The sequence below is a fragment of the Pristis pectinata genome, chromosome 15 (assembly GCF_009764475.1).
Source record: "Pristis pectinata isolate sPriPec2 chromosome 15, sPriPec2.1.pri, whole genome shotgun sequence".
Lineage (NCBI taxonomy): Eukaryota > Metazoa > Chordata > Chondrichthyes > Rhinopristiformes > Pristidae > Pristis > Pristis pectinata.
In genome coordinates, this window is record NC_067419.1 from 23210558 (window position 1) to 23330134 (window position 119577).

The 119577-nt window shown below is 39.8% G+C and overlaps 4 protein-coding genes across 9 annotated transcripts; 2 read left to right on the forward strand and 2 right to left on the reverse strand.

The window, feature by feature from the left end:
• Nucleotides 1-1926: 1926 nt before the first annotated feature.
• Nucleotides 1927-14690, reverse strand: LOC127578625 (V-type proton ATPase subunit E 1-like). Its single transcript, XM_052030808.1, has 9 exons — nt 14471-14690; nt 11944-12009; nt 7413-7522; nt 7126-7192; nt 5436-5525; nt 4959-5027; nt 4113-4207; nt 2896-2983; nt 1927-2465 (listed from the first exon to the last, which is right to left on the reverse strand). The coding sequence occupies exons 1-9, from the start codon at nt 14501-14503 to the stop codon at nt 2403-2405; spliced, it is 681 nt and encodes a 226-aa protein (XP_051886768.1). The 5' UTR covers nt 14504-14690; the 3' UTR covers nt 1927-2402.
• Nucleotides 14691-14839: 149 nt separating this feature from the next.
• Nucleotides 14840-57462, forward strand: bcl2l13 (BCL2 like 13). 3 transcript variants are annotated; one of them, XM_052030805.1, is made up of 7 exons: nt 14840-14906; nt 16102-16227; nt 16885-16989; nt 18166-18322; nt 20039-20108; nt 25884-26018; nt 55723-57462. In XM_052030805.1, exons 2-7 carry the CDS (start codon nt 16128-16130, stop codon nt 56563-56565), a joined length of 1410 nt encoding a protein of 469 aa, XP_051886765.1. In that variant the 5' UTR covers nt 14840-14906; nt 16102-16127; the 3' UTR covers nt 56566-57462. The 3 variants fall into 3 exon arrangements, with proteins under 3 accessions (XP_051886765.1, XP_051886767.1, XP_051886766.1); XM_052030807.1 differs by lacking the exon at nt 14840-14906 and adding an exon at nt 15065-15152; XM_052030806.1 differs by lacking the exon at nt 14840-14906 and adding an exon at nt 15076-15360.
• Nucleotides 57463-58364: 902 nt separating this feature from the next.
• LOC127578452 (BH3-interacting domain death agonist-like) lies at nt 58365-92125 on the reverse strand. 4 transcript variants are annotated; one of them, XM_052030487.1, is made up of 5 exons: nt 92049-92125; nt 72987-73220; nt 69923-70056; nt 65037-65258; nt 58365-63081 (listed from the first exon to the last, which is right to left on the reverse strand). In XM_052030487.1, the coding sequence occupies exons 2-5, from the start codon at nt 73198-73200 to the stop codon at nt 63067-63069; spliced, it is 585 nt and encodes a 194-aa protein (XP_051886447.1). In that variant the 5' UTR covers nt 73201-73220; nt 92049-92125; the 3' UTR covers nt 58365-63066. The 4 variants fall into 4 exon arrangements, with proteins under 4 accessions (XP_051886447.1, XP_051886445.1, XP_051886444.1 ...); XM_052030485.1 differs by lacking the exon at nt 92049-92125 and adding an exon at nt 91905-92031; XM_052030484.1 differs by lacking the exon at nt 92049-92125 and adding an exon at nt 73828-74264.
• LOC127578451 (apoptosis facilitator Bcl-2-like protein 14) lies at nt 91908-119353 on the forward strand. Its single transcript, XM_052030483.1, has 7 exons — nt 91908-92040; nt 110025-110497; nt 111703-112163; nt 114823-114930; nt 115021-115091; nt 115189-115470; nt 117751-119353. The coding sequence occupies exons 3-7, from the start codon at nt 111710-111712 to the stop codon at nt 117781-117783; spliced, it is 948 nt and encodes a 315-aa protein (XP_051886443.1). The 5' UTR covers nt 91908-92040; nt 110025-110497; nt 111703-111709; the 3' UTR covers nt 117784-119353.
• Nucleotides 119354-119577: the final 224 nt, after the last annotated feature.

Here is a 119577-nt window from a genome sequence, read left to right on the forward strand (position 1 = left end):
GTTTGATTTAAAAAAAAGTAAAGATTTACTTAAGGACAAGCATCTGAGGGAGAAGGGAATAGGAGATTATACTGATGGATGGAGGCTTGAGGGATGTAGGTCTTCCTTGGCAGTCCCTTGGGATTGAGGATAACCTACCTCCACTCCAGTTTTGTAGGTGCTGGAGTTTGCTAATGAGTCCAGCAGGGGAACTACAGACACTTCCACAAACAAGACAAAAGCTGCCTGATGAGGCTGGTGGGCAGGTAAGCAGGTAAATTTGAGACTGTTCACTCCTGCTTATTTACTGCCTTAAGATTCTCAGTATTGTCCCAAATGTTCCTTTCCACTGAGTGGTCATGAGACAGATTTTCAGGGGTTAAGGGAGATGCTGCATTTCTTTGAGGAGGCTTTCAGTACATCCTTGTAGCTTTCCCTCTAGTCTCCTGATAATCTCCTCCCATGAGAGCTCAATATTATGTCAGTTTGATGTTGGGTACGTGAATGATGTGGCCTGCCCATTGCTGCTGACTAATTCTAACTAGGGTCTTAATACTAGAATGTTGGCCTGGGAAAAGATAGTGCTGTTTGTTTAGAACATATAATTAGCCAGCAGTATAGACACAACCTATTATAGTTTGTGCTTATAATGTGGATTTAAGTTGCCATTTTCAGTTTAATATGTATAACTGAATACTGATAAGTTCAGGATATCCTTTTGAGGATGACTAAAGTAACTCTTGTCTAATATCAATTGTCTTGTTAAAAAAAAAATTTACAACCTTTGCCTCAGAAATTCCAGAATTCAGACTGAGTGGTGATTAAGTATACACAATATGGTATGCAACTTGGAAAGAACCTGCAAGTATTTTTGTTATTCATTGTGTGATCTGGCCATCACTGGTAAGGATTAATTATTGCACATGTCCAACTGCCCTTGAGGTAATGGTGAGCAACCTTGAACAGTTGTATACAAGCAAGGAGTGGGCCACTCTCAACAACTTTTGACACGATTGATTGTAACCTCAACTCCATGTTCCCATGTACTAAGGTTGAAATGAACCAAGGAGGGGTAACAAGCTAGAAGCAGGGAGGATGCTTTTACCACATGAAGAGCCCAGAAGCAAAGGTCACAGTCTCCTATACTTCCAGGGGTAGGGTGTTCTAGAAAATGAGCCTGGGGGGGGGTGGGAGGCGGGAAGCAATGAATAGAAATGAGCAGGCAATGGTGTTCATTTGCATCCAATGCTCTTGCTAGGAGAAACTGGGTTTAGGAAATCAAGGTGAGTGATAGTATGGGTTGCAGATGGTGTACACAAACACAGCTGGTCCTTAACCTGCTCCTCAATACATCTTGATCATTGTCTACCTCCATTCCATTTTCTCTATGGCAGCCTTCACAAACCTACACATTGTAGTGTATTCACCACCCAAGTAAGGAAGTTTCTTATCTCAGACCTTACTGAGACTGACCAATGATTGTAGAGGACACAGCTAAGGGGAACATCAAACCCTAAGAAATGAGCAAATTTCAATAAGAACCACCACCATCACCTAAACAAGAGAATACTTCCCTCAGACAGCAAACCAATGATCACAGGGACCAGGCTAGTGAATCTTAATTTCACTTCCTCTATTGCAATACTCCAGGTGTCATCTAAAAAGGTTCTGTATTCAAAAATATCTTTTGCCTTAAATGTCTTCACTTCCATATTAGCTTTGTCTTGCAATGACATCTAGACTGTTTTGAACATTTCCCAATCTTTTGGGATTTAAACAAATTCTCCATGTTGTCACATTTTCCTCCCCACCCCACCCGCCATGTACATGATGCAGATTGCAGCTGTGTGCCCATGAAGAGTGAAATGCTTGGTAATAGATGGGGTGGCAATCAAGTAGTTTATGGCCACTCTCTCCATCAGAATAAAGATACCTCAGAGCACAATATTCAGAAGCCAGTAAGATCTTTACTTCAGAACCACATATACAGACAGTACCTGAAACAAACCGCCATTACAATTTAATTAAATAGCATGAGACGATCTCAGTAACACTGGGTACAAGATATCTTCTACAAACTTTACTGCTCTATATTTGAGATGGCAAAATAAAAGCCAAAAATTTAACTGATGCTTTGATCACACTTTGGGGGAAAAATAGATTTATGTACACACACACACAAACTGAAGCAACTCCAATAATACAGGGTATTCCCAGTCATTCCCCATCCTTTCTGGCAATTTCCCTTAGCCAGGTGCAGCAAACATTAAATTGGAGAGAAACTACCAAATGAAGTAGTTTCAGACATCAATAAACAAAAGCAAGAACAATGCATTATTTCCCTTAAGTACAGATTTGTAACTTGTACAGCTTTTTCCAATGCGGTATGTGCCTTGATACAGCAGAAAGTTGATGCACACCATTTAGTCCAAGAACCTCCGGTTTTGATTAGGACCAAACAAAGCTACGCGGATTTCTGGCATCATCTGAAAGACAGATGAAATATTGGAAGGTGAAGCTGATTTCTGTATTACTATTGCAACCTAATCAAATAATGTACAAAGCTCAAGGCAGCTCAGCAACAACCCACTTGAAACCACTGCTTTCCCCACTCCCTTACATTTAATCACATGACTCCTAGCATCCAAAAGATAGGAATATAACTGCCTGGATTTCAGTGACAACCACAGGGCATGGACAAACAAAAAGTGCAGAAAGGAAGCACAAAACTGAAGAGGGAACTGCACAAATACTAAATAAAGATCAGTCCTAGCAAAAACATTTGACCCACCCAAGAAAGGAGGAATAAAAGAAAGAGGCACATCTGCTTAATGCAGTGATTAAAAAATCTACTTGAAATAAGCAAGTGATTTGCTGATATTTTCCCCCAGAGAGCTTAATAGACCATCTCCTTACTTGCTGTGCAATGAGTTCCAATCTACTCTCCAAGGTATTGGACACCTTGATTTTCCCAGAAGAATTGTATATTTCAATACCTCCAGCACTGTTTGGAGAAAAAAAGTTTAATAAATAACCTTTGCTCCAAGTTTATTGCCATATAATACCAGTTGCATACACAAAACAATGCAGCTGTAACTTTAGTCCAAAGGCTATTCACATTGAACTGATCAGAAAAAGGGCTTTGGTGTGAAACTACCAGTGAAGAGTGGAGAAACAATAATAAAATTCTTTTCAAAGTATTACTTGTCTAAGAAAAATAAATTAGCAGGTTCTAATTTATGCCAAGCTAAACTACTGACTCTCCCACTTGTAATCTGCTGCTTCACTGACCACCAGTACTGCCACAGTTCTTTGTCCCCCAGGTCTCCCATTGGGGAAGTTGTAATTAATGCCCATTAACTTAAAGCACGACTATTCCACGAAATATTTCCTGAGCAGCTGAGCATTACCAGCATGCTTTATCCCTGCCGATCAAGAGCTATTCATCCACTTTGCTGTTTTAAACTTTGACAAAGTGAAATTAAAATCTTAAACTTGTTTGTGCAAAGAATATAAGAATGAATTTTTTCGCTTGCACCACTGGAAAGACTTTCAGAAACTGCACCAAAACCTAAAAAATATTCTGCAGATCTAAAGGATCTTTTGATTTTCAAAATATCCTTTGATTTTGATGGACAAGCCACCAACTTGGTCTACTTCTTAAGTAACAGATTCCAAACCAAATGACTAGCCTTCCTAAAAGGATTAATAGTACTGAATTACAAAGATCTGATCAGTACTTCAGTAAATTCTAATTGCGATTAGATAAACCGTTACTTGTTGTGAAGTACTACTGCAGAGTACTTTACAGTTGGAAGCCCAAAGGTAAACTTTGTGCTGGAGTACAAGTACTACTTGCATCCTGCCAGTACAGGATTTGGACTCAAAACTCAATCCTTGGTTGATGGTTTGAAAATAAAAGGATAAACTTTGGAAAACCAAATAATGTAAAACTATAATTTTAATATTCAATTGTCAGATGATTAAAACTACATGTGGATAGGTATGGAATCAAGATTAGGTCACATCCTATTTTAGTATATATTTCCATTATTAAAAGCACTACATATCAATAAACAGGTGGAAAGAAACCAAACCCAAGTCTCTTCAAAAGGAATGATGCTGATGCTTACATGTCTTCTGGGAGAAAGTTTTCCTGGTCAATGTGAATTTCAATATCCTTATTTATGCTGTTCTTGTAAATGGGAACATTCTTGCAGACAGAGTTCTGTTTGAAATTAAATAAATACACATTTTTACCATGATGCTCCAAGGTCAGGTCAGGAAATAAGGGGTTTATGACAGTATAACAGCTTCTTCACTTGGACAATGCAAGTGCAATTAGTTTTTTATTACAATGAAAATATAGGAATATGAAAAAGCTACAGTGCAAATATACCTATTCTATCCCTGCTACACCCCATTATTTTGAAAGTCAAGTAAACAAACAGCATGCTCTTAGTTGCCAATCAGCATTGGCAGTTTACCAGTTGAACCTAATGCAACTTTTACAAAGGTATACACAACTCCATTTTACAGTAAGTGACTGTATAAAATTCCATTGCTTACAGAACAATCACCAATTCATCATGAGTAACACCATTATATCTGAGATATTCAGTTGGATCTCCCATTACTAAAGTATAAAATCTGAATTTTTTTTAAAACACAAATTTTTTTTTAAAAATGTGGTGGGCTTGTTGGGGGAGGAGTGGATTCTGGAAAGAAAATTGAATATTACTCATGAACTGCAGAAACCAAATGTGAAGCACCCATCTGAATATATTAAATGGAGGCACGGCAAAATGGACAGGTTGGGCAGAGTCTCTAGTTTAACTGCATTCTTAAAACTCACCTTATGCACACACTTCACAATCATACAGGATCCCAGATGGGGTGTTCAAAGCATTTTAATTTCAATTATGGATTAATAACATCTCATTGTGGAATAGTCTTGAACAGAGCATTTGTTACATTACCTTAACCAATGTGATATCTTGTTTGCGGCAACGAATAATCACCACAGGTTCCAAGAGTTGATAAAAACCCTGAAATGGAAAATTGCATTTCCTATCAATTTCTAGGGCCACATTTTTCACATTGCAATTGAACATAGGAAGCTCAAACACAGAATGACTTAGCAAAGTATAATGTAAAATGTACATTTCACTATCTTTCTTGCTGTTCTAAAGAATTTCCTAGCAGTTACAAAACATAACAAGTTTGGTGCATTTCCAAGTTTAAGTTTTACAAAGTCCATAAAGGCATCTCAATATTTGAGCAAACTTGACTCCTAGAATCCATTCACTTATCCAATCCTTTTCTCTCCCTTCCCTAGCTGCAAGAGAAACCAGTAATGTTAACATGACATTGAATATCATGGAAGGTACTGTACCTTATGTAGCCAAGTACAAGAACACTAACCTATTGTTTCTGATCTGTTATCCTATTCTTACCTGCAGTACAAGTCCATCCAGAAGAGTCTGGTATCTGGAAGGATCTTTCGCTACTCTACTCAGTCTCTGTCTGGCCTCATTCAACAGATCCTGGAAACCAAAACAAAAGCATCCATTGAGGTAATACATAGCAACATGGAAAAACTAGCAACAATAGAAAATTCAAATAGTTACAAATACCAGCTGGTGACATTTCACAAGGCCAGAGTGGGATCTAGGACATATCCAAAAACACTTGCAAATTCCAAAATAGGAACTCAATATTTTTGTTTTTAACTAGGAAGGGTAAAGGTTTTCCCTTATTAAAAATTACTTCAATACAATCTTCCAGATAGTGTGGTAGAGAAAGTGATTTTAGTTCCTTTTCTTTAAAATATTAACTGCAAACAGGGATGCAAATTTAAATGCAAGCCTCAACATGCCCAGAACAAAAATCTCAAATATTGATGGGTACCATATTGTGAAGGCTGTAAATGAAGTTTTTTTAAGAAATGTATTTTCAATAACCATAACTTAGCATTTTACAAGAATGCGGTTGCTGTTGTACAAGACATTGGGGAGGCCACACCTGGAGTATTGTGTACAGATTTGGCTACCCCGTTACAAGAAAGATGTCATTAAGTTGGAAAGAGTAGAGAGGATTTATGAGAAAGTTGTCAGGACTCAAGCACTTAAGTTATAGGGAGAGGTTGAGCAGGCTAGGACTTTATTCATTGGAATGTAGGAAAGTGAGGGGTGACCTTAAGTGTACAAAATCATGAAGGGTATAGATAGGATGAATGTACAGATTTTTTTCCCCTCAGGGAAAGGGAATCAAGAACTAGAGGGCATGTGTTTAAGGAGAGAGGGGAAAGATTTAATAGGGACCTCTGGGGCAAGTTCATGCTGAGGGCGGTGCAATTATAGAATGAGCTGCCAGAGAAAGTGGTCAGGGTAGATACAATTACAACATTTAAAAGACACTTGGACAGATACATGGATAGGAGAGGTTTAGGAATTATGGGCCAAATGCAGGAAAATGGGACTAGCTTAGATGGACATCTTGGTCAGCATTGGATGAGTTGGGCCACAGGGCCTGTCTCCATGCTGTATTACTATACGAAAGATTGAGAAATCCATTTGCCTCATGATTTCACCCTTTTCACAATTTTTAAATTCTTTTTGGAACACATTAGCTCATAAGAGCTACTATTAAGCCCAATTAGTTTATGGGCCAGCTATTTGGCAAAAGCACTTAACCCAAGCCGAAGAATGAGTCAAATTCATAGGATTTTAATTTGTTTGCAAAGGGAACCCCAGATAATTCCTTCCATCCCATCCAATTGAGAATGAGTATCAACTGCTAAAGAATGGCTTGAAATACAAGACAAATACAAGGCAGCATAGGTTTAAGGTGAGAGGGAGAAGTTTAAAGGAGATGTCTGAGGCAAGTGTTTTATTTTTAAAAGAAACACACACACGGGTAGGTGCCTGGAATGCACTCTGCCAGGGGAGATGTTTAAGAGGCATTAGACAGACACGTGAACAAGCAGGGAATAGAGGGATACAGACCACACACAGGCAGATGGCATTAGTTAAATGGTCAGTGATGGACCAAAGGATCTGTTCCTGTGCTGTTATAAATATACTCTCCCTGATGTTAGTCCCCAGGCAATGATACATCAGTTTTTGTATATATTATCAATCTTACCGAAATCAGATCATCTCTGGCTTTAAGGACCTTCAACCTAGCCTGGTTCAACAAATTGGACATCTGACTGAAGTAAGATAAAAAGTCAAAGTCACTTCAATATCCAAATTAAAAATCTCAAGTTGTATATTGTTAAATATTTACAAACAGTAACCATAGCAAATCAATATAAAAATGGCTACCTTTTATGCTCTAAATGGTTTCTATACATTATACACCTAATGTGAATCAAGAAACATTTAAACAATGGAAAAAACATTTGCCATTTAATACTTCATAGTATTTACATTTTCTTCTGCTGTTCAATTTGCTTTTCCTTCTTTTCATAATACTCCATGATCTTCAATCTTTGAGTCTGTACAAGCCGACCCTTTTCAATGTTAAACTCTTCTTCTGCCTGCACACAGATTCAAAACATTTTCAATATCAAAAGTATCAGACTAATGATCAGTTTTATAAACATGTGCCAGGCCATAGCAAGCTCTGCGCACACTACACAAAATGTTAAAAGTGTAAATAATTGTAAACAGAGGGCAACCCTAAAGGAGGGTTACTTCAATATCCATACTCCTTGTATCTAGTGTCCTAGAATCTACCAGATCAGCCCGTCACAGCACTGGAGCCCAAGCAATTTTCATTTTTCTACCTTCCTCTTTCCAAAAGCAACCCATCTAAGAAAACTAACCACAGGTGTTGACATTCCAAATCACATTCAAAAAGGGCAAAGTGACTTCTAACTTTACAAAGTTTAGGCACTATAACATTCACTTATTTTCCTCCTCCTGCACATTTTTCACAATATACCAAAAGTTTGTCAATTTCACTAAGTATTCATTTAGGATAAAGGTAACTGGCAACACCAATATTTATTCCTCATCCTGCTAACCAGAAATAAAGGTGAACTGCTGCCTTGAACTGAAATGGTTTATGTTCCCAAATTTTAGGTCAGAGGGCCATCAAGAATGCAGTAAAACAGAGTCCACTATTCCCTGCTCCTCCTGAAACAATGATACAGCAGGTATCCCCTGGGATAGAGACCTGAAAAGTATGCACCAGGGGACAGAAAAATAAATACTTGAAGGGCATTTGTGATATTTAATGGGGACAACCAGGGAACATTTGATATAGCTATTTTTGATCTAGCAATATGCAACAAGATGCATTTTAATAAATGTCGGAGTAAACATACCCTGGAGCATAGTGACCACAGGGTATTCAACATTCAGCTTGAGTGATAAAGCAGAGTCTGAAATAATTTAAGTAAGGGGGACTGAGGATAGAGTTCACTGAAGTGGACTGGACAAAGATTAATAGGTATGACAACAGAAAAGCAGTGACAGACATTTGTGATTAACGACTCCCAGAAAAGTAATCCTAACAAGGAAGAAAGATTTTAAATAGGGAATACAGAGAAGTGAACTAACCATGAAAGTTAGGAGGGGTTGAGGAGTTAAATTGTAAAAGTGGCAAGTGTTAGTGGTAAGCCCAAAGACTAGGATGAATTCAGAGTCCAAAATGGACATAAATAATCAAGGTAAAAATAAAACGGCCAGAAATATAAAAATTGAAAGAGCTTCTTTAAGCACATACAAAACATGTAGTTAGAGGAGGAGGAGGCTGGAGAACAAGAATATACAGGAGGTTTCGAAACTGATTCTTTGCATCAGTCTTTATGATACACATTACTACAAACATCCCATTAATAGTAAAAAAATTTGATGAATTACATATCACCAAAGAATTAGTATTAGGCAAACTAATGGTGTTAAAGGGATCCCATGAACATAAAAGCAGCAACTACACACAGTGGTTGCATCAACTGTATTCTTCCAAAAATCCTTTGTTTCTGTATACTGACAGACTGGAAAATTGGCAATGTGATACCCTCAGCCAAAAAGGGCAGGAGGCAACTATGGTAACTATAAGCTAGTTAGCCCAACACCTTTTATCATTGGAAAAATATTATGATCAATTATTGAGATGGCAACAGAACATTTAGAAAGTCAAAATCTGATCAGAGTCAGTGTGACTTCATGGGCAAGGGGGTAAAATGCGATTAATTTATTACTACTGAGAAACCTCAGCCAAAGGGGATAGAAAGGAACCAGTAGATGCAATATATTTGAATATTCAAAAAGGTGTTAGCATAGATTGTGGACTAACCAACCAGCAAGAAACAGCAAGTAGGGATAGGGTGGTCATTTTCAGGTTGATAACCTGCAGTTTAGATGGGAGCACAGGGAATCTGTACAGAGACCTCTGCCATATACAAGTGTACAAGGTGCGAGACCACATCTTAGAGTACTATGTACAGTTTTGGTCCCGTACTTAAAGACATTTTGGAAACATTTTAGAAACAGTTTGGAAACTCTTCATTCAAATGATACTCTGTAAGGAGGAGTTGACTTGATGGTTGAACAGGCTCATTGATACTTAAAGAATGAGAGGAGATCTCTTTGAAACACTGGGCAGATGTTTCCCCTCATGGCATGCTCAGAGGACATAATCTCAGCCTTAGGCACTCGTTTAAGACTGAGATGAGGAAGAATTACTTCTCTCCAATTGCTGTCTTTTGAATTCCTTGCATAGAAAGCTGTGGAGATCAAATTCTTGAATGTAGTCAAAGCTGAGAGGCTTTTTGAAAACCTGAAAGGGACCCAAGGATTAGGGAGATAGGGCATGAAAGTTGGATCAACCATGACAACATTGAATGGTGAAGAAAGCTCAAGGGGTTGCATGGTCTACTCCTGTTCCAATTTTGTAGGGATTTTCTTACGAAAATTGTGGTACAGGAGGCAAAAGACATAGTAGTATATTAGTGAACCAACTGGGCTTGCAAGCTGACAGCTTCATTTTTACTGTTAGAATTTTTTTTAAAAAAAAGTTCTCACATACCCTTGGTAGTGTTTGAATTCTATTCACTAGTCTAAAATGCAATTTACAATTTTCCATGTGTATTATCAGATTGTAAATTTTAAAGCTGTACGTGAACAAATGCCAAAAAGTGCTTTGTGGCTTTGTTGTACAACACCAATATGGGTGTGTTTCTTAGCAAACTGGAACAAGAAGATTACATTTCTTGGTCATTATTTGGATCATACAAGTTTTGTTGTGCAAGAGTTTCTTGGTATCAGTTCCTACTCTTTGTTGCAACAATCCAGCTACAAGAAACTAAATGAGGAAGGGCTAAGAACAGAGGTGGGATAATTGGGCAAGAGAGCATCATCTGCCACTTATTTATAGAAATGAATTGAGAATGCTTGGAATTGAACTGCAAATATAAAAGTGTGCTGATCGTACTGAACATCACACAAGAACTTTGAAGGGAGCGTGAACCCGTTTCCTCAGCTGAAGTGCAATTAAAGATATTTCTTTTGAAATAAAATTTGACACCATTAGCAGGGCACAGGAAAGAATACAGAAGTTACAAGCTTTTTTTTGACAGCATTCCCAACCTCAAAGTGGGAAAGAAACATATACCCCAAATTCAGCTTTACTCTACAGAAGCAAATTTATATTTATAACAAAGTATGGATTTATATCAATAACATAGTATGAAGGAAAACTATTCTGTTTGCAAAAGACAACCAATAAATACCAGGACCTGATAATCAGCATCCCAAAGTTGTGAAAGAGTTGCCAATAGAGGCAGCAGGCAGGCTGGTTACCATCTTTCAAAATTCCGTAGATTCTATAAAGTTCCCATAGGTTGAAAGGTAGCAAATTTAACTCCACTGTTGAAGAAATGAGAAAAAAAACAACAGGGAACTATAGACTAGTTGCCCTGATATCAGTAGTGAAAATACTACAATCTGTTATCAAGAAAGGAATAATAGATCACTAGAAAATAATAAAAATCCAATGAGTCAATGTAGATTTATGAAAGGGAAATCCTTTGACAAGTCTGTTAGAGTTTATGATTATAACCAGAATAATTACAGAAGGAACTAATGGATGTGGTGCACTTAGGCTTTCAGATAAAATGTTGACGGCATCTTTATCAAAAAAAATTGGGGATAACATATTGGTATGGACTGAGGACCGATCAACAGAAATAGGTGAAAATAAACAGGTCATTTTCAACTGGAGTGGGGGCCGGGGGAGCAGGGCCCTGTGACTAGTGGATACCACAGGGATTGGTACTGGAACAATAGCTGTTCACAAGTTCCAGCAATGATTTGGATGAGACAACCAGATGTACTTTCAAATCACCAAGTTTGCTGTTGATACAGTGCAGAATACAACAAGGTAAGCAAATAGGCACAGACCTGATAAATGGAATATCACGTGGTAAAAACAATTGGGAAGGCAAGGTGCAAGAAGATTTGAGTGCAAGAGGAAAGTCATTCTAATGAAGTTATACAAAATATGGCAAGACCATATCTAGAGTAGGTAATCTTGTCTCCCTGCCCAAGAAAGAACATATTTGTAGTAGAGGAAGTGTAACAAAAATTTACCGGATCATTCCGGAGATCATCCCACAAAGACAATAAGCAAACTGGGCAATACCCTGGACTTTTAAAAGAATGAGGGCATCTCTTTGAAACAAAGTTCTTAGGGGAGTTGACAGATTAGAAAGGTGGTGATCCTTCACCCTGGGTGTCTAAAACCAGGGAGAAAAGGAGTCAGCTCAAGGGAAGTGAATCTTTTGAATTCTCTATCCAACCAGTTGTGGAGGATACTCAATGTAGAGAGGTTTTGGGATATTAAGGCAATCAAGGGATTATGGGGTTAGCGTAGGAAAGTGATGTTAAGGCAGGACAGCCACAAGGGGCTAAACGACCTGCACTAGGTCTGAAATGAAAGAAAACACCTCACCTTGGCGTCAATTTCTTCAGCCTTTTCATTGGCCTCCTGCTCAATGAAGGCCATCATGTGTTTTATCTATAAAACAAGAGGAAAAGCACATTTCATCTCTGCAATCATAGTATTATGCATTGTTATGCTACATATTGTTACGCACCAGTCAGTCATCCCTCGCTTTACACACACCTCATCCCCCTACAAAGTAATGTGCATCTTTCTCATCAAGTTCTAATGTGCTGGAATATAATGATGCAGAACTGAGGCCATAACAGATTATAAACCCAGACAAATGTACTAAAAATAGTTTGATATCGAAAAAAGAACATTTTTCTATATGAAACAAATCTAATTACTGACTAGAAAAGTGTACATTTACAATCTAATTTTTAAATATTAAAAGCATGTCGTATTCCCTGTGCTGCCTAATATTGAGAAAACTAGTTCTCTTTGGTTTTTAATTAATGAATTCTAGCATGATCTACCACACGTACTTAGGGAATACCACAGAGTAAAGAGAACAAAAGTCCTCCTCCTCCTTAACAGGAAAGGAAAAAGTAAAACTAAAAATGTTTTGGACATACGGACTGTCATTGAGGAAGGAATGGAACAGGCTTGGTTCTGATAGCCCTAACCTCAGGCTATTTGAGCTGTTGAGAGCACCTATTTATCCCACTCTTCTTTACAGCTCTTGCCCTGCAGCAACCCCAGCCTGCCAAAAAAACCAAAAGCAAACTTGAAGTGTAAGAAAATAAAAGTGACCATTGTTTAGTACAAATATCCTTAATGTAACTGATTAACAGGGGTGTGAAATTAATCGGATACCTTTACCCAGAAGCTAAAACAAATGATGGGCTGTGCCCTTTCTGTATCATTCCTTGACCCCATGTATTCCAACCAACACTCTGTACTTTTAAAACTGTAATCTAACCTATGGATCATCTCTTGAACATAGTCAATTTCAAACTTGCAAAACAATCTTTCTATAGTCTCCATTGTGGCACCAATCCTGATTTGGTAATATTAGTAGCAATTAATTTGTATTGCTGAATCATGAACCTTGTACAAAGATGGATTTCATATTGCACACAAGGAACTGGAGAATTATCTTAGAAATGTCACACACTACCAGGAACCTAGCACAAATAGCTCCCTCCCACACTAGAACAGACAAGAATCTAACTCCTTCCAACTAGGTGCTCTCGCTTAAACTAGTTTTCAGCAGCAATTCAGTATTTCTTTTGCTTACTGACAACTAGAACCTAGTTAAAATAAAAATATAGAAAGGAATACCAAAAAGGTGGTGTTTTTAAATGTATATACAGCTTTTTTTAAATTGCAAAAGCTTGAAAATTAACTAAACTGCATAAAAATGAATAACAATGGCATTCAACAAGGTTAAACATTATCTCAACTTAGAAAAGAAAACAGCCATTGTAACTGTTTAATATAAATACATGAAAGTTTTGCTCAATACTATATGGAAGTCAGCGATTTATTCTTGCCAGCTTAAAAACAAGCAAGAGTGAATTTAAAATGCAGTATCTTTAAACTATAAAAACACAGAAGGCTCATTGATGATTGCGGTTATACACTGGCATTCAAAGTCTTTAAATTTTTGCTTAACTTTGGTTAATGTTACATGTAGTAATACCAGTCTTTCCATCCTATTTCCATTTACTCTATAAATGTAATTAATTTCCATTGTTATCAGGTTTAGGTTTTCTCCAAACAACTGAAATTCACATAGAAACTGCAATGCAAACAAAAACAAATTGATTCAATAGAAGTTCCATCATGCCAAACAAGGGGACTGCAAAAAGAACAGCACCTTCCATGGATCTGAAAACGTACATGCAATACATCAATTAGCTAAACTTTTAAAAAAAATATTCAGGTCAGGCTGTATCTGTGGAAATACAAGAGCTAACATTTCAGATCATGCTTACTCATAAATACAGCGCAGCCCATCACAAAATTAGGCAGAAAGAATAATGTTCCTCAAACAAAATAGGAAAGCAGATCGTAAGAGGAATACCTCTACGTAGGAAAATGCTTTAACATTAGGTCATTATCAAGTATTAATTTGTCGTCCTTGCCCCAAATGATGGTGGCCCAGTAGCTTAAAGATCCAGATCACTTTTTATTTGTTAAATGGGTCAAGACTAATGATAGAAATTCCTGAAAATGTTCATTAACACTGCATAACAGAATTTTTCTTCTAGGCTTCATAAATCACATCTTATGTCACACACGTCACTAACATCAATTTATCCACCTCCAGACCCTCCTCCATACCTTCAGCATCACTACAGATCATCTTGGATGAAGATAGGGACAACAATTTAGAAGATCAGTACACCTTTCGTTCGATGCCACTTGAAGAGATACTTAACCTTGCCATTTCTTTTCTCAGATTCCAATAACAGCCAATCGGCAAAGTTAAAAACACACCCTGGCGAAGATGATTCAGTCCACCCCTTTCCTTCCACAACCCCCCACAACACCCGCCCGCCGAGCTCTGTCGGTAGAGCTCCCCTACCTGCTTCTGCACATCGGCGTCGCTCAGTGCCATCCTCGCTTCTGGTCTCCGACACCGTCGAAGGAGAAATTCACAGGGGGAGGCAAGAAGGTAGAATGGAGATGACTGAGTTCAGTTCGCGGCTCCGACTGCTTTTCTTCCCCCCACCCCTTCACTACGCAAGGATTAACCACGACCGCTCAGCTGACTCAGGCAGCCAGCTCCTCCGCTTATAGCCGGTCACCTGACACCACCCCCCCTCCCTCCCCCGAGAGGGCGGGAACGCGCGTCGGGCACGCATCTCCCGCCGGACGTCTGCCCGCGCATGCGCCTCACGAGTCGAGCCGCCGTCCCGATTCACAAACTGTCGGGATCGGTGAACCTGCGTCATCCGAAGAAGCTCGCGCGTGGTGACGTCCGTCGCCCGCTCCGCACTGGGCGTTTGGGAATTAGATAGGTAGAAATAAAAAAAAATAAACGCATGATTTTTTTTATCTTAAATCAGAAATTACACTTTTATTTTCATGAATTAAGTTTTATACTTAAGTACTTTGGAAAATGCGGCTGTTTTTTTCTCTTTGACCCTTGACTCCCACTGCCCGCGTTAATCAGCTGGCGAGCGTGGAGACTGATTTCAGATTTTCCCCTCGGTGGTGGAGCTTTTTGCAGTTGATGTTGTCGGCGGCGGGGTGGGGGTGCCGGGGTAATTTTACTGTTAAGGCTGCGTGGTTTGACGTGTTGCCCCCTTGTGTTGCGGAATGGGGTGGAGCCAGGCCATCTCTTTGCCCCCTAAAGATGGCGCGCATCTAAATAAGGAACTGCGCCCAGTGGTTGCAGCTGCACCTGGTTGTCCCGTTCCAGTGCACAGCAAGTCTGTCCTGGGAATGTGTTTTGCCTAATTGTAAAAGAAGGTAAAAAGCACGTCGGAGGTCAATTAAAGTAGAAAGTGAACCTTCGTTCAAATATGTTATTATTATTGATGGGGCACCATTTATGCAATGAGTTTAAATGGTATCCTGCTGTTCTGTATAGTTTCCAATTTCTCTTGTGTAATTGGAACTGTTTTAATGTCACGTTAGTTTAAAGACAGGATATTTAACTTTAAAGCTGCATTTGTGATGTAATAATGCATTTTCGAAGTTCAATATCGGATAAAAAGCGAATTTATGTAAAACTATATCAGTATTGGAAAGACTTTGCAATCGCTTCAAGCTAATAGTGCATGAACAGACAGCTATCCAATACCGCGTTGTTTGTGACCTTTTTTTCTACTGATGTCAGACATTGGAACTGCACACAGACACTTGGTAGGGTCGTTGAACAAAGGACACACTGACTTTGTTGTCGTCTGCTGTTTACTTTCTAAAGGAATATGTTGGCGCTTGTCTTAAATTTCCACGCTAAAAAGTTGGCGTTCAATCTTATTAGAAATTTTAATGATGGGTAGGACTTTTGAGTAGTATTCCAAAACTTAACATGTTAAGAAATTCCTGAAAACTTTTTAAATAGCGGTTTCCTTCATTGAAAAAATAAGGATATAAGTAATATGCATTAGATAAACATTGCTAGCAATCAGTTTGTAGAATATTAGTTGAGTATATTTTTCTGACAGTCTTCTACTTTCTTATCCTGGTTTATGTATCGTAATGTAGTTGACCACGAAAAGGATTAAGTGAAAATGGCTACATCTCTTCCAGAAGGTTTTCATTATGAGACCCGATATGTTGTCCTTAGTTATTTGGGACTGGCTTCGCAAGAAAATATTCAATTATCGACAGGTAATCTTAGTGATGTGATTAAGAATACATTTCATAGAACATAATTAAGTAGCTTAAACAGTTGTGTGGATTAATTGAAAGGTGCTTAAAATGTTCGTTTATTGATGTGCCTGACTAATGTGTTGTTTTATAATCAACTAATATACTTGGCAAATTTTATTTTTGCTTTGGAGATTAAATATTAAAGGATCCAAGTTGTATTGCTGGCTTTTTGCTTTGGGGCAAAGTTGACTAAGTTTAGATTTGGGAAAGAATCCTTGACTTCATCTTATTCACTGTTGATGATCGTTAAGTAGTTTTGGAAACTAAACACCTTGCTTGTCTGCAGTCATGCATTACTTGTCTATTAACTTTCCACATGGTTTGTAATGAATTCTGGCAATGTGTCATACCTTATCAGTATAAAGTGTATTGCTTAGAAAGGCAGAGCTGGGCTGAAAGGCATTAGTGTTTTTAACTGGTTTAATTGCTGAATAAAGAAATAACTATGTGAAGGGTGGAAGAATTCAGTCACTTTTGTTAGGCTTTAATGCAACTCTGGTTTAATTTATTATGTTACTGGAGGGATTAGCTTTAATAGGCCAAACAGGTTTTTCTGACCTTACATTAATGTTATATAATTACACAACAGATGATGTGCTACTAACTGATTTTCAGGGACGCAATCAATGGAAAGGATTCCTTTGGAACCTGCTGCAGCTGAGAAAATTAAGATAGAAATAGAAGAAGAACTTAAACTACTGCATGATGAAATCAATAAAGGTTGGTTTAAACATTGTTGCTCTTGGATAGTTTCACCTCTCAAATACCTTGTGCATTTTAATGCAATTTATATTATCCTTATTGAGTGTGCAAAGCTAGATTATATTTTTGCTTTGCAACCAAAGCAAGGATGCTAGACCACATTGTGGCACCCTATTGTACTCTGTTATCTGGTGACATATTGTGGATATAAGAACAAACCCAAGTATGGAGACCTCTGTGTATCAGTTTGAGCAGAAGATTTTAGTAGGAAAATCTACTTTACAAAAAAAATGGAACATGTTCCACCCATTTGAATTGTGTAATACCTGACAGGTTTGGAGAAGCATTTTTGTGCTAATCATCATATTTATTTTGAATAGAATCCACCACTTTATTGTCTAACTTTCTGGAATCAAACTTATTCAATATTTATTTTTGAAATTATTTTCTTTTCTTATACGAGGTAAATTCCTTAAGTTTTACATGATATTGTCTGCCAGAATCTGGTAATGCTAAGTTTGTTTTTTCTTTGAAGAAAGAGGGGGGAGGAAAGTGAGAGAGACACTTTTGCGATTGGTCTTTGCCATACTAGTAGCTTGGTATAAACCAACTATGAAGTTATGTTTTCACTGTACTATTGCTAATGTTCAATTTTAAATGATCCAAGTATTGCAACATTTTACTCATGATCCACGGTGTGTTTTTGAATTGTTTCCTTCTGTTTTGTTAGTAGACAAATTGTAACCTGTTTTCTTCACTGAAGAGTGCACAACTTGTTCTTTTTGGACTACTTCGTAAAAAGTACTGAGTGCAATGGATGTCCATATTTTTAATTGACAGTTTAGAACCAAGTGATTCTATCAGTAGTAGAAACTATCTCCTTGGATCTTATTTTTTTGAGATGTTACTTCTGTTTTGAATTTTGTGTAACCAAGGATCATATCTAACTTGTAACACAGACTGAATCAAAGCATTTTGTGCTGTCATATATCAAAAGTCAATTAAATAATGTTGCAGTTTGTTTGCCTGTCCCTGATCATTGGGTGTAAAATTTGAACAAATATGTATATAGTAGTTTTGTAGTAAGTTCAGTATCATATTTTTGACATTATTTCCACTGGGATAAGTTCTGTTTGACTTTCAATTCTATTATTCTAAGCTTTTGACTTTATTTTTCTCCCTTGTCTCTTTTAGCCTTTGCCAGTACAGGATTTGAGTGCCACACTTCTCCAGTATTTAGTCCAGCAAATCCAGAAAGCTCGATAGAAGATTGCCTGGCTCATCTTGGAGAGAGAGTATTTCGGGAGCTTACTGTACAGGTGCAGGGAGCGCTGCAAAATATTCTTGCTAAGTGAGTTACATTATTTAGAGCATTTGTGAAATTTTCTACTTGCATCTCTACCTCTACTGCAAACAGAGCTGCACTTTTGATTGATGGCATGGTAAATCAAAGACTTGTAAATAGGAATTGTGTTGGTTTGTCCTTCGCAGCCTTGCACTGTCTGGAGCTGTTGCAAAAAAAAATCATGTATTTTTATATTGAGTGACCAGCATATTGACAGAAGTGTTTAAAAATGGGTTGTAATTTCTTTCTAACTCAATGCTATTATCCTGCACCATCCCCAAATCTGTTGACTCCTTTATTATCCAGAAATCTGATCTTTGCTTTGAATTAACTCAATGACTTATCTTCTAGGGATGGAGGTCAAAACTGTTCAAAATACTTCGGGTGCAGTCTTGCTGAAGCCCCATATAATTTCCATTTTACACTTGTTCTCAATCGCTCTCTCAATGAAAACCAACTTGCCATTTGTCTTCCTAAATACTTACCCCATATGCATGTTAGTTCTCAGTGACGTGTGCAGGGACACCAATCTCTTTGAACATCGACAATACGCAATCCATCACCCAGTTTTTAAAACAAAAACTTTTTTCTGTTTTGTGCACCAAAGTGGATTATTTTATCTTATATTGTACCTGCCATGTTTTTGTCCGCTTACTCAGCTTGTCTATAAACCCTTGAAGCCTCTTAACATACTCATCTCTACTTGCCATCCCACCTAGGTTTGTATAATCCAAATGCTTGGAAATATTTGGTCCTCTCAAACACATTGTGTAAATAGATTGTAAATAGCTAGGGATCAGTGCTTGGGGCACCACAAAAACTGAACTTGTCACAATCTGACAACCTGGGAAAAAGATCTGTTTATTCTCACCATTAATTGAATGTCTTCGTTTGAGTCTGATCATATATCAACTCCATTTAAAATAACCCTAGATAATATGTATCCTGATTTTTGTTTCCAACAGTACAGGGTACCCACTGGTCAGTGTAAATAAGTTGGGCCGAATGGCCTGTTTTTGTGCTGTACAATTCTATGAGAACAATAAAAATCCATTAAACTACACACGTGTTTAGCAGATTTTCCAGATTATTGGATGTTATTATTAATACCCCAACTCATTTTAATTCACTTTGTTTTAAGATGTTACACAGTGGAATGATACATTTTCCAGTGAACCTGGTAAGTTTCAAGGGAGTTTGGGGAACGGAACCAAACAAGTTTCAAAGCAAGGGAACCAAACCAGGCAAATTTCAAGTGAGCACAGCAATTGGGGCCCCAATGAGCCAGGTGATGAACCATTGTCATTTCAGAATTGTTGGTTAGTGGATTATCAGAGTTTTATTATTACTGCACTAGTTCTAGTTAAATTGATTATTTAACCATATTGTGTTGTTTGACAAGTAGTTTAACTTGAGCAGGTTACTGATCTGTATGGGCTTGGGCTACATTTCATAAACTTGTGAAAGTTATTTAGTAGACACCTCCACCTTGGGCCATATTTGGGTGGCAACTCCTGTAACTATGAGTAATGGAATATTTTTAAATCGTCTTATTGTACTGTTGCCAATATCATGCAAAATTACATAGAGCAATTTGGGAGCATCAGCTATGTGCCCTTCTGGATTTTTCTAACGTGTAAAGAAATACCTTTACAAGTTTTAACATGTAAAGAAATATCTGAAACAATTTTTGGGGTAATTTTTTTCTGTCTCATTTTGCAGACCCCTGGAGTATGAGCTGTACAAAGAACAGTTAAATCAACTCGCCAGCCACACCAGTGGGTGGAATAAGGTAAAAGTAGCACATTATTTTGGAACACTCCAGTCAAAGTAATATTGGAGCTGGTTTTTTGAATATTGGTGTCAAGACTGTGCAAAGCAACATGGCCAAAAGCAAACAGAGCCATTTTAAAGAATGTGCAAATAGAGGAGATGGAGATATCTGCTTTAGGCAACCGCTCCATGTAGCTGTACGGAGTATGTAAATTGTGTATGTGGCAAGAGCTACACTGGACAATTTTGTATTTGTATACAATTCTTTATCAGAGTAATAGCCTACTCAGTCACCAACTTTCTGGTGGTTCACGGATTTGATTTTTTTTCTTGCGCTGGTGACTGAGTAGGCTGCTGCTGTGTAATTCACTTAGCAATGAGTTGGAATATGAACCCATTGTCCCCACTGTCAAGAGTCCTTTTTGTTTAAAATGGTAACTAAATTGTTCAGAAGCTACTGAGGGGTTTTTAGCATGGTGCAAAAGCTATTATTTGAGTAAGATGGATAAGGACAAAATATTAGAATGCTTAACTTGCAGAACTATATTTCATACTGATACACTTTGTAACCATGGGATTCACTGAACTGGTGCTTTTGCTTTTCTCTGGTGCATTTTAGTGTTTTAAGTGCATGACTACTGCAAGTAATGGAATTGTACCATTTGACTTAGAGGTCACAGTTGCCCTAATTTCTTTGATCCATTCTAGATAATGTGGACTAGTTGCATAAGTTTGGTTGAAGCCAAACAGAAGGTTTGCAGGAAATTAATGCTGGAGGCTCAAATATTTTTACTTTGTATGGAGGGGTAAATAATAAGATATGGTGTGGTTTTGGTCTTTCGAATTGCCAAAAGAATCCTACCGTTCATTGTTTTGTGCATCGAAAGTCAAAAGCTTGGATACAATCAGTAAGGAGAAGGAATGCCCGCTTCTAGTTACTTAATGAGAAATTGGTTGACTTGGACTGAACACTTACAATAAGTTTGAGTTCATAAAGCCAAATAAGCCTATTGATTGCTGCTTGCAGATTCACAGATTGTATTAGTTTATTTCTCAATTACTTTGATGTTGAAAGCCAAAGATTCTCATGTTTTGCTGATCTTCAAAGTCAATCATGTAGAACTCCAGACCCCTCACAATCTGCCTGGCTCGTCACTGCCTTATGAAGTGGTATGGCAAGCCACTTGGTTGTATCAAAACCACTATAAAAAGTTATTGAGATTGACCACTTCTGGCACACTAGCAGACTGTTTCGGCACAGTAATACATTTTTAAAAAAATTTTATTTACAGCATGGTAACAGGCCCTTCCGGCCCAACGAGTCCACACCGCCCATTTTAAACCCAAATTAACCTACCCATACGTCTTTGGAATGTGGGAGGAAACCGGAGCACCCGGAGGAAACCCACACAGACATGGGAAAACGTACAAACTCCTTACAGATAGCGACGGGAATCGAACCCTGATCGCTGGCACTGTAATAGCGTCGCACTAACCACTACGCTACCGTGCCGTCCATCATAGAGAAGAAATGGCTTTGGAAATGTTCAACATTGACTCACCACTAAGTCTCATGACATGAGCAAATAGTTTTCCTACTATCACCATGCACCTTCGGCTGAGGAACCAGTGTCCTCCCATGTTAAGCTGTACTTGAAAGAAGCATTGAGAATATCAGAAGTACAGAATGTTCTCATAATTATACAGCAGGGAATCTGAGCTGTTGGCCCACTGAGTACATGCCAACCATCAAGCACCCACTTGCACTAATCTGACACTTATCCCATCTTCTTTTCCCTACATTCCCATCAACTGAATTTACTGTTTGCTCACACTCTAGAAGCAATTTGCAGCAGCCAATTAACCCACCAACCTGCATGTCTTTGGGATGTGGGAGGAAACCAGAGCATCCAGAGGTAACCAATGAGGTCACAGAGACTGCTAGGTGGAGTTTCATTCGGAGGTCAGATTTGAACCCAGGTTGACTGGAGCTGTGAGGCAGCAGCTCTTCTAGCTACACCACTACTACCCCTACTCTGGGTGGAGAATTTGAGTGTCCAAGATTGTCTCCTTAGAAATGCAAGTGCTTGACCTTGGTAAGTTCTGAAAGATCTATCTGCTAGACCGGGCATATGGTGGGTGGTGAAATAACCAGCTTAAAGAAAAAATCCACTTGAACTCGTGATAACCAAACTACCTGTTGAAGATGCACCAGCCATGGCTTATTGGAGCAATCATACACTGTCCCTATAGAGTCTTAAGTTATGCCTTCACACACAATGTTCTTCATTGCGTGGTGTAGTTGTGTTAAATGGGGTATTAGAAGCAGTAGAATTGCATTCCACCTCAGTCTGTAATGATGTGGCCTGGAATTGCTCTTTCTTCACTACTACCAGCAAGTCAGAAAAACCAGCCCTGGTTAAATGAAGGGAAAGAGTACTAGGAACAGTACCTTTTGAACGTCAAAACACAATTTAGTTTGAAACTGTAAATCCAAAAGGTGAGACACAAAAAATGTAAACTGTCATGAAACCAAAAGAAATCTTCCTTCTCTTTTCTCTCTTCCTTTGGCTGGGAATTTGGTCCACAAACCTAGTGAATGCACAGATACTTTTCCAAAGAGAACATTGACCTGAAACTTTAATTCCATTTTTCCTCTCTGGAATTACTCCATTCTTCCAGTATTTTCTGTTCTTATTCCAAACATAATGGTCAAGCAAAGATAATATACTTACACCCTTGTATTGCCCTCAGCTTTTGGGTAGTGCAAAGCATGATTCTGAGATTGGCTATTGAAATAGCTTTGGTGAGTCACTGAAGTGCATCTTGTAGATGGTACCCTGCAGGCACTGTGCACCCAGATGAGAATAATTTGAAATGTAGATGGGGAGCCAACAAGTAGGCTGCTTTGTCTTCTCTCCATTGAGCTACTTGAATGTTGCTGAAGTTGCACTCACCAAAGTGGTGAGTCTGAAGACGCACAAAATTCTGCAGATGCAGGAATCTGGAACAATACACAAAGTGCTGCAGGAACTCAGCAGGTCAGGCCGCATACGTGGAGGGAAAGAAATAGTCGATATTCGGGCCGAGACCCTTCATCAGGACTGGAAAGGAAGAGTGCAGAAGCCAGAATAAGAAGATGGGGGGGGGGGGGGGGGGGGTGGAGAGGAGAAGCAGCACACACAGGAAGGGGATAGGTGAGTTCAGGATAGGCGAGTCCTGGTGAGAGGGGGAGAAGATGTAATAAGCTGAGAAGTGATGGGTAGAAGAGGCAAAGGGCTGAAGGAGGAGGAATCTGGTAGGAGAGGGCAATGGACTGTGGAATAAAGGATTGGGGGGTGGGGGGGAGAGGAGATGGGCAGGTTATCAAGGTTGGGGAAGGGAGCCATAGGAATAAGGGAAGACAAAGCAGTGTGGGGGGGGGGGGGTGAAAAAGAAGGGGTGGAGTTACTGGAAGTTAGAGAAATCGATGTTGAGGCCATCAGGTTGGAGGCAGAATATGAGATGATGTTCCTCCAGCCTGTGCCTGACCTCAATGTGGCAGTAGAAGAGGCCATGGATAGACATGTCAGTATGGGAATGGGATGTGGAATTGAAGTGGGTGGCCACCGCAAGGCCTTAACTATTGCGGCAGACAGAGCAATGGTGCTCGAGTCCACTGCTATACTTATTTTGTGTCTTGGGTTTCAAGAGTTGGCAAGGAATTAATAATTCCAAGCTTCTATATTGCCCTTATAGTTGTGAAATACAAGTGGCTGATCTATTTAGATTCTGGATGTTAATGGTAGACTATTTGATAGTGGTAATGCTACAAAATGTAGAGGGAAGGTGTTCAGATGTTCCTGTTAGAGACTGCATTGCCAGGCACTTGTATATCCAAATCTATTTGCCCCTTGTCAGTCTAAGCCAAAACACTTTCCTAATCCTCCAGTGTGTTTCAGTACAGTGAATTAAAACTGAAAATAGGTCACCCTCAGCAAACACTAATCATCCAGCCCCCAACTTCTAACCTTGAAGGAATTTCATTGATAAAGCAGCTGAAAATGGTTGGAACTAGAACTCTGGGTGTAAGAATCTTTGAAGAATTGTAGAAGCATTCTGGGCCTGAGATTTCATTTTCAACAAACACAAATGAACAGTATTTGGTGCTTGATGTAATTATAGCTAGTGCAGTTATTTTTCCCTCCTTTCACTAGAGTTAATTTTATTCTGATTCCAGGATGTTTTTATTATGAAGTGCACTTGCTCCCTTCCACATTTGCATCTAAATTCTAATGAGGTCTGGAGAGGAAGGACTTGATGTGCCTTAATTGATTTACTAATTGCCTTTTGATAGCACATTGGCAAGTAATTGCTGCTTGATATCACTGCACGCAATACCTTTCATCACTGTTTTTAAACCTCAGATTGGCACCTCCTTTTTTACGTGCATCTGATTTTGCTCCTGGCACTGTCTTCTCTTTTGAACCAGGGGTAGATTCCTGGCTTGCTGATAATGGTAGAGCAAGGGCTGTGCCAAGTTATTGACAAAATAATGGTAAGACAACTTCAGTGTTTTTGTAACCATGAAAAGTTGCTAGCCTCTTAGAGGAGACATTAAGAATTAATCTCTTAACATGCACAAGTTAATCAGGAAATAGCTTAATTAGGAGCAGAAACATTAATGAACTAGCTTTGTTATCAATGCAAATCCAGTAATATTTTCCTAGCAAGCAATTTGAAATTCTGTTCAATTTCACAACTTGTTCTGGTTGTTTTTTGAAAACTTTGAACCCTTGTGGACATTATCTTAAAAATGGGAAATGCTCTGTTTTATCAGCTTAATAATTGAAGTTTTTATTTAGATTCTCTTCTTAATGCAACAGTATCTTTTAAAGATCTTATGATAAAACAGTCAATGGTAGACTTTATTGAATGCAAACAGCATTTAAACATTTATTTTTGTATCTGTTACCCATGTTTGCGTTACTAAACTGAAAGTAGTCTTTTGAAGCTGGTAAATTGCATAATTTAGGAATGTGCACTGTTTTGCCAAATCCATTTATGGATCTGTAAACAATGGTGAATATGTCTAGGGTCACTTTGTTTAATTATAATGCTATGCATAACAGACTTTCCTGAAAAGAGTAATGAAATCTGAAAGGAACAGGTTTTTGTTCTTAAACAGGGAAATATAGGGCAAATTATAATGCAGAAGCCCCTTGATGGTGTGTTCTTAACAATCTCATCATAAAACTTCTGAACTGCTGTTACAGTTCCTATGACAGTGTGCTCAAGCTCCCAAGATCTCCAAGGGAAAAACAAGTAGTTTGCTGAACATATCTCTCTAAGGAGAGAAGCCAAGTTTGTTTGCAGGTTTGTTTCAGCATCTACATCAAAGTTGTGGAAGATGCTGAGTAAAACTTTCTTATTCATTTCTTTAAGGAGTTAAATGTAGATAGTTGCCTAGACATCTAGTGCATTGTGAGCACCTCCTTGAGCAAGGATATAACTATTGAGTACCCTTTTTGAAAGTTTTATTAATTTAAGCAGGGACCGCTCTTTTTATTGCACTTCATTCATGCAGTAGCTAGCATGTGTAAAGGCTGAAGATCCATTTAAAGATGAAGGAAATGGAAGAATGGCTTTATTTTCTCTGAATTTAATTGGCTACCTACAAAATTGTATGCTACTGCTGTTGAGCTAGTAATCCTAGAGATACTTTTAGAACTGTTGAAGGGTATGTTTGGCAATTTTGTAATTTACTATACATTTTAAATGACAAAGTATACTTTATACTAATTTTATTTTGTAGGTTCTGATATCCCTAGTGCTATTAAGGCAATTACTAACCAGTAACAGCAAGCCATCTCTAAAGACAGTGGTGGAACTTGGAGTAAAGTACATTGAGGAGACAGATGCTGATTATATCATCCAACAAGGAGGTTGGGTAAGTTTGTCATCCAATTGAAACTTCAAAATTTTTTTGGAATAATAAGAATCTGTGCACAACCAGAAGTTCCTCTTGACAGCACCATTTTCATGCTGAGCACCTTTATTTATTCCACTGTTGTATCTCTCAAGGATCTATCCTTGACTGCCTTTTGTATTTCTTGCACATGTTCCATCCCTCAGCAATACCAACAGAAAGTGTCCTGTTTCTCACCAACGCCCTTTGATTCTGTAATCTCCAATTAGTCAGTCATTCTCCAAGTACTGCAAAGATTGCAAAAAATATCTTAAGTTACCTCCATAAACTCTAGTCCATAACTATTGACTGTTCCTCTCCCTGCAACAGTTTGGCTGCTTACAAGCTTGATGTCGTATTTGATTGTGAAATGAATTTTTAACTGCACATCCACGCCATTGTCAAAACTGTCCATTCCCACTTCCTATAATTACATCTGAATTTGCTCCAGTTCTATTTACCTACTGCTGAAATCCTAATCCTTATCCTGCTGACTTGTGAGCATGAGGTCAAAAGTGTTTCCTACCTTTAAATTCTGCATCAAAACCTACTATCCCTTTTGATGACCTATACCTATCCTGGCTCCTGATTTAGCAACGCTAAAGAAAAATCTCATCTTTGTTTAAAATTCTTCCATGGTCTCAGTCCGTCTCTGCTGCTTGAAGAGTCTTTCAAGGTACCTGCAGTCCTCCAGATCTGTCTTTTTGGTCATTCCCAGCATTAATCATTGCACCATATAGCTTCGATTGTTAAGGCTCTGAATTTCCTCCGATCTTGCTATTCCTCTACCTCTTCATAGCAAACTGCTCCTTTTTATTAGCTCCCCTTTGACCAGCCTTTTGGTCATCTGCCTTCATCTAATCTGTTCATGAAGTTCAATCAAATTTTGTTACTGTTCCTGTGAAGTGTCTAGGAAGGTGAGGGTGGAGGATGATTCACAATGCACCAGTGCTAAAAGATTAGCCTTTAATCAATCAAGGTGAATTCCTCCTCCCATCCCTGGCATATTTGAATTTTGGATGGAGGTTTACATGAATATGAAATTGAAGTTTTTACTTTGAAGAAATTCAGTTTTTTTTTTGTAACAGGCTTTTGTAGTTACTAGAGAAATGAGGCTTTATTTTGTTAGGTTGGTATGGATTCATTCAGGCACAAATAACAAAAGTGAAATATGGCAATAGAATAATTCCATTTGTTATGCAAAACCTGCAAGGGATATCAAGATAAGTAGTTTTTACAGTCAAAGGTGATATTGGCCTTTTAATGGGGATAACTTCTGTTATTTCAATTTACAGACTTGTTGAATAATACTTTTGTTAGTCTTTGGAGTAGAGGAAGAGGGTGTTGCAAGGAAATCAGTAATGATTCAAGGACTAATTCACTAAACTTTAGGTAAGAAAGCACTACATGTGACAACACTAAAGACTGAACAGCTGTGAAGACCTTGGTTTCTAGCATAGGGCTTTGAAGAAGTAGAAGAAATTATAAATTCTTCAGTTATCTTCCAAAGTGTGACTTTTAAACTGAAAATTGCAAAAATAATTTCAAATGGGGAATAAAAGTAACATTAACCAGGAAATCATTGACCTATTAAAGTAAAATATGACATGATGACGTTACTGGAATCTAAGGATAAAACAAAGAGTTGCAGTAGAGCTGCTGCATTACAGCTCTAGTGATCCAGTTCAATCCTAACCTCCAGTGCTGTCTGCATGGAGTTCTTCCTGTGACTAGGTGGATTCCTCTGGATGCTCAGATTTTCTCCCACATCCCAAAGACATGCGAGTTGCAAAAAAACAAGCTGCTGGAGGAATTCAGAGGCTCCGGCAACATCTGTAGAGGGAAATGGACAGTCAATGTTTTGGGTTGAGACTCTTCATCTGGACATGCGAGTTTGTTATTTGGTGACTGTAAATTGCCCCTAATGTGTGGGTGGTTGGCGGATAATGGAAATTGATGGGAATATGGGATTAATACAGGATTAGTGTAAATGGGTTAGTACACCATGCCGACAGCACTGAAGGTTAGGATTGAACCAGGTAACTGGAGCTATAATGCAGCAGCTCTACTAGATTGGTGTGGACCAAAGGACCATTCTCTGCTTTGTATAACTAATAAAGCTTCTCAGAGAAATTTTATGTAATTAGTGGCATTTTTGATTTCTAAATGGTAGATCATATCTAATGAATCTGATTGAATATTTTTTGTGGAAGTGTCGAAAGTAGCAGACAGAATGTCAATGAATTTGTCATATTGACTTAAAAATGTTCTACATGAGTGATATAAGATTGAAGCAAAACATTGATCTAGTCAGGTAAGGACTAGAGTAGTTCTAATATAACACAGGTAAGAAGCCTTGATGTATGATGACTTATTGATGACCTATGTAATTCAGTGGCCTGTCATCTATCCAAAGGTAGTGATGTGATATTTAAAAAAAAAATAAAGAATGAGCTAATGTGAGTTCAATTTTGAAGTCCAAGCAAGAGGTCCACAGATTGCCAACGTGATATTGTTTAGGAAAAGTCAAAACTTAATGAAATGTTGCTCTTTACATTTTGACTGCTAGAATAGAAAGGAACGAAGGTATTGCTACAGGTGATTTGAATGTGACCTGTAAATTCTTTCATGCAAGAGCAGGTAAAAGCAGCATTGCACAGCAAGCCTAGTTTTGTGCAAGGTCATCAACAGCCAAATTACTTTATGCCTAAAGTCCACCACATCAGAATAGACTTTGCATTTGTAAGCATGCATTTTTTTCCATTCATTTTACAGTTGCAGAATGAACAAGAGTCAGATGGCTATTGACGGTGGTAACTTGGAGGAAGGTAGAGAAAAGATGGTGACAAGGGAGGATTTGATTTGTACTTAAATTATTGAGCATGAGGGGGTGGAATGCAGTTGGGTGTTGGGGAAAAAAGACTGTTTTGGGGCATGGTGCCAGGAGTCTTTGGATACATTTGGGTTTCCTAATGCATCAGTGATGGGGCTGGGAGGGACTGAACATGAAGGCAAACCAACCTGTAAGATTACAGAAACCTTGGACTTGAACAGCTGCAATAAAACAGCTGTCCTCTTTAATGCTGAACCAGTCTTCCAGTTCTCCATTAATGTTTGATTTGGTGCAGGTGGTCTGTCATTTCTGGGTATCAAATACACAAGCGTTTTGTGTGGTGGTTGGAGAGTGGGAGTCATTCTAAACAGATTGTAAGGTAAAATTCAACTTCGTAGCAACACTTTGCTCAAATAGAAGAATTACTTGGTCGAGTTTTGGTTTTGCAAAAGGAGTAACTGCAAAGTTTAGGATTCTTTAGATGTGATCCAGAAAGCAAAGATGTATTTTATTTTGTGATTTGTATTACCACAGCTCTCTGCAAAGTGATTTTAAACAATAGAGATATTGGCATGTCTAGGTAATTGAATGTTTAAAAGGCCTTTTGCACACAACAAATGCAATAAAGGATAAACTGTAAGCAGATTTTGAAAATCCATGGGCCAGGAGCTGTTAAAATTAAATAGAACATGGACAGTTAGTCTTTTAAGGTTGGATGACCCACAAATCTAGGAAATCTAGAAGTATCCTGACTTTAGCATCTAGTGTGTGGACTTGTTCTGATTGAAGCAAGTGAATCTGATCATTTGTTCTGTACTTTAAAGTGTAGCAGCTTTTAGATTTTATGAAACCCCACCTTTAATTGATCTATTTTGAGGAATTGAATATGAGGGGTATTGGAATTTTGCCAGATTGCACTCAGTCAGTCCATCAGGCTCCATGTTCATTCCCCCCCATTGGCACCTCCACCAGGCAAGGCCATTTGTTTATAAAAGCCTCATTGCTGCAGCTATCTGCCAAGGTAGAAGAGTGCACAAGCAGTGATTCTGCCTCTCTCGGGAAGACTTGGTGGTCCTGATGATTGTTGCCAAAGGCCTTTTAAATGGCTTTGAAATATCTCTGAACAAGTGATTTTAAAATCAAATTTCAGTTTGGTTTTTAAAAGCATAATATTTAATTAAATTTAAGTAATAGAAGTAAAACTACAACATTTCTATCAAGGTCAGTGACCATCCAACTAAATGATTAAAAGGCCTATCACACACGTTATATAAAAGTTAAATTGAGAACACATGTCTCATTGTCTATTGGTCTTAAATATGCTTTTAAGCAGCATTCATGGTTGGTGTAAAGTTGAGGACTGGATATGAAGGAATCTTCGACTTGGGACGTCTGTGCTCTGTCCTGGACTCTGTGAATCCAGTAATGATGCGGGAGGTCAAATGTGCTTTGATCTTCTGTTCATCCTTGACTTTCACGCTCAGTACAGAAAGAGTTGTCCAGCAAAGAAGATCTTGCTGATGAAGTTGCTTTTCATGACGTTAGTTCTGTCACAAGTGGTATTAATGCTGCTTCTCTTGTTTACAATATGGATCAATATCCAAAAAATTAGGATAGCCAGACTACCTACTGGAGTATCTAACTCTGTTGATTCTCAGAAGGTATCCTGAATTTGTTACTCTCTGCTGAAAATATAATAGAAAGGGATTTGTGGGTGAAAATGGTTGTTTTCGTTCAATGCTCAGCATGCCCTAGATTTATTTGTTCACCTTTGAATATAATTGCTGTCCATCTGCCAAATAAAACTCTATTGACAGCTGTCTCTTTTCACGTGTGAAATCTACAAAATTTATGAAAGTGGGGGGACATTTGCTGGAAATCTGAAATAAAAACAATACTGGAAAGAGAAACAGTTAATGTATTAAGTCAGAGCCCTTTGTCAGAACTATCAAAGTTTAAAATGGTCATACCAAAGGTACAGCTGCAAGTATCCCTGTAATCTAAACTTAAACTTGGTAATAAATTATTCATGCAATCCTAAAAAGAATATTGTGCTGTCCAAAATTGTTAACATTGGAGAAATTTCATGTTTCTTGGAATGCCAACACCAGTTGTGACATTAGTATCTCATTTCGAGGCAAGATTTTCATAATCACTAGTGAATTTTTTTCCTGGCTTTTTAAAATCCTAATTATGTTCAACCTGGAGTGTGCTCAGTCAAAGTTGAGATCACTGTCATTTTTTGTCTTTGGGTCCAGCCTGCTGTTGTATGCCACATCTCAGTTTGCTTGTAGCTGCACTAGTGAGGTCATTTACTCACTGTACTCCAAAAGTGAAGAGTTCATCTATCTCTCCTTCGGCTTGTACGAGCAACTAGACTAGATTTAATTTCCTACTAGTGTCATAAGTGAAGTTTTAAGGTGCACAGGATATGTAATGGGCAGATTTTTGACATGCTTGGATTATCCTTTTTAGCAGAGGCTTGCCTGCTCCAGCACACAAGGTCCAGTGTTTTGTCCTTCACTCACTCAGTTCTCCCAAGCTGGTTCCCGTCCTGTCTGTTGTGCCAACGACATATTCCTGATGACCTTTGCCCACAGTAGAGAACTGTAAGAGGTGGTTGAGTAGGCTTGACATTGTAGCTGTCATGGCTGATTGTACAGAGCACTTGTGCAGTGAGTACAAGAATGTGGATGTGGGAAGAATGCTGGAATTGGGGGCAAAGTGCCGAACTGAGTCAGTGCATATGTGTGTGGGACGTGGTTATTGGAGCAAAAGCAATGCTTGGGTTATACTTGAGCAGAACCACAGATGGAGAAGAGAAGTACATGGAGAATACCAGGGACAGAAAGAGATACAGGATCCAGGCGGCTTGTAGGAGTGAGCATGATGTAAACATTTTTTTCAGCAGAATTCAAGTTTATTGCCAATGGCATGCATACCCAGGGTATAAATGCCATGAAAATTAGCTTTTGCAGCAGCACAGTACATTACAAACATGTGAACTTAAACTAACCTTGCACAACAAATAAATATAACGACATTAGTACAAGTTGAAAGAGAGGAATAAATGTAGTCCAAGGTAGTATTAAGCTTCAGGTCAGTTCAAGAACCCAGTGGTAGCAGGAAAGAAACTGTTGTTGAACCCGGAGATGTGGGTCTCCAGGTACCTCCTGCCAGATGGCAGCAACAAGAAGAGGGGATAGCCTGGACGGTGGGGGTCTTTAATGATGAATGTCACATTCCTGAGATATCACCTCTTATAGATGTCCTCAATGATGGAGAGAGCTGCAGCAATGATGGAACTGGCTGAGTCCACTACTCTCTGTCGCCTCTGGCATTCCTGTGCATTTGGAGGATTGTAGATGTATTGAAGTCTTATTAGATCATGATTTTCTTTGACGCTGTTCAGCACTGTGGTTAGCGTTACTCCTGACAGACCTTCCTGGTGACCTCCCTAGCAATCTCCTGGAGGGTGTCCATAGTTCTTTCACACAAGACCTCCCTCCTGTGGGTGATGTGATCCACTAACCTCTCTGGGTCCCTCATGAAAGCTGGAAAGCCCTCTGGAAACACTGGTGCAACTATGTCTAAGTAATCTGGCTGTCTAATAGTGAGAAGGGTTGGTTGTGTTTGTGTGTGGACACAGTAGTCAGCTACAAGAAATTAAAACTATGTAGCGGCTGCTACCGCGATGTGAAAACGACACTAGTCGATGGGTTTCCGAGCAAGAACTGGTTTATTTTCCCGCCTTGCGCGGGCCTTTTAAGAGAGACTGTTCCCGCCCACCGAAAACAGAAATGACGTATACGCTACGTCATCAAACCTTTCCCACGCGCAGGTTCTCCCTGTCGCTCAGGGAAGACTAAGGCCCAACGCCATCTTGGGCCTTGCCACTCTGACGACACGCGACCCGACTGCCGGGCCAGTTTGCTTGCTCAGATGGTGAGTCACTACAACTAGTGCTTTTCAACAACACCCAAACTGAAGAGTGCAGCATTAAATGATTAGTTCCTGATAGTACTGTTTTTTTCAAAAATATGTAGTGGAGTGCTGATTGATCTTTTTGGAGCATTTTTAAGTCTGTTCATGAGACAAACTAGGAGATTGGGGGTGGTGTGTGGCAAAGTGCTGTGGAATTTCTCACTCACTTTGTTTACTAAAGGCAAACATCCATTTTATGGCGAGTGTTGGCTTTGAGGAGGGAGCAAGATCATTAATGGTTCAGATTTTGGGAGAAGTGTGGAGAGGAAGATGAAGTAAAATTAAAGATCTCTTATGAATGCAGAGGAAAAATAGGATGTATTTAAAATATTTCTAGTTGTGTGTATAAACTTCGTTTAATGTTAGTGTTAATTTTGGTGTAATTTTAAATTTCATCATTGTAGCATATGAGCTGAAACTTTACAAAACCATCTACCCCAGAGAGTTAGCCAGACATTTGCAGCCATTACTGACCTAAAGATCTTTCCAGAAACCACTGGAAGTCCTATGTGCTGGAACCAAAAAGACCAGTGTTGACTGTACATAAAATAGAGAAATTTTTTAAATTGCATTGATAAACAGGAACAACATTATGTGCTGTTTGATTATTTTAACCATAGTTCTGCAGTTGAAAATTAAACCTGTCTTACTGTAAATTATACCTAACAATGTGGAAGAGGTTTAAGTTGAAAGGATAAAGATCAGTCACTTGCTCTTAATTCATTTCTTGGTTGTGTGAGAGTAGTTTAAGAATGTATTTGCATTGTCTATTCCTGAATGCCCTGACAAGTATACAACCACCATTGGAAGAAATGATGTGGTAGTGGTGCAGGAAAAATGACTGATTTGTGTCCACTGGAATGAAATGTGACTTGGTGAATTTGTGAATTATGGTGACCCACATTGTTGATGTTCTTGGTGGTGGAGATTTTGGAGCTAGGAAATCTTGCCAAAATAGCCTTGATAACTTGATAGTGGAGCCTGTTGGTGTCTGCTTGGCCAGCTGTTGAACCCAGTGGCAGTGATATAGATCATAAAGTCCTTTGTCCCTGCTAGTGTTGTGCTTTACATGTTGAGTTCACTTGGGTTTGTTGACTGTTAGAATGCATGAGAAGTAGCAACCTTGTGGGGAGGCTTTGAAAAGGCCAGAAACAAACCATTCATCATGGCAGATCTGTTTGTCCCCACTTTTATAGCATCAAAGATGATTTACAGCTGATAAAATTCTTCTAGCTAGAATTGATCACCGAGATGTTTCAGGTTGGTGTCAGTGGAGGGAAAAAATACCTGGTCTGTCTTTTGCTGGTATGATCGTTGCCTGGCATTGTATAATAGTGTGAACTTAGTCCTCTGCATCCTCCATTTCTGAATGCTGCCAAGATTCTGTGGTGAGCAGGCCTGGCACCTCACTGTTAGAATAATTGTGAAAGGAATTGAACATTGAATCTCCTGGAAAAGATGTGCGTGTTCTTGGGAAGAAAACAGCAGACACAATGATAGCTCATCGTAAATGGTTCTCCTTACTCCCTTCTCACCAAATATTAAGGCTAGGATCTAGCAGAAGTACTGATGAGGAACCAACTGTTACAGTCCCTATTTGATTACTTTCCAAAGATGTGTTTTTTTATTTTGTGAATGTTCAACTTTGAGTGTGAGAACTATTTCTACATATTTGGCAGAACCATCATTCCACTTTGAGTAGGAAACCAGTTGCAAACTGGTTAAGGAAAGCTGAGCTTTGTAGAATGCAAGCTGCAACAAATTCAACTGCTTGCAAAAGACAAATCAGTTTTTTTTCTCTTCACTGACACCAACTTTAATATTGTGATCAATTCTGATGAGAAGCAGAATTTTACCAGCTATCAATCATTGCTACAGAAGTGGGCACAGCTGCTGGTGCTTTTTAGTAAGACCCAACAAAACATGCACCTCTCATTTTCTGAAGTAAGAGACTGCCACTTGGCTATGTTGAGTTGTTCATTGGTAGTAACTCTGGCCTCCTGCACACCCTGTACGTCAGACCTTCCCTCTTTTATGCTAGATTGAAGGATGTTGACCTACATGGCTCTATTTGTCGATTAATCATATGACAGCCCTTCCTGTTTTTAATAATCAAGAAACCTGCAAATAAAATCGGCATCCAAAAAGTAGACTAAACTATAATGTGACCTCTTGTTCTAACAAAAAGTATCATACTCAAAATGCTACCACTTTAGTCTCTGACCAATATCTAAACATTCACTTCAAATTTAAATGCATTTCAAATAGGACTTTATTAATTGAAGCCATGTTCTGCTTTTAATGTGTATAGAACATAGAACAGTACAGCACAGAACAGGCCCTTTGGCCCACAACGTTGTGCCGACATAGCTAATCCCTCCTATCTACAGAATGCCCATATCGCTTTATTTTCCTCTCTTTCATGTGCCCATCCTAGCCCCTCTTAAAAGCCCCCGATGAATTTGCCTCCACCACCCTATCAGGCAACGCATTCTAGGCATCCACCACTCTGAGTAAAAAAAAAACCATACCCCTCACGTCTGTGCTGAACCTACCCCCTCTCACCTTAAATGCATGCCTTCTGGTATTGGATCACTCAATAATGAGAAAAAAGATATTGCTTGTCCACCCTATCTATGCCCCTCATAATTTTCTACACTTCCAACAGATCACCCCCTCAGCCTCTGCCGCTCCAGAGAAAAGAGCCCAAGTTTGTCCAGTGTCTCTGATAGCACATACCCTCTAATCCAGGCAGCATCCTAGTAAACCTCCTCTGCACCCTCTCTAAAGCCTCAACATCCTTCCTATTAGTGAGGTGACCAGAGTTGCACGCAATACTCTAAATGTGGCCTAACCAGAGTTCTATAGAGATGCATCATAACTTCTTGACTCCAATACTCAATACCTTGATTAATGAAAGCAAGCATTCCATAAGCCACCTTAACCACTCTATCTGACTGTGTAGCCACTTTCAATGAGCCATGGACTTGCACCCCAAGGTCTCTCTGCTCTTCAACACTGTTAAGAATCTTGCCCTTTAGAGTGTACTGCCTCTTGACATTAGTCCTACCAAGGTGCAACTTTGTATCTGGGTTAAACTCCACCTGCCATTTCTCTGCCCACATCTGCAACTGCTCTATATCGCGCTGTCTGTCACCAGTCTTTACACTATTTACAGCTCCTCCAATCTTGGTATTGTCTGCAAACTTACTAACCCACCCATCAACATGCTCATCCAGGTCATTTGTGTACATTGCAAACAGCAGAGTTCCCAGTACAGATCCCTGTGGAGCACCACTACTCACAGGCCTCCAGCCCAAATAAGTCCCTTCAACTGCCAGCCTTTGTCTTCTACGGGCAAGCCAGCTCTGGATCCACACAGCCAATTCTCCACTGACCCCATGCAGCCGAACTTTCTTGATTAATCTATTATGTGGGACCTTGTCAAATGCCTTACTGAAATCCATATAGACGACATCCACAGCTCTACCTTCATCAGTCTCTCTTGTCACTTTGTCAAAAAAACTCAACCAGGTTAGTAAGACACTTACCCTGCATAAAGCCATGCTGGCTTTCCCTAATCAAGCCATTGGATTCCAGATGCTCGTATATCCTAGCTCTAAGAATTTTCTCCAACAATTTCCCTACAACTGATGTGAGACTCACCGGTCTATAGTTCCCTGGATTTTCCCCTGTTGTTCCTCTATTTAAGAAAGGAACATCAGCCACTTGCCGGTCCTCTGGGACCTCACCCCTGGTCACAGAGGACACAAAGATACTGGTCAAGGCACCAGCAATTTCCCCTCTCGCCTCCCTCAGTAACCTGGGGTATATCCCATCGGGCTCCGGGGACTTATCCACCTTAATGTTGTATAGGAGACCTAACGTTTACCCTCTCTTTGACCTCTAAATGCCCTAACAGGTTTACACCCTCAGTTCCAATTTCTGTGTCCTGCATGTCCCTTTCCTGGGTAAATATTGAAGAGAAATACTCATTCAGAACCTCGCCCACATCCTCTGCATCCAAACGTAGATTCCCTTCTTTATCCTTAAGTGGTCCTACCCTTTTCCTCATTATCCTCTTATTCCTGATGTAGGTATAGAATGCCTTTGGATTCTCCTTAATCCTACTTCTCATGGCCCCTCCTGGCTTTCCAAATTCCTTTCTTGAGTTCATTTCTAGCTTCTTTATAGTCCTCATGTGCTCTTATCTGATCCTAACTTCCGAAGCTCTACATACTTGTCCTTTTTCTTCTCGACTAAGTTCATCGCTTTGGACATCCAAGGTTCCCTTATTTTGCCATTCATGTTCTTCTAATCGGGATGTACCCATCCTGTACCCTATGTATTTGATCCTTAAACACATCCCACATGTTTGACATGGACTTGCCAGCAAAAAGGTGTTCCCAGTTTACTCTACCTAGTTCCTGCCTTATGCCTTCATAATTAGCCCTGCTCTAATTTAAAACCCTCCTGCTAGCCCCATACTTATCTATAGCTGTCCTGAAAATTAATGAGCTGTGGTCTCTGTTCCCCAATTGCTCACCCACTGATAGGTGAGCCACCTAGCCAGGCTCATTACCCAACACTGCGTCCAGAATAGCCTCTCCCCTTGTTGGATTGTCAACATATTGATTTAAGAACCCCTCCTGGATACACCCAACACATTCTGCCCCATCTAACTCCCTTGTACTAAAAAGGTCCCAATTTATATTAGGGAAGTTGAAATCTCCCATGATCACAACCCCATAATTTTTACGCACTTCCCTAATCTGTTTTCATATCCTTTCCTCAAAGTCCCGGTGGCTATTGGGAGGTCTCTCGTACACCCCCAAGAGGGTGATTGCACCCTTCCTATTCCTGAGTTCTACCCATATAAACTCTCTGTTCAAGCCCGCCATTATGTCTCCCTGGAGTGCAGCTGATGTATTATCTCTAATTAGTATTGCAGCTCCTCCCCCTCTCTTACCCCCCTCTCTATTCTTACTAAAACTTCGAAAACCTGGTACATCGATCACCTGTTCCTGTCCCTCCCTCAGCTAAGTCTCTGTAATAGCCACAACATCATAATTCCATGTATACATCCATGCTCTAAGTTCATCACTCTTGCCCATGATACTCCTAGCATTAAAGTACAAACACTTCAAACCATTCGTCCCATCATATCTGTTATTAGGAATCTGCCTAATACTACATTCCCTGACATCAGCCCTCCTGTCCGTTCCCTCACTTGCTGACCTGTTATTCTGGTTCCCATCCCCCTGCAAAGCTAGTTTAAACCTTCCCCAGTAGCATTAGCAAACCTCCCTGCCAGGATATTGGTTCCCCTTCAGTTCAGGTGCAACCCGTCCCTCTTTTACAGGTCATCCTTTCCCCAGAAAAGGTTCCAATGATCCAAGAGCTTGAAACCCTGCCCCCTGCACCATCTCCCCAACCACTCATTTGTCTGTGCTATCATCCTGTTCTTTCCTTCACTAGCTCGTGGCACAGGAGTAATCAAGAGATTACTACCTTGGAGGTCCTGCTCTTTACCTTCCTTCCTAAATCCCTATACTCATTGCGCAGGACCTCTACCCCTCTCCTGCCTATGTCATTGGTACCAATATGCACCACAACCTCTGGCTGCTCACCCTCCCCCTTAAGAATATTCTGCAACTGTGCTCCGAGACATCCAGGACCCGAGCACCTGGGAGGCAACACGCCACCCTGACATCTCTTTTGCGGCCGCAGAATCTCCTGACTGTCACGAACCAGCAACAAAAGAAACACACTGAGCATGATTCAGTGTTTAAAAACTATTTTATTAATCACTACTTATGATAATACGTAAAATAAAAGTAAAAATGTTAGTATGTTAGAATTCAAAAATGTTAAACCTCGAACGTTAACCCCAAAAACTAAACTCTTCGTGTGTGTGTGTGGCAAAGTCCCAAACTCCAAGTTCCGGAATGGTTCTTAAAGTTCAGTTCCGCAAGCCATAAGGTGAAACATGAGCAAGGGCTTCTTCAACAACCACCGTTGTCTGAAGATAAGACGTAGATGTAGAGAAACATAGGGAGAGTAAATACGAAATTCAAATGTTCCATGATGGAACCCAAACGACACTCCAGCGTTTACTCGGTAGTGACTTCCTCACCCCGAAAAGCATCCGAATCGTGGTCGTCCACACACAAATACCTGTTTCCTTCTACAGGTCAGCAACAAAGTGAACTCCACCGGATTACTTCCAACTTCCATACATGGATTTCAGTAGCAAACACAGTTATTGTTTCTCATCCATCGATAGAGAAAACAAGCAGGCTGGTGTCTCTCTCCCTTCTCTCTCTCTCTCTCTCCCCTAACTTCTTCAACAACGTCATTATGTCCTTTATCTTCTATTGACGTAAGCACGCCTCACACACACATACACACACACTCTCTATCTTAAAGGGACTTTCACTGAGTCCATAACACCTCCCACCTAAAAAAAAAATTTTCCCAAGAAAAATTTAACCGTGCATACAGTTAGTAATGTTAATAGTTATCATTTTACACAACTACAGACTATCAGATTAATACAGATACATGTTTCCCATTTAACATCGGGAAAGACAATCAGCAATCACATTATCTTTGCCTTTAATGTGAGTTATCATGAGATGAAACTCTTGCAAAATTAAACTCCAGTTAAACAGCCTTCTGTTCTTGTTTTTGACTCGGCTCAGAAACACCGATGGGTTATGATCTGTATATACAGTCAATGGTTTCTGAGCGGTGCAAACATATACACTGAAATGTTGCAAGGCTAAAACAAGCGACAGTAATTCTTTCTCTATGGTGGAATAATTCTTTTGATGCTCATTAAATTTCTTTGAAAAGTAAGCTACAGGATGGTCAATATCATCAAGGTCACCCTTCTGCAACAACACAGCTCCTGCAGCTTCATCATTGGCATCTACTGCTAATGAAAATGACTTTTCAAAGTCAGGTGTTTTGAGCACAGGATGGTAGCATAAAATGGCTTTCAGCTTCTCAAATGCTTCTTGACAAGAGTTTGTCCAAACAAACTTTACTCCCTTCTTCAGAAGATTAGTTAGGGGAAGAGCAATATCAGCAAAACTTTTACAAAATTTTCGATAATATCCAACCATTCCCAAAAATCTTCTAACAGTCCTCGTACCTGTGGGAATAGGGAACTCAGATATTGCTTGAACTTTTGCCTGAACAGGAGCTTGCTTGCCTTGACCTACGACATAACCAAGATACGTCACAGTGGCATGGCCAAATTCACTTTTAGCCAAGTTAACTGTAAGGTTAGCCTTGGAAAGTCTTTCAAACAACCTTTCTAACACAGAGATGTGATCTTCCCAAGTATCATTCCCAGTCACTAAGTCGTCAATGTAGGCATCTGTATGTTTTAACCCATGAATCACTGAATTAATCATTCTTTGAAATGTTGCTGGAACATTTTTCATTCCAAATGGTAAAACATTGTATTCATACAATCCAGAAGGGGTTACAAAGGCTGAAATCTCCCTTCCTCTATCTGTTAATGGAACACGCCAGTACCCTTTTAATAGGTCAATCTTTGACGCATGATGGTTAGCAAATACTGATTTCCAGTCTTAGACTTTGGTAATGGGCCAACACAGTCCACAATCACCTTCGAAAAGGGTTCACCAAAAGCAGGAATTGGCTTCAAAGGAGCCACAGAGGGTTTTTGATTTGGTTTACCTACCATCTGACATGTGTGACAGGTTCGACAAAACATCACCACATCTTTTCTCAAACCAGGCCAATAGAATTGTTTCAAGATCTTCCCTACAGTTTTATTCACACCAAAATGACCACCCAAAGGCATACTATGGGCCAGGTTTAAAATTTCATCCCTATAAACTTTTGGAACAACAACCTGATAAATAACTTCCCATTCCTCATTAACAGGAACATGAGGAGGTCTCCATTTCCTCATTAACACTCCATTTTTGACATAATATCCAATTGGCACTTTTTCAATCTCCTCACACGAGAGTGCTTTTTCTTTCAATTCTGTCAACTCAGGATCCTTTGTCTGTTCCACCATAAAATCCTTCCTCGACAAAGACAAATCTTTAAATTCAGGCTCACTATAAGGATGTTGATCCTCCAGTGAAGACAGAAAAGTCTCAGATAAGGCATCATTATTTTCTTCCTGTTTAGGACTGTCACAAGGAACCACATCAGACTGCACCGGACTGTCTGTCTTGGCTAATTCTTTAGCTCTAGCTCGAGTCACCGCACATGATGGGTAAACATCTGGATCATTCTCAGACTCATCGATCCTTGGTTTGGTCGTTAACCGTACCACAGGAACAATTTCTCCATCTGCAAGGTCATTTCCCAATAACAAAGAAACTCCTTCCACTGGCAACCTAGGTCTTATCCCTATCTCGACTGGTCCTTCTACAACTTTGACTTTAAAATCACCTTGTGTAAAGGGACAGACATGGTGTCATCTGTAACGCCTCGCACTAGATTTACCTCACCAATGTCACTTTCTTCACCAAAATTTAAAACACTGTCCAGCAAGAGAGATTGACAAGCCCCAGTATCTCTCAGAATTTTCACTGGCACCTGGGGTGACTCATCATTCAGTGAAACAAAACCCTCTGATACATAAGAACGGAATTCTTTTCTCACCTCCTCCAACTTTTCCGCTTTTACCTCTTGCAAGGACTGATCTTTAACAGCATCTCCTAAACCTTTTTGATTTTTAATTGCCTGAAAGCAAGCATTGGGCACAGCTTCCTTCCTTTTCTTCAAAAGGGCACAGTTAGATATCACATGGCCAGGTTTCCTACAGTAATAACAAGTACGCTCAACAGGTTTCTCCAGCCCTGGCTTCTTTTCATCTTTTCCTTTTTGATTACCTTCCAATTTAATCTCCGGTTTACCTGGATTGTCCTTGTAACTCTTTTGAAAGGTTTTAGGTTGTCCCCATTTGGATTTATGGGTTAAAGCATAATCATCTGCCAACCTAGCAGTTTCTTGTAAAGTTTCCACTGCCTTTTCATTTAAATATGTTGTTAATTCAGCTGGAACACGTCTTTTAAAGTCTTCCACTAGTATCAACTCTTTCAATTTATCAAAATCCCCATCTACATTTTTAGCCATGTACCATCGTTCAAAACATATTCTCTTTCCATTGGCAAATTCCATATAAGTCTGATCTGCAGATTTCCTCAAGTCTCTAAATTTTTGTCTATAAGCTTCAGGTACCAATTCATAGGCCTTCAATATAGCTTGTTTTACCTTGGTTTAATCAGCTGCATCCTCAGCAGACAAAGCAGAATAAGCTTTTTGAGCTTTACCTTTAATCACACTCTGTACCATAAGAGCCCATCCTTTCCTTGGCCAGTTTGAACTCTCGGCAACCTTTTCAAAATGTTGGAAATACTGATCAACCTGATCTTCTTCAAAAGGAGGGACTAATCGAACCTCCCTGCTGGCTGAAAAACCATCATCAGAATCAGATTCCAAACTCCTACGCTTCATTTGTAACTCATGCTGCCTCTGTTTTTCCTTCTCCTCTGCCTCAAAAATCTTTGGATTGAATCCCGAACAAATCTCGTCAATCTGGGGAACGATCCCAGACGACACTCGTTAATCTTTGGATTGGATCCCGGAACTATCCCGGACGAGCCCCCAATTTTGTCACGAACCAGCAACAAAAGAAACACACTGAGCATGATTCAGTGTTAAAAACTATTTTATTAATCACTACTTATGATAATACGTAAAATAAAAGTAAAAATGTTAGTATGTTAGAATTCAAAAATGTTAAACCTCAAACGTTAACCCCAAAAACTAAACTCTTCGCGTGTGTGTGTGTGGCAAAGTCCCAAACTCCAAGTTCCGGAATGGTTCTTAAAGTTCAGTTCCGCAAGCCATAAGGTGAAACATGAGCAAGGGCTTCTTCAACAACCACCGTTGTCTGAAGATAAGACGTAGATGTAGAGAAACATAAGGAGAGTAAATACGAAATCCAAATGTTCCATGATGGAACCCAAACGACACTCCAGCGTTTGCTCGGTAGTGACTTCCTCACCCCGAAAAGCATCCGAATCGTGGTCGTCCACACACAAATACCTGTTTCCTTCTACAGGTCAGCAACAAAGTGAACTCCACCGGATTACTTCCAACTTCCATACATGGATTTCAGTAGCAAACACAGTTATTGTTTCTCATCCATCGATAGAGAAAACAAGCAGGCTGGTGTCTCTCTCCCTTCTCTCTCTCTCTCTCCTTCTAACTTCTTCAACAACGTCATTACGTCCTTTATCTTCTATTGACGTAAGCACGCCTCACACACACATACACACACACACTCTATCTTAAAGGGACTTTCACTGAGTCCGTAACATGACTGTCCCCCTAACTATCGAGTCCCCTATCACTATTGCTCTGCCTGACTTCACCGTTCCTTTCTGAGTCTCAGAGCTGACCACAGTGCTACTGGCCTGGCTGCTGCCTTGCCCAGATAGGTCATCTCCCTCAGCAGTATCCAAAGGGGTATACTTGTTGCTGAGAGGAATGGCCACAGGGGACCCTGCACTGACTTTTCCCCCTACCTCTCTCGGTGCTCACCCATCCGCTACCTGAATCCTGCACTCTGGGTGTAACCATCTGCTCAAGAGTCCTATCTATGATTCACTCAGCCTCCCAGATGATCCTTAGTTTCTTCAGCTCCTTAATCTGGTCTTTAAGGAGCTGAAGTTGGCTGCACTTCCTGCAGGTGTAGTCATCAGGGAGACCAAGTTCCATGTATTCCCACATCCTACAGGAGGAGCATTCCATTGCCATGTCTGCCATCCTGCCTACACTGTACTAAGGGAATCTAAGACCAAAGCAGCAATAATAAAAGGACAAACTTGCCCTCCTTGCCTGTTCTTTTGCCTCGGCCTCTTCTCATTGAGTCAAAGCTGCAAGTTGTCATAGTATAAACAGATATTATTCAATCTATAAGGTCAAAAAAACACACAAGTTTTGCTGGAAATGAGCTACAGTGTTTGTAAGTGATACACAATTCCACCTTTCCTCCTGGTAAATTATTGAAAATGTAAAGCAGTCCAGGTTCTGTCAAGGTTATAATTTAGCTACTGTTCATAGACCTCAATTTCAATTTATAAATTGTATTTTGTACTTGAATCTGAATTAGATTTTTTAAAAAGTCCCAACAGGCATCTTTTTAAAGTAGTTTTTTTTTCATCTTCTGTTTGGCTTGTGTACTATGGATGGCTTCAATATTGTCGTAGTGTTCCTTAACCAGTTAATTAAAATCTGTAAATCCAGCTTTATACAAGGTATGCCTAATACCACTCTGTAGTCCCTGTTTAAATTTTATTATTTAATGAGTTCTGTCCTGTTACTACTGCTTCTAGGCAGATCCTTGCCAGATCGAGCAGTACCCAGACCTACCTGGCAGTGGGAGAGATGAACAAATGAACCTCGTGTTTCTGTTTGTAACAGTATTCAAGCTCTTTTTAATCCTCCAAGGGTCACAAATTCTGGGTGAAAACAGATCTTCTGATTACATTTTTGAAGAAATGTAAGTTAGCTGCCTTGATACACTGGATGCTTTCATTTGTTTAGCTTATTTTTCAACTTTTATTTAAGGTCAGGTGATCCACTTTTCCAATCTACTGCCAGGCAATGAAGATGAAAATCTATCCTGATTTTTATGTACAGCTAAGTTTGTTGAATCCAAGTATGAATGATGAAGGTTGGATTGATGTACTTCCTGTTACTACCTTGATGTTCTGGAAAAGAATATTTTTAAACAAAAAAACTTTTTTGTTTTTAGTAACTTTTATTGCTAACTGTTAATGATTTGAATTGAGCTGTTGTAGTAATATGCAGGGAATATGTTATTAATGAGGTGACTCTTCAGATTGCTGTATCTGTCTAGAATCCAGTCAAATTGATGAATCTTCTGATTTAATGCCATTCATGTTGGTATTTTGATCAGTTGCAGAGGAGTTTTTATCTTTGTTTCTTGTGCAATAATATTGAAAGGTTTGTTATTCATTAAAGAAAATGTTTAATCTTTAACAAGCCTTTAACTGTGAATTTTACCACTAGAGATCCCATGGAGAATATAAACATTTCTGTACTGAAAGGAGTGGGGCATGACTGCAATGTTGAATTTTAATGCTGAAATGTTTATGCCGTGGGCAGATAATCACATAATAACCTAATCTGAACCATTACTAGAATAGTTCATTCTAAGCAATGTTACAGAACTAGAATCTGTTCCATCACACAGAAGTGAGAAGGGAGAATCAGAAGTTAGATTTGGCCCTTGACAGCCCCCTAATGCCAGCTGCATATTTGGGCACTGGAAACAACACTGGCTATTACTCTTGAGGGAAAAGCTATACTTACAGCATCAAAATGTAAAAACCATTTTGAATACAGTTTTTAAATTTTAAAATATGATCAGAGAATCACTTAACTGCAAATCTCAAACTTGCATTAATGAATGTATTGAATCTAGGGACAGAGGTCAATCATGAGATTTCCTAACATTTTACTTTCAATTTCCATGTCACATTCAACATAGTACTGATTTTAGTATGGATTTTGGGACTGAAAAAGAGAGTTAAGAAGGCAAATTCTTTCGATTGTTTGTTTTATTTACAGTTTTTAATTATTTGTTTTAGCCTCATTTTTATGCTTTTCATTTTGCCTTTTTTCAAATATTTCTGAAAATCAGACATTTTAAGATAACTTGGACCATACTGCTAGAGCCTGCCAGGCAGGTGACCAATTGCAGGTGGCAAGATGTGGCTCGGTGTTGATTATTTAAGTGTTAATGTTGAAATGCTTTTGGGCATTGCTGAAAGGTGTGGAAGCAGGTGTTCATTGCCTTTAGGCAGGTGATTGTGCAGAAACTAACAATCTCAAATACATGTGATATTCATGGCATCCAACTAGTTAAGTGATATGCTAGGTATGTGAATTCAGAATAATTTGTAATTTCTCCAGATAGTCTGAGGTTGTCAGCTAGTGGAAAGCTTGAATATATTTTTAAGTACAAAATTTAGCAATTAAAGTTGCAGTACTTTAAAAATACATGAGTACACAGTTACCAGGAAATGAAGAGTAAATGGAATCTTTTGCTAACTGAACATTCAGAAAAGGGAATAAAGAACAAACATCCACTCCGGCTTGTTCAGTAGTTTGATTGTAGCCAAATCTGCTACTTGCCTTGGTTCTGTAACCCTTTACATCTTTACTAATTAAAAACAATGTCAGAGTTGAAACTTTAAGTTGGCATTATCTCAGTGGCTTTTGGGGTTATGTGACCAGGGGATTACTTAAATTTCCACTACTTTGTGTGATAGTGTTTTATGACATAGGCCTTAAAACTAACCTTGTTTATTCTCCTCACTCTCCCACTCTTTCCCCCCCCTGCCCCCCACCTTTTTGTTCTGAACTCTCCCATCGGTGGAAGTAATGGGTGTAGCTGACAGTTTCCTAGACAACTGCCAATGTTCAGCTGCTCCTTCACAAAAAGTGCTGGACCTAATGGACATGCTGTTAGTCTGGGGCATGCTGAGTAACAGATGCCAGCATATTTGTCACTCTAATCCACATGGAGCACAGTGGCATAGCACTGTCTTGCTGAGATTTTTCTTTTTTGTCCATAAGTGTATTGGGGAATTCACCTTCCTAATAGCAGTGGCATCTAGTGTAGGATTGAAATCCACATTCAGTTGAATGGCAATTCCCAGATGGATTTAGGAGGAAAGGTACAAGTTATGTTATTTTGTTTTTATCAGTATATTGATGCCTGTTTTTAAAATGTTACATAATTATTATAACAATGAATGTAAATGATTTTAGTTTTCAAATGTCTGAATTTAAGAACATTTAACGACTTAAAGTGTAATACAGGCTTTGATTGGAGATTGAGCACTGCCTCCTGGGTGCACAGGGTCAGCTGGATTGACCTTCTGCATTGACCCAGGTAAGTGTGGGAGTTGGGGGGATAAGGATGCTGGTGGTAAATCAGATTGGCAGGCTTGGTCCACCCCAAATTTTCTCCCGATACCATTAACAGTGAAGATTGTAGAATATCAACTGTACTGTTTTTTTTTAAGTATTTTAAATGAGAGAATCTCAATTTAATACAGTGGTTGTGCAATTGTTTGTATTTTATCTAAAATTCATTCAGCAAGTGGCATTTCTATTAATCTATTAATTATGGTGCCATCAGGGATAGCCAATGAAACTCCTGGTGCATGTTTTTGTTGTATTATTTTGTCCCTGTGTCATAGTTCATAGATGACCATTATCAACATCAGAACGACAATGAAGTTGCAGATTTGAGGATCTTCACAGTAGTCCATATGTTGGTGGAGGAAGCTGTCCAAAATTGGCCACCTTTTGAGGAATGTGTCCAACATGCTGAAATGCTGTACTACAGTTTTTCTTAATAGTATTGTTTTTTTTAAACTTGATTCTACAAAAGCTGAAATTGTTTTTAAATAACTTTTATGCTGAAACAGATGGAAGCCTCTTTTGAATGTGGATAGGCATTCCCAACATTTGTGTATGAGCTACACCGAGTAATTGATTATTTGCAGACATCCAGAGAATGTCATACGACCAAAACTAATATTTAAAGAATTAAGAAATTTGTTGTATATTCCTCTAAGGCACATAAACTCAATAGGAAATGTGGTCCAACCATGGCCAACAAAAGTTGGATCAAAGGAAAACGCTTGTTAAGTTGCAAAAAAGTTGCCTGAGGACTGGAAAAAATTTCATAATACAACAAAGGAGGACCAACGCTTTGAGGAAAAGGAAAGTAGAATGAGAGTAATCTAATGAGAAACATAAAAACAGATCATGTGAAAGCTCCCATAGATGTGTAACAAGGAAAAGATCAGCATAAACTAATCATAGAACAGTACAGCACAATACAGGCCCTTCGGCCCACAATGTTGTACTGATGTTTAAACCTCACCAAAAAACTATCTAGCCCCTTCCCCCCCCATATATCCTTCCACTTTAACTTCCTCTGTATGCTTATCTAGCAATCTCTTGAATTTGGCCAATGTACCTGCCTCCACCACCGCCCCAGGCAGTGCATTCCATGCCCCAACCACTCTCTGGGTAAAAAAACACCTTCCTCTGATATCTCCCTTGAACTTCCCACCCATTACTTTAAAGCCATGCCCTCTTGTATTGAGCATTGGTGCCCTGGGAAAGAGGTGCTGTGTGGTATTTATGGACTGAGACAACAGAAATTATATTGGGGAAGAAGGAAATGACAAAGAAAATCAAATGTTTTAAACCCCACAGACACACGTAGGAAATGAAAGAAATTAGCATTAATAAGGAAAAAATTGTTGAAAAATTGAGGGAATGAAGGGTGATCCATTCCCAGGATCTGATGACCAGCAGCCCAAAGTTTTGAAAGGTAGTTGTGGAAATCATGGATGCATGTTTTCATCACCCTGCATTCCGTAGGTTTCACAATTATTACCACAGGTTGGAAGGTAGCAAATGTAACCGCATATTTAAGAAAGGAAGAGAAAGCATGGAACCAGAGGCCGGAAAGCCTGATATCAGTGATAGCTAAAGTGCTAGAATCTATTATTAAGCTGGTGCTAATAAGACACTTAAAATAGTCATAGGATTGGGTTGAGTCGACATGGATTTATGAAAAGGTTATTGTGTGCTTTTGAGGTTGTAACTACTAGAGTGGATGGGGTGGGAGGGACAGTGGATGTGCTGTACTCAGACTTCTGGAAGGCCTTTGCCAAGGTGGCATATGAAAATATTAAACAAAAGCACATGGGATTGGAGCTAATGCGCTGTGGATTGAGGATTGATTAAGACACAAAATGGGCCACTTTCAAGTTGGAACGCTGTAACTCGTAGAATGCCATGGAGATCGGTGTTGTGACTCCATCTTTTCAAACTCTTATTAATGATTTGGATGAGGACAACTAGTGTATTATCCAATTTTGTTGTTAATGTGATACTTGGTGTCTAGTGTTGATCGAGGAGCCCCAGAGGGGCTTCAGGCAGATATAGGGTAGGTGATGGAATATCAAATGGAAAAATGTGGGGTCATCCACTTTGGTAGAAAGAGAAAAGCAGAATATTTGAATTGGTGGGAGATTGAAAGATGCTGTGGATCAGAGGCACTTGGATGTCCTTGTGCGCTAATTGTTTCAAGTTAACATGCAGGTAAAGTAGGAAATTAGGAAGGCTATGTTAACCTTTTATTGCAATAAATTTGGAGTGAAGACCTTTTACTGCAATTATTGTACCCTGGTAGGACTGCATCTGGAATAAGGTGTACACGTCTGGTCTCCTTGCCCAAGGAAGGGGAAACCAATGATGGAGGAAGTGCAATGAATATTTATCAGATTGATTCTTGGAATGAAGGATTTGTCCTGTGGGGAGAGGTGAAGCAGACTGGGCCTGTTGCAAGAGTTCAGAAGAATGAAAAGCAATCTATGAAGCAAAATGCTTGTGGATCAAAAGATTTTTGGATATTAAGGATTGAGTGATATGGGGCTGATGTAGAAATGTGATACTGATGCTTGAAATCTGAAGTAAAAACAGAAAATGCAAAATAAAACTGGGTCAGCGGTATTTGTGGGGATAAAAACAGTTGCTGTTTTGGCTTGATGACCTGTCATCAAAACTGGAAAAAGGAGTAAGTTTTTAAAGTTAGAGAACCATATAGCAGCTTGGTGGCACAGCTAGTAGTGCCACTGCCTGCCTCATTGCGCAAAGACCAGGTTCCATCCTGACCTCGGGCTGTCAGCTTGGAGTGTACATGTTCTCTCTGTGAACGCCTTGAGTTTCCTTCTGGTGCTCTGGTTTCCTCCTACGTCTCAAAGGCAAGAGTGGGTTGGTAGGTTATTTAACCACCGTAAATTACCCTAGTGTGTAGGCGAGTTGTAGAGTCTAGGGGGAGCTGATGAGAATGAAAAATAGGATTAATGCAAGTGGGTGGTTGTTGGTATGTGTGGACTGTGTATTGAAGGATTTGTTTCTGTTCTCACTCTCTCTCTCTCTCTCTCTCTCTCTCTCTCTCTCTCTCTCTCTCTCTCTTTCTTTCTGTGTGTGTGTGTGTGTGTGGGAGTCCCTGTGTTTGGTGTAGAGACCAGGTGAAATTGAATGACTCTAGTCGGAGTGCTGGCTGAAAAGTTTTAAAAGATAATGAATAACACGTCTGGGGGAGATATAAATACGTGATGCATGAAATCCAGGAGAAACATCCTCTCTTTTGCCCCATTTCCCACCCCACCCCCCATTCAGTCAGTCTTGCCGTCAGTTTTCAAAATTTCAGTTAGATACTTTTATTATAGTGTGTGTCGTGCTTTCTCTCCAGTCATCCTTTTCTGAATATTATAGCACGTTAAAGGAAAAGTCAATTTTTCTTTGCCTGAAAAGAATAGGCTGCTGGCATCTATACAGTAATATTTCTATTTTAAGATCTGGGAGCTGATAAACCAGTGGTTTGAAGTATATTAATATACTTCCAGTAGTTTATTGTTAAAAACCTTGCATAATTATATCGACAGTAGGAGGAACCTATTAATAAAATTGCAGCACATAACTGTAATCAAAGAAAATGTTTTAAGGTAGCCTTTTACTGTTGAAATATTTTACAAGTAAGTATTGGCCTACCCAGATACTATTTGTAATTATCCTGTGTGCAAACGCCATTGGATTTCCCACAATGAAAATAAATACGAGGAATGATCATGTTAAAGTAATTGCAGTTTAGTTACCCATGAATCTGTCCTGTCACAGATGATAATGGAAATGTTTTGCCTGAGGTTGAATATTTCTGCACTATTGTACAAGCTTTTATCTAAATTCAGTTATTCAATTAGTCCTTGGAAAATCAAATTTTCCACCTAGCATTATAATAACAATTTTTAGTTTGCACAATTGGTACCCAGTAAATTATTATATCTCTGTAATATGTTTGAGCTAAGTTGATTTAATTGAGCTTTCCTAGGAGGATTTTTGTACTTAAAAGGAAGTACAAGGTCATGAGAATTACTTTGCAAGATTAACTTTCTAGCTTCCATTTTACAGATGTTGCATGTATTTTACTGATGATATTTTCACTCCCCAAGCAACGAGGCTGTCCTGATAAAAAGACATAAAGGGAAGAATGCAAAATTGTGTAGGGACTAAAACTTGAACAATTGTACATTTAGAATATTTTAAAAGTAGGGCAGGTCTGACCTGTGTTGCTTAAATGTAGATGTAAATCAATAGTGTGTAACAGGCCACTTGACTCATCGACTTTCTGTAGCTTTGTACCAAATTTCAGAGTGGCTCTTTCCTTCTGCTTTAAATACAATTCCACATCTCCCAGTGAGAAATTGAATAAATAACTTGTCTCCAGCATTCACTGGCCAAAGCATCCTGTATCCACTATTTCAAAGTGATTGCTTCCTTTGTGACTCTCTGGTGTGCTCTTCTGCCCTAACCAACCACTCACTGTCATATGACACTTTCCCGTGTACCCACAGAATTTACATCAATGCTGCTTTTACCTCTTCCCACCACCCAGGGACCAGAAGTCTTTCCACATGAAGTAACTACTCATTCTTCCAATTGGTGTTCACAACATTGACTCTTCTACATTGGAGAATCTAAATGCAGATTAGGTGACGGTTTTGCAGAGCACCTGCATTCAGTCTACAGGGGTGACCCTGAGCTTCCAGTTGCCTGTCACTTTAAATCTTCCTACCACTCTGACCTGTCAGTGGCCACCTGTACTGTTACAGTGAGGCCCAACAAGCTGAGGTACAACACCTCATTTGTCTGGGCACATTACAGCCTTTCAGACTCTATCAAATAGGTAACGTGCTCTTTCTTTGATTATCAGAACTGTCCATTTCCGCAAGTAATCAATTTGTGATTTTATTTTTGTACAGTTTTTCCCTCCATTAGTAGAGCTTGGCCTACTTGGCACATCCCACAGCCCTGCTATTGCCAACACTTAGACAAAGACGCAGAATGTGCTTGTATACATTAACATTTGAACTCGGTGTATCAGAGATTTTTGTTCTGCTCATCCCTCCTCCATCTTCTGTGCTACTGAAAACTAGTTTGTTTTCTCTCTTTGCTGGTTCGGATGAACGGTCTTCAACCTGAAACATTAACTCTGTTTCGGTTTCCACAGATGCTGCTTGACTTGCTGAGTGTTTCCATTCTGTTTTCAGTATAAATCATCAGATTCTTGGCATTTATTAGCTTTTCAATTCTACAGCTTCTTTGGTGCTTTTTTTTAAAATTAGTACTTATTCCTTAGTCCCTTCAGGTTCTCAATCTTGCTGGACCCATTATTCCCTAAAATGTACAGCAGGTTTTGTCTTCTCTGAAAATGGACACACAGTAAATGTTTAATTCATCTGTCATTTTGCTATTTCTTAAATTCTCCTACCTCTAGGTGCAAGGAGTCCCCATTTGCTCTTGCTTGTCTTTTCCTTCAACATAATATTAAATGCTTTTGTGGCCCATTTTTGTTTCTTGCCTGTCTACTTTCATTCTATTTTGTCTTTATCAATTTCTTCACCTGTCTTTTCTGAGTTCTACAATGCATCCAATCCTCAGGATGATGGCTGTTTCTGGCAACTTTATAAGTCTCTTTCTTGGATTTAATTTCTCTTGTCAGCTACGGAAAAATCACTTTTCCTTTTATTCTGCCTTGAAGGAATATATTTCATTTGCAACGTGTGAATTGTTCGTTTAAATGTTAACAATTGCCTGTCCACCATCCATAACGTTCAATGTATTCTTCCAATCAACCACAGCCAAATCTCTCCTTGTACCTTGGTAGTTTCCTTCATTTAAATTTAAGACCCTAGTTTCACATCGAGTTACATCACTCAATGTAAAATTCTCTTATTTGGTCACTCTTCTCCAAAGGCCCCTTGACAAAGAGGTAACCAATCAATTTTTCTCATTGCACAAACCAAGATCCAGAACAGATTTTCCCTAGTTGCTTCCTCAGCATATTGATCAGGAAAAGTATCTGATGTACATTCCATGAATTTGTCTTCCAGAAAATTTCATTGAGCCAGTCAATTTATACGTAGGTTAAAGACTCTCATGATTCCTGTATTACTGCTGTTAAATGCACCTCAAATTCCTTTATTTATGCCATGCCTATTTATTGCAACTGCTCTTTGGTGGCCTATATGTGTTCAAATCTTTGCTATTTTTAAGCTTAACTCTAATTCTACAGCATGATCTGTTAATCCAAGATTATTTCTCACCAGTACACTGATCTTTACCATTATTAATAGTATTACACCACCCCCTTTTCCTAAATATTGAATATCCTGGAATATTTAATATCTAGCTTTGGTCATTGTGCATCCATACTTCAGTAACAGCAACTAAAAGAATGAATAAACAAAACACAAAATTTGTTAGTGTTTATTGTCCCACTTGTTGTGTTGTCTGATTTTTAAACTTGCCTAAATTATAATTTGATTGAAACTAGAAAAATCCTGGTTAACTTAGCTAAAATGTCATCCACAAATGGGTGTAACTTGTACCATACAATATTTTCATATTCATGCCAATCATATTTGCACTTTAAAAGACTAACAATTTTAACTGTCATAATCTCCAATTTATGAATCCCTATTCAAGTAAATATCAGACCTAATCTTGCACCAGATCTGATGCAGGATTGCAGAAGTAGATTCTGCTGTATGATGCTGAGCAATCCCACACTTTTGGGGTGATCTGCAGGACTAGTGAGCAGATGCACTGTCAACCAGCACTTGGTTTCTACTATTATAATGGGACCTAATTCAATGAAACATTTAAAACCACTGAAAACTTGATTGTACTTTTTAAGTGTTGAACTTGTGCTTGCTTTGTTCCCAAGTAGGGTTCATTTCTCTTCTCGCATTGTTTAAAGGTCTGGCTGTATGTATCCAATAATTGCCAAGGCCCACAAACCTGGAAGATCCAAGGGGGAATCATTCATTCTTAAAATGATCTTAATCTCTGCTTGGTTGAAACAGTAAAACTACCATTGCTATAAATAAGCCAGATAACCATCAGTGAGATTTTCACTTCATCAGTGAACAGAACTTTAGGGGAAATTTGGGCTCCAGTTTTACTGACATACAAGTTGTGATTGTTTTATACTTTCAGTGAGTTTAAATAGTTTGGGAAAAGAAATGACACTAAGATTTGAATTTGCTCTGACTGAATAAGGCATACCAAAATGCTTTTAAGACTCCCTTCAACCATGACTTTTTTAAATTGATTAAAATTTTATGTTAAAACACAATTTCTAAATTTGCTGGTGATTAACAGATTTAGATGTTGGAGGGTGGAGCATGGTGGTTGATGCGGGGACTGCAGCAGTTTGTTTTCCATTCATTTGTGGGTCCAGGTATTGTTAGCAAGATCAGTATTTATTGTCCTTCAAGGGCAATTAGGGATGGTGGTAGCGAGCTGCTAACTTGACCTGGTGCAATCATTCTGCTGAAAGTGCTTCCACTGTGCTTTTGGGCAAGAAAGTTTTAAATCTGATGATGATGAAGAAATAGTGATTGTTTCCAAAATAGGGAGGTGCAGCCTAGAGAGGAAACTTTTGTAGATGATGCACACTATAGCCATGATGTACCATTGGTGGAGGGAATTAATGTTTAAGGTGGATAGGGTACCAGCCAAGCAAGCTACTTTGCACTGAAAAGTTGTCGTTGCCCCTTTGGGTAAGTAGAGAGCATTCCACTGCATTCCTGTTTTGTACTTCGGCAGTTGTAGAAAGCCTTGGTTTGTCGAAAAGTGAGTCATTTGCCAAAGGTACCCGACTTCTGTTCTGCTTTTTTAGCCATGGTATTCTTGTGGTTGCTTCAGTTGAGTTTATTGACAGTATTGACCCCATGATGTTGGGGAACCCAGCAATAGTAATTCCATTGAATGTCAGGGTAGTTGATTAAATTCCTATACAAGTTGTACTGTTGGCCATGGTTACAGGAGAATATTAATAAAATTGTAGAATATTGCAAATAATTGGCTAATGAAGGTCAACATGGGTCAGCAAGGCTACAGAAAAAGCAAACCCTGGGTTTATATGTAAATTGAGATTTAAAAGGGAAATTGCTAAGCCTGTATCCACCTTTGTTGCCATTTTATATAAATATACAAAGATGTGGAGAGTATGCAGAAACTATTTACAAGGTTACCATTCACAGAAGAGAATATGCAAAAAAGATGAATGTTTTATTAATGACAGTGATCCATCTGAGGTCTTTAAGATCAGTTCTCAGAGTGGGCACAGAGAATATTTCCACATGCTGCAGAAGACTTAATACAAGATGATCACCAGGAAATCTGATATGGTATTTGGCCACTATTGTCACTAAAGTGGTCAGAATGTGGAGTGATTGAGCTGAGTGGTATAAATATGTCTAAGTGGAGGCTGGACAAGCATATGTGTAAGAAAGGAACGGGGTTATGCTAATAGATGTAGATGAGGAAAGACTTGGGTGCCTGTTTCTATGCTTTTTATTCTTAAGTTGTACTGTACGCTCGGATTGGCATTCACCCCCGAGCCCTAAAACAAAACTACTGTCCTTCAATAAAACGGACGATATTGTCAGTTTAACAATTTTAATAATCCAGCTTGTGCTTCAGGTTTTTGTCAACTTGAATTCAAACAGTCATTATTTATATGGGCCTGCAACCTTCATAGAGAATTGCATTTCTCCAAATGCAGTATCAACTGATTGTAGATTTTTGCATAGATAATGAGACCTTCCAATCTGTTCTTTGACAGAATTGCATAATTTGTACAAAAAGTTTAATGTCCTGTTTTGTCATTCTTAGGGCACTATTTTCAGTCTTGATTTGGACGAGGAAGAACGGGGAGAAACAGTGGATGATAGCAATGATATTTATATCTTAACTAGTGACAACTCTGGTCAAGTAAGTCCTCCTGAACCGCTCACTGTTACCAGTTCCTGGCAGGCAGCTAGCTTGCCAGCATCATTGTCTACTAGTCAAAGCTGGCATACTGAAGGCCTGCCAGTTTCTCTTGGAACAGAGTCTTGGCAACAGCTATCCATGGATCCAGAAGACATGAAGAGTTTAGACAGTAATGGTGGTGGTGAAGAGAGAAGTGAAAACAATTCTTCTAATTCTGATATTGTCCACGTAGAAAAGGAAGAAATTACTGAAGCTGTTGAGAGGCAGGAAATGGAGGTAAAGACTAGAGAGTCTACAGCAACAACTGAGTCAGGACCTCAACCTACACAACAGACAATGTCACTGGAGGGTCGACCTTCTATTGGAATGGAGAAAACTGATCCTTTATCAATTCTGGACCCAACAGCAGTCCCTGATGTAGAGGAAAAAACTCCAAAAGCTGCAGAAAAAATTGTACCGCAGTCTGGTGAAATGCAACAGTTGACATCTCTGCAAGAAGTAAGAAAGCAATTGGATGAGATTAAAAAAGGGGTCCGGGAAGATGCCCTAAAACCCAAACTGGAAGAGGAAGTTTTTGAAAAGGGGGGAAGAGTTGAAATGACTCCACTAACTGAGCCAGAAGTTACTAGAGAGATCATTCCTGCAAAAACAACCACATCTGTTTTGCTTTATGGTGGAGCTGCTGCTTTTGCAATGCTGGCACTTGCAGTGGGAGTAGCTCTAGCCTTGAGAAGAAGATTTTAATGTGAGCAGTTCATTACTGATCAGAGTAATTAAGAAGGCTTTCTATTTTACATTTGATTTGTGACTGTAATTGAGTATTTATTCAGTTGTATTGCAAAAAATATGATCAATGAGGTAAACGATGATTAATAAGGGTACAAATACAGGGCAGTGTTAAAACAATCAGAAAATGTTAATGGCTCATGGTGTAAAGAAAATTGTGGAGTATAAAATGTTCTTGTATGCAATAGAATCTTTGATAATAAAAATGCTAGTATATTTCCAAATACCTAAATGTTAAGTCACTGTATAGGAGAAGGAAAAGAATGTTCAATCTTCCTTTCTGGGAACTAAGATGAGTGTATTGGTTAACAGAGCCCTTTTATATAATTGGAACTGATTCTTATTTACTGCCATCTTCATTCTTAATTGAGCAAAATTAATTTCTAAATTTTTTAAAAATGTTAGCATTGGGTATTGTTTCTATCATGAGTCCATTCAATTCTACCATGACCATTTGTTTCACTCCTGCTTGTAGATTTTATTTCTCCATGTCCCACTTGCATTTCAGTTTATTTCTTGGAACATTTTTCATTAACAAATACAGTAAGGACTTCACTGATGTAACACATTTTGCATTAGGTTAAAAGTAAGATATAATGTAGTTGTTAATTTCTACTGCTACTACAGTTGATGCCAAAACACCTAACAGTCCATCATTTTGGTTTTGTTGAGTTGAAAGCACTATATCTAAACTTTTTTCAAACGTGAGTACAGATGGCTCGCTTGTTTCCAAGTGAGATGATAAAAAGAAAATGATTTCAGCAGCAACTGCAGGTGTTTTTTTAAGTGCTGGCTTTGCAATTTGTACTGAAACCATAAACAATAAAACATGGATTAATTTGCGGTGTAAAATTATTTATGATACAGTATTGTCATCTAAGTTAAAGTCCCATCTCTTGCATTAAAAGAGCAAAACTGCTTAGTTTTTTCCAGCCTCCCCATATAAAGTAGCAACTTATACAAAAACTGCATCATAAATGTTTTTTTCATTTCATTATTGGAGGATGCACCTACTTTAGAAATGCAGTTAACTTTTAATTGCAGCAGTGTTGCTATGGTCTGGATTAAGTTCTGAAACAACAAATAGCAGGGATAAGCTATTCAGTCTCTCTTGCTCACTCTGCCATTGTCATGGCACTGAGGTAAAAGATCAGCTGCTTTCCTGTACCAATATATTCCTCCATACCCTCTTTTTTTTAATGTCAGTCGATGTTTGTCTTAAATATATTCGGTGATTAAGCCCTACTGCCCTTGAGTAGAAAATTCCAAAGATTCACCTACCTTCACTGAAGAAATTCCTTCTCATCCCTATCCAGAGTGACTTTTTTGATATTGTGGCCCCTCATTCTGGACATCCCACTCAGGGAAAGTATCCTCCCTACAACTACCCTAGCCTGGTAAGAATTTTGTTTTGTTGAGATTGCCTCCCATTTGTAACTCTACTGAGTATAAGTATGCTCAGTCTAATTTTTCGGTTATGATAGCAATTGTGTGATGCATTCATATATCCTTTACTTTTGCAATTTTAATTACTGTTGTCTCAATTACAAGATATGAGAGAGTACATTTGAGGAGGAGGAGGGGGAGGGGGGGTGAGGAGGATGAAATTTTCCAATGCAATTATTAATACTATGGACCAGGCCTTCATGAGTTTCTTACCCTTTCTCTCAAACAAAATACCCAGTAATTATTATGTTTTTAAAATACATTTTATTACTGTGATAACCACATTGCATTTATTTGGTAATTTTATCTGGTCTAAAATATTTATCATTATCTGCATCCATTTGAAATCGGTTTCAAAGCTCTTTATTTACTCAACTCTTGGAACCATCGATTTTATTTTATTAATTATTGAATACTTGTATTCTGCTTTCAGTGAAAACCTGGACCAACATCTGATGAGTGATCCACTGTCACATTATCAGCAAACTGTCATTTACAGTGTGTTGTGGTTTGATTTCTGTTTTGGCCAACACAAAGGATTTTTCTCCCCTGAATTCTGTTCTTCCCACCAACGATTCCAAATGAAATTGCATGCCCATCATGGTCTTCAACTATTTGTTTGTTCAACTTTCCTGAGTGTTGAAATTAATTTAAATTTAAACAGAATCTTGTTAACAGTTGTATCAATTATAAAAACATTTCATTCCAATTTTTAATGTAGATTAAAAATTTTCTGTCTATATTGCATAGCCTGGAAAGAAATCTGCTGCGAGAAAGATAGTTGGAATACAACACATTTTTGATTTACAACTTTTCCTATTCTAATGAAAGATCGACTGTTTCTCTTTCCACAGATGCTGACCTGAGTATTGCAGCAATGTCGGTCAGGATTCCATTCTTTCAGTTTCTGAAGTTCTATTGTATTTATGATTATAACTCCTAACCTAGCATTTTTGAGATGTTTTCCTCTTTTTTTTTGACTATGGTTTCCTCTCCCTTTTGACAGCACTCTCAACCACATCCATTCTGTTTCCTGCAGTTGTTCTCACTCCTCCTCCTTGCACCCTCTCTGTCCTACACTGGCTTAGTCCACAAGGATACCCCTGAACTTTCAATTGCCAGTTACTTTAATTATGCATCCCATTCCTACTCTCGTCTGTACCTTCTAGTCTCTTGCAGTGTTTGAAAACAAACTTTAAGAACAGCATTTTTAACAGCAGTTGATGGGTATAGTGCAGGAAAAATAGAAATCATAAAACTTCTACAGGGAAAAATCAGCTGATCATCTTAGTTGCTATTAAACGAATCAAAATTGGAAAGGGTTCTGTATAGAACTATTATTTCTCTCTCATTTCCCACCATTCATCAAGCCTTGTAACTTTGGTTACATTGCAGTTACTCCATAAGATTAATGCTGCACATTAAACCTGAAGATGTTCTTGACCCAATATGAACAGCACAGTGAGGAAATTATCAACCTAAAATGTAACCCTCTCTCTCTCTCTCTCTCTCTCCAGCTATTCCTGACCCAGGTATTTCCAGTACCTTGTTCTTAGATTCCAGCACGTCCATGTTTATTTTGTTTTTGTTCTGCTTGTAACTTTACTTGAATTAAGGATAGCAGCAGGCCTTTCAACCCCTTCTCTGCAATTCAACAAAGTCATGGTGGGTTTATTTGACCTTGGTTCCAGTTTCCTGGACTAACCCCATATCCCTTGCTTCCATGCTAATTATGGGAATCATCAGTTGATGCCAGTACATTTTGTCGCTTCATCCCTGGGACTGGCAATAGTAAGGAGAATTTTCCCCTTGGTAAAACATGAAATAGAAATGCAATTAGACTACATCTCTGCTTATAGTCCAAAAAAATCTCACTTAAATACTCAGATGTTGAGTACATCTGAGTCTACATCCTGCTGAATAAGAGAATTCTGAAAATCTTTACACTTTTGTGTGAAGTTTCACATCTCAAATCTAAATGGTCAGGATCTTAAATTCTGTTCCCTAGTTATTAAATTTTTGGCATCCACCCCAGCAATCACTCAAACTTAGTTCTACTAGTTTTTCGTTATTTAAATGGGCCAACATCTTTATTTCAGGAATCAATCCAGTTACTTCACACAAGAGGTAAGTGTATCAATTCTTGAAAATGGAGGCCAAAACTGCAGAGTACTGTGTAGTCACCAGAACAGTACAAAGTCAGCAAGCTTAATTAATGTTAGTTACAGCTCCAAAAAAAATTGGAATTTATCACACTTACTTTAATAAAAAATAGTTGGCATAATCAAAATTGCTCATGTCCTGTTACTGCATTCTTAGTTGAGGATATTAGGCTAACAGCCCTAATCTTATCTTGAACAGTTATTTTCTACCCTTCAAATCTGCTGCAGCTAATCCATGAACGAAATTTGTTACGAGTACACCCAACATCTATGCAACCACCTGTTTTGTTACAGTGGGATATGGGGGCTTTAGTGAATTTGATTTTCCCTTAAATGTCTCCAGGTCCATCTTTTTCCTGCAATTAAGTACTATTAGTTCCTCTACTTGTCTCTTACAGTAATGAAAATTTCATAGTATTTGCTTTGCCTCATCTATTTCTCTTGCCTCATTTATTTCCCATAATTTTCCCTGCATTTGTTCTATTGGACATATATTTTTCTACTCTTTCTGCAAAGCAGAGCTCTTTATTTCTTGGTAAATTTCTCATTTTTAATCAATTTTTTTTTCTTCCCAAAAACTCAAACCTTTTGCAATTGGCAACATTCTAAGTCTCAAACTAATCAATCTCTTGATTAAATGTTTCTTAATAAGATGTATATTCATTGAGAATTTTGAAATGTCTTAATGTTTGCTATCAGATACAGAAGCAAACATTTATAGTCGGAATATTTTTCCCAAATAATACTCAACTAATTCATCCTTGTCTAAGTGGCTTTAATGAACTTCATATCCAATTTTTGACTCTACGCAGTTAAAAAGGAAGAGTTCTTTGAAATTATTAGAAAATTATTCTGCCCAATCAAGTTCTATCATTTTCACTAGAGGGTCCTGTGACACACGATTACTCTTGACCATGTCTCATTATCTAATGTCTAATACTGGCTGTTTTGTTATGTTGCTCCAGAAAACTCGATTATGAACTTATCCTCTGAATTTCTTTGGCCATCGATTTTCCCATCCTGGATGAAGAGTTTGCCCCATCATTTTTTTTAAATTAATTTATTCTATCATTTGGCCATTCTGAACTGAAGAAATTTCTTCAACCAGCTGGTTGGAATTCCCACCTAGCTGGATCGTGGAGGCTCTGTCAGTATGTATATTTTTGGACATGATACATAGTTAGAACATGAAAGTGGTGCTCAGTTAATAGATTAGTCATGATCTTGTTGAATAGTTGAGCAGACAAGGGCCCAAATACTCTTTGCTTGTTTCTAATACTACCAGTTTTTCCATTGCCATCCCTTATTGATTCTAGATGGCTGCCTTTGTTATCCCCAGCAACTTCATTTAAAACATCAGTAGCTATTTTTAGTATTTTTCTAAAAATCCTTCTGTACATCTTCCATATTGCTAAGTAAAATTTAATTGTTAAATATACTTAAGCATCCTTTGTTCTTAAATGCACTTATTTCTCCATGTTGCAGCATAATACACCTGTGCATTCCATCTTTGATTCTATTGTTTTCTAATACAGCTAGTTTTCTCCAATCCTGCATTTTTACCTAGGTTCCATATCATTCACCACTTAAAATTTACCCTTGCTCCCAAAAGCCACAGCATGGAGTTAATTTCTATCCTACATCAAACAATATCCAGTAAGATCAGATTTCTTTATTAGTCACATGTACATTGCAAAGATGCATTTCACTGTGTTTCATAGTGTTCTGGGGGCAGACTGCAAGTGTCACCATACTTCCAGTGCCAGCATAGCATGCCTACAACTTAACCTGTAAGTCTTTGGAATGTGGGAGGAAACAGGAGCACACGGTCACAGGGAGAACATATATAAAACCCCTTACAGATTGCAGCCACAATTGAACCTGGGTCACTGGCACCGTAATAGCATTATGCTGACCACTACACTACTGTGTTTCACCATTGAAAGTCATCTATGATTTTTTTTGTGTGGGATTCAGAAACTTTACCTACATTAAAACTGCTAATCCTTAAGATACCTCATTGGTTCTTATAGCAAGACAAGCACCCAAAGGGTGCTATATGTAAGAGTTTTTTTAAATTGAAAACTGCTCTCTACATGTATTTGTTCAAATTTTTATTTGGCTGAGTAGTGATTTTAAAATCAACACTGCCAGACAATAACAGCAATATCAAAGCCACTGAAAACTCCCTTGTGTTGATTTACCCCAACACCACCCAAATGCAAACTATTAAATTCAGAAGTTATATCGTAAACTAATTAAACATTTCATTGTTCAGTTACTTCAGTAAAAATCCATTATTCTGACATGCTTGGCAGAGTTGTGCTGGATGAGTAGACTTTCCATATCATATTTTAGTCTTAATATTCCAACACTGTGCAACATTTTAAAATCAAATTTTCCAGTGAGCCGAAAAAAATTAAAAGGAATCAGCATGGGCAAGACAGGCACTGAACGACTGGGATTTCTAAATAATTAGATGGTGGATTATTGGAGTTTTACTGCATTTTGACATTCATAATACAAGAAATATGAAGACACTCTAAAGTTACTGGGCTTTGGAATCACTATTGTAAATGGATTTAAAAATTATGCATTTTATACAGATTTAGAAGTTTAATAATGGAACTGCTTTCTTTAAAAAGCCTAGAACTTATTTTTTCAGTTACCAATAGTTTTAAAATAAGTAAAAAAATTTTCAGATAGGTTGCAGATAATTACCTTAAATTTCAGTTATTTAATTTTGTGGCATAATTCAAAAGAAACCTCAACAATTATTGAAATGTAAACAAGTTTTAACATTGAGAAAATATCAAGTAGAACAACAAGTGCTATCTTGTTACTTGTAGTTTCAATGCAAATGTTCCTGTGAAGAAAAAGGAAAAATTGGGTTTACTAATTTTATAACAGTATGAACAGCCATGAAAATTTAATAGTTAACAATCATCACAATCCAAACATTCAGGCATTGCAGTGAAAGAAACTGATCAGCCATCTTTTTGTATCCATTCTTTCCAATAGAAATGGTATAAAACAGGAACAAGTCTCTAATACCCATGTTGGAATGGGAGATCATTCTTATCAGAATGGTCGAAATGAAAAATTAGTCCAAAAAGGCTAATTTAGTCAAGTTTGGGCTCAGCTGGGTTCTAGTTTTTCCATAGATCATTTGTTGAAATAAACAGATGAAACTATTGATGAAGTTTAAGAGAATAAGGATCATTATAAACTGCAAAAACAAATGATACAATTCCTTGCAAATAATTTAAAGCTTATAAGTCGTTTCAGCTCAGTCAGCCTTTTGAGAGAAGTGTACAAGCCAGAGTATAGCATAGTCCAGGCTGCTATTTCAATAGTGAGGGAACAATACACTCATTTTCCAGATCAAAAATTAAACTGAATATGTCTACTTTCTCATGTCTACAAGTAAAACAATGAAGACCTGGGGAATTGTGCTATCCTGGTTAACATTCTACTGTTCAACCACTACCACAAAATATATTTGGTGATCATTTAGCTTGTCTGTACCCCTACTTTGTCCAAATTAGTTGCTGGATCTCTCTTGTTATACATCAAAAAAACATGTAATTGGCTCTAAATTGCCTGGACGTTATGTAAAGAAGTCTTTTTCAGTCAATGGAAAAATTAGGACAGTAAATGTGGAAGCATGAATCAACAAGCAAACAGCATACACCCTTCTGTCCACCACCTAAATCATGGTTGATGTCTCCGCAGGCATTCAGTAGCTTAATTATTTGTATACTGGACTGGTAGCACTACTGCTTCTGAGGAGGGGTTTGAATCCCATTAAAACAGTTGGGTAGTTAAATTGTTTTTTTTAAAAAAAAAGACATTGGTATCATGGAAGTACTACGTTGTTGTAAAAACTCATTTGATTTATTTGTGTCCTTCAGAGAAGAAAGCCTGGCATCCTAAACCAGTTAGGCCTTTTTAAAAAAAACTCCAATGTGACTGATTCTAAATTGTCCTCTAGGTTGCTAGTCCACTTCTCATGGATAGAGAGGAATCCAGGATGGACAATAAATTGTGGCCAAGGCAGCATCATTTACATCCCATGAGCAAAATGTAAAAAAAAAGTCCTCAGGGTAACATTACTACCTCTTCCTTTCAGGCATGCTGCAGATTTGAGGCCTTGGCTGATCTTTACTCTGCAGCATTGTAGCTGTCTAGCTTAGAAAATGGGATAGGAGCCTAAAAGCCTAACTAAGTACCAGTTACGTACCCATGTCATTTGTATTCCTGGATGAAAATACTAGTGCTTTGGTGAACACAGATCATAGAGCTTCGCTTGTTTTGCTGCTGTCTAGTGGTCCTTTCTTCAAAATGCCAAGATGGCAGAACTAATTAATAGTAATGGTGCTTAAGTAGATGTGGAAAATAGGAGATATTTGACACAAAATCACCCATTAACCTAGGTATTCTGTGGGAAAAAATACAGTACTCACTTGGCTCAAAAGAATTTACTTTTATATTACTATGGTCTTACACTGCCCTTTAGTCAAAACTGCTTGTCCTGGTGGCTTTGGTTACATTTGATTTCTTTGCCAAAAAGATTGTTATTCTACTGAACCACACTTACTTTCATCTTCTATATCTGCACTGTATTCAGCAACTTGTGTTGGTTTGCCAATGATCCAAGCAGCCCAAATCAATTTTCCCCAGTGTTCTAGGCTTTCATTCCTCTAATATATTGCCACCAACACAAAATATTAAGCTTTTTCTACCATCTATTATCTCCACACTGAACAGTCCAATTATTGCTAATTTCTTAATGTTATTTGTTCAAAAGGAAAAACTTACCCATCCTCCTAAATACTGAATGTAAGTCTGAAGCCTTGTGGTTATGTACTGTACAGTGGTTCTAAAGAGGCGTGGGAGCAATCGAGGCTGCTCCAATACTGTCTTTTCTAACAGCAAAAGTGTCAGTAACAGAACACCTTTCTCCCGTGGCATATCTTGAACAACAGTAGTCCTTTGATTGGTCAAGCCATTAATTATGGCAGACAAAGTTGCAGTTCCATCCTGATTTAATTAAAAAATACACAATTCAAATGTAATTAGTGGTTATTACATTTTTAACCTGGGTTAATAAAGCTAAGAAAGGAAATAGGAGGGCAAAGAGACAATAAATATCCTCGCATGATGGATTTAATCAGGAAAAAAGTAACATATGGCAGGTACAGGCAAATGGGATCAAGGGAGTCTCTTGAGGAATCTAGCGTAGGAGATAACAAAGTTAGGAGCACAAAAAAGGGACCATGAAATATTCCTGGCAAGTAGGATTAAGAAGAATATCAAGACATTCTATAAGTACATCAGGAGCAAGAAGGTTGCCAGCAAAAAAGTGCCCTTGGGGACCAAAGGGGGTAACCTAAGTGTGGAGCCAGGGGTCATGGGCAAGGTCCAAAATGAATATTTATCTGTACTCACCAAGGAGAAGGATATGGAAGATAGAGTGTTCAGGGTGGGATACGTTGATAGGAGCTAATCAGTATTAAGGGGGAGATGTTAGATGTCATGGGTTGATAAAATCCCCAGGGCTAGATGAGATCTATCCCAGGATGCTATAGGAACTAAGAGATAGGGCCTGGCAGAGATTTTTGCATCTTCGTCAGCCACAGGTGACTGCAGGATAGGTAATGCTGTTCCTTTACTTAAGATGATATGAGCCAGGTAACCATAAGCCAACGAGCATTTCATCAGTGGGAGGGAAATTACTGATGAAACTTCTAATGAATTAGATTAAGATACATTTGGAAAGGCAGGGCTGCTCCAGGATAGTCAGAATGGCTTTGTGGGAGGGAAATCGTGCCTGACTGATTGAGTTTTTTTTGAGGAGGTAACTAAGAAAACAGTGAAGACAGGGTGATGGCTACAGGCTGGAAATGAAAGGGAAACTGCACCAATAGTAGAATTCATCGAAAATGTTACACTTGCTTAAACTTAAAGTTGCTTCTACGATAATTTCAAATTATTGTTTCACTCCAGAATTGAAAATGTCAACTTAAACAGCAGTTTGTGGGTTTTCCATCTGATATGTTAATGAAACTGTACAATCATGTTTTTCTGCAAAAAGCAAAAGCGTGATCTATATCCCAACCTCTTGGGCAAACAGGTGGGATTCTAACCCACATTTTCCAATAATGCTCATTACTCAAGTCTTCAGTTTCAAACAGGAGGGGAGTAGGGATCAGGCAGATTAAAAGAGAAGAGAAAAAAATGAATATTTTAAAAGAAATTTAAATTTGTTTCCAACACCAATTAAAACTCTCAGAATGAGATTCCCCAGTCATTGTTTTAAAGTTTCTATTCATTTGCTTTGAGATATGGACTCATGATATTTATTCACCATGCTTAACTGGCCTCCAGATGGTGGTGGCGAGTCATTTGCTGTAATCCTTCTAATGTCCACAATATTGGTAGGAAGAGAGCTGCAGGATTTGTTGGTTGATTTTTAGCTGCCTCCTTCAATTCAGGGGCATTTCAGGACAGACAATAAATGCTGGTCTTACCACAATGTCCACATTCTTTGAAGGGATTTTTAAAATTTAGATCCAATTATAATGATGAATTCCCAAGTCAGATCAGCGTGCAACTAGGAGAGGAACATGTAGATGGTGATTCCACCCACTGCCCTGTCGTCCTATCTGGTGGAGGTGGTAGGTTTGAGAACAGAGGCAGCAGGTTGCCTGCAGTGCATTTTTGAGATGATTTTGACATGACTTTGACATGCTGTGTATACGTGGGAGTTAACTGTGTGAAACCACAAACGTCTTCCAGTGAAATTTCATAAATGACTTGAGAATTAATTCCTGAAAATTTCATCCTAATTAAGTCAGAACATAAAACTTTCATACAAGATTTGGATGGTATTCTGTAAATACACATATCCTTAAAGAGAAAGGATGCAGCAGATGTTTCATACTACATCTTTCATTAATATGAATAGTCTGGGCACTTGAAGTTGCAAATAATAGCCAAATTTATAAATTTTACATGCAAAGATTACTTGGGTCACGGCATTAATAAATGGATTCATAACAAATCCTAACACATCATCCTTTGGACAAAATGTGGACCCACCAGATAAACAAGTATTGAATTTGTGGACCCACCACAGGTGCAGGACAAGCTTAGTGATGGATGTTGGGGAGTTCTGTCTGAATAGAATCCTCGTTCAGTTGAATGGAGCCTCCCAATTTGGACATTAAAAAAAAGCAAGTTCAATTTTTTTTTAAAACTTTGAAATAGTTTATTTTAAAGTTTTAAATTAGGTGTTTGGGTGCATTTTTAATCATTTTTGAAATGTAACATTACTTATTAAAAATAATTCTTAAATTTAAAAAGTATTGCAAAGCCATGACAACTTTCACAAGAAGCAACACTTCGCTAACAGCCTTGCCTCCTGTCTTGGGTCAGGTTTATTGAATAACTTCCATCTATACAAAAAGATGCTACGTAGACTACCATGCCCTCTTCTCACTGCTGCTGTGAGGCAGGAGGTTCTAAGCCCGAAGTCCCAACTACCAGGGTCAAGAACATCTACTTTCCTACAACCATCAGGTTCTTGAATTGACCTGCACAATCTTAATTCTACCCCAGCAACGGACACTATGGACCACACCAGGGACTTGTTTCTAATTGTATTTTTGCACTAATGTCTTGTTTTGCAGTCTTGTATAATTTATGTTCCAGGTATTGTCTGACTCTATATGCCTGTGATGCTGCTGCAAGTTTTTCATTGTACCTGTACCTCACCATACTTGTGCACATGACAGTAAACTTGACTTGATGCTAAAATAAAAAAAACACCATGTCCAGTGACATGCAAAAGTTTGGGCACCCCGGGTCAAAATTTCTGATACTGTGAATAGTTAAGTGAGTAGAAGATGAACTGATCTCCAAAAGTCATAAAGTTAAAGATGAAACATTCTTTTCAACATTTTAAGCAAGATTAGTGTATTATTTTTGTTTTGTACAATTTTAGAGTGAAAAAAGGAGCACCATGCAAAAGTTTGGGCACCCCAACAGATTTGAGCTCTCAGATAACTTTTACCAAGGTCCCAGACCTTCATTAGCTTGTTAGGGCTATGGCTTGTTCACCATTAGGAAAGGCCAGGTGATGCAAATTTCAAAGCTTTATAAATACCCTGACTCCTCAAACCTTGTCCCAACAATCAGCAGCCATGGGCTCCTCTAAGCAGCTGCCTAGCACTCTGAAAATTAAAATAAATGATGCCCACAAAGCGGGAGAAGGCTATAAGAAAATAGCAAAGCATTCTCAGGTAGCCATTTCCTCAGTTCATAATGTAATTAAGAAATAGCAGTTAACAGGAACAGTGAAGGTCAATTTGAGATCTGGAAGACCAAGAAAACTTTCTGAGAGAACGGCTCGTAGGATTGCTAGAAAGGCAAATCAAAACCCCCGTTTGACTACAAAACACCTTCAGGAAGATTTAGCAGACTCTGGAGTGGAGGTGCACTGTTCTACTGTGCAGCAACACCTGCACAAACATGACCCTCATGGAAGAGTCATCAGAAGAAAACCTTTCCTGCATCCTCACCACAAAATTCAGCATCAGAAGTTTGCAAAGGAACATCTAAACAAGCCTGATGCATTTTGGAAACAAGTCCTGTGGACTGATGAAGTTAAAATAGAACTTTTTGGCCGTAATGAGCAGAAGTATGTTTGGAGAAAAAAGGGTGCAGAATTTCATGAAAAGAACACCTCTCCAACTGTTAAGCACAGGGATGGATCGATCATGCTTTGGGCTTGTGTTGCAGCAGGTGGCACGGGGAACATTTCACTGGTAGAGGAAAGAATGAATTCAATTAAATACCAGCAAATTCTGGAAGCAAACATCACACCGTCTGTAAAAAAGCTGAAGATGAAAAGGGGATGGCTTCTACAATAGGATAACAATCCTAAACACACCTCAAAATCCACAATGGACTACCTGAAGAGGCACAAGCTGAAGGTTTTGCCACGGCCCTCACAGTCCCCTGACCTAAACATCATCAAAAATCTGTGGATGGACCTCAAAATAGCAGTGCATGCAAGACAGCCCAAGAATCTCACAGAACTAGAAGCCTTTTGCAAGGAAGAATGGGTGAAAATCCCCCAAACAAGAATCAAAAGACTCTTAGCTGGCTACAGAAAGCATTTACAAACTGTGATACTTGCCAAAGGGGGTGTTACTAAATACTGACCATGCAGGGTGCCCAAACTTTTGCTTCGGGCCCTTCTCCTTTTTTGTTATTTTGAAACTGTAAAAGATGGAAATAAAAAAGTAATCTTGCTTAAAATATTAAAGAAATGTGTCATCTTTAACTTTATGCCTTTTGGAAATCAGGTCATCTTTTACTTGCTTAGCTATTCACAGTAACAGAAATTTTGACCAAGGGTGCCCAAACTTTTGCATGCTGGGTATCCTCAAGTTCATAACATTCAAAACAGCTGAAGTGGAGGGCTATACTGGGAAAATGGTTTTAATTACAAGAAGTATTTAAGATGGAGAGAAAGGGCCCGTTAAGCAATTGACAACTGTAGAAATAGCCAAAGGTAACTAGTACTAACCCACCAGATATATAAAATGTATTCACCATTTGTTCATAAAAATAATCATAAAAGTAAATGCATCAATGTATTCTAAGTAAAAGTGATCAAATAGGTGATGGATGCTTACCTCTTGGGGCCGAATTCTTTCATTTGCACGGATAAATCCTTCAACCACATCACGATTAATGCCTCGATCCAACCCATCTCCCATCTGAGCTAAGCGTACACCTATGTCTCTGTATAATTCTTCAACAAATGGAGCTCCAGGAAATAAAGTGGCAGGTATTTTACTTTTAAACTCAATTACCAACATCCAAACATTAAATATATTGCTCTTTTAGTCACAGTAGTTGTTGCACATTAGATATTTCACATGTTTTTTGTTTGTTTTACAGCATTTGTTTTCAATGGAACCAGCATCAGTGTACAAGATGTCACTGTTGAGATAAGATTAATCCAGGACAATGCTGGATCCAACTCATTTCTATATCCAAGTGTTATGGTTTTTGTCACCACTGTGTGAAAAATTTCATAAAATTTATCTTATACAAAAAAACTGCAAATGTAAGAATCTGAAATAAAACAAAGTGTTACAAATATTTGCCAAATTGAGCAGCATCTGTGGGGGAAAAAAAAGTTAAATGTTATTAGTTGATGATTCAACATAAACTGGAAAAACTGGTTATCTGGAAGATGTACCCAGAAGCACTGCATTAAAAATAGAAAATGCTGGAAATACCTACTGAGTTGAGAGAGGAACAAAGTTGAAGTTCCAGGCTGATGACCTTTCACTGGGGTTATGATGAAGAGTTAATATTTCTACCTCAGTTCCAGCGTCGCTTTTGTTCTCTTTCTCCCGTTTTCATTCACCTCATTTCCTTCTGCTTATACCTCCTCCAGACAGATCAGCTGTGATTAATAAGCCTTCACATCCTATCTCAACCAACACTACCATCATCATGTCTGTCTTGGTCTCTAACCCATCATGAGGATAACATGAGCAGATTTCTTTTGCCTTTCCTTGAATACGTGATAAAACACCATCCTCCTTTTTTGCTCCGTCCATAATTCCCTTGTTTCCTGACACTCAGAACAGGTCACTACATGCAAGGAATGCTCTCCATAGTGTTATCCTGACTTTTCTCAATTTATATTCTGGGGTTTTAGTTTCAGTATTCTATTGGCTGATCAGTTTGAGCTCAATAACGTGTCAGCCATTTTCCTTCCTATATTCAATTCTTTACATTTCTCAGATTATGCATATTTTGTTTAACAATTTGTAATACGAGCTTCCTTCTTTGATACCACTGTCCCTTCTAGGTACGATCTGTTTGGTGACCAAATTGCACTGAGCTTTTGAGTCCAAAAGGTTGCATGTAATGATGCAAATTTGAAAGTACCAACTGTGGCACAATTTACTCAATATTTCTCAAACCCTAATATTAACTCTAATCATTATTTTCTATCCCAGCAATTTCTCATTATTGCCCAGCCTTACCCTGCAGCCCTAAAAAGTTGCAAATCATCCATATGTCTATCACATATCTTTAAGGAGACCAAGTATGTAATGCCAAAGGATTTAACCACAATCCATTTGGGTATCACTTCCTCAAAGTAGTTAAGATGGTTGATCAAGCAAGCCATTCTAAAGCTGTGTCACTTGCAGTTGACTAGGTTATGGTACAAATCAACCAGGTTTGCCCCAATGCATGGTTTCATTATCTTTTAAAAAAATACAATCAGTCTGAAGATAAATGCAGCTGTGGTTGTTGGTGCCTCTGTACACAATCCTTCTGAAAATTAGCACTGCATCAGCTCATCTCCAAACTGATAGCAGCACCCACTGACTTCCTCAATGATTATCAGTACTTCTCAAAACTCTTCCCTGTACTTCAATATATACTTCTATAATTAGATGCAATTAAAATGAAAGTGCAGACAATTAGCTATTAAGCTATTGATATATTTTGTTACTTCCTTCATTTAAATGCTTTATACTCCACAATACTAGTACTGGTAGCTAGTGTTCTAGCAATCCAATTTACAATTTTTTATTATTATTAGGAATATGGGAGCATTGGCCAAATTTCCAGAGTGTAACCAGGACTAGGGAACCTGCAGCTTAGCAAAACTTAAATTCCACCAGGCAGCAAGCAAAATTAGCTATTAGAAAAGAATAGGAAATCACTGTAATTAATTATTGGTGAGAATACTAGTGGGAGGGTCTCAAACAAGGGGACATAATTGCAAGGGGTGGTTATTTAAAACTGACCTACATAGAAATTTCTTCTCGCAGAGGGTAATGAATCTCTGGAATTCTCTGCCCCAGTGGGTGGTGGAAGCTGGATCATTAGATTTAAAGCAGAGGAATAGAAGGGTATGGAGAAATGTGAGAGAAGGAGAGGAGGAGGCCAACATAGATCAGCTATGATCACATGCAATGGCAAGGCAGGCTTGAAGGACCCGATGGCCAACTCCTATTTTCTTGTGTACATTGTGATTATATGTAACTTACAGCATATTAATCAAGAATAGTATTAGGGCAAACATTCTACATTCAATTTTAGATAACTGTCACTGATTAAATGCAAAATATGCAGGATAAAATTACAAGAACAGAATTTGAAATAAAACAATGCTTAAAATACACTAGTCAGGCAGCACCATGACGGCAGAAACAAATACTATTGACACTTCGAACAGTTACATTTGCAACAGGTTTCAAGCTCAGAGGCTAGCAAACAGTGAGGTAGAAAGAGCAAGATTAGTGGCCGGGTCAGTGGAGGAAGGGACAAGTAAACATGATCAACAGAGGGCAGCAGCAGGATCACTTTCAGGGGACAAGGGCACAATGATGGCATCACATTGGATGCTCTGTTGAATACAAAGTATGGTAGTAAAGGAGGTGAGGACGAGGAGAACCAGAGTGTGGTTTCAGAAGGGGGGGGGGGGGGTAGGAGGAAGATGATGGTCCAAGAACACGTGCAGTAAGTGGGTTAAAATGCAGACAAAGACCCAAGTCATCATGTGCAGCAGAATCCTCAGTTGAGGGTAAAGGGAGACAGATTAACATGGAAAATGGTAATATCAAATGTGAGAGTGCTGGGGAAAATGGAAGAAACCGGGTGGGAGAAAACATGCAACCAAAATAGCTGAAGTTGTCAGCAGGTTTCCGGTAATATGTTTAGTACCTTCAAGCTCTACGGCTGAACGAGAAAAAGATAAAGACGAGCAGTGTCCATCTGTCTGAATATCATCATCAGATGCTAATTCTTCTATGACTTCTTTTTCAAGTTTACATATTTCTTCCCTAAGGATGAGATTTTCAAACTTCTTTGCTTTAAGAAATATCAACAAAATGTACTGCGTCTGTTTTTCAAACAGCAGATCAGTCTCCAGGGACATGTCCAAAGTGTCCCTTCCTCCTGCAATTTAAACAAACAGAAAATCGTTAGGTTTTTAGATGTAAGTGAAAGGCAACTGGAAGCAACAAGTCCATGGTTGAGGTAGGTTATTTTGGAGAAAACAGTAACGCAAAATGGGATGATTAATCCGACAGAGATGACTAAATGGACGGTCTATACAATTTGTTTTTTTTAAAATACAAGTGCTATAACCGGAAGCTAAAACAGTTTTGCATTTCTTCAAAAAAAAGTTCCAAGCATATAAAAGCAATTTGTTTACGAGTGTTCTGTGCATTAAACTTGGTAAAAATAACTCTTTGGTCCCCCGTATACGCGGCTACAACACCGATGGATAACACAAGTTGCCGGTAAACAGCAGCTCCGTTACTCTGAACCACAAACAGAAAATGCTTTAAAAACGCAGCAGGTCAGGCAGCATGTGGAAAGAGAAAAGGCCAGCGTTTAGATCTGCGACCTCCGTCTCTTTCAATCTCGGGAGCAGAGCGCCGCGGCCATTACCACTTTATTCAGAGCCACCAAGTCAAAGGCCGAGCGGCGGGAGACCTGCAGAAGCTCCCGGTTTACAAACTTACTAAGAACGATTTCAGAAAGTACACGAAGGTTAAACCTGGCCGTTGATTGACTTGAAGCTGGTCCAGCAGTCCTGCTTCGCTCTCCCTGGTCACCTTGCCGTGGCAGCTCGGCTCGAACTGACAACACTGGGCGCCGACCACACCGCCCCTCAGACTGCTGCCCGCCACTGAGTGCGAACCATCCTGCTACTCGGCTGCTCGGCGCGGCGCAGGCGCACAACACTTGCACCCGTTTCCCCAGCGCCCCGCCAGAACCTCACAAGGCAGCTCAAACACTATCCTGTTCTGAAATTAGTAATTCCCTTCGGGGTAAGTAGTGAAGGCCCTGGAATCGAGGCAGATGGTGAAAAAAAAAGTGACCCGCCTTGTTAAAAGTCCCAAGTGACGCGAGAAAATAATGTAAATTCAGTCGAAGTGCAGAAAGAGGAGAATTGAGATATACTTCTTCCCCGTTGAACATTTGGTTTCTGACATTCCCTAACAGGGGAAAAAAAAGACAGCTAAAGTGAAGGAAAAAAACAAACTGCTTCTACAGAAAAGTGGTATTAATATGCAGGAAAGTTGTAATGGGCTGGACAAGCAAGAATACACACGTCTGAAATGCAATAATGTAATCACAGGTCCCCATTAATTCACCATGTAGACTAGAACCGATTTAAATAGATAAATACGAGTTAATACTCTCCTGCAGAGGGGACAAACTGAACAGTATAAAATTTTCTAAAGTAAACTGTGTGACCCGGGGAAAGCTGCTTCCTAAATTCCAGCTTGTCTCTCATTGATACTACTCAGTTTTACTTATCAAAATCCCAGGGTGAATAGATTAATGTGCCCCCAGAAGAGAATGCTGGGCAGGATGGTTTTCACTGGCCATTTTTCAAGATGTTCAATGTCGTCAAGTGTTTTCATTGGACTAAAATATTTGGTCAGTGCATGCCTGGGCTGATCCACTGCCTGTGGTCCCTGCTCACCAGCACCCACTTGGCCTGGATGCACAAAGCTCATCTCATTGGCCCTCCGCACCTGAATCATTCAGCAGAATGCAAAGGGCCTGCCCGCCGATTGTTCCCAACAAGCTGAGCTGGGCAAAGTTTGCCTTTTGTCAAACTGTCGTATTTAACCGTTTTAAGTGTCTCCACTACCCAAAGACATTTAAAAAGTAAAACTGAGGTAAACAATTACCATAAAATTAAGTTAATTGAAAAGTTAAAACTATTAAAAACATTAAACTAAAGCAAAATCAATTTTAAAAACTTACTGTCCTCTTTGCCTCCTGATCTGTAGGCCTAGGATCTCTATTGCATAATGCAGAACTCAATGTGTAATGCAGGAAAATCCCAACAAGTGTGGATCCCCAAGATTTTTTATAGCAATTGCAACATTAATATTCTTCTTGCCCTGAAACCCAAGATCTGATTGAAGGAGCCTATTCACGTCCTCCTCTGTCTAAATAGACGAGTCTCCTTTTCCTATTGTCAATATATTACGGTCACTCTTACAACAAACCATATTGGCACCAGCCATTCTTTTAGAATTCCTCAATACAGGCTGCTTGTTTCATTCATGGTAACCATGTCCAATTTAGGAGAGAAATTCAGCACTGTTTTCTGAACAGTGAAAGGACCCAGTTCGCTCCAGTCCCATTCCCACAACCACCTTATTATGACTTGGCCTTTACAATTCACATAGTGGCAGGCTATCAAATGATATTTATTGACTTTGTCACACCTACCACATTGAACTGTAACACAAACGTCAGCATGAAGCCTATCAAAATGCTTCTTAAAAGTGTTAAAAGCAATAACTACACCTACATTAAAGATACTACACCTAAGATTCCCGACAGGATAACTGACACTGACAAGTCTAGCAACGGAACATGGGGATGGATTTAACCATCCAATCTGTCAGTAAATCACAGGATATGAATGCAAGTCCAGTTTGAATGACTGAACACCAGCAGGTCCATCTGGAAGTGCCAGTTATGAACAGAATGATTTGACCCATTATTTTATAATCAGAAAGCAATGGAAGCAAACAAAGCACAAAATCTAAAGTGTATATTTCTGATTAAATAACAAAAAAATGCCCCATATCACAAGCAACAAAGGAAAAGTGAATCAGCCCCTCAAGTCTGTTCTGCCAGTCAATAAAATTATGACTGATCCAGTCCTGGTCTCAACAACAAAATAAAGCTGTAGGATCCTACTCCTGTACTGCAAAGGACCATTCCTCCTGAAGGGGAGCAGGAGGTAATATATATTTAAGACGCTTGGAGAACAATTTACTCACAGAAAATTTATAGAGTCTGAGACATTGGATCTTTGGTAAGACATCTGCTGCAGCCACAATTACAACTTCAGAGCAGGGCAAGGTCTGCATTGCCAGGTACTGTCAAGTTGATTGTGACAATTAATTATTATGCTTTTAAATTTTCAGCTGAGAGCCAGGCATAATTGCAGTATTGCTGAGATTGCTATTCTATTGCGATGTATGGGAATCCACTGAGGCTGTCTTCTGAAGGAGCGTTGTCTATGTTTAATTTTCCTTTTACAGTGACCAGCAGGTGTAAAGAGCATACTTTTTTTTCAAGATTGTGGGTTTCCCCAATGGTGCAATGTGCAATTATATACACTTGTCAGTTCTGTTCTATATTGGAACCAAAAGTGATCCACTGCCCCATTGGTGTGTACCGATAATTCATACACATCAGTACCTTCTTATCCTGTCCATCCACTTAAGTCCCAGATCTTTCCATTGACAGACATAATGCCATGTCAACAAAACTAAAGAGCTGGTCATTGACTTCAGGAAAGGGGGCGGTGTACATGCACCTGTCTACATCAATGGTGCTGAGGTTGAGAGGATTGACAGCTTCAAGTTCCTGGGAGTGAACATCACCAACAGCCCGTCCTGGTCAAATCACGTAGATGCCACGGCCAAGAAAGCTCACCAGTGCCTCTACTTCCTCAGGAGCCTAAAGAAATTTGGTTTGTCCCCTTTGACTCTCACCAACTTTTACCGATGCACCATAGAAAGCATCCTATCTGGATGTATCATGGCTTGGTAAGGCAACTGCTCTGCCCAAAACCGCAAGAAGCTGCAGAGAGTTGTGGACACAGCCCAGCGCATCACGGACACCAGCCTCCCCTCCTTGGACTCTGTCTTTACCTCTCGTTATCTTGGTGTAGCAGCCAGCATAATCAAAGACCCCACCCACCCGGGACATTCTCTCTTCTCTCCTCTTCCATCGGGTAGAAGATACAGGAGCCTGAGGGCACATACCACCAGAATTAAGGACAGCTTCTACCCCACTGTGATAATACTATTGAATGGTTCCCTTATACAATGAGATGGACGATGACCTCACGATCCACCTTGTTGTGACCTTGCACCTTATTGCACTGCACTCTGTAGCTGTGACACTTTACTCTGTACTGTTATTGTTTTTTACCTGTACTACATCAATGCACTGTGTACTAACTCAATGTAACTGCACTGTGTAATGAATTAACCTGTATGATCGGTTTGTAAGACAAGCTTTTCACTGTACCTCGGTAAAAGTGACAATAATAAACCAATACCAATGATCCTTAGTTAACCTTGGAAAGATCCCAAACAATACACTGGCTGTCCTCGAGCAGTGGGCATGGTCTGTACCTCATGCAGCTGCAGGTTTCAGATACTGTGGTAAAATCCCATTTCACCATGTTGCCAGCTTGGGTACAGAGACAGTTTAATTTCTTCCAGGTGGCCCATTATTCCACTGTCTCCCTTAGGAAGTTGCCGAGTTGCCCTAATGTCCATGCTGACCCTACTGACACTGTCTGGAAGCAGCACATGCCACAGCTCCTTATGAATGGAAGGACGAAGCTCTTGCCTGACTTGAAGTGTTTTTTTGCAGTGGTATGACCATCTTATGTCACTTGTCTGCCGATTCCTTTCTCCTTGGCTAGCTACAGTTCCCCGGATGTCTGGTGGTGGCATTCCAACAAAGATCTGCATGATATTAATCCACTGTTTTAAGGCAACTAGATTTATGATTATGAAGCTGTTATTCCGCATATCCTGTTGTCATTTTTTTTGAAAAGGGCATGCACTGGGATAGCAATAGGCAATTGAACAGGTTTTATTTACATCCTGATAGCGCATGCTGAAGTAACTGACCAGTAAGTTGTTTGGGTTTGGTGGAAATTGATCAGCAGCCTAATAGTCTATCAAGCTGACCAGTGAGCTGCTAAAGTGTGCTCAATTGATGACAATCCCGTGCTTGCATCACTGTTGCCATACCATTGGCATAGATAGATATTAAAGAGCCAGGGTGCCAATAGACTTGGACCATTACTAGACACTGATTGCTTACCTATAATTAAAAGCTTTTTTCCCCACCAGCTTCTTGTGCATACTGTGCTTAAGGGAGGTTGAATAATAAAAACGCAAGCACAGCAACATGAAAAAAAATCAAAAGTTGAAATCTGATCTGCAAAATATTGCTACCCTGTGTTAAGTGCAGTAAAAGCAAGTTCTTTGCAATTGCTCTACCACTGCTACTGTAACTCTACACAGATTTTGTACTACACTATGATCCAAGCTTTGAGCACCTCTGAGGAGTTTCCAGTCACTAACTCAACACATTTCATTGTTGCAGATCTGTGGCCTTGAAAATACACTGTCTAACATGTATTTCAAGAAATAAGGAGGTCCTAATTCAGTATGACTGTGGGAGTTCCACTAATATAATAAAAAATAAACCAGATCATCTGGAATTTTTGTCAAATATATGTTAAAATACATATATGTATGAAAATGCTGTGCAGAAAAGACATCCATCAATGCTCTCCTACCCTGTATGACAACTCTTGTAAAAGGAAGATAAAATTTGTAATGAAAACCTTTCAATAAGGTTGTACATAAAAAAACCCTAATTTGAATTTTTTTTTGTTTTTGAAATGAAATTTTATTAAGAAATAAAAATCTCTGAATTTGCTCAGACTTTAAAAACAGATTATATTAAAACAAGTTGCAGTCAATGCTATTTTTAGAGACTTTCAGAAAAGCACCTCAAGGAAATGACTCAAATCCCATTTGGTTGGAAAATTTATCATTTTTTTTCCATTTACCTATAACCACATACAAAAACATTAATACCCAATGATAACCGAAATTCAATAATTTTCTTAGTGAGAGTTACACCAGAAATATTAATATCATGCTGTTACTGATATCGAAAAGGACTCTCCATTTTCAGGTGCTTTCCCTTTTCAATTTCTATCATATTTTTGCAAATGGAGTTGCATTAAAACATTTCTTCATTAACACTGTGCTTAAATATAGTACAACATTTAAATACAGTAATCTTCAGGTTGAACTGAAATGTCAACTGATAGACTTCTGCTTCTCCACAGTTGCTTCCATGTTCTGTTTTGGTCATTTGTTTTCAAGTTGGTTCTTGTGGTCTAATAACCATAAATCTCCTGCAAGTTGTATTTCCAGAAATATGAAATTCAGATTTGAGTGGTGACCTAAGCTGCAGTACTTGCCATAATTATGGAAGTCAGGTTAGCTACATTGTTTGTATGTTAGTTCCTATAACATGGGTACTTTTCTGAAGTGATCAACGGACAAGGCACAATACAAAGCCAGGAAATTAGTTTACACATATTGCTGAACAATTTATTCTCAATTACAAATGTATCACTGTATAGGGGTACTGTTAAATTTCCACTCCTTAATCCAATCACATTTGAGTCCTTCCTGAGTGAGATTGTCTTCTTTGTGCTAATTTGGATTGAACAATTGGGAGACTTGTGTTTGTATGAACTGGATAGATTGACTGTTACAGCCAACAGAGATGATACTTCACTACACAAACTTGGCTGAAATCTAAGCAAGGATGTGCCATAATGCCTTTTTGAGTGGGGAATACCAAACATTCACGCTCTGGGAAAAGAAATTTCTCCTCTCTGTCCTGAATGGCTGACTCTTTAATTGGAGACTTGTGACCCCTAGTTCTAGACACCAAGGGAAGCATTATCCCTGTTTCTACCCTATAAAGCCCTGTGAGAATTTTGCTATTTTCTTTGAGATCACCTCCCATTCTTCTAAGCTCTCGATAGTATAGGCAGAGTTTGTTTAATTTCCCTTCAAAGGACAAACTCCCCTCCCCCCCAACACACACACACACACACACACACACACACACACACACACACACACAGTTCCACAAATCAATCTGGTAAATCTTAGTTGTATTCCCTTTACCACAAGTATATCCTTACTTAGGTGTGGAGACCAGACTTGTACATAATATTCCAGGTGTGGTCTCAGATGGGGCCATTATAATCATATAAACACCTCCAATGATGAAGCTCGGTATAACATTTTTCTTCCTAATTGCTTGCTGTACCTTCAGGTCAAATTTCAGTGATACGTGTACAAGACTCACAGATCCTCTGAACACCAACATCTTTCAATCCCTCAACACTTAAAAAATACACAACTTTTCTATCTTTTCTACTCAAGAAGTTGATCTCGCATCTTTCCACATTATATTCCATCTGCCCTCTCCTCACTCATTCACTTAGCCTGTCCATATCCTCTCTGGATCTTCTTCACAACATACCCCGACACTCAGATTTGTATCATTAGTAAACTTGCATATATTACACTTGATTTCCTCTTCCAAATAATTGGATACAGATTGTTAACAATTAGGGTCTCCCCACCAATTCCTGCAACATCACACTAAATCATAACCTCTCAACCCAAAAAGGACCCTTTGTTCCTACTGTTTTCTGTCTGCTAACCAATTATCAATCCATACGTGCATGATACCCCGATCCCATGAGCTTTCACTTTGTTTAATATCACTTTGAGTGGAACCCAAAATCTTAAAGGCCTTCTGGAAATTCAAATTTAGCGCATCCACTGGTTCCCCCTTATCTATTCTGCTAGTTACGACCCCAAAAAAACTAAGCGATTTGTCAAACATGATTTCCCTTTCATAAATTCATGTCAGCTGTGCCCAATCCTATTATTATTTCCTCCATTTTCTTAGGCGGACCCTTGGGATCGAGGATGACATGCTTCCACTCCAGTTTTATGGATTCTGATGAGACCAACGTGGGAACTGCAGACTCTTCCACAGGAGCTACCTGATCAGGCAGGCTGGTGGTACAGTAGCTTTTGTTTGAGATGGTCCACAGTGTACAAAAGACTTCTGTGTGCTTCCACGTTTCCTTAAATTCCCTGCTTTCACTTCTGTTTCATAAATTCTATCCCAACTGGTGTGTGACAGATGACTGTCTTGGAGGATAAAGTCCTGTAAAATCTGCTTACACGACTTCATCCAAATCTCCAGCAATTTAATTGGTACTGATATGGACTATTATCTCTGGCTATTCATCCTCCCTTCCAAAATGGTCCAGAGCTGCTCTCTGATATCCTTGACCATGGTATTCGGGAGGAAACACACTTCCCTGGAATCACATCTGGTCTTGCAGGAATGCCTGGAAGCTCCCCTAGTTACAGAATCCCTTATAATTAGTGCATTTTTGATCTTTCTTCCTATACAGCTTAGCCATCACTGATGTTTCTGTTTTGGCTCTGACTGCACTCCTAGTGAAACCCTCTGCCCCATTAGTATTCACAACTCAATATTATTTAGGAAGAAGAAGAAAGCCCCAAAGTTTCTATACTCTGATCTCTATAAATTCATTTTTCCTTGCCCTAAGTGTTCATTTGGATTGAGTACTATGTATTGAACCATAGAAAAATACAGCACAATACAGGCCCTTCGGCCCACCATGTTGTGCCGACCTTCTAACCAAACCTAAGACTATCTAACCCCTTCCTCCCACATATCCCTCTATTTCAAATTCCTCCATATGCTTATCTAACAATCTCTTGAACTTGACCAACGTATCAGCCTCCACCACCACCCCAGGCAGCGCATTCCATGCACCAACCACCCTCTGGGTAAAAATCCTTCTTCTGATATCTCCCTTGAACTTCCCACCCCTTACTTTATAGCCATGCCCTCTTGTATTGAGCATTGGTGCCCTGGGAAAGAGGCGCTGGCTGTCCACTCTATCTATTCCTCTTAATATTTTGTATACCTCTATCATGTCTCCTCTCATCCTCCTCTCCAATGAGTAAAGCCCTAGTTCCTTCAGTCTCTCCTCATAATCCATACTCTGTAATCCAAGCAGCATCCTGGTAAATCTTCTCTGCACCCTCTCCAACGCCTCCACATCCTTCCTATAATGAGGCGACCAGAATTGGACACAGTACTCTAAGTGTGGTCTAACCAGAGTTTTGTAAAGCTGCATCATTACTTCGCAGCTCTTAAACTCGATCCCACGACTTATGAATGCTAACATCCCATAAACTTTCTTAACTACCCTATCCACCTGTGAGGTGACTTTCAGTGATCTGTGGATATGAACCCCCAGATCCCTCTGCTCCTCCACACTGCCCAAAATCCTGCAATTAACCTTGTACTCTGCCTTGGAGTTAGTCCTTCCAAGGTTTACCACCTCACACTTCTCCAGATTGAACTCCACCTGCCACTTCTCAGCCCAGCTCTGCATCCTATCAATAACCTTCTATAAGCTGCAACAGCCCTCCACACTATCCACAACACCACCAATCTTTGTGTCGTCTGCAAACATGCTAACCCACCCTTCCACCCCCTCATCTAAGTCATTAATAAATATCACAAAAAGTAGAGGTCCCAGAACCGATCCCTGTGGGACACCACTAGTCACAGCCCTCCAATCCAAATGCACTCCCTCCACCACAACCCTGCTTTCTACAGGCAAGCCAATTCTGAATCCACACGGCCAAGCCCCCTGGATCCCTTGGCCTCTGACCTTTTGAAGAAGCCTACCATGTGGAACCTTGTCAAACACCTTACTAAAATCCATGTAGACCACATCTACTGCACTACCCTCAATCTTCCTGGTCACCTCCTTAAAGAACCCCAACAGGCTTGTGAGGCAAGATCTTCCCTTCACAAAGCCATGCTGGCTGTCCCTAATTAGTCCATGTTTCTCTAAATGCTCATAGATCCTATCTCTTACAATTCTTTCTAACAGACGTAAGGCTTACTGGTCTGTAATTCCCTGGACTATCCCTACTACCTTTTTTGAATAAGGGGACAACATTTGCCACCCTCCAATCCTCCGGTACCATCCCAGTGGACAACAAGGACTCAAATATCCTAGCCAACAGTTCAGCAATCTCCTCCCTTGCCTCATGCAGCAGCCTGGGGGAATATTCCATCAGGCCCTGGGGACTTATCTGTCCTAATATTTTCTAACAGCTCCAACACATCCTCTCTCTTGATATCTACATGCTCTAGAACATTACCCTTACCAACACTATCCTCAGCGTCATCAAGACCCCTCTCCTTGGTGAATACTAGAGAGTATTGAATGTCAGTGATTTTATGCATGAATTGTAGAGTTGCAGCAAGCCTGCAAGATTTAGGCTGTGCAACAGCACCAACTCGGCACTTTCATGTACTCTGTGCCCTAGTGCACACAAGATTGCTGGCGTGAGGCGTGCATAGAACGATGTAATTCTTTGTGCAACACCCTTTTAGAGCATTAGCAGGTGAAATCAAGTCACGGTCTCCTATTTTAGAAACAATTGTAGGGTACTTACAGGCCTCCATTCACTACAGCTGTGCTTTAAGGCCACTTACTTGGGCAGTATATTACTGTCAATGAGGCTGCCTGTGGTCACAGGAAGGGACCAAAACCTGCTTTTGGCAGAAGTGCCAAATATTGCCACCTCGTCATGGGTGCTCCTGTTGAGGACCCACTGTGCATATGCACAAAATAGAGCTACAGAACAGCATCAGAAGCAGACCTGACATGCTTGTGGAATATGAAGGAGGAGAGAAAGAAGGGCCCATGTCCTCAGAGTGCATCATTCAAAAGTATTCAAGGAACTGCACTCCTGCTGAGCTTCACGAGGAGCAACAAATGCAGAGATTAACATTACCCCAAATTGGCACCTATGGGGACATGACCAACTGCAGGCAGATCTGCAGCCACACATCCAGACTGCTCTGCCATAGAGGTTAAGGTCACCATCAATTTTATGCCTCTGGATCATTCTTGGTGGCAGCATCTGATCTATGTGATATTTCTCAGTTTGCTAGACATCATAAAGTTACAGAAGTCACTGATACTCTCCACTCAAAGGGAATTTTGCTTCCATTTCCTTGTCTAGAGACTATTAGGCACCGGACTCACCTTGGGAATTCGAAACTCTACCCATATAAACATTTCTGGTTGTCGATGTTTTGTATCTGGGGTGTCTGCATTGTCCAGCAATTCTCAAACAGTCCATATTCAACTGCCACTGCTCCTCAGGGAGGGCCGACCCTTGGGGACAGCCAGCTTTGAAATTCAATGAAAAAGGTCCCATTCCAGCAGCTCACTGGGTGACTCAAAATGTGCACTTCACCCACAGACATTCCTGTAAGCCGTGACCAATATCTGGAGTGAAAGCTGCGACTTTACTGCAGTAAGCTGACTATGAACTGCCAAACATTTTCCAGTAAAGAAGTAACCATTCCTAAGCACTTCTAGTGAAGGCATAACTTCCTTACTTTGGAAACAATTGTCTGCATTGAGCAGCCAAAAAAACCCCTGATGCCTCTGACTTCCCTAAAAGCAATGCGAACACTCTTATATCAGTAGCAGACAAGCTCATAGTTCCTCTGGCTGGACTGAAAACAAAATCAAGTACATTCAATTTAGAGGGATTAAATTTGGATTAAATTTTCTACAAATGAAACTGAACCACCTGTTTGGTTCTCTCTGTGCTGATCACAGCAGGAAGAATTAGTGGGTGACACTTTTAAATAAGAAAATGCTGGAAATATTGGCAGCTCAGACAAGAGATACAGAGTCCAACCTGGAATGTTAACTGTTTCTCTATCCACAGATGCTGCCTTATTTAGATTATACAGCACGGAAACAGGTCCTTCGGACAACTCGTCTATGCCAAGCTAGTCCCATTTGCCTGTTTTTGGCCCATAGCCCTCTAAACCTCTTCTATCCATGTACTTATCTAGATGGCTTTTAAATGTTGCTAATGTGCCCACCTCAATCACTATTTCTGGTAGCTAATTCCAAATACACACCACCCTCTGTGTGAAGAAGGTGCCCACTGTCCCTTTTAAGTCTCTCACCTCTGATCTTAAACCTATGCTCTCGTTTTGCGCACTGCCTCCCTGGGAAAAAGACGTTGTGCTTTCACCCTGTCTTTGCCCCTCATGATCTTATATACCTCTAACAGGTTACCCCTCAGTCTCCTACATTCCAGGAAATAAAGTCCCAGTCTACACAACCTCTCCTTGTAATTCAGGCCCCCAAGTCCAGGCAACATCCTGGTACATCTCTTCTGTACTCTCTCTCTCTCTCTAGTTTAATAACATCTTTCCTATAACAGGGTGACCAAAACTGTACACAATACTCCAAGTGCAGCCTCACCAACATCTTATATAACTGCAACATAACTTCCCAACTCCTATACTCAATGCCCTGACTGGTGAAGGCCAGTGTGCCAAATGCCTTCTTTACCACCTCATCTACCTGTGATGCCACTTTCAGTGAACTATGCACTTGCACTCCTAGGTCCCTCTGTTCCATAATATTCCCCAGGGCCCTACCATTCACTGTACAAGTCCTACCCTAGTTTGATTCCCAAAATGCAACACCTCATATTTACATGGATTGAGAGCCATCTGCCAATCCTCAGCCCACATACCTAACGGATCAAGATCCCCCTGTAATTTTTCATAACCTCTACACTATCTACAACACCACCTATTTTATTATCATCTGCAACCTTACAAACCACGCCTTGTACATTCACATCCAAATCATTTATATAAATTACAAAAACACAAAGGTCCTAGCACTGACCCCTGTGGCACACCACTAGACACAGGCCTCCAGTCAGAGAAAAAACCCTCGACCATCATCCTCTGCTTCCTACTACTGAGCCAATTATGAATCCAATCTGCTATCTCCCCCTGGATCCCATGCAATCTAACCTTCCGGACTAGCCTGCCATAAGGGATCTTGCAAAGGCCTTGCTAAAGTCCATATAGACAACATCCACTGCCCTGCCCTCATCTACCCTCTTGGTTACCTCCTCGAAGAACTCCAAGAGATTTGTCAGACATGACTTCCCATGCACAAAGCTATGCTGACTGTCCCAAATCAGACCCTGTTTCTCCAAACATTGGTAGATCCTGTCCCTCAGAATCCCCTCCAACAATTTTCCCACCACAGATGTCAGACTCGCTAGCCTGTAGTTTCCTGGCTTGTTTTTGCTACCCTTTTTAAACAATGGTACCACTTGCTGAATATTTCCAGCATTTTCTGTTTTATGTCAGACTTCTAGCACCTGCATTCTTTTTTGGTTTTTGTTTGATACTTGCAACTCAATCAGTACAGCATCAGCAGCTGACAGAGCATGCTATTTACTGCGTTAGTGAGTCTCTTCTCATACCAAGCTTCTAATTGTGAGAGCAAGCTGATTCTGGGCCCAAATCAACTGTTCAATGCAAACCAGCTGTCCAAAGCCTCAAACCTCAACAGAATAAAGAATGGAAATCATTACAAATGCATGTGATTCACTCCTTCAGTATCCCCTGGGTAGTCTTGAAGACTTGACAATGACCACATGATTAGATGTCGCAATGCCAAACCATGATGACCGTCATGAAACCTGCCCCATTCCACTGAGATGTTACATCACCCACAGTGGTAAAACTTCAAATTACAGATCAAAACAGAACTTAAAGGCGTTTACTGTGAACAGAGCGTAAAGGCTGTGTGCTCACCTTAATGGAAGAAAGTGGCCTCATCTCCCCATTACATCTGCACATTTGGGTATGGACAAAGTACAACTCCACAAGAAAAGGCAGTATGGACTTCAATGATCTGGAGTTTCCAGACAGTAAGCTCAGCTTCCAATTGCCCAAAGACAATCATTCCCAAAAATCCCTGAGCAAGCCTTGCTGAAACAGGCATGGGAAAATACTGTGATAGAGCAGCCTGACAAAACACAACAATCACTAACCTGCCTGACCTGCTGAGTTCCTCCAGCACTTTGTGTGTTACAACAATGACTTAGTTGCAGGACCATCATTGCACATCTTTCTTTTACTTAAGCTGTGCTAATGAAAAGGAATCAGTTCTCAGCAAATCATACTGCCCTCTAGGGTCAAACGCCTCACCCCAATGGCTAATTTCAGGAGGTGCTGCTGACCTTCTGTAGGAGACTCTCTTGGTAGTCCATCCCTCAAAAGCAATGCCCTTGTTGTAAATCTTCAGTCCCTGCAGTTTACCCCTTGCTGATGGACAAAGCAAACCAATGGCTGTCACTGTTGGTGATTTTGCCATGAGGATATCTTCACCTGTACTCCTGCACAAATATGACATGTGACTTTCCAAAGAGACTCACTGACTTTGTCATCAGGAAGATTCTGAAGCACAAAGAAATTAGCCCTTCTTCAAAAAGATCACGCACAGGAAGAACTAGAGGTTAATGTTTTGACATTGTGAGCTCCAGGCACTTTTAAAGCACATTGCCCATCACATCTGTCAGAACTGCCAATTGACCCCAGGACCAGATCTGACTCATTGTGGAAAAACTATTTCAAATGCCTTCCTGCAATTGCAGACAATGCACAAACTGGTAGTCTTATGGTGGGTCTGGTATTATGCACCTTAAAAGGAAAGAGCTGACCCACATCAAGATTTAAAGGTCAAGTGAATCCATCTGAAAGGCACCAGAAATGGTGAAAGATCCAGAAAAAAAATACTTCTATAAAAACAAACATATCTTGTAGGGCATCTCCTCATATTTAAGGTTATATCAGACACTGGGGCATACAATTTATCAACATTAATTTTTAGATCATGTACCCACAAAGTCATATGTAATACCTGAACACAACAATGAAAAACACTTTAGACACAGTTCAAAGTCACAATTAGGACAAAACCTGTACCAAAAAGTGAGTAAGTAAAACAACAGACAGGAACTTAACATTCAATGCTTGTTTTGACTACTGAATATGATCTAGTTTATCTTAATGTTTTCAAAAATTTCTCAGAATAAGAGGTTTTGGTTTGTATTCCTCACTACATTAATTGCCTTGTTACCAATGTAGTGGTATTTAATGAATGAGTGATGATTACAGCGTAAGCCTGTTTTCACCCAAGGTGATATGGATATTTAGATAAAAGATCATCACATGACCAGTCTGATGATCTCAACATCAGGTGCTGTTGAGTAACAGGGACATATTTTAGAAGCAACTTCAGTGTTAAGATCACAAAAAGGTCAGTAAATCAGAGCTTAACTGTGTAAACTGAATATCAGCATACCTGGAATCAATAGTAGCACTCTGAGAAATAATTTTCAACAATAAACAATATATTGTTTAATGGGACTCAGGTCCCAAAGGTATCCAAGTGTGTTCTGCAAAATAGATGACTCACATTGTTTTTGGTATGTTACATAGGTGTGTACGATATTCCCCTCAGTTTACCTGTTATTTATTTTTTTTCTAAACTTCCTCCTTTACAAAAAGCAATAATACTTCCATAGACGTCATCCTAGTGATCAGTGCGAGTTCAGACAATTAATGTCAGAAGACTGCTGAAATTTGAAGCTGAGTCTTGCGTACCTGCACTTCCCAGCTGCAACAAGTAGACAGTAATCAAAAGTGGGAATCTTACTACCAGCACTCCCCAGCCAAGGAAGCTGAAGCCACTTGTAGGATTATTGTAATTTAAACCAACTAATTCAGCACAGACCAAGAATTGAAATATATGGACCTTACTATTCTACGATATTATATTATATACAATACTATATTTCCTCTTCATTTGCTGGGCCAGTTAACACATTAAGATGCAGACCGTTAGATTGCTAACATGCACACACCACCACCTCACAGCTAGTGGACTGATGAGAAATCAAAGACTTGGACACCTTCAGTATTTGTATGTTTACGTGCAGTTGGATCAGTGTTACTGAAAGAAAGTGAAAAAGCGTGATGGCAGTGGAATCAATCTGCAGTTCACTTTAACCCACCTTGCTACTGGCAATTTTCACCAGGACACAATAAATGAACCAGTTACAAATACAGTCTAACCCCTGCAACATACATATCCCTGACAGACCCAACACGGTCTTAGCCAACATTCTTCATTCAACCACCATTACTCTTTATAGGCTTAAGTGCAGCTACTTGCTAACATACTGAAAAGAAAAGGCTGCGTGTGGCAAAGGGGGGTCTGGGTGGAATCTGTTACCAAGCTCAGAAGTCTTTGGGTTATGATGCTGGATAAGTTAGTAACAATTTGAGATTTCATAATTTGCCATGACAAATTATGTAATATTAATTGAATCAAATTGGTAACCCAAGAACTTGCACCAAGAAAAAAAATGATGAAAATTGCTGAAATTATTGTATAAACCAAAATAATCTTCTAATGTCTTTAGGGAAGGCACTTGATATCTATGCCTGGAGTTATAGTCATAGAGAGATAGAGCATGTAGATGCAACACCAACATTAAAGTTGACGGTGGGGAAAATTGACCAAATGTGTGCTATATGTAAAAACAGAACAAATCTATTCTGGATTACTACCCTCTACCATCTTTCTCCTATTGTAAACAAAGTTATGGTAGGCATAATTAACCATGTCATCTAGTAACAACCCCTTGATTCATAGATTCATTCAGTTACAGGCCTTTCAGCCCAACCTAAACTTACTGACCAGGATGTCTATCTAAACTAATCCTATTTGCCTGCATTTAGCCCACATCCCTCGAAGCCTCTCCTATACATGTACTTGTAAAAATGTTTTCCTTAAACGCTGTAATTGTACCTGTCTCTACCACCTCCTCTGGCAACTCGTTCCACATACCCATCACCCTCTGTGTGAAAAACTTGCCACTCAGATCCCCCTTTATATCTTTCCCTCTTCACCTTAATCTACGATTTGCCCTCTGCCAGAGGAAGTGGTAGAGATGGGTCAATTACAACATTTAAAAGACATTTAGACAGGTACATGGATAGTAAAGGTTTAGAGGGACATGGGCTAAATACAGGCAAATGGGACTAGCTCAGGTAGGCAACTTAATTGGCATGGACAAAGGACTTGTTTCCATGTTGTGTAGCTGTGACTCTATAAGGTCACCCCTCAGTCACCTTTGCTCCAGGGAAAAACAGCACCAGCCTATCCAATCTCTCATTATAACTCAATCCTTCCAGTCCCGGCAACATCCCTGTGACAAGTCCTCCATTCCCAGAGAGAAAACAAACCAAACTGAACCAATGTTACAGATGGATGATGGATACAGACCGAGAAATCAAGTTACTTGAAGTTGTTGAATTCAATATTGAGTCCAGAAGGCTGCAATGTGCCTAGACAGACAGGTGGTGAGGTGGCATTCCTCAAGTATGTGTTAGTCCTCATTGTGACAGTACAGGAGGCCAGAAATGGAGAAATAAAGATAGTCTCATATCACGTAGTTGACTCTTTAATGTGCTCAGGACAGCAAGGGATGGGTAATCAGTACTACCTTGTCAAAAGTGCCAATATTCCCAGAAAAAGAAAAAAGAGAGACAATACGATTGTTCATTTTTGTTTTAAACCTGCCTAAGAAGTTTAACATTCCAGTATCATAATTGTTGTATCGAATAACCTAACCAATCACATGTGAATCTCAGTGTATTTATATTTTGCGCAACTGACCAGCAAGGAGTCATGAGTTTCAAACCAAAGCTCATGTGTTCATGAAGTTTCACTGCATGGTAGAACTATGTAAATAAAAGATGGCGATATTGATGCAAGGAATAGTTTTATCAACTTTTTGTGCCATTTTTATCAATTTTATCTTTTCCTTTAACTTTTGCAATGCTTTACCATGCCACAGGAAATTTCTCATTTGCTCTTTAATATTTAAGAGCAGCATTAAGTGAATAGATTGGAATCCTCTCCACAAACTATCCTTGGTACTATTTGTGGAACACAGACAGTTCCATTCTTCTCCAGATGTGTGATCACACCTGGACCCAATTATTTCACAGAGACACAAAAGACTGGCGCTGCTGTAATCTTGAGCAAAAACACAAACTGCTGGAGGAACTGCTGGTTGTGACCCTGCAAAAGGTGCTGCCATGTCCACCATCCCCCTGCTGACCCTCTGAGTTCCTCCAACGGTTTGTTTTTTGTCCAATTATTTCACTGCTGGCAAATCAGGGGAAGATTCTGTGCACTGTTACTCATTTCTGAACTAAGAAGAAAAATAATCCAGCTGTCTCTAAATTTGCATGACTTACTAAAAACTGGTATTGTCATTTGAAAATAATAGTTTCTCTTTTATCTTCCACTCCAATTTTCCCTTTAGTTGTTTTTAATAATAAAGAACTTCTGATTAAGTTTTCCCCACAAGTTCCTGTTTTATTATTAGCATGGTTGGATTGAAAGCACTCTGACTTCTAAAACAGATTTGTCGAAGGTTCAAGTCAGGGCAAGGTATTAATCACATGATGCAGGGAGAAGCTTCTGTGCCATTCTGATGAAATACTGTTTTGTTCGAAGAGATCCTTGACTAACGCCCTGTCTTCCCGCGGAAGTAAACTAAAAGCACCAATGACACTAACTGAAGAAAAGCCCACCTTCTCAACATTTATTCTTCAGCCAGCATCAAAATCCCCATTGCTGGAGCTGATAGCTTGACATGGGTAAAACTGGCTGCTGAGGTCTGCACAACAGTTACTTTAAAGTTGGACAGGAAGGATGATTTATTTTTTCACAAACAGTACTTAAACTTTTTCGTCATTTGGATGTTACATCTCCCGATCAAAGGCACAGGATTTATTAATATCCCTTTGAGTCGAGATTTTTCCCACATATATAAAGTCCCCCCCCCCAAAAAAAAGTTTAAACTATAGTATACTGTAGTTCCTCATGTGAAATGAAATGATCCTGGTGGAATTCACCCCGCTTCAACATTCCGCCACCGCTGCGGGGACAGAACCTGAACCACATTCCCCTACCTTCACCTGGCGCCCTGCTTCGACCTTGCCGGAGCTACAATGGCCCGGATTTCTCGGGGAATCCCTTGCAAAATTAAGATGTTCAGCAGCTTCCTCCCTGAAGCGGAGAGGAACTTCCACGCCTCGGCCTGAGCACGTACGTACATGGAAACCCTAAACCTTGCGTCAGCAATTCTGCTCGTTATTGTCCAAGTATGCTCCCATTCTCGGTGAAATCCTGCGGAGATCCGCAGCAACTGCCCAGGCCTTGATCAGGCATGAACCACCCGTAATCTGCCGTTGGCTCTGATTGACGTAATTTAGCAAACAACTTGGATTTTTTAAAAACAATATTTGAGTATATTTAAATGTTTTCATAGTGTTAGGACTTTTAATCTAAAAACGACTTTAATACTCTTAACTGTTTGAATATTTTCTAAGTAGATTTTTAATGTTTCTGAACGCCAGAACCGCTCAGAATTGTTCGGTTGTTTGACGCTTAAGTAGATTAGGTATAAAAACAGAAAGTGCTGTCAATACTCAGCAGGTCGGGGGGAAGGAAATGTCGATGTTTCAGGTCAAAACCCTGCCTCAGGACTCAAGCTGAGTTAATATCATAGATGACTGATACAGACAGAGAAATCAAGTTGCCTGAAGTTATAGAATTCAATATTGTATACAGAAGGCTGCAACACACCCAAATAGATGATGAAGTCCTGTTTCTCAAGCTTATGTTGGGCATCATTGTAACAGTGCAGGAAGCCACAGACCAATGGGTCAGAGTAGGAGTGGGACAGAGAAGTGGCAAGCAAAGGCAAAGGTCAGCCCTGCAGATTGAATGCAGGTGTTCTACAAAGCAATCAGACAATCAGTGTTTGTATTCTCCAATGTAGAGGAGACCACATTGTGAACACCAAATGCAATACACTAGATTTGAAGAAGTGTAAGTGAATCACTGCCTCACTTGGAAAGACCGTTTGGATCCCTGGCTGGTGGGTGGGGAAGAAGTGAAAGGACAAGTGTTGTATTGCCTGGAATTGCAAGGGAAAGTGCTGCAAGAGGGGGTGGTTGGTGAGAACAGAAGAGTGGACCAGGGAGTCACAAAGGGAATGGTCCCTGCAGAATGCTGAATGAGGAGCAGAGGGAAAGGTGTGTCTGGTGATGGAATCTCTTTGAAAATGGCAGAAAAAATTTTTAGGCTTTAATCCTTATCAGAAGGGCCTGATAGCAATAATTTATGATTGGATTATGAAAATATGTTCAGAGGAACTTGATAAAATTAAGAGTGAATGGGAAAGAGAACTCCAGATACTTTTACCTACAGAGACATGGAAGAAAATTCTTCAACTAGTTAATACATCTTCAATGTGTGCCAGACACTCTTTGATTCACAGGACCCATATGTCTAACGACAAGTTAGCCTGTTTTTATCATCATATAAATCTTATATGTGGCAGATGTAATTCGAAGGTGGCTTCCCTGACACATATGTTTTGGTCCTGTCCCCTTTTGGAAAAATATTGGAAAGACATTTTTAACATTATTTCATCTGTATTGAACATTGATTTACAACCTCATCCTATTACTGCAATTTTTAGGTTACCAATGATGGAATCTCGCCATTTATCTGCTTCTGCTCATCGTATGATCGCCTTTGTCACATTAATGGCCAAGCGATCCATTTTGTTCAAATGGAAGGATCCAATACCTCCCACCACTTTTCAGTGGTTTTCTCAAAATATAGCGTGTTTAAACTTAGAAAAAATTAGGAGTGGTACTGTTGATCCTTTGCTTAAATTTGAGGAAGTTTGGAGTTCATTTATTCGATACTTCCATATGATATAAGCTGACCTTTTTCAGATCCCTTTCAATAACCCTTGAATACAGAGGAGCGGAGTTGACGACATAATAATATTTTTTTAATTGAAGAAATATCAGTCCAGTTTTTTTTTTGAAGTATTTGTTTTTTTTGGTTTATTATCAATATTTTTTTGATTTGGGGGTTCTTTTCTCATATAATTAAATCTTTTTTCAATCTTTCCTTTTGTATTTGTTCACTTAATAAGAGAGCGGAAGGTTTAGATTACTTTTTTTTACTCCTTGTGATTTATATTAACTGTTATGATTGTTATCCCGATCTCTTTGCACCATATGTATAATTACTAATGTTATATATATTATTTTGTACTAATTTGAAAATTAATAAAAAGATTGAAAATGAAAATGGCAGAAAGTGCAGAGAAAGCGGAGGCTGGTGGAATGGAAGGTGGGTACTGGGGGAACACCGTCCTTGTGCTGTCCCGGAGGAGAGGGGGGCAAGAGCAGAGGCACAAGAAATGGATGAGACACAGCCAAGGGCTTTGTTAACAATGGTAGAGGGTAAGCCATGGTTCAGGAAGATGGAAGACATTTCAGAAGCAAATACAATGGAGATAGAGGAACTGGGAGAATGGAACGGAATAGAAGGTAGGGTGGGACAAAGAGTAGTCAAGATAGCTGTGGGAGTCGGTAGGCATGTAATGAATGTTAGTGGCTAACCAGTTGCCTGAGATGGAGACAGAGATCCAGAAAAGGAAGGGAAGAGTCAGAGATGGACCATGTGAAGGTGAGAGTAGGGTGGAAATTGGCAGCAAAAGCAACAAAGTTGTCAAGTTCTGCTTGAATACAGGAAGCTGCACCAATACAGTCATGGATGTACCAGAAAAAGAGTTGAGGGAATGGGCCTGGCTAGGACTGAAACACAGACTGTACCACAAATCCCACAGAAAGACAGGCATAGCTTGGATCAATGCAAGTGCCCTTAGTTACACCTTTGATCTGGAAAAAGTGAGTGGAGTTGAAGGATAACTTGTTCAAAGTGAGGACAAGTTCAACCAGGCAAGTGAGTGTGTTGGTGGAGGGGAACCGGTTGGGCCTCTGCTTCAGAAGAAGCAGAGAGTCCTCAGGCCATCCTGTTGTGGGATGGAGGGGTAAAGGGATTGCACATCCCCAGTAAAGATGAATCAATTTGGGACCAGGGAATTGGAAATGATCAAAGTGGCAGAGGACATCAGAGGTATCAGGGATATGTAGGAAGGGACTGGTCCAGAGAAGAAAGGGTAGAGTCAAGGTAGGGAAAAATAAGTTTGGCGGGGCAAGAGCAGGCTAAATCAATGGGTCTGCCAGGTAATCCTGCTTGTGGATTTTAGGCAGGAAATAGAATTGGGCTGTCCAGGGATAGAACACTATAAGGCTGGAAGCTGTGGAGACATTTCCCAGGGAAATGAGGTTCCTGACTGTGTGGGTGGCCATGGCCTAATGGTTGATGGTGTTGTCATGATCCAAATTCAGAAGGGGAGAAGTAGACAAGGTACAGCAAGCTTTCCTTGAAGGTCAGTGGTGAGCACAGGCAACTCTTCACTGACCTCAGATGCCAGGCCTAAAGTGACTCCAGGACAAATGCAGTCCCAGGTTCAGGCAAGGCATGACATTGGACTGGATCTTCAAAGTCCAAACTTCCCTGAACAAGTGGTGGCAGGTGGACATCCTAATCAAGACTATTGTTCATGGGATGTTTTGATTTAGGAATACACATAATCAAATGGAATGAAAATAAAACTAGAACAATTGAATATTCACTCCTTTATTGAACATATTAAAAGACAAACCATTTCTCCAGAGGAATGAGTGCTAGTCTTTGTGTGATACGTCATAAGTAGTGGCAACTCATTCAATAGTGCTGGTTCTATTATTAGAGAAAGCTGCAACAACCACAAGTAGTGTTATGACTTTTGTAAATGTGTGCGGTGAGAGTACATGGGCCTGGATTTTGTCGTCTGCAGCAGGATTTATTATCCTTCCTGAACTTGGACGGGAACAGTAAACCTTTGAATCATTGCTCCTGTCTGATGCCAGGACCAAGAAAACCAGGAGCATCAATCCTCCTCTTTATAATTAAGTATTGTCGGAAATTGTTCAGTTTATTTTTCCCCAATGCTCTCCCCACTGCATGCACCATTCTAGAGTAGTTTACCAGATACCAGTCATTCCTTTGTACATTACTCAAATGTTCTTGGAAATGTCACAGCTGAGCTTAATGGCATCCTGCATGGTTTCTTGCTCAACAGAAGCCACAAAACTATGATTAGAATCAGCAATCCATAATCCTGATTGACTGTTTCAACATATTACCCAGAGATGTTCAAGGCAAGTTCCACCAACTATCCTAACTTTCTAGCTGGGATCACATAACTCAGTAGAAACTAAGATCAAATCTGTAACCTTTCTCATCAGTGTATTTCAATACCACACCAATTAGTACATTTTTCAATAGTTGGAAGCAGTTCAGAAAAGATTTACTAAATTGATCCCTTAAATATGTGAACTGTTTTACAAGGAAAGATTGAACAGGCTGGGCTTGTCTCTGCTGGAGTTTTGAAGAGGTGACTTGATCAAAACACGAGATCCAGAGAGGTCTTGACAGGGTCTTATTTATTAACTGTCCAGGATCTGATCATTGCTAACAGTGCCAGCATTTATTGCCCATCTCTAATTGCCATTGAGAAGGTGGTGCTGAATTGTCATTTTGAATCACTGGAGTTCTTCTGTTGAAGGTACTCCCACAGTGGGTATCAGAAAGTGACTCACCACTTCATGTCCGGTCTCTGACCTGCTCAGTAGCTATGGTGTTTATGTGTTTATGTGGCTAGTCCACATAAATGCTGTGAAAGCGAAGAAGATTTCTCTGCTTGTTGGAGAATGTAGAAATACTGATGAGAAAGGTAGTTTCTATTAAGTGATCACTGTTTAAAATGGGGGGGGGGTCATCATTTATGACAAAAGATGAGGCAATTTTTTTTCCTTTCAGAAGTCTTTGCTACTCTCTTCCTTGAAGGATGGTGGAAGCAGAGGTAGATAGAACTTGAAAAACAATGTTGTGAAATGTTACCAGGATAGACCTGTTCAATTTTTCCTTGTAAGATGATCACCTATTTAAGGTATCAATTTAGTAAATCTTTTCTGAACTGCTTGAAAAATGTACTACTTGGTGTTGTACTGAAATACACTGATGAGAAAGCTTACAGATTTGATCCTTTGTTTCTGTTGAGTTATGTGATCCTAGCTGGAAAGTTAGGATGTTAGCAGAACTTAGGTTACAATCCAACCAGCTATGATCCTACTGAGTGACAGAACAGGTTGAGGGACTAAATGGCTTCTTCTTGCTTCTAATTTGTGTGTTCCTCTGTTAAATGGACTTTGTGGGTTTTTTTGTTCTACTCGTGTTCTTTCTTGTAAAATTGGTGTACAATTTATGTTTAATTTCTGTTTTCTTATGAATGCTGCTTATATGACGTGTGCCTGTGATGCTGCTGCACGTGAGATTTTCATTGCACCTGTGCACACACGTACTTATGCATATGACAATAAACACAACTTTGACTTCTTTATTTTATTAAACTTGAGATGACAAGCCAACATGGAAAGTATTTTCTAGAAAAGCACGGGCTGATTAGGGAACGTCAGCACAGCTTTGTGAGAGGGAAATCATGCCGAACAAGCTGGATTAAGTTTTTTGAGGAGATGACGAAGATGATTGATGAGCGTGGGGCAGTGGATACTGTATACATGGACTTTAGTAAAGCTTCCAACAGGATCCCTCATGGCAAACTGATCCAGAAGATTAAGGCACATGGGATCCATGGAGGCTTGGTAGATTGGATTCAAAATTGGCTTGGCCATAGAAACCAGAGGCTTGCTTAGAGAGTTCTTATTCCGACTGGAGGTTTGTGAATTTAATCCGGATAAATGTGAGGTGTTGCACTTTGGGAGGTCAAATGTAAGGGGAAGTTATACAGTAAATAGCAGGATTCTTAGGAATATTGAAGTACAGAGGGATCTTGGGTCCATAGCTCCCTGAAAGTGGAAACACAAGCAGATAGGGTGGTAAAGAAGGCCTGAGGCATATTTGCCTTCATCAGTTGGGGCATTGAATATAAAAGTTTGGAAGTCATGTTGCAGCTGAATAAAACGTTGGTGAGACCACATTTGGCATATTGTGTGCATTTTGGTCGCCACATTCCAAGATGTATGTGGAGGCTTTGGAGAGGGCACAGAAGAGGTTCACCAGGATGTTGCCTGGATTAGAGAGCATTAGCTATAAGGAAAGGTTGGACAAACTTGGATTGTTTTCTCTGGTGTGTCGGAGGCTAAGGGGCAACCTGATAGAAGTATATAAAATTATGAGAGATATAGATAGGGTAGACAAACAGTGTCTTTTTCCCGGGGTTGAAATGTTGAATGCTAGGTTTAAGATGAGAAGGCAAAGTTTAAAGGAGATTTATGAGGCAAGTTTTTTTACACAGAGAGTGGCAGCTGCCTGAACTGTGCTGCCAGGGAAGTGGTGGAAGCAGATAATGATAGCAATGTTTAAGAGGTATTTCGACAGGCACATGAACAGGCAGTGAGTGGAATGATACAGACCATGTTTAGGCAGATGGGATTAGTTTTGACAGACATCATGGTCAGCACAGACACTGTGGGCCGAAGGGCCTTTGCCTGTGCTGTACTGTTCTATGTTCACTCTAGTCTTGGTTCGTTTTATTTTTAATCCTTCTAATCTGGGTATTTAATGTTTAAATGGAATGAGTTTATTCATTATTTTAACAGGTGCTTTTTTTTTCTTCACAATATTTTTATTGAATCCATGAAAAAAAATAGAGTACATGCATCAAGAAAGAGAATAAAAATACTACTGAATATATTGTATTAAATACTCTAAATTAATAATCATATATAGGTTAGTTAATAAAGGAAAAAGAAATTGAAATATTTTATTTTAAAAAAATCTACTCCCACTACCAAAATGGGAAGCTGTTAGATGGAAAAAAACAAGGAAAAACCTTTAAAAACGTAACTGTGTCAGCCAATATCTGCGTTTTAGTCCCCAAATCAGAGATTTTGAAAATAATTCTAAAATGGTCCCCACAGGGTTTGAAAGTGTAGGTTAGATTCAAAAACAGAACGGCAAATCTCCTTTAGATTCAAGTGTGACATAACATCCTGTAACCATTGAGCATGAGTAGGCGGAGTAACTTCCTTCCATTTAAGCAACACAGCTCTCCTGACCATAAGAGAATTAAAAGCCAGAATATGTAAATCAGAAGCCTTCAAAGTTATATCTTTTTCTCCAACAATCTGAAATAGTGCAGTCAAAGGATTAAGTTTAAAATTTATTTTGAAAAGTACAGAAAAAGTATGAAAGACCTCTGTCCAATATTTTTTAAGACTCTGACACGTCCAAAACGTGTGAGTTAAGGAAGCCACTCCGTTATTCCATTTGTCACAGTAAGGAGATATATCAGAATAAAAATGGGATAATTTATCTTTAGACAAGTGAACTCTATGGACCACTTTAAATTGAAGGAGAGAATGTCGAGCACATAATGACGAAGTATTAACCAACTTGAAAATTTCATTCCAAGTTTCCTCAGAAATTGACATCTGCAAATCTTGTTCCCAAGTGTTTTTAATTTTATCTACTGGCATCTTACTCATTCCTGGTAATCTGTCATAAATATTAGATATTGAGCCATCCTGAAAAGGTTCCAAATTAAAAACTACATCTAATAAATTATCAGGACTCAAAGGAAAATAATGTAATTGAGATCAAAGAAAATCTCTAATTTGTAAATATCTAAAAAAATGAGTTTTTGGTAAATTATACTTGGTAGACAATTGTTCAAACGAAGAAAGGTTTCCTCCAACAAACAGATCTTGAAAACAAGTAATACCTAATTTGTCCCACTCTTTAAAAACTACATCAGTCATAGAAGGTTTAAAAAAGTAATTAAAGAAAATGGGACTGGACAAAGAAAAACTTAATAAACCAAAATATTTTCTAAATTGTAACCAAGTCATGTTTAAATTTTCTAAATTTGAACCAAAACATGTTTAACTACTAAATTATCTGTTAGTTTATTTAATGATATTGGAAGTGAAGAACCAAGCAAAGAGATAATAGAAAATTTTTTAACAGAATTAATTTCTGAAAAGACCCATACTGGGCGAGCCTCTTGATTAATGTAATGTAACCAAAACGTAAGATTTCGTATATTGACTGCCCAGTAATAAAATCTAAAATTAAGTAAGGCTAAACCTCTGTTCTTTTTAACCTTCTGGAGGTGAACATTATTTAGTCCAGGATGTTTATTATTCCATATATAGGAAGAAATAATTAACTCAAGAGAGTCAGAGAAAGATTTAGGAATAAAAACAGGTAAAGCCTGAAATAGATATATAAATTTAGGTAAAATATTCACTTTAATAACATTCATTTGGCCAATCAATGATATAGAAAGGGGAGACCAACTTGATAAAACCCTTTTCACATAGTGCAGTAAGGTGAAAAAATTTTCTTTAAATAAATGCTTATAATTTTTAGTAATTGACACCCCCAGATAGGTAAAATGATTTCTTACAATTTTAAAAGGAATGTTAATATTAACTGGTACCAAGTTATTCAGAGGAAAAAGTTCACTCTTGTATAAGTTCAATTTGTAGCCTGAAAAATGACTAAAGCGAGAAAGCATAGGAGGTAAGGAGGCTTCAACATTAGATGTAGAGTATTAAATCATCGGCGTATAAAGAAACTTTATGGTTAATACCTCTTCTGGAGATACCAAGGATATCTCTAGATTCTCAGAGAGAAATAGCTAAAGGTTCTAAGGCCAAATCAAAGAGCAAAGGGCTCAAAGGACATCCCTGTCTGGCTCCACGTTGAAGTTTAAAAGATTTAGAATTTTGAAAATTAGTAAGAACTCGAGCAGAAGGGGATAAATAAAGTAATTTAATCCATTGGATAAAATCAGGCCCAAAATTAAATTTCTCTAAGGTTTTAAATAGGTAATTCCATTCAATCCGATCAAAGGCCTTCTCGGCATCTAGAGATATCACACATTCCGATATTTCCTTAGAGGGAGAACAGATAATATTCAATAAATGACGAATATTAAAATGAGAATATTGATGTTTAATAAAACCAGTCTGATCATTGGATATAATTGAAGGTAAAATATTTTCCAATCTACGAGGTAGAACTTCAGATAAAATTTTACCATCCACATTAAGTAGCAAAATTAGTCTGTACGAAGCACATTCTGTTGGGTTCTTGTTTTTCTTTAAGAATCAGTGAAATAGAGGCTTCGTAAAAAGATTGTGGTAATCTACCCGATTTAAAACAATCTGAAAAGACAGCACATAAATGAGGTATAAGCAAAGAGGAAAAGGCCTTATAGAATTCTCCAGGAAATCCATCAGGACCCGGAGTCTTTCCAGAATGTAAAGATCACACAACCTCGGCAATTTCCTCGTATGTAATAGATTGATCCAACTGTTTTCGATTTTCATTTGAGATCTCAAAATTAATCAGAAAATTATCAAAAAATCCCCACGTGTAAATTCCCTGACTAGGCTGCTGTTCAGAGCAGGGCTCATTTAAAAATTCCCCCCATGATAAATACATTTACAATTCTTCAAGAAAACTAAGTAAGGACAAGTGATGGTTTTGAAACTTTTGAATAAGTTGAAGAATTCTCTTTCATTACATAAACTTAATTCCAAGTAATTTTCAGTTTATATATTTAAATTTAATAATTCCTCACCTGCTGTGATTGTAAAAATGAGTTAAAATGGAGTGAGCTGGATGAGTGAAGCAATGGGATACCCTTTCACCTCTGAGACCTGTGCATGGATGAAGGACAAAATCTTCTTCCTCTGCTGGTGGTAATAAGGCTTCCACATAAAGGCTTGGCACAGTCTGAACTGCCCTATCACTTTGTCACCAGGACCACTATTTCCCTATTTAAAATGAACACCCCAGTGAAAATACCACTTTTTATGTTTAGATTTGGAAGTTTATTTTCAAATCTAAAAATGTTTATATATATGCTTGTTGCATTTTTTATTGCTGCTTATCTTACTGTTTGTATTGAATTGGAAATGAAAGCCCAATGTTTATGATCCTGTACTGGAAATCCAGAGAATTCAAATTTCACCAAAATTTAAGCTGTGAAATTGAAAATAACAAATCTGGTAATTTAATCTTTTCATGGCCAGACTTGCTGGCTCCACATGCTGTCACTTCAGCATGTCATTGCCAATGTCCTGCCAGCTTGATCATTGCAGATTGGGATTGCAGTTCAGATTGGGACACTGTCCAGCAATTTGTTCCCATGGGTGAATTCCAGCACGGTCTAGCCTCCAGCCCTTCAATATGTCACAAAATCTCTTATTCCTCCCCCCCACCCCCCACTCTGACCTCTTGTCTATCCCTCTTCCCATTGCTGATTAATGGTAGTTACATCTTCAGCTATTTTATCTCCTGGTCCTATGACTGCCTCTCTAAACCACATACCCTCCTTTAATCCCTTCTTTCAAACCCATCTTTCACACAGATGTATGTGGAATGAGCTGCCAGAGGAAGTGGTATAGGCAGGTACAATTACAACATTTAAAGGATATTTGGACAGGTACTTAGATAGCAAAGGCTTAGAGGGAAATGGGCCAAACTCAGGCAAATGGGTCTAGCTCAGTTAGGCGACTTGGTCAGCATGGATGAGTTGGGCCAAGGGGCCTCTTTTCCATGCTGTAAACTTTATGACTCTATCTCATTGAATAAGGTTCCAGTCACCCTTTCTAATATCTTCTGCTTTGGTCCAGCAACTATTCTTTTTATGAAATGCCTTGGAATACGACGCATTCCCGCTGTTACTGGTGAAGCAGTTGTAATAAACACTGTAAGCAGCCAACTCTGGTCCCAGATAAGAGATCAAACCAAATGTTTATCCTCACCACATCCAATGGGATTGGTGATGATCAGACAACTCACAGGAGGAGGTGCTCTGAGGATCTTCTCTGAGGCAATTGGCAGGGCTGAAATCTACACACATGGATTAAAAACACGTAGTGACAAACCATTAGTCTACTCTTGTGATTCTCAACAGTGTCCAGTTAATTCACTTGACTCCACATGATATTCAAAAGTGAATGCATCAAGAACTAAGATTACATATTAGTTTTAATAATGAAGATCTGCACACCAGAACTAGCTAGCTTCCTATCCCAGCTATTCCAGTGCAGTTGCAACTTTACCATATACCTAACAATGTGGATTGTACTCAGGTGAATTTCTGTAAAACATGCAACAAATCTAATCTAATAACAACAACTTACATTTTATGAAGCATTTTTCGCAGATTAACACATCTGAAACTACTTCACGACAGAATTAACAAAAACATTTGCACAGGAGCCATGGAAGGAATAAGTAGGTTACTTTAAGGTTAAGGGGCTGCCATACAACTTTTTTTTTGCAGGGAGGATCAAGTTTATAATCCAAACCTTTTCCAAGTGTCAATCATAAGAAACATGTTTTATTTTAACCATACTTAATCAGATCTGATAATTTGAGTCATGTTTAAAAATCACAGATGCCATTGTTCTCACTGCTCCACTCTCTGTCTCCTTCCCACTCCACTCCTTGCCTTTGGATGCTTTATCACCATCACTCCATCTCCTCCTTGTAGATCCACTTGCTGATCCTACCCTGGTCTGTTTGGCACATCTCCGGGTTACGTTGTGCTTATGCCTGGTGATGTCACAGGCAACAGCACGTGAGCTCTGTGTTACTCCCTGTTGCCTGCCACTTTAATTGTACATCCCAGTCCACTCTGGCCTACGCGCTCCTGGCCTCCAGTACTGCTTTAATGAGGCCTGACATAGGCCTGAGGAATGAAAAACACAATGATGCTGGAGGAACTCAGCAGGCCAGGCAGCATCCGTGGAGAAAAGCAGGCGGTCAACGTTTCGGGTCAGGACCCTTCTTCAGGACTGAAGATAGGGAAAGGGGAAGCCCAATATATAGGAGGGAAAAGCAGAGCAGTGATAGGTGGACAAAAGAGGGGAGGTGGGGTGGGCACAAGGTGGCGATAGGTAGAGAGATAGTAATAGGCAGGTGCGGGGGAGGAGGGACAGCAGATCCACGGGGGGATGGGTAAAAGGTAAGAAGAGAGAGAAAAAAAGAGAGAGAAAAGGAGAGAGAAAAGAAAGGCTCGGAATGGGAAGAGAGAAGAAGCATGGTGGGGGGGGGGGGGGGGAGTACCTAACGTGGGAGAATTCAATGTTCATGCCGTTAGGCTGCAAGGTTCCAAGACGGAAAGTGAGGTGCTGTTCCTCCAGTCTGCGCTTGGAATTCTCCCGGCAGTGGAGGAGGCCGAGGATTGTCATATCAGTGATAGAGTGGGAGAGGGAGTTGAAGTGACTGGCAACAGGGAGATGGAGGTCGCAGTTACAGACAGATCACAGATGTTCTGCGAAATGGTCACCTAGTCTGCGTTTGGTCTCACCGATGTAGAGGAGATCACACATGGAGCACTGAATGCAGTAGATGATATTAAGGGAGGTGCACCACTTCATGTTCCGTCTGTGTACTTTGCAGCCTTTCATATTTAATATCAAATTCCCCAGCTTAAGCTAACTCACTTCTGCCTGTATCAGAACTGGCCATTTCTGCTGCAAGTCATCCATCAGCTCAGTTTTTCTTCTCACTGTGTAAGCACAGCCTGACCTTCTTTCAGCTCTGCATCTTGCAGCCTTCAATCTCCTTTGTTTTTATTTTCAGCCTCTAACAGCCTTTATTCTATAGCCTTTGTTCATTCTCTCTAACTGCCTCCAATAACCCACTGACCTTTTTTTATTCCAAAATAAACTTTATTCATTATAAAAAACAAACTATATACAACAATAAAACTGCAAACCTTTACATTTGTGTACAGATCCACCATTAGTGTTACCTTTTTATACATATAAAAAAAACACAGCACCAATGCCACTCGTGTGGCTCCCTGGGGTGCTACCCCAATCCCATATTTACAATACTTAAGGGGCTTGCTCGCCTGACCCCGCCCCTCCCTCTCCAGTGGCAGAAGAACCTTAAACTCTAGTCCTTTCCCACCAAGCTCTTGCGTTGGCTGCACCCAGCTTCAGTGCGTCCCTCAGCACGTACTCCTGCAGCCTGGAATGTGCCAGTCGGCAGCATTTCCCTACGGACATCTCGCAGTGCTGGGAGACCAACAAATTTCGGGCAGACCAAAGGGCGTCTTTCACCGAGTTGACGACCTTCCAGCAGCAGTTGATGTCCTTCTCCATGTGTGTCCCTGGCAACGACCCGTGGATCAGAGAATCCTCTGTTACACAGCTGCTGGGGATGAACCATGACAAGGACCCCTGCATCTTTTGCCACTCCCTCCTCACAAGCACACAGCCTGCAAAGAGGTGGGCGACCGTCTTGTCCCCAGCACAGTCCTCCCACGGGCAGCGCACGCTAGGAGTGAGGTTCCGACCATCCAGGAAGGATCTGACTGGGAGGGCCCCTCTCACCACCAGCCAAGCGAGGTCTTGGTGCTTGTTGGTGAGTTCTGGCGATGAGGCATTCTGCCAGATGGTCTGGACAGTCTGCTCAGGGAACCACCCTACAGTATCCATCAAATCCTTCTCCTGCAGTGTCTGCAGGATGTTCCGTGCTGACCACTGCCTGATGGATTTGTGGTCAAAGGTGTTGGTCTGGAAGAACTTTTTCATGAAGGACAGGTAGTGCGGCAACTTCCAGCTGACTGGGACGTTGCGCAGCAACTGGGCCAGGCCCATCCTTCGCAACACCAAGGAAGGTAGAACCTCGGCACGTAGTGACACTTGGTGCCCACGTACTTTGGTTCCACGCACAGCCTGATGCAGCCACAGATGAAGGTGGTCATCAGGATGAGGGCAACATTGGGGACACTTTTGCCCCCATTGTCCAGGGACTTGTGCATGGTGACCCGTCGGACCCGCTCCACCTTGGATCCCCAGATGAACCGGAAGACAGCACAGGTGATTTCCAAGCCAGAGGATCAAGGAACAGGCCACACTTGCACCAAGTATAGCAGCCCTGAGAGCACCTCACACCTGATGACCAAGTTCTTCCCAGTTATCGATAGGGAACGCCGTTACCACAGACCCAGTTTCTGCTTCACCTTCCCAATCCGCTCCCGCCAATTTTTGTTGCACACCCCGGCCCCTCCAAACCAGATCCCCAGCACCTTCAGATAGTCAGGCCTGATGGTGAAGGGGACGTTGGATTGGTCGGGCCAGTTGCCAAAGAGCATGGCCTCACTCTTCGCGCGGTTAACTCTGGCACCTGACGCCAACTCAAACTGGTCACAGATGCTGGTCAATCTGCTAACTGACCTTGGGTCCGAGCAGAAGACAGCGACATCTTCCATGTACAGGGAGGTTTTCACCTGGGTGCCCCCACTGCCTGGCAACGTCACCCCTCTGATGCTCTCGTCCTTCCTGATGGATTCGGCAAAGGGTTCTATACAGCACACGAACAAGACGGGAGAGAGGGCATCCCTGCCTGACTCCAGACTTAATGCGGAAGCTGTCTGTTTCCCACCCATTGATTTGGACTGCATTACGGATGTCTGTGTAGAGCAGTTGGATCCAATTGCTGATTCCCTCCCCAAAGCCCATTTTGGAGAGCACGTCCAACATGTATGTGTGTGATATCCTGTCGAAGGCCTTCTCCTGGTCCAAGCTGACCAGGCAGGTGTCCACCCCTCTGTCCTGCATGTAGGCCATAGTGTCCCTGAGCAGCGCGAGGCTGTCAAAGATCTTCCTGCCAGGTACAGCACAGGTTTGGTCCGCGTGGATCACCTGTCCCAGAGCAGGCTTGTTGGCGATGGCCTTGGACAGGATCTTATATTCCACATTCAACAGTGAGGTGGGTCTCCAATTTCTGATGTCCTTCCTCTCCCCCTTCTGCTTGTAGATGAGGGTAATGATGCCCTTCCTCATGGATTCTGACATGCTGCCAGACAGGAGCATAGCGTTGTACACTTCCAGCAGGTTCGGGCCCATCCAGTCCCACAGAGCCGAGTACAACTCTACCGGTAAGCCGTCGTTTCCGGGAGTTTTATTCAAATCAAGGGAACGGACGGAGCCAGTCAGCTCCTCCAGGGTCAGTGGCTGGTCTAGACTCTCCCGCTTGCTGTCATCTAAGACCTCCGTGATAGAGAAGTTAAGGGAGGCTGTGCTGTCTGTGGCCTTTTTGTCATACAGACTGGCAGAGAAGGATCTGCAGAACCTTGATATGTCCATCTGCGAGGATGTTACTGAGCTGTCCTCTTCCTTAAGGTTGTGGATCACAGAACTCCCCCTGTGAACCTTTTGGGAGAAGAAATGTGAGCACGTCTCATCCTGCTCCACGGAGCAGACCCTGGATTGGAAGATAATCTTGGAGGATTCGGAGGCGTGGAACTGGGCTTGCCGACTCTTCGCCTCTCAGGGTTCCTCCCTCACATCCACCCCCCTCGACTGCAGAAGGAGAAGTTGCTGCAGGTCTGTCTGGAGTTGGCACAGTTTCCGCTGACTGTCTTGCTTTCTGGACCCCTCTGCCGATGAAGAACCTCTTGATGTTCTCCTTTGTCACTTCCCACCAGTGCACAGGGGAGTCAAAGAGCATTTCATGGTCCTCCAACCTGCGTAATCCCTCTTTAGTTCCTCAATGCTCTCTGGGGTCAGCAGCTTGACGTTGAACTTCCACGTTCCCCTGCCTGCCTTCTGGTCCACCTGTAGGTGACAGGAGGCCCGAAGGAGACGGTGGTCAGAGAAGAACACTGGCGTGACGTCGGTGGATCTGACCGTGATTGGCTCCGACATGAAGAGGAAGTCGAGCCGGGACCAGGCTGAGCCATCCGACCTTGATCAGGTGCGTTGCAGCCGTGCTCCGCCTGCAGGGGTGCTGAAGGCGTCGCGCAACTTGGCATCTTTAACCGTTTCCATCAGGAGTCTGGAGGTGTCGTCCAGTCTGCTGTCGGCACTGCCGGATCGTCCAGCCGCATCGATGATGCAGTTGAAGTCACCGGCCAGAACAACCAGCCGGGGTGTCGCCAGCAGCGGTGGGAGCTGCTGGAGGAAGGCCAGCCACTTGCTCCGCACAGGAGAGGCATACACGTTAATTAACTGGAGTGGAGTGTTCCGGTACATCACATCTGCCACGAGGAACTGCCCACCCACCACCTCTTTGACTTTGGTGATTGAGAAGTTGCCCCCCCCCACATCAGAATCCCCAGGCCGAAAGCGTGGCAATCGTTGCCCCCCAACCACACCGACAGTCCGTGGGACCGCCATCGCTACCACCTCCGATAGTTGCGGAGGTGTGGCAGCCCGCGCTCTTGCAGGAAAGTCACATCCGCCTTGACCTTGGCGAGGAACTGCAACACATCACACAGTGCTCTTCACACTGTGCACGTTTAGAGATGCTAGTTGTATCTCCATGGCTCTTTTGGAGTTCAGTACCAATCACACAGTCCATTTTCATTTGTCCTGGGCCCTCATGCCCGCAGCTTTGGTGAACTGCATCACCTATTCCGGGCTCAGATATTGGGAGTGGTCTCCCCCTGGGTGTGGTGTCCCTTATGGTGAGGCTGGTGGTGTCTCTGGGGGGGGATCCGTCTGTGCCCCTGACCTTTTCTCCACTTACCTCTTTTTTGTAATTCCAAAATAAATTTTATTCATCATAAAAAACAAACTACATGCACCTGTCTACATCAATGGTGCTGAGGTCGAGAGGATTGACAGCTTCAAGTTCCTGGGAGTGAACATCACCAACAGGTTGTCCCAGTCAAATCACGTAGATGCCACGGCCAAGAAAGCTCACCAGCGCCTCTACTTCCTCAGGAGGCTAAAGAAATTTGGTTTGTCCCCTTTGACTCTCACCAACTTTTACCGATGCCCCATAGAAAGCATCCTATTTGGATGTATCATGGCTTGGTACAGCAACTGCTCTGCCCAGGACCACAAGAAGCTGCAGAGAGTGTGGACACAGCCCAGCGCATCACAGACACTAGCCTCCCCTCCTTGGACTCTGTCTTTACCTCTCGTTGTTTTGGTGTAGCAGCCAGCATAATCAAAGACCTCACCCACCCAGGACATTCTCTCTTCTCTCCTCTTCCATCAGGTAGAAGATACAGGAGCCTGAGGGCACGTATCACCGGATTTAAGGACAGCTTCTACCCCACTGTGATAAGACTATTGAACGGTTCCCTTATACAATGAGATGGACGATGACCTCATGATCTACCTTGTTGTGACCTTGCACCTTATTGCACTGCACTTTCTCTGTAGCTGTGACACTTTACTCTGTACTGTTATTGTTTTTTACCTGTACTACATCAATGCACTTTGTACTACCTCAATGTAACTGCACTGTGTAATGAATTGACCTGTATGATCGGTTTGTAAGACAAGCTTTTCACTGAACCTCGGTACAAGTGACAATAATAAACCAATACCAATACCAAACTACGTACAGCAATAAAACAGTGCAAACCTTTACATTCATGTACGGATCAATCATTAGTGTTACCTTTTTATAAAAAAACCACAGCACCGATGCCACTCGTGGCTCCCTGGGGTGCCACCCCAATCCCATATTTACAATATTTAAGGGGCTTCCTCGTCTGACCCTGCCCCTTCCTATCCAGTGGCAGAAAAACCCTAAACTGTAGTCCTTCCCCACCGAGCCCTTGTGTTGGCTGCACCCAGCTTCAGTGCGTCCCTCAGCACGTACTCCTGCAGCCTGGAATGTGCCAGTCGGCAGCATTTCCCTACGGACATCTCACAATTTATCCCCAGGATAACCCTAGCTTCACACTACCATTGACACACCCGGCAGGCATGGTAGTGTAGCGGTTAGCGTAACACTTTACAGTGCCAGCGACCTGGGTTCAATTCTGGCTGCTGTCTGTAAGGAGCTTGTACGTTCTCCCCATGTCTGCGTGGGTTTCCTCTGGGTGCTCTGGTTTCCTCCCACATTCTAAAGACGTACAGGTTAGGAAGTTGTGGGCATGCTATGTCGGCGCCGGAAGTGTGGCGACACTTGTGGGCTGTCCCCAGAACACTCTACGCAAAAATAGATGCATTTCACTGTGTTTTCATGTACATGGGACTAATAAGGATATCATCATGTCTTTATCCTATCCACCTCCCCCAACTTAAAAGGAACTTGTTTTCTCATTTTCCCGGTTCTGATGACCTAAAACATTAACTCTGTTTCCCTTTCCACAGATGCTGTCTGACCGCTGAATTATCTCCAGCATTTCCCCGGTTTTAACCCTCTGCAATGTCTTGCTTGGAAATAAGATGACCAATCCCGGATAGGAAGGAAAGCAATGGGCGTTCTCTGCACGTTACCACTTTAAAGTTCTAGTTACGTGGAACACGTAGCGACTTGTTGGAGCAGCAGCTATACCGAAGTAGGGTTCCTTAAATTTCTAGGTTGTGTTGCCAGAAATTGTAGAACATTACGCGGAAGTTGCAGTATTTGCATTTAACGTAAATTCTGCGGGAACTTCGAAAACTTCGAAATCTTCACTATAAACGCATTAAGAAACTGTGACGACGCTGTTTTTATTCGGACTTGAACTTACACGGACTAACTTCTGGCAATCGATTTCCACTCTGGGCTCGAGCTGTTAAAGACAACTTTTGTAATTCCAAGTGAAAAGTTTCTACACATTATCTCACTTACCTCCTGCAGGGTGAGTACAGCTCTGCTTATGAGATATCGGTTAGTTGTTCGTTCACACTTTCTCGAGGAAAAAGCTGGTGTCATTGTACATTGTGCATGCTGATGTATTTAATGAAAGAGTGATAGTGTAAGTGAATTTGATAAACATAAGTGCTAAGTCCAGAAGTGTTTTTTAGAAAATGATTGCCTTTAATAAGTTATTAAAATGCTTGCTTACATAAATTTGCCCAGGGCATAAGCATAAATGAACAACATTAATCGTTCCGATTTTCGTTTCTGTTTGGTTCTGGTATGGTGACCGTTTAAACAGGTCAGTGTACTTTTGAGCTGGAGGCTTGGGACCCTGGTCACCCTTGGGAGCTTGTGGTATAGTACCCAAGATGGGTGGAGGAACAACTAGGGCTAATAGTCCAAAGGTGGCGAATGAAAATGAAACTAAGAACCGCCAACTAAAATGTCTAACAAGTAAACATGATTCTGCATTTTGATCTGTGTGAAATCTTGCTAGAAACCTGTAACACAAGTATGGATGCTGACGATCAGATGACTTAATCTTTTAAAATACAGATCATTTTGAATGTCTCCTGTGACACAGTTGTTTTTGATTCATTTGACATAACTCTCTAAAAACAAATGGTGACAGAATGCTAAACTACTTGCACATCAGGTACAGTAAAACTCTGATAATCCAGCAGGCCCAGAACTTTGGTGCCAGACTGGCAGGATTTTTGGACTAATAGATGTTATATCTATTAATCTCTCAACATTCTTTTAATTCACCTTTTTTTCTGATGTTACACAGTATAATAAATTTTCCAGTGAACCAGGTAAGTGGAGCACGGGAATTGGAGCCCTGGTGGGTGCAGGGTGGGAACTGGGGCTCTGTGAGGGCTGGTGGTAGGGGTGGTGCCAGAACCAGTGAGCCAGATGCCAAACCATTGGGATTTCTGAATAGTTGGATCAGAGTTTTACTCTATCTGCATCAGCTGCAGATCCTGTGTGGATCTGAGGTAGATGTGGGTGATCCAATAATGTTAAGTTATTGCAAGTTGAAATGTTCATTTTTCCAAATGTTATTTCAAGCATGTGTTTCTCTGTCTGTGCATGTCCACTGTTTCTCCCTTCCCCCTCCCTTGTTATATTAGCAAGGAAGACATCCAGATTGATTGTGGGTAATATAAATATATTTTAATGTTTTGCATTTTTTTTTAAAAGGTAAAACATGGGTCCATCCGATGATGCAGTGGAGAGTAATTCCATGTCAGAGAACAACTCTGCAGATGACAACAGCTTTGAGTTTAGGATATTGATGGCCTATGCCGAAAGGACTTTCTTGATGGATGAAAGGTCGAAAAATAAATCATCGTCATCCAAGATAGGCAAAAGGAAAGCAAACCAGTCTGCAGGTGCCCGGGATAATGTGGATCTACCACATAATGTTAGCCCGGATGAACATCCAAAGGTTGAACTAAAGGAATCCACTGTAATCCATTCTGATGAGAACAAGAAAAATTCTGTTCGCAAAAGCAAAAGGAAACCCAAATGGAAAAGACTGATTCCAAGATGTTTACGAGCAGCAACATCAAATCGTGAGGCCGAAGAATATGGAAAGAGTGAAGCGGTTGAGGCAGCATTAAGATCTTCGTGTGAAATTGTTTTTCCTGAACCAGAACATGGTAGGTATTTTGTTGCATGATAGTAAGTAGTGTATTAAGAGAGGAAGCAAGAGAGGTAGAGCTATGGTTGAACATAATCCTTGCCCTTAAGTGAATAGAGGAAAATTCATTTTTATCCAGAGAACATTATCAGTAATTTATCTTTATGCCTTTCACTCTGGCCTCAACCGCTCCTCGGCTGACTAAAGTCAGGATCGTAATCGTTCAGTAAAGATTAGCTGTCTCAATATGGATTATGAAATGAAAATGGAGTTTTTAAATCTGTTTGGCATAGTGATTGAAAGGAAATGCAGCAATTGTACTGTATGTGTCATGAGTCAATGTTGTAACTGCTTGGTTTCAATTGTACATCACACCATGATTCAAACTATTCGTATTTTAACCATAAATTTAGCATCATCACTTGGCAGTAGGTGGTCCCAACAGATTTGAGGCATAATATTGAGAGCTTTTTCTACGGATTGTGCTGCACTTCAGCCAGAAACGCTTGGTATGCTATATGTTCGCAAAAGGAAAGATAAAATGACACGTTACGATGAACCTGGAGAGACATCAAAAAATTTACAGAATTTTGAAAAGCCAGATCGGGAGTTGCTGGGCCAGGAAGTTAACAAGTGGGAAAGTGGCCACAAACAGGAGAGGTCACACCCAGCGCTGCCTGTCGGGATGGCACCCACAAAGACCAGGCGAGGGCAGGCTCACAACCCTCAGCCACTCACCACCATCCATAAACCCTTCACCCCGGGGAAGAGTGTTCTGTCCGAGCTGCCTTCTGGCAATGCAGAACTTTGGTGTAGGTTAGAAGAAATGATCGAAATCTACCAGATGCACCACAAAGACATACACGTGTTGGTTAAAGCTAAAATGCTTTGGAGAGGGGTGCAGAAGAGGTTCACCAGGATTTTTCCTGGATTAAAGGGCATGTGCTGTCAGGAGAGGTTGGACAAACTTGGGTTGTTTTCTCTGGAGCAGCGAAGGCTGAGGGGTGATCTGTTGGAAGTGTATAAAATTGAGGGGCATAGATAGGGTGGACAAGCAATATCTTTTTCCCATTATTGAGCGATCCAATACCAAAGGGCATGCATTCAAGGTGAGAGGGGGTAGGGTCAGAACAGACGTGAGGGGTACTTTTTTTACTGACAGAGTGGTGGATGCCTGGAATGCGTTGCCTGATAGGGTGGTGGAGGCAAATTCATGGGGGGCTTGGATGGGCACATGAATGAGAGGAAAGTAGAGGGACATGGGCACTCTGCAGGGATTAGCTATGTTGGCACAACATTGTGGGCCGAAGGGCCTGTTCTGTGCTGTACTGTTCTATGTATGTTCAATGTTCTAGTCTGTATTAATCAATCACGGCCAGCAATTGTATTTGTCTAAATGCTCCTGAATTGGTGAGAGGAAAATTGGAGGAGTGCTTGATTTCTGTCTGATGATTCCATGCTGAATGTGCCCTTGTGTTGATATTGTGGAGACCAGAACCAGGCTGGGCCTGGATATTGCTGAAAGTTGTATAGCCTGCTCACAAGGAATGGTATCCTGGTAAATAGTAAATAGCGGCAGTAAAAAAGGAGCATATAAGTTGGGCATCAGATTGCAAAGCACAAAAAAAGGGAAAATAAGTGATGTGCTGTGGCAGATGACACAAATTGTAATCTGCCAGTATCTTCAGTGGAGAAGGTTTCCTTATTACTTTCTGTTGGAGGGTGTTTATTTTTGGAAAGAATAGAAAATAGGAGCAGGACTAGGCCATTCAATCCTTTTAGCCTGTTCCACCATTTAAAATCCATATTCAGTATAGTGTTCCTGATTTCTCCCTGTATTCCTTGATCCCTCCAACCCCAAGAATAATATCTAACTCCTTCTTGAATACTTTTGGGTTCAACAGCTTTCTGTGGTAAAGATCTCAATGGGCTCATCATTCTGGAGAAGTCCTCATCTTGGCTTTAAGTGGCTTGTCCCTTTATCCATAGACTGTTGCCCCTGGTACTAGATTTCCCTGATATTAGGAACATCCTTCCTGCATCCCATCTGTTAAGTCCTGTTAGAAATTTTTAGCTTTCTATGAAATCTCCTCTCTTTCTTTTAAACTCTAGTGAATGCAAGTCTAATTTACCCAATCTCTCTTCATATGTCAGTCCTGCCATCTGCCCCCCCCCCCCCACCCATCGCATGAACATCCTTCCTCAGATGAGGAGATCAAAACTAAGTCCAGAAGACATAAGTGACCATTTATAGCAAAAGGTCCAACACATCCAGTACTTATTACAAAATTGATGTCAGTTCGGTGTTACATCTTTGAAGTTCTGTGCCTAGTTGAGTTGTACTTTAGCCTTTTGTGATGGCTATGATGACCCAACCAAGAAGTATTAATTTGTGCCATAATGTAGGACCTTGAGGACTGCTCAAATTACAAAAGGATAAATTTTAATTCTGGTTCAGCACGTAGCATTTGGCATCAGGATGGCTGTAATTTCAAGCTGGTTCCACATAGCACAAAATAGCTGATGGTTTTTATTACCTAACAACAGGAACTGGCCTTCAAAGTAATTCATGCAAAATGTTTTGGGACACTTCTGAAATGTGAGATAATGCTATAAAAGTATATACTTTGTAAAGAATTTCTTACAAGCTTATTTCTCTTGTACTTCCGTGATTCTAGTTTCAGAACTGGACCCTCATGAGGTTGCTGAAATGCTGCAAAATGTTATGAACACAACAGTTTCATTTAGGATGTTGCGTTCTCCCAGTTTGGAAGTGGATAGACCAGGTAAGTAATTGACATGAACAAAACTCTTTAAGGAATGTTGTTATTTTCTAAATAAATATTTTTTTAATAAAAAGATTTTTTTGTTTACAGATGATGATCAGAAAACCATAGACCGAATTGTTGAGTTCTTGACTGCCAAAGGAGATTCTATTGATGAAGAAGTAATTCACTTGCATTTTTCTTGCATTATGTTCTGAATGTCATTAATTTAGACAAGCTTGTTTTTTATTCTGATTGTTTTTAATTTTCCCTTATTAGATTAAGAAGGACCCACAATTTGCCAAACTGTTTAGTGAAAAGTCATCCTTTTCATTTTTCAAAAAAGTAATGGATTATGCCCTTCAAGCAACCTTACCTGTGGAAATGAATTCGGAAGCAGAGAGTGAAGCAAAAGTAAAGTTGAACAAATTTGCTTTGGTTGTACATGCAACTACTAAGTTTGCTGTTGCTGGCAACCACCCAATGGCTCGAATCATGGGCTTTGGAACAAAGTACTTACAGGAAAACTTCACTACCTGGGTCGTCGAAAAAGGAGGATGGGTAAGTAGTTGGGGTAAATCCATCAAAATCCAATCCTGTTTTCTGCTTGTTGATTACCTGTTAAACCCTACTGATAGCCTGAGTTAATTAATGGGCTTGAACACATGCTGTCAAAGAATCACCATTAAAGCAGCTACACTATTCTCCAACACCTATTTGAGTCAATTGTTTATGTTTCTCATTTTGCATTCTACTGTGCAAATCTGTCCAGAATTTCATTTGACAGCTTGGGGTGAACATATGCAGGCACATCCAAGATTTCACTTTTCATACGTGTTTCGATGTTTGATTATTTTGGATGCCAGTGCCTTTTTCTCCTCTCCACTCCTCAGCTTCATAGATTTCTGCCTTTTAAGTTTGATCTCTTGTGCTCTCCTACTCTTGCTCCACTCCTGCACAGATTTATCAATCATTACTGATGGCTCTGCACTCTGGGATTTGCTTCTTAGTAAGGGTATAGGGTTTTTCACTCAAATCTAGCTTTTTGAACCCTCTTCCATTTTTTTCCTTCTAGATATTTTGATCTTGATCTTTGTTCAATTGCTCCTTTTTGAAATTTTAGTATCAGAAATTTTTTTGAGTCCCAATATTATCTTCCGGACCGACTACAATAGCGTTTAAAGAATTCGGCCAAGATAAATATAGTACTGCTATTAATTTAAAAATGCCCTTCTTGATCCCAACATGGTGGCATGTAACTGCCGTAACACTGGTTTGATCATGACCTTGAGTGCTGTCTGTGTGGAATTTGTACAGTCTCCCTGTGACTGCATGGGTTTTCATTGGAATATGGGAGGAAACCAGAGCACCCAAAGATGTACTGGTCAGTTAATTGGCCACTATAAAATACCCCTTAGTGTTGGTACATGACGAAAAAATCAAAGAGGAGTTGATGGGATGTGAGGAAAGAAATAAGTTGTAGAGCTCTAGGGAAATGGGAGAGGGGATTGGAACCCATGGGCTAAATGGCCTCCTGTGTCCTTACAAGCAGTGCTCTAATTTGCATGGAATTTGTACGTCATATTTAGACTAGTAACTCAGATTCACTTCCCGTTGATAATTTAAAGCAGATTAATGAAAAATGCAAAATAATCAAGCCTGAGATAGAAAAGCATATCAACAATATCAAACATTGCCAGTTTGTAATAAGGATTTTGGTATACCACTAATGGCCTAACTAGTAATTGCTTCTGTGGACATTTGGTGAGATCAACATTGGTCCCTTATTGAATCAGTGCTCACGTACAAATTATTTACTTGATCCCAGGTATGGATCGTACTTGTCCATTCAATTGTACCTGGAGGGGGATATGTGTGTGTGTGGGGAGGTTGGGTGAGAGGGGAATACATGCCTCTCAGATCCACTTTAAAACTTTTTCCTCTCACCGTAAGCATATGCCCTCTTGTTATGAATATCTCTACCATGGGGAAAAAGATATTGACTACCCTTTCTGTGCCTCTCATAATCTTCATACACTTCCCTCATGTCACCCCTTGGTCTCCTTCACTCCAAGGAAAATGAGCTCAGCCTATCCAATCTCTCCCTATAACTAAAGGCCTCCAACCCAAGCAACATCCTGGTGAATCTCCTTTGCATACTCTCCAGTGCAATCCCACTCTTGTTAGAGTGTGCTGGCCAGAACTGCACACAATACTCCAAGTGTGGTCTTACTAGTGTTTTGTGACATTGCAATGTAACATTCCAATGCCTATATTTTATATAACATCCCAATCTATGAAGGCAAGCATTTTTAATAAATGTAACAGAAAAAGCTCCAAAATCAATGACTTAATACAGGTATAAAGCTTTAAAAGATGCAAATTCATTAGAGACTTCTTTGTTGAAGAACTTCATTGTCTTGGTTTCTGGTGTACAACTGGACTAGCCTTCCCAAGTTTGGGTACTTTATTTGTAACGAACTTTCTCCCACTCTGGAAACTGTTTATAACATGTTTCTTATCACTCTGTGAACTGTTTATTACCAGCCTCTTCTCACTCAGCTATTTTACAACAAGCTTCCTCCTGTGAACAGCGTATAAATTGCATCTTCCCACTCTGAATTATTTACTTTTGTGAGCTGTTTATAATGTGCATGCCCTTAATCTGCAAACTGTTTACAACAAGCAAGTGTTCCCTCCCTCTGCAAACCACTTGGTTTCTTTGTTTTTATTCACTCTCTTGAAAACTGTTTGTCTTTGATCATATTCTAGTGAGAATTAATTTATTGAAAGTATACACTTTTTGTGGTTGGTTGTTCAATTGTATTTCCCTTTGTCCAGGAGCAGATAATTGAAGAGGAGTATGTTGACTGACAGCCAGATGCCCAAACATGAAAGGATGATGCTGCCTTGCACTTCACCAGAGTTGTTTCTTGTAATATTGACTTGAGATGAGAGCCAGGTGATCATGGTATCAAGATATAGAAATTCTTACTGCATTTATTCAGCTTTGGGAGTTGGGACACTTGGAAGACTCACTGGAATCTGACAAGATCTTACCTTTTTTGTCCAATGAAAGTTCAGAGGGGTGATGTTTTGTAAGAACATGGCTCCATTCCAATTGCCTTTTGTTATCTGCTCTTTCCTAAAACTGATAAATGGCAAGGAGCAGTTATAATGTGTATGTGTGTATCTATGATGGTGCGAACACGGAGAATGAGCCAATGATGAAAAATGAACTGTTCAATCCAGGGATATTTTACCATATGGAAAATTTCCTGAATGGCTTAAGATGATCCCAATTCTGAAATTGTATTTTGACTAGTTAGTTGTAGTCTGTTTTGTAGATTAATTCTGATTTAAAATAGAAACTTGCACTTTTAAATATAACTAATTAGTCTGTTTTGTAGATTAATTCTGATTTAAAATAGAAACTATATAACTTTTAAATATAACTACTTTTTGAAGCTTGGGCCATCCCAAAGCAAGTTAGAACTGCAGTCCTTGAGTAATACAAGAACTTGACATTGAGTGAAAGGAAGAGAAACACTATCATAAAGGTTGCAGTTCCAGGGCTAACTGTGAAACTTGAGAGAAAAATCAGGTCTCAGTGTTCAAAGAAAGATATTTCCCACATCATTCTTTGGAAATCAGAGACAAATCTCTGAAATGTGAACTCTTAACTATCAGTTGATGTACGGTGGAACCTACATTATTATTATTACCACCAGAATATTTTGTAGGACAAAGACATGAAAAATGCAGCTTTTAACTGCATTTCATCTCTCTTTTTTCAGGTGAACAAACTAATTAAAATGTTTCTTTTTGTGTATGTCCATATACTGCTGTTTTATGATACCACAACTGGAGTCTGGCAATATTCTGTATCCATCAGAAGAATGAATTCTCTGTAACCTATTTTCATTGCTCATGAAATGTAAATGCAGAAAAATAATCTAATATAATTGCAGATTTAAATTTAATGAACATGTGAAAGGTCTTTTGTAATTGAGATTACGAATCTTGGAACTGTTTACTACAAGTTATTAATGTTCATGCAAAGCAGTGGAAAATAAAATCAGTAATATAAAGTTTGGATAAAATGTGATTATCTTTCTCAGTAATCTCCACCTACAACTTATTTTCCTCCATTTTTGGCCTTTTTGCATCATTGACCTCCTCCATCCTGCTGTTGGTGGCTATGCCTTCACCCACTGAGGTACCAAATTCTGTGATTCTGTCCTACAGCACAAGTAAATATTGTTTGTGCACAACAAGTGTTAATTTAAGACTCTTATCTCTCTTTAAGGATTGTGTCATGTCACAAACTGGTCTCCAGGCTGCAAGAGTGTTTATAGAAAGTTCTTGAGATAAGCTTTTGGATTTGTAGCTTTTCTATTACCTGCTAAATGGGACAATCAATGTATTAAAAAAACATTTGTATAACTCTGAAATCTATACAAGCTTTTTGTTTATGGCTGGTAGCCAAATTAGATTCTCTAGTTATTCCCCACAATGAAACTACATTCAGAGAAGACCAACAAACCTCCCTGCCATAGAGATCAAATAAATATCCCAGCACTCTGCATGGTTCTCTTGAGCCCAAGCCCTTGTAGGTGCAGCAGTTTGGAGAAAAATGTGGAATTACTATTTAGAATAAATATTTAA

Excerpts from the sequence above, each read along its gene's own strand:
- LOC127578625 (XM_052030808.1), bottom strand. The coding sequence starts at position 14,503 with ATGGCACTGAGCGACGCCGATGTGCAGAAGCAG. Across the intron at positions 12,010-14,470 it reads ACGCCGATGTGCAGAAGCAG|ATAAAACACATGATGGCCTT; the intron begins GTAGGGGAGCTC and ends CTTGTTTTATAG. Across the intron at positions 7,193-7,412 it reads ATTGAACAGCAGAAGAAAAT|TCAGATGTCCAATTTGTTGA; the intron begins GTAAATACTATG and ends ATCTTACTTCAG.
- bcl2l13 (XM_052030805.1), top strand. The coding sequence starts at position 16,128 with ATGGCTACATCTCTTCCAGAAGGTTTTCATTATGAGACCCGATATGTT. Across the intron at positions 16,228-16,884 it reads AAATATTCAATTATCGACAG|GGACGCAATCAATGGAAAGG; the intron begins GTAATCTTAGTG and ends ACTGATTTTCAG. Across the intron at positions 26,019-55,722 it reads TCATCCAACAAGGAGGTTGG|GGCACTATTTTCAGTCTTGA; the intron begins GTAAGTTTGTCA and ends TGTCATTCTTAG.
- LOC127578452 (XM_052030487.1), bottom strand. The coding sequence starts at position 73,200 with ATGTCCCTGGAGACTGATCTGCTGTTTGAAAAACAGACGCAGTACATT. Across the intron at positions 70,057-72,986 it reads TTCAGCCGTAGAGCTTGAAG|CTCCATTTGTTGAAGAATTA; the intron begins GTACTAAACATA and ends TATTTCCTGGAG. Across the intron at positions 65,259-69,922 it reads AAAGAATTCGGCCCCAAGAG|GATGGAACTGCAACTTTGTC; the intron begins GTAAGCATCCAT and ends TAATTAAATCAG.
- LOC127578451 (XM_052030483.1), top strand. The coding sequence starts at position 111,710 with ATGGGTCCATCCGATGATGCAGTGGAGAGTAATTCCATGTCAGAGAAC. Across the intron at positions 112,164-114,822 it reads TTTTCCTGAACCAGAACATG|TTTCAGAACTGGACCCTCAT; the intron begins GTAGGTATTTTG and ends CCGTGATTCTAG. Across the intron at positions 114,931-115,020 it reads TTTGGAAGTGGATAGACCAG|ATGATGATCAGAAAACCATA; the intron begins GTAAGTAATTGA and ends TTTTGTTTACAG.